Source organism: Denticeps clupeoides, chromosome 7, assembly GCF_900700375.1.
Source record: "Denticeps clupeoides chromosome 7, fDenClu1.1, whole genome shotgun sequence".
In the NCBI taxonomy this organism is placed as follows: domain Eukaryota; kingdom Metazoa; phylum Chordata; class Actinopteri; order Clupeiformes; family Denticipitidae; genus Denticeps; species Denticeps clupeoides.
The window spans coordinates 11,474,743-11,616,033 of NC_041713.1; the positions used below are offsets into that span (position 1 = coordinate 11,474,743).

The 141,291-nt window shown below is 43.3% G+C and overlaps 10 protein-coding genes, 3 non-coding genes and 1 pseudogene across 19 annotated transcripts; 11 read left to right on the forward strand and 3 right to left on the reverse strand.

Moving 5' to 3' along the window:
* Window positions 1-8,390: 8,390 nt before the first annotated feature.
* rfx1a (regulatory factor X, 1a (influences HLA class II expression)) lies at window positions 8,391-22,956 on the reverse strand. Of its 3 annotated transcripts, none has more exons than XM_028985997.1 (18): window positions 22,808-22,956; window positions 20,954-21,329; window positions 20,397-20,506; window positions 20,138-20,233; window positions 19,649-19,740; window positions 18,580-19,030; window positions 15,861-16,036; window positions 14,993-15,112; window positions 14,768-14,904; window positions 14,238-14,356; window positions 13,906-14,015; window positions 12,854-13,005; window positions 12,321-12,418; window positions 11,996-12,145; window positions 11,435-11,643; window positions 11,161-11,314; window positions 11,026-11,071; window positions 8,391-10,944 (listed from the first exon to the last, which is right to left on the reverse strand). In XM_028985997.1, exons 2-18 carry the CDS (start codon window positions 21,306-21,308, stop codon window positions 10,784-10,786), a joined length of 2,736 nt encoding a protein of 911 aa, XP_028841830.1. In that variant the 5' UTR covers window positions 21,309-21,329; window positions 22,808-22,956; the 3' UTR covers window positions 8,391-10,783. The 3 variants fall into 3 exon arrangements, with proteins under 3 accessions (XP_028841830.1, XP_028841828.1, XP_028841829.1); XM_028985995.1 differs by having other exon boundaries at window positions 15,861-16,042; XM_028985996.1 differs by lacking the exon at window positions 22,808-22,956 and adding an exon at window positions 21,866-22,633 and having other exon boundaries at window positions 15,861-16,042.
* Window positions 20,393-24,885, forward strand: rln3a (relaxin 3a). Its single transcript, XM_028985999.1, has 4 exons — window positions 20,393-20,523; window positions 24,084-24,190; window positions 24,301-24,450; window positions 24,590-24,885. The coding sequence occupies exons 2-4, from the start codon at window positions 24,175-24,177 to the stop codon at window positions 24,883-24,885; spliced, it is 462 nt and encodes a 153-aa protein (XP_028841832.1). The 5' UTR covers window positions 20,393-20,523; window positions 24,084-24,174.
* A 1,126-nt stretch (window positions 24,886-26,011) lies between these two features.
* il12rb2l (interleukin 12 receptor, beta 2a, like) lies at window positions 26,012-36,943 on the forward strand. Its single transcript, XM_028985998.1, has 16 exons — window positions 26,012-26,310; window positions 27,289-27,371; window positions 27,470-27,736; window positions 30,281-30,413; window positions 31,148-31,290; window positions 31,414-31,556; window positions 31,791-31,926; window positions 32,342-32,409; window positions 32,505-32,724; window positions 33,814-34,008; window positions 34,563-34,664; window positions 34,955-35,089; window positions 35,463-35,600; window positions 35,698-35,770; window positions 35,870-35,957; window positions 36,161-36,943. Exons 2-16 carry the CDS (start codon window positions 27,302-27,304, stop codon window positions 36,521-36,523), a joined length of 2,274 nt encoding a protein of 757 aa, XP_028841831.1. The 5' UTR covers window positions 26,012-26,310; window positions 27,289-27,301; the 3' UTR covers window positions 36,524-36,943.
* Window positions 36,944-37,279: 336 nt separating this feature from the next.
* Window positions 37,280-48,194, forward strand: tnpo2a (transportin 2a). The gene is made up of 25 exons (XM_028986995.1): window positions 37,280-37,415; window positions 38,631-38,730; window positions 40,376-40,451; window positions 40,765-40,914; window positions 41,272-41,378; window positions 41,675-41,808; window positions 42,128-42,209; window positions 42,416-42,538; window positions 42,624-42,742; window positions 42,869-42,929; window positions 43,248-43,416; window positions 43,510-43,662; window positions 44,625-44,850; window positions 44,967-45,138; window positions 45,252-45,338; window positions 45,630-45,737; window positions 45,904-46,062; window positions 46,285-46,372; window positions 46,466-46,564; window positions 46,661-46,756; window positions 46,958-47,033; window positions 47,145-47,244; window positions 47,463-47,537; window positions 47,616-47,758; window positions 48,054-48,194. The coding sequence occupies exons 2-24, from the start codon at window positions 38,632-38,634 to the stop codon at window positions 47,721-47,723; spliced, it is 2,667 nt and encodes an 888-aa protein (XP_028842828.1). The 5' UTR covers window positions 37,280-37,415; window position 38,631; the 3' UTR covers window positions 47,724-47,758; window positions 48,054-48,194.
* LOC114795037 (small nucleolar RNA SNORD41) lies at window positions 40,990-41,058 on the forward strand. The gene has a single exon (XR_003750442.1). It is a non-coding gene; the product is annotated as a small nucleolar RNA SNORD41 (small nucleolar RNA).
* Window positions 42,974-43,042, forward strand: LOC114795038 (small nucleolar RNA SNORD41). The gene has a single exon (XR_003750443.1). It is a non-coding gene; the product is annotated as a small nucleolar RNA SNORD41 (small nucleolar RNA).
* Window positions 44,084-44,153, forward strand: LOC114795039 (small nucleolar RNA SNORD41). The gene has a single exon (XR_003750444.1). It is a non-coding gene; the product is annotated as a small nucleolar RNA SNORD41 (small nucleolar RNA).
* Window positions 48,195-51,074: 2,880 nt separating the features above from the next.
* fbxw9 (F-box and WD repeat domain containing 9) lies at window positions 51,075-57,495 on the forward strand. Of its 2 annotated transcripts, none has more exons than XM_028986115.1 (8): window positions 51,075-51,355; window positions 52,774-52,865; window positions 53,219-53,366; window positions 53,782-54,622; window positions 55,085-55,233; window positions 55,889-56,092; window positions 56,672-56,737; window positions 56,854-57,495. In XM_028986115.1, the coding sequence occupies exons 2-8, from the start codon at window positions 52,774-52,776 to the stop codon at window positions 56,926-56,928; spliced, it is 1,575 nt and encodes a 524-aa protein (XP_028841948.1). In that variant the 5' UTR covers window positions 51,075-51,355; the 3' UTR covers window positions 56,929-57,495. The 2 variants fall into 2 exon arrangements, with proteins under 2 accessions (XP_028841948.1, XP_028841947.1); XM_028986114.1 differs by having other exon boundaries at window positions 51,075-51,348.
* LOC114794903 (guanine nucleotide-binding protein G(I)/G(S)/G(O) subunit gamma-12-like) lies at window positions 56,326-59,098 on the reverse strand. Its single transcript, XM_028987746.1, has 2 exons — window positions 58,870-59,098; window positions 56,326-58,345 (listed from the first exon to the last, which is right to left on the reverse strand). The coding sequence occupies exons 1-2, from the start codon at window positions 58,960-58,962 to the stop codon at window positions 58,220-58,222; spliced, it is 219 nt and encodes a 72-aa protein (XP_028843579.1). The 5' UTR covers window positions 58,963-59,098; the 3' UTR covers window positions 56,326-58,219.
* Window positions 59,099-60,230: 1,132 nt separating this feature from the next.
* dhps (deoxyhypusine synthase) lies at window positions 60,231-64,263 on the forward strand. Of its 3 annotated transcripts, none has more exons than XM_028986953.1 (10): window positions 60,231-60,357; window positions 61,422-61,621; window positions 61,727-61,876; window positions 61,947-62,068; window positions 62,445-62,541; window positions 62,929-63,015; window positions 63,095-63,200; window positions 63,285-63,388; window positions 63,533-63,658; window positions 63,734-64,263. In XM_028986953.1, the coding sequence occupies exons 2-10, from the start codon at window positions 61,427-61,429 to the stop codon at window positions 63,824-63,826; spliced, it is 1,080 nt and encodes a 359-aa protein (XP_028842786.1). In that variant the 5' UTR covers window positions 60,231-60,357; window positions 61,422-61,426; the 3' UTR covers window positions 63,827-64,263. The 3 variants fall into 3 exon arrangements, with proteins under 3 accessions (XP_028842786.1, XP_028842787.1, XP_028842788.1); XM_028986954.1 differs by lacking the exon at window positions 60,231-60,357 and adding an exon at window positions 61,248-61,331; XM_028986955.1 differs by lacking the exon at window positions 60,231-60,357 and adding an exon at window positions 61,259-61,305.
* A 27,608-nt stretch (window positions 64,264-91,871) lies between these two features.
* On the reverse strand, window positions 91,872-119,530 carry LOC114794126 (Na(+)/H(+) exchange regulatory cofactor NHE-RF2). Of its 2 annotated transcripts, none has more exons than XM_028986478.1 (6): window positions 118,988-119,530; window positions 116,812-117,075; window positions 96,764-96,970; window positions 92,790-92,943; window positions 92,611-92,702; window positions 91,872-92,319 (listed from the first exon to the last, which is right to left on the reverse strand). In XM_028986478.1, the coding sequence occupies exons 1-6, from the start codon at window positions 119,192-119,194 to the stop codon at window positions 92,152-92,154; spliced, it is 1,092 nt and encodes a 363-aa protein (XP_028842311.1). In that variant the 5' UTR covers window positions 119,195-119,530; the 3' UTR covers window positions 91,872-92,151. The 2 variants fall into 2 exon arrangements, with proteins under 2 accessions (XP_028842311.1, XP_028842310.1); XM_028986477.1 differs by having other exon boundaries at window positions 92,593-92,702; window positions 118,988-119,529.
* An 8,691-nt stretch (window positions 119,531-128,221) lies between these two features.
* LOC114795024 (uncharacterized) lies at window positions 128,222-128,290 on the forward strand (annotated as a pseudogene).
* Window positions 128,291-132,616: 4,326 nt separating this feature from the next.
* On the forward strand, window positions 132,617-134,064 carry LOC114794726 (myeloid-associated differentiation marker homolog). Its single transcript, XM_028987470.1, has 2 exons — window positions 132,617-132,692; window positions 132,979-134,064. Exon 2 carries the CDS (start codon window positions 133,165-133,167, stop codon window positions 134,011-134,013), a length of 849 nt encoding a protein of 282 aa, XP_028843303.1. The 5' UTR covers window positions 132,617-132,692; window positions 132,979-133,164; the 3' UTR covers window positions 134,014-134,064.
* Window positions 134,065-136,265: 2,201 nt separating this feature from the next.
* On the forward strand, window positions 136,266-137,126 carry LOC114793819 (myeloid-associated differentiation marker-like). Its single transcript, XM_028985948.1, has one exon. It carries the CDS (start codon window positions 136,266-136,268, stop codon window positions 137,124-137,126), a length of 861 nt encoding a protein of 286 aa, XP_028841781.1.
* The last annotated feature ends 4,165 nt before the right edge of the window (window positions 137,127-141,291 follow it).

Consider the following 141,291-nt stretch of genomic DNA (forward strand, 5'->3'; position numbering starts at 1 on the left):
CAGTGGTCAGATAATCACAGAACAAGGACAATTTTATAATTTCTTCATCGATGGCAACTTAAGCACTTTGTAAGTCGCTCTGGATAAGGGCGAAATGCCGTAAATGTAACTGTGAATTAACTCCCTTGTTCCTGTTGCTCAGGGTTCCAGGTGCCTGAGCCCATCCCAGGACACTGGGAGCAGGGTGGGTTGCCAGCACATCACAGGGCACATGCCTGCACTAATTTAGAGCCATCAATCCACCTAGTGTACATGACTTAGGATGGTGGGAGGAAACCAGAAAACCCAAATGAACCCGCACCAGTGGTCAGTGGTGGCTTTACCGGTAAGGAAGTGGACCCGTAAGTTTGCCGGTTCCAATCCTGAGCCACCAAGATTCCACTAAAGTGCCTCTGAGTACTGTTGCCACAGACTGCTCCCTGGGCGCCTGTAATGGCTGCCCACTGCTCACTAATGGTAAAGGGTTCAATTTAGAGGACCCATTTTGTTGTGTGCACCGTTTGCTGTGCTTCACAATGGCAATCACTTCACTTTCACCAACACAGGGAGAGCATACAAACTTACACAAGATCCAGGCTGGGATTCAAACTCACAACTTTGGAGGAGTGAGGCCACATGGTTTTTAACTCTCCAAGATGCCCCATTTATTTTAAGTCCACATCAGCCACTGTTAGATATTTCCCAGTTTGTTAATGTTGCTCTTTAAACAGTTCAGTTGTTCTTAACTTCTGAAAAAGTTACAGAGCCTTCCAGAGCCAGATCCAGAGCCTTGTGGTTCATATGCTGCAGTCAAAAAGTGACCTGTGGGATGGATAAACAGTTTTGATGATAACCCCACAAGGGAAAGGTCTGGCCTGGCCACTGTCCAGTTAAAGCTTTTCGTATTTTTCAAAGGTTTCAAAGACCTATCATCACATATTTTTGCACATGAGGTACAGGTTCATAAGTGTGAAGTCTACAGGAAATTGTGGGAATAAAGAGTAAAGTGGCCGATTGTTTGTTTACAGAAATTGAAGCATTTTTTTAAATGATATAATATTGAATTATATAATATAATACCAATCTGGCTAGTCTATGGCTCCAGGTTGTCTGTCCCTGGCATGGCCATGGCACCAGCACCCACAGTGCCCCACAACTGCACTCCCCGGCTGCCATTGTTTGTCTCCTCTGGCCTTGGGCGATGTCAACTGGCATGGGACGGCATCCATTCCCCTGCCAGTGACTGATGTAGCCGTTGGCACATGCTGGCATCTTCCTCTACCTGCCTGAGCATTTGGGCTGAGACCTGACAGACCATTGGGCAGAGGCCATGAGCAGAGGCGTCATTAAGCATCTGCGCTCTCACAAACCCAGGCTGCAGGCTGGATACCTGTTGCCCTGGGGGGACTTAAGCAGCCCACCCACCAAATCATCTCCAGCAACCCGCTGTGCTCCTGGCTAATGCTGCTGGTTGAGCTGTTTACATAGCAAGCTGGATCATTCATCCTTTCATTCCAGTCAGTTACTAATTTACTGATTACAGCCCCAGGCACTGGCATCGTCCCACTGACTAACTATTTACACACAGAGCCAAATAACTTTTTCATTTTCTTCTGTTGATTTCATTTTCTTCTGATCCTTGAGTCATTGATTCATTTGAGTAAATTTACTGACACTACTGAATTAACAACTGAATGAGTGATTGTACACTCACTTACTTATTCATTAATTCATTATTTTGTCATGCTATCATACTTATTTACATACTGACACAACCTATTCCTGCATTGTAATTATTTACAACAGAGGTTTTCCAGTCAATTTAATATCAAATCAGCCCTGAAGTCACTCTCAAGGCGCATGCATGACCAAGTTCAAATTCAAGTTCAGTTTATTTATTGAGCACCTTTAAACATCCAGTTGACCAAGGTGCTGTACAAGCTATACATAAAATTGACAGCTAAGAATAAATACAAGTAAGCTTTCACGTTCACGAGCTGACGGGGGAATGAAGCACAGAGGTGCGAAATACTGCTAACAATGATTTATTAAATATAAATAAAACAGGCACAAGGGCCAAAAACAGGGGAAACAAACAGGGAGAACAGAAACTAACCTGCAGGCATGTGGTGATTGCCAGAACTGAAAACATCTCTACACAACAGTTGCACAGTCCACATGAAATGTTGCAGCCTCGATTGGCTGCTCAGAAGGTCCTTATAACAGCCCTGCTGTCAAGCAGATTGGTGCCTGGTGTGTCTCCAGCTGCACCCAATCATGACATAAGCATAAAACATTTAGATGATAAAATAATAAAAACATAAAATCAGGACATAAAGCAATAAAACGTAACCACAGGTCATAAAACAATAAAACTACTAAAACTACCCATAAACATCGCTCCTTACCCAGGTCTAACTAAAGGCCACAGAGAAATGGTGAGTTTTTAATCTTTTAGAGTGGGAGCAGATCTAACATGCCAGGGAAGGTTGTTCCACAGCTTGGAACTGTGACCCCCATCTCCACAAGTCTTTAGCCTAGTCATAGGGATGGTCAAGATCAGCTGATCAGATGACCAAAGTTGTCTTACTGGACTGTAGATGTGGAGATGGTCACAGAGGTACTGAGCTGCTGACCTGTTAAAATCTTTAAAAACCATTGGATATAGTCCATGTTTATAAAATTTATAAGCACTATCAAAGGTCACACCAAGATTTGATGGCTTGCGATATTGGGACAAGGGACCCAAAACATCAGCCTTGTTATGTCCAAATAGAATAACTCAAGTCTTGTTGTGATTAAGATTTAAAAAAAAATTCTCATCTTAATCTCATTTAAGCACTCGACAAGGGGCTGGATGGAATCATTACTAATAGTTTTTGATAACATGTAGATCTGGACATCAACCATGTAGCAATGAAAAGCAATGTTGTGTTTTCTGAATATTCACCCCAGCGGTAGTATGAAAAGTAAAAATAAAATGGCGCCTAAGATAGAGTCTTGGGGAACTGCAGATGTGAGGGTAGAAGTAACTCTGACCAGTTAGGTATGATAGGTAGGAAGAAAGGGCTATAACTCTAATGTCTACACAATGCTCTAGAAGTAACATCAAAATATCATGGTCCACAGTATTGAATGCATCAGTCAAATCTAATAAAATTAAAACTGCAGAATTTCCAGAATCAATGTCCAACATAAGGGTCATTGGTGACTCAGTTTCAGTGCAGTTTCAGTGCCATGATGGGGTTTAAAATATGATATTATTTAAATTTTTATTTTTATTTATTTGACAGCAAAATGTAGGTGGTTGAAAAACTGCTGAGAACTGTGGAAAAGAAGGTTATAAAGGCTGGGATGTTCTGACAGTTCTGAAAGGAACCTGTAGATAACTTTGCCACAGGTTGTGCTCAAAATTTCATCTCTGGCCCTTTTTTTACCCCTGGCAAAGCAGGCTGGAGCGTGTGTTTCAGTGGCTAGCGCCATGGGTTCCATGTCGTCATTGGGGTGGTTTTGGCTGAGGTTATGCTAACCGTATCAGGGGTCTCATAATTGGATATGTTGGAGTCCATCTGCTTACTGACAACATTCAGTGTTGTGTTACTCGTGTGCAATTTTAGCAGCAAGTTGTGTGGGTGCCTCTGGAGTTCAATCAGAGCAGTTTCATCCATTTCAGGAGGCATCATCCAGAAAGATACTGTCTTGCATGAATTGGACTATTTTTTGCACAGGTTTGAAATTTCTTTTAGATCACTGACATATATGGTAATCTGATCTAAGCCTTGTGACTTCGCCTGTAACAAAAAAAGTCCCCACAGGAGTGTGTAGTGTGTATTTAGTGTGCAGAGTCACTGTACTTTATCAGAATAAGACTAGTAGGTCAGAATAATATAAATGCTTTAAGTACTACACTGCTGAACTAGAAATATGTGTTGAATAATAACAGGTCTATTTTGCTACATGAGGTTATTGTCCATTCCTGTGACCTGCAGATACCCAATCCCACTGTCACCCAGCAACTGCAGCGTAAACGTTCAATCACCATACTTAACAATGTGTGCATTTATAAAAATGTGAATATCTCCTATTCATATACAAATATTATTATATTTATGAAAAATAAACTAATTAAGAAAGCTGGTATGATTTTCCATGCCATTCCACTTCTACATTTGACATCAGAATTCCTAACTGATCACTCTTATATCAGAAAGTATATGTTTATGAAAATGGAATCAGTTTCCAATTTTGTGTTACCCAGTATCACCATTTAAGTAGTTAGGGTGTCATGCCAAATCTGGGTTTATTCAATTTTTACATGAAACCACCTGTGTGGAGAGTTTCATTGTTGGTAGGAAATTACCAAAATCTGTCTGTTGCCTTTGTGTGTATGAGTGTGAATGCACTTGCCACCTCTGTGATTTCACACACATGCCGAGCTTGATAAGTGCACCTTCCACACCAGGAAAAATGTGTTAGGTTCAATAAATAAATTAACAAAATATTTGTGTCAGTGTTGCACTGCCCCCTATAGGCCAAAAATTATACTTCAGCCCAAGCGCAACTCAGAAGGTCACTGTCCTTATTTCTTCATTAAATTCTGTACATAACTACATTGTGAATTTATTTATAATATGATTTTCTGAGTACACAGAGAGCAAAAATCTATGTACATTTAAATAAAACTCAATTTAATTATTAGTTTAATTATGAAAAAAAACAATCAAATTATTTTCCAAACATTGTATTGTATTTTATAAAATATACAAGTATAAAATGTATTTGCATTGTATTGTTCAATACAGGGCTTTTAAATTGTTTGGGATCACCCCCACACGCTGAACCCAGATAAAATTTGGCATGTGATATGCTGTGCACGGCTATGGTTGATCATTTCTCATTTTATATTTTTATTGATTCAAAATTTATATCAAATTGCATTTTCAAAACTGTTTTCATGTACTGATTCCTCCATGACAGAGCATGACAATCTGTTTACAGTTTTATAACGGTTCTCCGTAAAAGCTGCAGACAAAAAAAAGGTTGGTTATGGTATGGCCAATGGGATGACAAAGAGTTAACAAACTGGTGGCGAGCTCGCCTCAGAAATAGCCTCACATCTCACCGCCATCAGCACTTGGCTCAAGCGAGGTGTGTAAGCCCAACCATCTCAAAGTCTGCTCTGTAATCTAGGAGGAAAATGGATTTGGTGATGACTGCAGTTTTTCCCGTTGCCTCGCTACCTTTGTGGTAGATCCACCCAGAGAGGTCAGCGTGCCTTCAGACCTTCTACCACTCTAGTCTTTCAACTTGACACACCTCAAGCCATCCCAGTAATAGAATAGAACCTGTACACAAAGCAATGCTTATATGAGGGACCATATAGGGTGGTAGTAGCCTAGTGGGTAAGACACTTGCCTGTGAACCAGAAGACCCAGGTTCAAATCCCACTTACTACCATTGTGTCCCTGAGCAAGACACTTAACCCTAAGTTGCTCCTACTGATTGTAAGTCGCTCTGGATAAGGGTGTCTGATAAATGCTGTAAATGTAAATGTACAGTTAAGGCCTTTTTATATAAAAGAACACGATCCTGCCCCTGGGGATGTTCTGAACAAGTTCCCGTGTTGAGCACTTGCCACTTGCTCATGTTAATGTTCATCTCATGAAACAACTGTGTACAAAGCAGCCATGAAGGCAAAGAGATGTGACCCTGCTTCTGAATCTGCTTCATAAAACGTACGGTTGAAACAAATATGTTTCTTATCTTGGTTTGCTCGAAACATCCTCTGCATAGCCTCCACAGAGTGACATACATTCACAACCCCCTGATAAAATCTCAGATATCTGTTGCTCCTCTTAGGAACTATAACACTACCAAAAATAAATAATAATAATAATAATAATGCATTTATCAACAGACATTCATCCTACGGAAACCAATGTTTACCTGTATAAGCACACAAATAGCTACAGACCAACATTTAACAAATTCCAAACAAACTCTTTAGTGTCTTGTAACAAAGCCTTTTGTAACATAGTCACATGGCCAGTAACATGTTCATTGCTACAGGTCATCAGATGAAGACAAGAAATTTGAGCTGATTTCGAGATACACAAAATGCCTGACTAGTAAACTTGAGTAAAATGAGCCGTGCACACACTCGTGTCTGGTGCACCTGCATGGTTTCAGCAGTGGCGGAGTGTTTCCATTTTTCTGGCAACATGAACTCGCCAACCTCCCAAATCCCCCCACCCACCACCACCAACACCACTCACTCACACGTCCAGCGCCACCGGACAACAGACGGGTCACAGCGAAGCGCAGTTCCAAATCCGGTGCGCAGATGGGCACCTGTGCCAACTCTAATCCTGTTCTTCATTGCAAGAGAGAGAGAGACAGAGACTGCTGTGTATTCACATAGATAGATAGATAGATAGATAGATAGATAGATAGATAGATAGATAGATAGATAGATAGATAGATAGATAGATAGATAGATAGATAGATAGATAGATAGATAGATAGATAGATAGATAGATAGATATGGCTCCTTCACCATCAGTCTCCATATTTATGTAGAGATTTTCCCTGGCAATTTGTGTCATAATTTATTGCGTTACATATTAAAAAGAAAATGTAACAATTACATTTCTTTTTGACAACTCCAATATATACTATTCCTTATTTTAAATGTAAAGATTTGGGTTTAGGTCACCACACATGTACTACATAATGTGACATGGCTTGAAAAGGAAAAATAATCTATTTATTCTTCCACCATGCTGTGACTTTCGTCCAGTTTCAGACAGAAGCATGTAAACATGTCTGGGTCCCTGCCAAGCCTGGGGATGTGAGACTCAGGGTCAAAACAGCATCTTCAATACCCCCTGACCCTGGATGGGCCCCCAAGGGCCAACAGGGTCTTAACCGGCAAAGCTACCTCATCATACAAATGGTGTCTGAGCGTGACACCTGGCCTTCTCTCTTGCTGAGCTCAGCGCCCATGTTTCCATTTATATCACCGCAGGCGGAGAAGGAATTTCAATCACCCCCTAAACCCTTTGCTAACGACAGCATCTTTAAAATGTCTTTGACTGTAATGACTATTACAAAGCCTGAATTACATTAAGCCATTTAGATGGACGCAGACTCGACTCATGTGTGTGTGTTTGTGTGTGTGTGTGTGTGTGTGTGTGTGTGTGTGTGTGTGTGTGTGTGTGTGTGTGTGTGTGTGTGTGAGATGGTGCTGTGCTGACCAAGCCGACACAGTGAAATGGAGAGATGGCTCCGTTTTTTTTTTTTTTTTATAAAAAGGGCAAGCGTGTAGAATTTGGTCGTGAAGGGCAATGATGTGCCAGGTCATTCTGTCATGAGGTTCTGAGACAAAAATGCTTATACTCACTTTCTAAAAAAACAGATTTCAGATGCATTATTTTCAAATATTCTGCAGTCTCCACATTCGTTCCTCAAGAGTGGGTCAACGTGGCTGCACGTCGCCCTCTACTGACCACAAGTGGCACTGCACTGATCTAAAAGATGAAGAAATAAAACACAGATGAGCTCAGAAGTGGCAAACAGGCCAAATTCTGAATTAGCAAAGTGTGAATATCAGAACAAAACTGTCACATCATCGTTTGAGACATCAAGAATCTCACTTGACATCCTGTTTGCAGGGCATCATAGCCTCATACCTTAAAAGGTTATAGGTTTGAATCTTGGTCTCTTGGAGACTCTAAATTGGCAAACTGTGGGTCAAGCATCCATGAACCTTCATTGAAAGTGTAACTGGGTAATGATTTTACAGTTTTTTTTTTATGCAAAAAAATTATGCATAGGGTTGGTAGTCCCCTAGTGGGTAACACACTCGCCTATGAACCAGAAGACCCAGGTTCAAGTCCCACTTACTACCATTGTGTTCCTGAGCAAGACACTTAAACCTAAGATTCTCCTGGGGGACTGTCCCTGTAACTACTGATTGTAAGTTGCTCTGCATAAGAGTGTCTGATAAATGCCATGTATGTAAATGTGATGTGTACAAATATGCAGTACCTGGTCATTTCACATAGAGTGCTGGATTCCAGAGACGAAAATCCAAGTTTTGTGAAAAATGCGTCTGTTAGAACAATTGTAACAAGCAGTTTTATATCACCGATAGCCAGACCAAAAAACAGGCCAGAGATGGTCCTGGAGGGCCTGGTTAGAGCCACTGTAGCTGTTATTGGCACAGCTGCCCTTAAAACCTCCAGCTATACAGCTTCATCAACGGGCCATCTGTCTGCCCACACTACCTTGGGTAAACCCTGCCAGAAGCATACTCTGGCTTCGCAAGAAGCAGAAGCTTACACAATCCTTCTTTTGTGCACTTTGAAACCCTAATAAAGTGGCACAATGATGAGCTCTCAGCACAAATGCCACGTTAAAAATTTGTTATTTATTCAACTTTTTTTTTTTTTTTTAAATCAATCCCAATGACATACAAAGGCACAGTCATTCATTTAGCTCACAAGATCAGCATGTATAAATAATAGTATTCACTTTGTTACCTCTTTATACAAGAAACTGACAAGCACTTCAGAGTGGAACAATTGGCAACGAAAATGAAAGTATTTTTTCCTCGTCTTTTCTTGTACACGTATATACTGCCCATTTGAAGGCCAGAGAGATATGCCGTTAGTCAGGCTGGTGTAAGACCCTGTTGATTGACTGAAATCTCAGCAATGTGACTTAGAATAAAGCAGCAGTACACAGGAGGATGGAATGATTGTACTTTTTTTTTTCCTTTTAACAATTTACAAAAGTCCAGCCAGGTTTTATCAGCTTTTTAAATAGAAGATGAGTAGAGATGAGAAGAATGGAAAACAAAGTGCAGCACAAAACCAACATAGTGATAAAGATCATATGACATGGCAAAATCACAAACATGGTCACTCCAAATGTACAGAAAATGGACACTGAAAAATAAAGTGCGCTATAAATAAGGCAGAAAAGAAGGCAAAAACGTTACAAATTAATAATAGCTGAAACAGTGAAAGAGACAGAGAGGGATTTTGTTCTTCAGATTTCTGGCAGGCTCATGTATTTGCTGAGTGCGTGAGATGTGTTTCCTGTCAACATCACAGATGAAGAATGTGTCTGTCTGTGTGTGTGTGTGTTCGTGTGTGAGGTACACGAGTATATATGTAAAAATAAACGTGTGCAGTAACCACTGGTCACACCAAACACTGTGAACTGCAACAGATTACAAAAAGGAAAGGAAGGTCTAGCAATTAAAATGATGACATAAATCGTTTTACTTTATAACAAATACAGCGAAAGAGCATATTCTCAGTAAACCAAAAGCCTTTGAAAAATATCAAGAAATAAACACACACAGTACAGTACAGCAAGACAGCACCCGTTTTAACCTACCAGCACGCACGCACGCACACACACACACACACACACAATGTAAAGATTGCAGTTGCAATACACACTCACTCAAACACACACACACACACTACAACAGCAAGCTTCCATTCAGTACATTTAGTCTTGCATCGGATTGGTTTGTGCCGACCCTTGTGTGTCCCAGGAATCTCCGTAACTGCAGCAGATGTTGGCCTCTGATAAAAATCAGCCAAACCACAAAATCTCCCCATTCAGTTTCAGATGCTGCTCTGGCTAATGAGATGAGCCAGAATAAAAAAATCTATATATAAATTAATAATATGTTAATTGATTAACAAACACCGGCCACCGCCTCAAACTTTATAGCTATGATCATTTTCACCTGACTTCTTGAATCACATAGGGGCAGGAAAAATACAGACATTAAGGCGGGGCAATCGTTTTATGAGCTCCCCTTTGGGGTCCTGTGTACATCAGGTTAAAAAAAAAACAAAAAAAAAACTGAGGGCCATGTGGTGCTAGTGTCACAATACAATCTGTGCTGTTTTCTGCTTGCCCACTGTCCAGAATCACTTTTGCAATCTCAGCTGCTGTGACAAAAAAAAATGTGAGTGGTGGGGGATCGGGTGAGGGTGGGCTTTTCAAACTCCATGGATCCCAAAACTATTTTCTAATGTTTTATCCACAACATGACATTGAGCACTGATTCATACCAATTTACAGTTTTGTGCAAGTGTTAATCATAACTGCAGGGCAATAGCTGCAATGCCAGACGCCTGTAGCTACTTTAAGTGTTTACATTATAACAATGTACAAACATCAACAATTACTTATTACAAAATGTCATACATAATTACAAGCATTGACCTCTGGGTCCTTATAGTCATTGTAAATACTTTTGACCCATTCAGTGTTTTGTGTGTTTCATATTAGAGTTACTAAACTCACTCTAAACAAGATTCATCTGGGCAATAAGGAATAAGTGAAAGTTTAATAAGGTCAGAGGTCTCTCAACCCTGAAACGCCTCAATCATTTTATTGTCTCTCCTCGCCCTTGCCTTAACTCTGAACTTTTTTTCTAGACCTTCTTGTCTTTGGCAACTTATCGGCCATCCCTCTTGCTTGACGCCGGATGGAATCTAGCACATTACTGTCTTTACTGTGCCCCCCCCCCTCCTTTCCGGTTGAAATTATGCTGATTGCACGGCTCAGGCCGAGCTAGTTGATCTGTGTCCTGTTCGCAGAGGCCTGTGTCTAAATGCAAACACCAGACAGCTAGCAACAACAAGGAGATGTTCACACAATTTTACAAAATGCGTATTTTCTTTTTCAACTGCCTACCATGCCTTTAACTCACAGGTGCCTCAGTGGAATCCGGGTGATGACTGTTATAATGTGCTTGTGTGATTGTGCGTGACTAGTTTTCCGCAGGGCCTGCGGCAAACAGGACTCTCTGGTCGGTGCGGGCCAGTTTGGTGGGAGGTTCCAGGGATTCGTCGTCCAAGGGGACAGAGTCGGCGGGCAGCACCAGTTCCTGACACTCGTCGTCGCTCTCTTCTTCCTCCTCCTCTTCCTCTTCTAAAGCACAGTTAGTTTGGTGAGTGTTTGAGCAGAAAGTGTGATTATTGCCTGTTATTATTGCTGTTGATGCTTCTGTACCTTTATCAGGATCCATAGAATTTAGACTCCGCCCAAGACTTGCAAACTAAAAGAGACAAATAATAGTCATGATTTAACACATGTTCTAAATTAGTGTGTTTGTGTGTGTGTGAGTGGGTGTGGCCGTGTTTGTACCTCTCCCATCACAGCGATGGGCGTCTCCCCTTTGGCCTGAGCCACCCTGTGCTCTATCAGGTAATACATGTACTCATCATACAGCAGGCGGATCAGGTGAAATGAGCCGAAGCTTGCAGCACTGCGCAGAGTCAGGTCCCTTATTACCATGGAGCTGAGAGAAAGGCAGAGCAGGGGACAGGAGACAGGGGTCACACCAGGGTTGCCTGTGGTCTCTCCATTCAGCGTGAACTGTGTTTTTTTGGGATAAGAACAATACTCGATCTGCCCTTGCCTGTAGAAAGACCACTTGAGCAGGAACAGTTTTGCTGCTTTGGGGAAGGCGGTGCTTGACTGGTAGGGCTTTAGGACCTGTGAGACGACCCCATCCAACCAGGCAGCCCACTGCTCTAGCGAATTCTGCTGCTGCAGAGTGAGCTTAAAATCTTGCTCTAACCGCTGCACCACCCGGTCCTCACACCGGCACACCCAGGAGGCCTGCTCCTGCACACACAAAACACACACTCAGAGACAAAGCAATGCCTTAAAAAGCCAATGCGAACCATGCATTGTATATACATATAAAGAAGCACAAAGTTATCCATATTCCAGAAGGAGCAGTTGCAGCTCAAAGAGACAAGCTACTTAGCCTCTACCAAACCTGATTTCCAAAAAACAATAGCACAATAGCACTTTTACAATGTGACCTTAGTTTTAGGGTTATATATTAATAATTGCAGCAGTCTGTTTTTGTGTTCTCTGAATTCTAATGAAGCAAAATAAGGAATTTGATTCAGTGCTAAGCTTATATATACCTCAGAACATACACAAAAGATGAGTGAACTGTTGCACCGACCTGCACATTGGCAAAGTCAACGCGATTAAGGTCCGACAGCATCTGGTTGATCTGGGCCGTGTTCTGCAGCACGGCACGAGCCGCCTGCGCCAGGTGGTTCAGAGATGTGTACCTGCGCAGCGTCTGAGCAAACGCACTGGCTGAGGTCACCTGAGGAAAGGCCACAAAGCACAAGCATTCAGGAAGAGGACTCAGCAAACAGCATACGCCGCATTTTCCAAGTCTTAATGACACTGGGTAGAAAATCATTTTCACATAAAACAAGGAGAACTACACAAACGTCAAGATTACTTTATCCAGGAAAATAAAGAAAGTGTCTTAAGACCTTGATCCGGACCATCTCCTCTGGGATGTTCATCATGGCATTGGTCAGCCAGCTCTCCAGGCTCTTGGCAAAGTTACGGATGGCTTGAGTTAAGGCACCTGTTCCGCAGGAAGGAGAACGAGAGCAAGGTTTATGGTTGGTTTTATGTAAGATGCAGCAAACACAATTTCTAATCTTCATGGGCTCCACGTCCACTCAATAAAACAAAGAAACTGAAATGGCATAAAAGTACATAACAAAGGGAGTAAAAGCCAGTTGAATGCCTTCAATAAAATCATAAAACAAGGACATAAAATTCATTTTGTGGGACACAATCTATAAATCACATGGATTGTCTTATTTCAGTGTTCATATTTCTTGCTATAAAAAACAGCTACATCATTAATCCATGTTGATCCAAGAATGTGATCAGATTTTCAGTAAAAAAAACAAAACAAAACAAAAAAAAAACACTCCATTAATAAAATGTAGCTCTTGAAGGGGTTAAGCAAACAATTTGCTCCGTTGATAATGCATTTCACCCCATGACTCACTGGGAATAGGCCGCAACACGTCTGGGATGAGGATCTCCACCAGGCCCTGGTACAGCGTGTTGTCGCAGTCATGACTCCAGCGCAGCACCGGATCATATTTGCACAGCAACACCAGGCAGGACTTGGGCAGACGCTTCTCCGACTCGCTGTGCCTGCGCAGCATGAGGAACAGACATTCTGGTGAAAAATGTGTGTGACAGTGGACACACAAATTGGTGTCTGAATAGGTGTGCATCTTCTGGATAGGTTTGCACCTTTTTTTTAATGGGAAGACCTTATCATGAATAGTTTAATCTGTACTTGTATGCACTTAGGGGCCTTGCAGTTAAGGAAGTTTCCCCGTAATCAGAAGTTTGCTGGTTCGAATTCCGATCTGCCAAGGTGCCACTGAGCAAAGCACCGTCCCCACACACTGCTCCCCGGGTGCCTGTCATGGCTGCCCACTGCTCACCAAGGGTGATGGTTAAAAGCAGAGGACACATTTTGTTGTGTGCTGTGCAGTGAATCACAATGACAATCACTTCACTTTCACTAACCACAATAATTTGGGTAACACCTTAACATGACTGTGTCCTTGAAATTGAATTTATTTTTCCAGAAAAAGCAATCGCAATTAATTCTTAAGACTGAAGCATCTTACAATATTTAAAACAGCAACAGAAATAAGTGTTGAAGGAGGTTCAGGCTGTAATGGTACGCTGGCACGTACGTTGAGTGCGTCAACGGAAATGCTTCCCATTGACACTGAATGGGGTGACATCATAAAAACTGAATTGTTGGTTCATTGTTTTTGATGCTGGAACCAGCCATTCAAATCCATTTCAAAGCTAATTTCCTGATGCCGTTGGCCAGTCAGTTGTGTTTACTGTGGGTTAAGCCAGCCATGTTGATGCAAGCTATAAAAACAATGATTAACACTTAAATTTTGACAGCTAGATTTTTTTTACCAAAATAAACACAAAGCCTGCATACAGTCCTATTTAAATATGCAGGCTTATTTATGGGATGCAATTTTGGCACAGTAAAGTGCAGTTTATGAAACACGTTCTCACACAGCCATAGTCCCTGCATCTCCAGCCTGACTCTCACTGAACCTCCAGAAAGTCTTCCACAGCGTCTCCACCAGGGTGAACTGCAGGTTGACCATTACATCTAGAATGGCCTGAAAGACAAAAAGAAGTTGCATCATATAACACAAGATCGTTTCACATTATTTAGTCTATTTGTATAGCTGCATTCTGTACTTTAGTCCTTATGTAATACTCTATAAGTTTAATAATTATATACGGCAATAAAATTTTGAATGTGGCTTATGAGCAGTAGACAGGTAGGGTTGAAAACAGAGAGACGGGGGGCCAGTCAGGTTCACAGTTAGATACCTCACCTCACAGTGTTCACGGTACAGCAACTGAAAACTCTTGATGTGCTCCAACTCGATCCCTTCAGGTAATGCCTTCCCCTGGAGGTCCAGTTCGGGAAATTCTGGGAGGGCACGGGACGCATCTGCACAAAGGAAGCAGGTGATTGGACCTCTATTACACAGGGGGTCCTTGTTCAGGGATTTCACACATCCCCATGATAACCAAATAATATTGTGTTTTACACCAAAGCTCATTAAACTGTAAAAATATTTGCATAAATTTGACAGGATCGTTCTAATCTGGCTCTGTGTGTGGAGTCTGCATGTTCTCCCTGGGGGTTTCCTTTGGGTTCTCCACCCCTAAAAGCATGCACACCAGATGGATTGGTGACATGGCCAAAGGTGTGAGTGTATGAATGTATGTTCTGTGAATGGTGTGTGCGCCCACCATTCACCACCATTGCCTTTTGGTTTTTTTTTTTCTAGTTCGTAGTAGAAAGAGAGATAAACTTCTCAGCTTTCCAGTAACAGTGCATGTAAACACACACACTCACCAAGGAACTGCTGGTACTGCTGCACCTGGGTACTGATGTCAGAGAGACCACCTGACCCCTGCTGCTGCTGGCTGGAGCTTGAACCGGAGGCGGCCGTACCGTTAGTGATTCCTTCTAACTTATGTACTGGCTTCAGTCTGGGGAGGGACAGAGGAAAAAAGAGAGAGAGTGAGCGAGCGAGAGACACGCGCAGAAAGGCAGGCAGGCAACGCGGGAAAACAGCACCTTTGTTTGTGGGAGAAGGGCTGCTGTCTCATGGCGAGGTGCTGCTGGTCCTCCATCAGCCGCAGCAGGGAGGAGCTGGCTTTGATTCTCAGGCCATAGTAATGATATTTAGAGTTGCCACTGAGAAGGAGAGCCACAAATATATTAATATTAATCATTTAAACTATTATATAGTGGTGGCCTAGCGGTTAAGAAAGCAGCCCCATAATCAGAAGGTTGCCGGTTCGAATCCCGAGCCGCCAAGGTGCCACTGAGAAAAGCACCGTCCCCACACACTGCTCCCCGGGCGCCTGTCATGGCTGCCCACTGCTCACCAAGGGTGATGGTTAAAAGCAGAGGACACATTTCATTGTGTCACCGTGTGCTGTGCTGCAGTGTTTGACAATGACTTCACTTCACTTTCACTTTCTCACTTTCAAATTGAATAAACTTCTCCCCTGTAAAAATACATGATGCCATGTGCACTTATGCATGTTTCTGCATTTTAACTTTTGTTGTTTAGTGTTTCTGGGGGTCCTTTCATATATGGGGAGGGGTTCAAGTCTTCGGTGTTCCATTTATTGAGGCTTTGTTACATGTGGAAATGAAAGTGTGACTTAAAGTTGCATGCTATTACATGTCCAAGTGAGTTCATGCGGGAGTGGGAGAAGTAGGTTGCTGTTGCACTCAAGAACTGTTGCTCTCTTGCCTTTGTGAGTACATTGGGAAAAAACATAAGAGATCCACACAGACCACATGGGAGGTGGCCTGAGATTCCGCTTTCCGTATGAACACTGCCTCCGTCATGTATTTTACCATTTCAGAGTAGATGCAGAGGTGAATACAAAGCTAAGAAATGTGTATCTGAATGTGCACGTCTTTTTCTCACCGTGTGCCAAGCCGGCGCGTCCGAAGGCCCATGAACACGGATCTGATGAGTTTTCCGAAGGAGGCAGCATTGACCGGCTCCAGCTTCTGCTCCTGGCAGTGCAGCAGGTAGTGGCAGTAGAGAGTGGAGCGCGGCAGACTGACACCTTCAGCTGTCTCATAGTTCTCCAATAACCACTGCACCTACCACACACACAGTCATTACAACTGGACACACACCAAACATACACCTACCACACCCAGCTATTAAAACGCACATGCACATAACACACACTCTACCTACCACATGTACAGTCAGTAAAGATGTTCAAATAAATAAAAATACTATGCATTTTTATACAGTTTTTTGTGTCACCTTTGCTGTAAAATTACATAAGATGGTGCATATTCATAAATTCTGGAGATGTTATCGTTTTATGAAAAATCTAAAACTAGACAGAGAAAGAGCTAAGATGAGATGTAAAGATACCCTTGTTGTTCATAGATATCAGATTATGGAAATGTGTCTAATCACACTCTGAGCACAACATGGTCTACCCCTATGTTCACATTCTGATAAATCATGTTAGGATTTTTTGTGTCTCATTTGCATTTACATTTACATTTGCGGCATTTATCAGACGCCCTTATCCAGAGCGACTTACAATCAGTAGTTACAGGGACAGTCCTCCCCTGGAGCAACTCCGGTTAAGTGTCTTGCTCAGGGACACAATGGTAGTAAGTGGGGTTTGAACCTGGGTCTTCTGGTTCATAGGCGAGTGTGTTACCCACTAGGCTACTAATACCCCTAGTCTCTCCTGCCTTCTAATACAGGCTAATACTAATACAACACATCAGGCTTTACCCCTTTTGATCATCTCACAGAAAAATGTTTCAGGCTAGAAAAAAGTGAGATTTTTTTTTTTCTTCAATGTGTGCAACTATCGATTGTGATTCACTATTGCACTTTTTGCCACACCCACCCACACTCAAAGAGTACCTTTGCTGAGGCAAAGCAAAACATTTGGATTTACATCATGGTGACATTTTGGTATTACACAGTCATGTTATAATAATGTGCATTTTGATCACTTAACCGGTTCTTCATTATAAAGTCCGGTATAAAATCTGACCAACTGTGAGCAGGATCAGAGGTGCTTAGAGGTGCTTCTAACAAAATAGGTAAAGACTTACACTTCTGAACATTTCTGAATATTATTTAAAAAATAAAATGACTTATATTTCGCAGGTAAGCATAAATGTAAAAAATATCGAACACCTTACAACATGCATAATCACACAGACACACAAACACAGACTTTGAGTGCCGTGGAATACAATCAGGGTATGCAATGAAAAAAATGATGGAATGTGTACAGGTGCCATAGCACCTACATCCCACCGTGACCGAGCAACCGAATAAAGGAGATGAGGACTGGCTACAGAGATGCTAGGGACTGTTCAACCCTCAGAGCCATGCAGTGTCATGGTTTGAAAAATGTAAGAGTCCTGCCTTTGTTTTTCCCTCAGAATAAGAAAATAATCTGAGTGCACATGAATAATGATTTTTTTTTAGAACATTTTTAGAAGGTTTTTCAGAAACTCTCCAGCACTGATGGTGCGGGAGACAGCTTTACAATAGAAACAATACACTTAATGGACAGTAACCAGACTAGTAAATTAGTAATTTAAAAGAAGTTAACAATATCTTTTATACAGAAATTAAAATCAATTTTACATTGCTGCAAAGAAGGCTATAGGGCATAGGGCTTGCTTTTTATCTTAACTGTGTTGAGAGTTAAAGGTGCAATATGTTTCAAAAACTAAATGATTAAACTTAATCAAACGTGAAGAAAGTTTTGAGTATGGATGCACTGATCCAATACGGGGTGTTGAGTGTTGGTAACACTGTGTTGGTGAATGAAATTGATCTATTCTGTTCAATTGTAGGCTTTATGTGTGCACACTAAATCCTGCGATGCATTTGCAGAGCGCAGGAGTAGGTCCATGTTTTGTAAGGAATACATAACATAGCACTAACATAGCATGGAGGGAGCTATCAACTAAACGGTATTAGTATACTGGATACACCAACATGTTCCACAGAAACAGCGATATCTGCAGTGCCAACGTTTTAAGAGGTGGCAGCAGCAATGCAAAGCAAAACATTTCAGCAAAAACACAAGGAGATCAGCAAAACAGTGAACAGTTCACTGTAACTTCACTGTATTGTGAAATTTATAAATTAAAGTCATGTATTTAGGTCTGATGTTTCTTTAATCATAAACTCAATCTCCTTCCTACTGTAAGACAGTTTATTCATAAAACACTAGTATCAGATCAGTACTCAGGATCACACAACATCCACACCCCAGGTATTGGTGTCAGGATCTGAGAAAGTTGAATTGATGCATCCCTAATTTTGAAGTTAAGTGAAAGATATCTCTGGAGCAGCCAGCACACATCAGGTACTGACAAATGCAACAATGTCTCCTTTGCATTCAGTATGACCGTTTCTAAATTGCTTTCCCAAATTTTCTTAAACTAGAGACCAATAGATTTTTGGTGAAACACGAGCACCAGGAAATGCTACATGAAACAGACACTGATGCTGAAATCGCTGTATGAGTATGTGCAAATGTGCTTTGAATTTGGGATAAAACTGAGCAATGATATTGGATATTGAGATGAAATGAAATTAATTCTAAATTAATTGTGCCTTTTGGGGGCGGGGCTCATACCTTTTTGTCTGCCGATGGCACACTATTGTCTTCTCCCTCTGTAATACTCACGGTGGCAGGTGAGACGCGGGCATTACCTGCATAGCCCTGGTTGCTGTTGCCACCGCTGCCCAGCATGTAGCCCCCCTGGATCACGTAGCTCCCACCCCCACCATTGCCATTAGTGCCCCCTTCTTCTCCAGCACCATTGGCTGTCTCAGCTGTGGTTGCGGTGGCAACAACTGTTGCCCCGCCTGTTGTGCCAGGGGTGGGATTGGCCACAATCTGCCCATTTCCAGCAACAAACATGGACACCCCTGATGTACCAGTGGTCACAGAGACTGTGAGGGGCGTGCCAGGGGTATCCTGAGAGGTGACCTGGGAAGCAGAAACGGGCGTGGCTTCGTAGTATGAGCCACCAGTGGTCTGGGTGTAAAGGGGGGTCTCGGAGTAAGAGAAACTTGCAGAGCGACTGAGGACACACAAAAAAATGAGAGGACTAATTATTAGGCTATTGTGCACTGCAAAGGTTAGAATGCAAATACCTTCAGTTATAGTGTGCAATATGATAGGAACCTGATCATATACAGGGTGGGTCATTTATATGGATACACCTTAATAAAATGGGAATGGTTGGTGATATTAATGTCCAACTTTTCAAGATGGGTGGTGACCATAGTGGCCATTTTGAAGTCAGCCATTGGATCCAACTTTTGTTTTTTCAATAGGAAGAGGGTCATGTGACACATCAAATTTATTGGTAATTTCACACAAAAAAAATGCTGTGCTTGGTTTTAACTTTATTCTTTCATGAGTTTCTGACCACTTATAAAATGTGTTCAATGTCACCAACCATTCCCATTTTATTAAGGTGTATCCATATAAATGCCCCCCCCCTGTATATTAGTGGCATAATCTTAAACTGGTCATTCACAAAAAAATATGGGGAATGGTAGATCGATAGACCACTTGCTACCATATCCTTCCCACCACTCTCCTCTATTTTTTTGCAATTAGAGGACATGAACATGAAATGTTAAAGTTGATATCAGTAATGCATCCTGTGTGGTACAGGGTGAGAGTTGCTCACATGGTGCTGGTGGTGTAGCTGGGATCTCCTTCCACATACTGCACCTGGTTGGTATAAACATGCTGTACAGGGACCTGCTGCAGCTGCTGCACCTGTGGCATGAAACACACACACACACCAGGATAAAAGATTACAGGTCTGAGCCATCTGTGCTTTACACATTAATTTACAGTGGCATCAGATAAACCACTGCTTACATGTAATTTATTATCTCTTTTATGCCTTTCAGCCTCTCAGCATCTAGCACCAGCTCGAGAGATAACCTTGCCAAAGTAGAAGACTATGAGATGATAAGGCTGGCAGAGATGAGATAGATAGGTGGGAGAGGGAAGAGGGTTGCGACTGTGAAGCCTGTCTGTATGTTTGCCTCCCATTTTAAACTATGTCATTCCTGCCTCCTTGCTGTTATCGATTTATTTCGCCATACCTCCCTTCCCCTGCACTGTTATGGGAGAATCAATCCGAATATGGTAATATAGTCTAACGTACTTCTTGAGTCAGGTGGACCGGTTGCAGGGTTGTGACACTGAGCTGGGCAGTCGGCTCTGTCTTGGCAGGTTGTGAGGTGGCCTGGACCACTGACCTCTGCAAACAAACAAACACATTTTTCAGCCATAGCACTGAATAACGCACCACACTGAAATGCACACTTTTAAAAAAACAGTAAATGAGTAAGACATTGTCCATATCTACTAGATCTATAGATTTCTTTTCTACAGTGAGGCGGTAGGGTCTGAAGATACATCACCTGCTGCCCTGCAAGCACCTGCTGGACCACCTGAGTGGGGACGCCTGTTTGTACCACTGCTGGAGGTGGACTGGAGTCAGACACCGAGTCACTGGAGTGCAAAGAGCCCTCTGGAGTGAAAGACAGGGTCAGTAAAATAGGTGCAATAATTACATGTCACTTAACCCAGTGCTTGAAATGTCACTGCCTAACTGCTTTTTGTCTTTATTAAAATTCGGCAAAATGGCAAAACTATAACATTTAACATTAATTTAGAAATGACCTACAAAATTATTTAAAGAATTTTTTTTTTATTTCAAACCAAATGAAAAGGGCTTGCTAAATTAATAAACACCTACATTGGCATTTAAACTCAAGCAAACTTTGTAGGATGAGGCACTATCGTTCTTTCATAATGAGTCACAAACATATTAAAATATTTGCTTTTTTTGTGATGCCCACTTAGATCTGAATCATCAGTGTCTGGGGAACCACATGTTGATAACAAGAAAAGTACACCCAGTGTTTCCTTTTCTGCACATTTCCGGCCACGTGTTCTGCCATGTAATGTCCCTTACCAGTGACTGTGACCACGATGTACTGGGGAGTGCACTGAGCATTGCTGGCCTGGGTGGGCGAGCCTTGAATCTCCGCAGTGACGTACTGCGTCTGAGTAGGAGGGGCTTGTGTTGCTGTGACCTGTGGCACAGCTCCTGGGGAGTTCTGTCCCTGTGTCGTCGGGACTACTGCTGGGGGCGTGGCTTGCCCGGTGGGGGATGTAACGGTGGTTGGGGCAATGGTAGTCTGCAGCTCTGCCAGAAACTGGGATGGGGCCGTGGCAGCGGCAGCTGGCTGTCCAGATGCTACGCTCACAACGCCCCCTTGAGGCTGGGAGGTCTGCTGCAGCTCCCCCACATAGGCTGGAGTCGCCATCGTGAGAGCTGTGAATCAACACTGAGAAAAAGGGAGCAAATGTTAGCAAATGGTGTCTGCAACCAACAGTAACATGAATGTTAAAATGATGAAATACTTCTGTAAAAGGTTTTATGCTACAAAATGAAGCCATGCAGCGAAACTGGGGGTTGTAGAGGGGTAGTAATACGGGGTGGTAGCATCCTAGTGGGTTACAACCTGAGCTCTTGAACCAGAAGACACCAGGTTCAAACCCAACGTACTGCCATTGTGTCCCTGAGCAAGACACTTCACCCTAACCCCAGGGCGACTGTCCCTGTAACTACTCATTGTAAGTTGCATCTGATGAATGCTGCAAATGTAAATGTAAGTGTAAGCCACAACATCTCTGTATAACAAACGGGCTTCAATTGACATAATTTCAATAGAAACATAATGCATGCTCTTCTCTTGGGGAACACATTGCATTTATTAACGAGAAATCTTGATTGAAACACACAATTTCGTTTAAAAGAATAGCCTGCAGCAGTGGCCGTGTTGGTGCCACACTAATCTCAAGAAAAACTACCTGTGTTTACCTGTCGTGGTCATACTGGCGCGACAGCGTTTTAGAGGGACCCGCCCCCTTCAGATCAGGAATGGCTGCCCATCGCGGCCCAGTCGCACCCTAACGCTAACGTTATCTCTCGATTGCCATCAGCGATCGAACGTCCTACAGAACCGGCGGGACGCACGATGAACACGCTCCACGTTTCGAGTGACTCGCTGGTTTATGTACAATCCGATAGCGGTCTGTGAAATCCAGCCCTTACGCGACCAGCAGACCACAAAGCCCCATTGTCAAGAATCCGTCCCGAATTAAAACAGTTTGTTTGGTGTGAAGCTGTTCACTGTGAAAGTACAAGTGCGATCTCGATAAGCATCGCAGAGCTTTTACTATGCGGCTATGATGCTCTCGGGAAACGCCGCTCCGTTAGCTTGCTAGCCTGTCTTTAGCCTTTATTTGTCTACAGCGCATAAAATCCTCAACACAGCCGCGAGCTTTTAATTGCGAATCCGCAAAAAGGAACTGTGTTTTTTTTTTTTCTCCATGACGCGAAGCCACTGCCGAGCGAGGCCACGCCGGCATGTGCAGGCGGCGCACGGGGTGGGCATCAACGCAGGTTAGCAGCCCCTAGCCAGCGTCGCGTAGTCTAGCCGCTGTCCACCCCGCCATTTTGTGCAGCCTACGGTGCATCTGACATCGCCATAACAACAGCGTGTATATTAGAGAAGCTGACAGCGACGCCGCGGCGGGCGCACGTATTCCGACCCGGGCGAGCTGGTGCGGCGCTGTGGCGTTCCTGCGCTCGGCCACCGTGGCAGTTAGCTAGCCTGCTACCTAGCCCATTGACAGTCAATGGACCTAAAAAAAAAAAAAAGCAAAAAAAACAACAGCAGTCCTAGCAGAGAGCAATTTTTATTATTAGTATTTGCAAACGTTAAATCTCTGGCTAGGTAATTGTTGAATAATATTTCACCTCTGGTCCCGAGAGAATTTCCCAACGATATATTTGCTTTTTTTTTTTTTTTTTTTCAAGGATTCGGGCTGTTGTTGATTCCCGTTGCTGGGTTCTTGTCGCCAGGACTACCGTGGCTATGGCGCCTCTTCCTCACCGGGGCAACTGTTGCTACCCACCCGCTTTAGCCCCTCCTCCCGGAGTCATGTGATTGGCTGATGGTAGAAGGCAAGCTTCTTCATCATAGGCCTAACGACTGTCGATTTTTATTATTTTTTTCCTATTCGCAAAGAATTATGTCCATCATTAATATTTCCCCAGTAGATTTTTCTGAACCATATGATGTCATAACGCACATAAAAATATAATGTGGAACTAGTTATTCTTTCATAAAGTGGAAGTAATCATTACCACTGATTTCATATGTTGTGTAATTTGTATAATTAAATTAATACATGTAAATTGAAATACATATTTCATCTACAACGTGTAAACTCTTCTGATCACCTGCAGACTCTGTGTGACTCACTCTCCCTTTAAATGCCCCAAAAATGCCATGTTGTGTGTGATGTTATCAGGGGTTACTTGAATATTCATATTGGCATTGTTGTGCTGAAATGAACAACCTTTGACCATGATAGGTCATATACTGTCTTCTGATTGCAGTGTGTGAATGAGGCGTTATCTGACTCGGAAAATGTCACATTTTGTGTGTCTGTCTCTCAACCCTTCTGCCCTGGCCTGCTTTGGCCTGGCTTTCTCTAGGCCTTGCTGCCAACTGGCATGAGAATAGGGGAGAGGTGGAGAATATGTTGTGGAAAAATGGAGATGAAAAACCAGGGATGTTTAAGGACACACATTATTGCAATTAGAATGTAGCTGAATTCAAGGCAAAGTGACAAATTTGGGATTTACAGACATTTCATGCTCCCTGAATAAGTCAGTCTAGGAGAAATATAACAGAAAACTAAATTATCATACAAAACCTAGCTGTCAGACAAATACTCAGACAAAAATGTATATGACTGTGAATATGATTATAAAGGTCATACCAAATTCCAAATTGGCCAGAGACAAGGTGTGTCTTGTCTAAATATCTAGTGGTCACCTCTTCTATTTATACAGCCGCCAATTTCTGTTTTGTGGACAATGGATTATTTCTCAAATAGTAGGGGTTCTGGCGTACAAAAATGTTGTTTTCAATCAGATTGCACTGCACCATGACACAGTTCCATTTGGGGGGGGGGTCTCTACTCTGGTTAATAATTTTTTTCCTATGTGCTTTGTTTCTGCAAAGGTCTCTGTGTCTATCTCCCCTTTAATCTGTGGCTCATCTGGGCAAGGGCTGGTTTGTTCCGGCTGCGTATGTGCGCTGTACCCCTATATAAATGAACCCCATTTGCAGTAAGTGTTGTAGTTTTGACAGGATTGAGCAGATTTGTAGACCTTTCTCTAATCCACCGTTCATTTGTTGTCTCTCTTCATCTTTTCCATTTGAACTGTGATGTGGAAAGCTGTGGGGCTATGCATCTGCCTGTTGGTCGCTGGGGTGAGGACCATGGATAGTCCCACATATGGGGTAAAGCTGTGTGGCCGTGAGTTCATCCGAGCTGTTATCTTCACCTGTGGAGGGTCACGATGGAGGCGGTCACTGAGGAGCCTTGGTAAGTGGGATGCTTTCTCCAAAAAGCCTTTAGATGTTCATGTAGACATTTTTTGAACCACATGACTTTCCTTTGCTGTTTTGCTGAAAATGGTATGTGAGGCTGTTGTGATCATTCTTTTGTGGCATTTTTTCTCCAGACATCCAACAGGATGCTCTCAGTTCTAAAGATGCAGCAGACCCATGGATCTCTGATCCTATTCCAGAACTCCCCTTTGCCCACAATGTGGAATCTGCCAATATCCTGGGCTGGTCCATGGAGCATCAGGATGAAGGCGTGGGTATGTTTAGTCGCCCCGCACGCTCACTGATAACTGAGGAGATCCTGGAGGCTCTGCGAACGTCAGACAGAAAAGGTCGGGATGTGGTGGTGGGGCTTTCCAATGCCTGCTGCAAGTGGGGTTGTAGCAAGAGCGAAATCAGCTCCCTGTGCTGAGGACTGACCAAGCGGATCATTTTTCCAAAGTAACATACAAATTGGGATCTGAAAGAGATATTTGAGACTGTGTGTAAAAGTGCATCCATCATTTGGGCAAGAAATTCTGCTTGTGTTCTATTAATGCATCTAATTTAGCATTTTAAATGTATTTTATTTTTTCTACGGTTCATATCTTAATAGCTGTGCTTCTCACATTCAATTGTTAATAAATACATTTATTTTTTGCATTAAATTGTACTTTTGCATCAAATTATTAAAAAAATATACATAGATACATATATCAGGGGCTTAGTCTATTCACCTGCTTAAGTTTATGGCTTGTGTAAGTTTTGTGTAAATGTGCATTATGTGAAGATGAATAAATTCCCTGGCAAAACCATTACTTTCAGAAGATTTAATTTCTTCTAGCCCTTCTTTCCTGTATTTTTGAGATGGCAGACCCCCTGTCTTAATTCAACAGTAAAATATATGACACAAGCAGAACACCATTATATCATTATATTATATACACATTCGCAAGGCTTCACACAGGGGGGTTTATTACAATAAACAAGTACACGCATGGAACAAGACACGCAGGACGTGACAGGGAAGTGATACAAGAGGCGACTTGACTCTGGAGTCAGTCCATCGTCATTATCAGTATCAGATCTGTATTGGGGCTGGTATGATATATAACATCAATCATGTCAGAAGATATCCTTTGTCAAACTGTTATTGTACATTCTTTAAAATGTAAGATAGAAGGGTTGTAGCTGTAGCTTTAAAAGGCCAATACAAATGCATCACACTTATCTCCGTTTATTTCGTCTTTACATTCTACATTATCGCGGCAGGTTTTGGCGCTGGGAATTTTTGTGTCCTAGTTGTTATCTGTGTCTGCCAGCGACAAATGTTGACGCTGCGTGTCCAGTTATGTGTTGCCATATCCGTCTTTATTGCACCACAATGTATCGGCAATTAAACTAAAAATTACTTTAAGTTTTTTTTACTTGTGAACGAGAGATGTAGACTCACGCGCCTATTCCGTTATGCGGACAAACCAGTTCTTTTGATTCTTTCTTTCTGTTGTTATTACTCTCCTCCAGATCTGGCAACCATAACTCGGCCTCGCCAATCTGTGTGACCAAATGGCTACGCAACAAACTTTTATTTAAAAAAACAACAACCGTACGGCCACGTGGATAGATCCATTTCACCAATCTTCTTTCCTGACGTGATGTCTGAAACGAACTTGTTTCTGCGGCCCACCAGGCTCGCGTCGGCCGCGTGTGGGCGGTATTACTCGGAAACGTGCTGGAGGTTTTTTCTTTTCTCTGCGTGAACCGGAAACCGGCCGAGGGGAGTCTGTGGGTTCAACATGTGCCGCCGTACTGCCGAGGAACTTGTTTTGACCCCTCATTCGATGTGACGTTTATTAAGGTAAAACGGTTTTTATGATCGTTTTTTTTTTCATTGGACTTTAAAAATACGTCGGATGAAAACGAAACGTTATTACATTGTTACAGACGGTTACAGAGATTTTTGGAACAGTTACAGTCTAGTCTAGGAGTTTTTAGAACATTTTTCCTTATGCTATGTTTCTAAAAGAATGTATGTAATTGTCTGATTACATATCTTGTGAATTTGTGTGCGTGTGTGAGTGATCCTCTGTGTGGATACGTATCTTGTGAATTTGTGTGTGTGTGCATGTGTGTGTGTGATCCTCTGTGTGGATACATATCTTGTGAATTTGTGTGTGTGTGTGTGTGTGTGTGTGTGTGTGATCCTCTGTGCGGATACATATCTTGTGAATTTGTGTGCGTGTGTGAGTGATCCTCTGTGTGGATATGTATCTTGTGAATTTGTGTGTGTGTGTGTGTGTGTGTGTGTGTGATCCTCTGTGCGGATACATATCTTGTGAATTTGTGTGTGTGTGTGTGTGATCCTCTGTGCGGATACATATCTTGTGAATTTGTGTGAGTGATCCTCTGTGTGGATACGTATCTTGTGAATTTGTGTGTGTGTGTGTGTGTGATCCTCTGTGCGGATACATATCTTGTGAATTTGTGTCTGTGTTTGTGTGTGTGTGTGATCCTCTGTGCGAATACATATCTTGTGAATTTGTGTGTGTGTGTGATCCTCTGTGCGTATACATATCTTGTGAATTTGTGTCTGTGTTTGTGTGGGTGTGTGATCCTCTGTGCGTATACATATCTTGTGAATTTGTGTCTGTGTTTGTGTGTGTGTGTGTGATCCTCTGTGCGAATACATATCTTGTAAATTTATGTGTGTGTGATCCTCTGTGCGAATACATATCTTGTGAATTTGTGTGTGTGTGTGTGATCCTCTGTGCATATACATATCTTGTGAATTTGTGTGTGTGTGTGTGTGTGTGTGTGTGTGATTCTCTGTGCGTAGACTTCGAGAGCCCATGGCTCTGCAGACACTGTGCTGGCTGGCCCTGGCCCTGGTCCCCACGATCCGACCAGCTTTTCACACCGGTCAGTAATACAGTGTGTTTTGCGCAGGCCCTTTTTTTGAGGTTTTATGACTCTGTGTGATACGTTGTACTTTTTCACTTTGTCTCCCCATGTTGTAGGTGTAGAAGAGCAGCTCTGCGTTTGGGGCCAGAATCAGGGTGACAGGCTGGACAATGTGACCTTAACATGCAGCATCCCTAGCAGCTTGGCTCGCACCTGCACTATCCAATCTCTACTTTTCATCACCATATCTGGCGTGGAGGGGTCCGCCGGATACGTACCACTTTCTGCTATTGCTGAGAAGAGCGCAGAGAAAGTTCAGTGCGACCTGGGTTGCCCGTCCGCGTCTGCGAAGGGATGCTACGCGGGAGTCGTGAAGAAGGCCTGTGAGTGTTTTTAGCTCAGATGGTTTACAAATTGATGGGTGAACATCAATGGCGTCTAGAGATTTGTTTCATGACCTATTTTCTGCACGTCTAGAAAGTAGCGCTTCGTGTGAACCAACAGTTTCCGTTAACTGGTGTCAGGCTTCCATCCAGCAGTACACAGTTTTGACAAACATTCAATGGATCTCACACACTTGTACCATGAATGGTATTCTTGTTTTTGTTTTTTTTTGTCTTTTAATTTAATCACTATAATAATTTATATTTAGATTTTAACGTTTCAGTTTAAACCATTTTTTTCCCCTAAGAATCACAGGCTGTGTGAAGTTTTAGCCACCGTTGTCATCTGCCAACCACAAGAATCATGATCTGAAGCAAATTAAAATTCATTTAAATGGCTTTTTCAGTTAAATTCTTTTTTTTTATGGTTTGGTTTGCTGTCGTTCTTTGGGAGGAGATTTCTAAGGTTGGGCAATCTGCCATTCAGTTTGTTTCATTTCCACCTTCTTTATGAAGCTGACAAAACATTCTCTTAGATCCCAAAACTCCTAGTGTATAATAAGTGGAACAATTTTATTCTTTTTTTTCTTTTTGGGTTTGGGTTTGCCACAGCGGTTGGTTGTCTGCACAATTGATTTGGCAAAAGCTTTATGGCGGATGCCCTTCCTGAAGCAACCCTACCTGGGTTTGGGACAGGCACCAAGAAATACACTGTCACGTGTGTCCCGTGAGTGGCTGGGTTAGTGGATAATAATTTGGAATAGATTATGGAATATGGAATAGATTAAAACCATATGTACTCAAACCCCAGTGCAAACAACAGCGCAGAATACTCCATTGGTTCTGAAATGGCACCGTTCAGGTGAATTTGTCAAACCCGAAAGAGCAACGGAGCTACCACATACACCACACACACACACACCCCTTCTGTTCTTTTGTCAGTTTGGTGTATTTGTTTGCATTGATGTTTCCTTGTGTTGAGTTCTTGTTTGTGGGTGGGATTGGGAAAGTGGACTCTTTTTGTATTGTTACCTTTGTTAATACTTATTCTTTATGCTGTTTGTTTTGAATTTTTCATTAATAATAATAAAAAAGTGGCCACAAACACTGCCAATGGTCACCACAGTGAACACATTTTTTTTACCTCCCACATGTTGGCTACACAAATGTATGGGGTGGTAGTACAAACCTGTAAATACTGATTGTAAGTTGCTCTGGATAAGGGCGTCTGATAAATGTAAATGTATGTGATGGACTTTCTAGTTTATTCATCGACTTTCTACTTCAGACTGTTTTCATGGATGCTGCTGTGTAGCATTTTACCGTAATTTTGAGGTGGCAAAAAGATAGTTTTGCTATAAATATCAGTCTGCCACATAATAACTGTGTGGATATGGTGTTCACCAAAGCTGTGGCTTTGAATTTTTGATTGAAGAAATTAGCATATACATACATATAATACATATAGAACGATATATAGATGTAATGCATTTTATTAATTCCCTCCTGCTTCGTTGTTGCTGATAAAGACTGATGAAAAATATTATTCATATGCCATCATATGAACACTAAATTATTTTACAGTGTATTGGTTCCTTCATACACATTAGTTACATGTTAGTGTGACATGAAAAAAAATGAGACTATTTTTGAACATGAGTAGAGACTTCCTGTGGACTGTATGTACAGGCGTCTTACTGTTATTTCCTGCTGTCTATAAGTCATTTGTTCATGAAGTTAACTATTATTTAAAATGGTGAATAATCTTTCCCATGAAGGAGGTCCTCTTTATTTCTTTTCTCTGTTCAGTTCAGATTTATTCACCCTTTTTTGTACCAGAATAAGTCTAACTTGGCCTGAAGATGCTCTAAAAAGATATCAATTTTTTTAAAACCATGGTTAATGATTACAAGAATGGTGCATGTGAATTGGAATATGGATGAATGATGCCTGCAACATACCTTTCTGGAGCAAGTAAAATTAGTATAAGACAGGTATGACCATATGAATCCTCATAACATCAATACGACATTCTGGCAGTTTAAATTGTGTAACACCAAGTCTATTGTTCAGCATTCACTCTGTCTGTTTCCATCAATGTGTGGGTTTGGTACCCTGGAGAACCTAATTGGAGGCTAGGTGATGTGACCAAGCTTCCTTGTCTTGAACAAAACATTTGGTACAAATATTAATTTTCACTGAATGATGAGCATATTTTCATATTGTGGCCTACTGCAGAAATACAACAAAGTCTCATCACCTGCGCAAAATTGTGTGCTCTGTGTGTGCTCTGGCCCACATTTTTATACCGCAATATATACCGTCTACCGTCTATGGTCAAATCTATATCACAATGTGAATTTTACACCATATCGCATAGCCCCATTTGAAATATAAAGACAGATGATAAACTTCCTCTTCCTCTTTTGCAGTGTTCTTCACTTTGTCTCTTATTTTTGTTTCTCTCACTCAATGCCAATAATGTACATTTATCAAAATTGCCAATGCTTTATAATGACTCCTGCCTTCCATATTCCCTCACAGACCCACCCTCTCCTCCATCAGATTTATACTGCTCCAGGCTTCCTGATAAATATGATATCCATTGTGTCTGGAGCCAAATCAGAGAGCCTGAGATACCCACATTGAACACACTGCACTGGAAGCCGTTTATCAGGTAGGATTCAGAAAGGGTTCAAGATTTTTGTTTCTCCTCTATACCTCCATTTCTACATGCGTAGAGACAATTCCGCGTCCCACCCTGCGATCTCTGCCACCCGGCCAGGAGGGGGGCGCGAACCCCAGGTTGGGAACCACTGATTAAAATTACAATTTTAATATGTTGTGAGGCCCATTCATGCATACATACTCAAATATTTAACCCTTGTGTGTTATAAAGTACATTTTAATTCTCAATTGTGTCCAAATATTGTCCTGGGTTTGACCCAAAGGATACCAGAAGTGAACAGCCATTATGCTGTTTCCGCAAAAAGTTGTGTTTATGGGAGAGAAATCCAGCTTCCTTCCTTCCAGTCTGTGGTCATGCTTAGTAGCGGAAGTCACATTTTTAGCACAATGGCAGCACTGACAATGCTGTGTCTGCCGTGAAGCTGACAATATCCAATGCTTAATGAATAAGGTCATGCAGAATACATATGGGTTGGTTGAAATGACGTTCACAAAAATGTACTGTTTGCTTAAGGCTTAATGTTAATGCTTATGAAATATTGAGTTTCCCCATCATGGATTAAGCCTAGTACAAGACTAAAAGAGAACTTCAATGAAGATCGCTATTCACATACGTTGTTTGTCTAGGACTAGGCCTGAACTGACCCTGTGTGTTTTTGCTTTTTTTTAAACCAGTAGAGATGCCGTCATTCTCATTACTGTTTGTTTAAACTGTGAATGTAGCAAAGGTGCAGTTAATGGAAGTGCAACAGGTGGGACAGTCCCACGGCTGGAGTTTGACAGATCTGAGGACCTGAGTCTGTGGGTCACGTTCACAAACCTGCTGGGGACAGTGCAGTCCAAAGTGGTTAAAATGAGTGCATTTGGTGAGTACATAATAACCCCAATAAAGGAACTGCACTTTGCTACAGATTTACATAACTTGATAACTTTTTTAGTCTTTATAGCAGCTTGCAGTTATGTATGTGTTGTTACCTCTTGTTTACCAGATGGGCCTCAGCCTATGAATGTTCGTCATGAAACTGAACAAGGAAAATTGATGATCTCCTGTGATGTGAATTGCATGTCAATGGATGAAACATCATGTGAAATTCGGTACAGGGTCAAAGGATATGACATCTGGGTAAGACAGGTAAGGTAAGACAGGCTAGATGTCTGCAAATCATTTGCTAATTTGTTAATTTTTTTATCTTAGACATTGACAGTAGATATCCAATTGGAATTTGAAGAATCCCCATGGTCACTTGTTTCCAATATCCAGAATGCCAATGTTTCCCAATCCCTGTCATTGTGAACAAAAAGCATTAGCCAGATTAGGAAAAACGAGATGAATTTTCTTGAGTGTTGTTTCCAATTTTCTTTGCAGAGTGAGCAGCTGTGTGAATTTGAACTGGATCACACGCAACCCTTCACTTTGCATGAGTTTCAGGTTCGCTGCAAGTGTTCAGGCTACATAATGGGCCCTTGGTCTCCCATGTATGTGGCACGTAGTAGTGCGGCAGGTGAGTGTGTGTGTGTTGTGTGGGCTCGGAGTTGCCTAGTGGGTAACACACTTCCTCTAACCCTTAACCCACTCTGGATAAGGGGCTATGATAAATGCCATAAATGTAAATGTATGTGAAGGGTAGCTTCACAATGCTGAGAAGTTGGAAAGGAGAAGCATATGGACTGATTTAGGACTGTCTGTCTTCTTTTTGTCTACATGTGCCAACAAAATGTGATACCAGCCATATATTTTAATTACTTACAATGTCACTAGTTCATTTTGACAGGTATTTTGTATCTGTAAAATGTTTACCTGAATATTAAAAGTTTGTTATAATGTTAAATTTTTTGCAAAGGGTGCACAGACTTTTCCATGTCACTGTACAGAAAAAAAAGTGCTGTTCACACCTTGTTTTCTTCGTTCACCCTCAGAACCAGTTGGTGTTGTGGATGTGTGGAGTTACCCCTCTGCAAATTCCATTCAGAACATCACCTGGAAGGTTTGATTCTAAACACATAGACACATGCAAATTCTTCATTTGCATTTGTCTCCCTCTCTTTTCTGAAAATGTCTCTGTGTTCCTTCCCTGCATAGGTACTTGATCTTTCCCTGGCGAGGGCAGAGGTTAAAGAGTACTTGTTGAAAATAAAGTACTGGAATGGGAGCGAGGAACTGATTCGAGAACCTTGTCTGGAATCCAAGAAGTACTGCACCCTAGCAGTAGATTTCAGAGAAGTAGTGGGAGTGTATGTTTCGGCGAATACCACCAAGGGGTCAACAATCTTCAGTGTACTGCCCCTAACAGAGGCTTCAGGTTGGCTAATAAATGTATTGTATTAATGCTTAATATTTCACATATGAGCAAAGGCAATTGGTCACACAGGGCTAAATGATTTTATTATAGGTATTAATCTAATTATAATTAAACCCACAACATTATCACTTAAACTGAGTTTTTTGACAGGGTATTTTGCCTTTTTTTTCCAAATTCCCAAGAGTAGATTAAACAATGGTGCCAATACATCCATTTTGTGTCTTGAATTTAACTAAACTCAACAGGAAACTATTAGTGATTTCAATTTCAAATAACGTTATTTGTCCCTGAGGGGCAATTTAGAAGACACAGTGGAGCAGCTCACATATAACACTTGTTACAATAGCCACAACATATGACACACAATAAAATTATCCTTTTTTTGCACTATGAACAACGATAAACATAACAGGAGCAGTAAGGTGCATCATTTAAAAAGTGTGTGAGGTGAAAATGGTTGTTTTGGAGGGATGTCCAGTGTTTAGTAGAAGGACAGCTGATTAATTACTAACTTGACATTAAGTCAAGTCAATAAGTGACATTTGTCCATGCGCAATCGGATGTCCCCTCAATAAATATATGTATGTATATAAACAATAAGTTTACAATATAGAAATAATAATAATGTAGTAGATTGAGAACTGAACTGAAACCCTCACAACCGGGAAAATCCAAATCAGGGAAGACTCCACACTGGCCAGGTACCTGTTGATGCTGGAGGAAACAGAAGTGTTTACACCACCTTACCGCATCAGTTTACCCCTTCTGCTCCCTGCATCTTCCTCTGCCACTCCCTCCTCCCTGCGCACATCATCATGGTGAATAGCAATCCTCCTGCTGGCAGAGAGATGCACACAGTGGTTTCGGTTTCGCGTGAGGTTACGTCTTTAGGTGTTTAGTAAGATGTCTGACCACCTTCCATCGTGGAACGAGTCATTTGCAAAAAATAAGTCCACACAGAGGGAAAAAAACAACTTGTCGACTTCTTCCAGGGGGTGTGCCTCTGAAGTTGGCACATGGAAAAATACTATAGTGAAAACCATTATTTTGTATATGTATGCCATTGTATTTTTTTATTTTTTTTCACAGGTGAAGTGACTTCAGACATGTTGTTCACTGTAAAGAGTGAGGAGCACAATTTCGTGGTATCCTGGACTTTGCCTTCAGGCATATCAGATCAAGTACAAAACTATGTCCTGCAGATAGAGGGAGTGGGACCTGCTTCTTATGAAGATTTTAACTGGGTTAGGATAAGTAAAGACCAGAACTCCGCCATCCTGACAGGTATGTCATGCTCAGATGTTACACACAGAGGTATTATTTTTTCCTAATGCACATTTAGGGCATCTGATTGGTTGAGCTGAGTGGTTTTGCCGCTTATTGAGCTGTATCCGAATTTTCTCTGTAACATAACTATTCCTCTTGAAAAACGTTTCTTTAACTGAACAGGAAATCACTTCTCATTTCACTAAAAATATACTTAAAATTCCTGAAAACTAAAATTCCTGAAATCTGTTTAGTTTGTTGTAAAAGTAACATGAAGAGTGACATTACCCAGAATCACCAGGGTTGAGGGCTGGAACAAGAACATCACTTTTCTCATTTTACTTCCTCTGTTGCAAAAGCAGGAAGTTGTTTTTGCCACATGACTTGAAGATGAGAGAAGATGGCGCCAGTCCAGATCTACTTATGGCTTATTTAATAAAAAATAAAACATTATTATTATTATGTTTTGTTATCCATTAAGGGCACATTTCTAATGGTTGCTGCTTCAGAAGACCAGAGTATATGGAGAGGAAGCTGAAAGTCAGCTATTTATTTTCTGTCTCCACCTGCAGGTAACTTCAGGAACTACCTGCCTTTTAATATATCCCTGTTTGGGATTTTCCACAACAGGCGAAGGTTACTCAGGTCATCTGTGGTTTTTGTAAGACAAGGTGGTGAGTAAATTGGTTATTTGTATGGATCACTTTGTCACATTACTTTGTAGTAATTTAAATGAGATTTGTTATATGGGTGGCAACTACGAATGTGTCTGTGAAGATTCTCAGTCATCCAGGTGAATTTGTCTGAAAGTTGAGTCAACGCAACTGGACTTTCTTTCTTTAATGTAGAGATGTTTCATTCTACAAATGTGTTATCAATGTGAATGTGAACTATGAATGTTAGCGTCTGCTCCATTTTTACGTATTTTCACCGTCTGCCTTTTATGCATCCTTCTTGTCTCCAGTTCCTCCTAATGTGCCAGATGTCACTATTCAGAAGTTGTTCCGGTCATCTGTCGAACTGGCCTGGAGTCACATACCTCTGGAGAAGAGCCAGGGAATCATACGGTGCTATATCGTGGGACTTGACAATGAGACGGGTATTCACGGGTGTTCATATAAGGCTTTGCTGCAAGGCCTTGTATAACAGTATTTTCAGGATTTTACCCCATTGGCCTTATTTGTCACATTCTGAGTTTGAGCAATATAAAATGAAAAAAGATCCATAGCTATGATGAATATTCGTTTAATCATTATTACGTTTTGGTGGAAAAGTATCTTCATCTCTGTGGCCTGTTCAGGTGCTATTTTTTGTGCTATTTTCATTGCCTTGCATCTAACCTGCATATACATTTTAGCCACTGATTCTGGGAGCATTTTCTCAGGTTATTACATGGTTTAGCAGTGCCATCTGCTGACATCTTATTTCACTGATTTCTACGTTACATAAAATCTCAAACCTTCTGTACGCAGGCCACACTGTGAGTGCAGATAAGAACAGCTACCAGTTTGATGATCTGGAGCCAAACCGGCACTATCGGTTCTGGATTCAGGCCAAGAGTGAGGCTGGAGTTGGAAACCGTACTGAATTGTTTTTCCAAACCAGTCATGGTACCTTCCTTGCTGAGTCACCCTATGCTCATATACTGTTATTTGTGTGCATTTTTGTGTAAAATTTTATCTATCTACTTGTGTACATTCCTTGTAGATATGTGGGTCGTAGTAGTCGCATGTGTTACCATTGGTGCTACTTGTATCCTGGTGGCCTTTATACTGTCAGTGTAAGTTGGTACTCCTGTACACAGTCTTCTATTCTAGAAAAAAAAGAGTGGGGAAGGGGATTTCGGAAATTAATCTTTGTTTTGTAATACCCATCTCAGTAGGTTTGCCAAAAAATTGAAGGGATGGATTCTGAATTGCTTCAGTCCGAGGGTGCCTGACCCAACACACAGCAGAGTGCTTAAATTGGTATGGCTTCAGCTGTGATTGTCTCTTTGAGATATAGCCATTTCAGAATCCATAGTCATTGTTGTTATGACCGTCCAATATTATATTACTTAATAATATGATGTGAATGCTTTTCACCTCAATCATTGTTACTCATTTTACGTCCAGCTTCAAGAAAATAGAACTGTATTTAATTGAATATAACTTTGCGTGTCCCTCACTAGATCTCCAGACCAGTTTCGCCTATTTTCAGCCCCATGTCTGACTCGACTCTGAAGATTTCTGAGCTAAAGTTTGTAGGTATGGACATTGCTCAGGACACAGACCTCAGAGAGCTGGACCCGCACATCAGCCAGCCTACAGACAAACCCATCTGTCCAGATCATTTACCCATTCCGAAAAGGAAAGCAGGCAAATGCTTGGAAGAACAGGGAGAGATAGGTGTCAGAATGAGGGCAAAGGACTCTGCAGAGGAGGACTACAGCAGGATGATTGACACAGAAGAGGAGGATTGTCCCAGTGCAGAAGACCACACAGTTTGGTCAGATTATGAACGCCATTTCATGCCCGATGAGGCCTTAGCATAATCCTGAAGTTTGTCATGGTAACCCTCCTCCCTCTGGTTAAATCAGAGAGACTGTTAATCACAGGAAGTCATTTGGACAAGATGAGACCAGGCAATTTCAGTTTTCTGGAGAGTATGCCATGCATTTTATATGTGTGTAGTGCTGTGTGTATGTCTTCAGCAAAATACTTTAAGTGAGTGTGGTTGAATTGCTTATGTTTGTTTGTGTAAGATCATGTTGTACAGCAATGTTTTAGAGCACATTTAGGGAACATGTTGATAATGATACAAATAGCTGAATGCTCATTTGTTTACCATATTTACATGCTTCCTATATGAGATTATTGCTAATTTTGTCTGGTCAATTTTTTAAATAAATATCTATTTTTCTAAAGGAGTGTAAATAAAATGTATGTGTAAATAAACATGGCTTGGTACATCCCGTTTCTAGTTATGAGCATTCATATATTTTACATCGCAATAATAATACATTTACTAATACATTATTTAATAATACATTTACTACATTCAAATATATTTCCTCAACCCTGTGTTGTTACGGCACCTTTCAGCGTAGTGGAATATTGTTTTGTGTTGAAGGTGACTTGAGGTTTACAGAGTGCAATGACTACGTAACATCGGAAACGAGCTGTGGTCGGAGTTCGACGCTCGTTGTCGCGAATCCTGTATCGCCGCGTTTGATTGGCTGAGCCGCCGTCGGACGGAAAGCGACGCGGTCCGGCGGCGCGGCGCATCGCGTTTTTCGGAGCGCTAATGCGAGAGCGCAGCAGAAGGACCTGAGAGTGGACGCGAGCGGCGGGCTGGAGCGGCGCCACACGTCTGTTCTCGCCGCACACGCTATATTACTCGTTAACTCCTACTGGTGGCGTTTGACGGCAAGAGGAAGCAGCAAGGTGATTCCACACGAGCCGTCGGGGGAGTTTTATTTCGCAACCGCGCCTTGTTGACGCTACCGAGGCATGTAGCTGTCTGCTAGCCTTAGCATCGGCTATCAAAGCGTGAGTGCCGCACTAGCCTGTGGCGCGGGCTAATTTGGCTAGCTAACTAACTTCACAGGATCAGGCAAAACGCAAAAACGACCCTCTCCCTTTTGTTCGGTGGGTTTGGGCAGAGAGAGTGAAGTCGCTGTCTGTGGCGGACCGTCGCGCAAAAGAGCGGAGTTGCCTTGCAACGTCGATTTCTGATCGAAGGTTTCAGAAGTGAAGTGAACTGGCTGCAAACTCAAGCCAGGCCAAGTCCGGCCCGGCGTGTCCTCACGACCGGGCTTCTTCCGTCGAGGAAGTTTGGCGAAGATCGCGTTTATCGCGGGGCGTCGGGACCGCTGCCGGGCGGATTTTCCTGGTTTGGGATCCGCGCCACAGGTTTAATGTTTTTTTTTTTTTGAGCGTCCGGGCTAGCACCCGAGGCTAGCCGGCTGGGTTCGTGTGAGGGCAGACTTGGGCACGCATTGGCCGGGGTGCTTGAGCGAGTCTCCCGAGTGTGGCTTTTGGGAACGGCTAGCAGCGTCGCCGGAATTTCTCTTAGCATGAGGGGAGGAGGACGCGAACCCTGTGACCCTGCGAGCTGGATGTTCGAGCGGAAGCCGGGGCGGGAGCCATGTGCGGCCTTTTAAGGGGGGGGTTTCGTTTCCTTTAGTGCCATTAAGTGTAATATTTTATTAGCGCTTGTGTTCATGTGGCTGCTGCGCTGATGGAAGGCGCTCCGTGGATGTCGGCCGGCTGGCGTGGTGGGGGTGGGGAGGATTAGACCGGTTAAGCCGGGTCACCCAGAGATTTTGTTTCTGGTGTGTAGCAGACACTGGCCTCGTTTCCCCCCGGTCCGATTCTTAACGCTGGCTGTAGCGTATCCATGGCAATGTTTCTTTTTGTTCGGTAAATGGCACTGCTGGTGGCCATTGGAAAGCTACCGAGGAACACCGTGTGACACGCGGTAGTCAACATATCGCGATAGTTCTTTTTTTTTTTCCCCCCACAATTAGCTTACTGAAATTAACAAATGAAGCTCAGTCTTACCAAGCACATCATTATGTATTTCTATCATGTTGTAGAATGTTACAATGAGAATTTACTTTTTTCCTGTTTGAGAGATGAAACTAGTTGTTTTTACAGGATGGAGTGGCAGCCGGATGAACAGGGGCTTCAGCAGGTCCTGCAGCTCCTAAAAGACTCCCAGTCTCCGAACACAGCGACACAGAGGACCGTGCAACAAGTATCCTATTAAACTCCCATGGGAGAACAAGTAGGCGGCGTTGATTAGTGAATCAAAGTCCAGGTCCACTTTGTCATCTCACTATATACAAGTACACAGAGAGAGGAGATTGCGAAGCTTTGGAGATTTACAGTGTGCAAAAAGACATGAAATAACACACAACACAAAAACATGACAAGGGACATTGTGTGCTGACTCATAGAATATTCTCTCTAACACAAGTGCTATTCGCAAAATGCGTAGACTCTGCTCATCTACACATGCTGACACTTATCCAGACCCTTAGTGGTCCCCTATTATGAAATTTATTTATTTTGCTTTTATATACATCTTAGTTGTCCCCTAATACTGTATCTGAAGTCTATTTCCAAAATTCAGTTGTAGTGCAGAATTACAGCCACTTTTAGCCTGTCCCACAATGCGATTTCCCCAGGATGCTACATTTGTGTGTGTAGTTTTATATGGAGATGAGGAGGATGTTTTTCCAGAATATTTAATTAACCCATGGGTTCTTCAGACTCTCGCATGATGAAGGGGTGGGAGGTTCGCTGGGCGGAGAAAGCATGAGAAAGGGGAGGTACCCTTTCCTCTTATGACTACATAAGGGGAGACATTCCAGATTCACTCTGAATGGCAAAGCAGAATGGCCAAAGCCTATTATACATATTACCAATGCCAACAGAGGAAGCAGTGTTAAGGATTGAGCGGCGCAGGCTTGCGCAGTGGTTAAATAATCTCACAAAATGTAATTTTTATAATAGGAGAAGTTTAACATTCAGAGCCGGGAAAGTGAGGACAGGATTTGTGATGCAGCCGTGTGATTCTGTAGTCTATGCACAGAAACTGATTTTATGATCATTGCCCAAATATCAATTGGTGTCCCATCCATCTTAAATGCTGGATTATTTTTGGTCGTTTGTGAATTATTGCTGCTGCATTTGTCAGGGAATTCATTGGGTAATGCTGTAGCAGGGGTGTCAAACTCACGTCCCACTGAAATCACTTTATATATATTTACTATTATGGCCTTCGAGATATGAAGTGCTGGTGGCGCACAAACTACAAATCCCATAATGCAGTGCTTCAGTTGCCTTGCAGAACACGATCTTTAAACTGCAGCTGAATCTGTACAGAAGCAGTTTTTACGTCAAAGGCAAATGTGTTGTGAAGCCGCTCTAAATTTTCACCAATGCGCCATGCAAACTGCGCACTGCATTATGTAATCTGTAGTTTGTGTGTTATCAGCGGGCTATAATAGTACATTATTTCGCGGTCCATGAGTTTGACATTTGTGCCTGCAGCAAGAGTATTTGGTTGCTGGAGGGTGTGAAATTTGTGATCGGAGATTATAATTACTGCATATTATCCCTGACAGTGTGGGGCCAGTGGACATTAAAAGTAGACAGTTTCAGAAAATAGCAGGGGAAATATATTCTTATCCTAAAACCAGTAATATATTAAGCCATCAATTTGTTTAGTATTCTCAACACACACAGGTAATTGCACACCTCTGATTCCCATTTATTTAATTTGCTTCCAAATGTTGTAAATGTGCTACGATTTAGACCGTGTCTCCAAAATTTCCCTCCTTATATTTTTAGTTAATTTTTCTTCACCGTGTATCAGTCCTTAACCCCCCAATCAGAAACTCGAACAGCTCAACCAATTTCCTGATTTCAACAACTATCTCATCTTTGTTCTCACAAGACTGAAAAGTGAAGGTATGTCATTTTTTATTTTTGAGGAAGAAAGTCTGCTTTTAGCAAGATTTATTTTAAATATACATTATTGGTTTAACTGATTTTAATTTAATGTTTGAGATTATCAGTAAATCTTCTAGACAACAATGAGTGTCAACACTTTTGATTAAGGGTTAAAGGGCAGCATAAGAACAATCTTGCTTTGTGATTAAATGTCTTGCACACATCTACATTTGAATAAATGATTTGGTTCTTTCAATCTTGCAGACGGTCACTAAACCTCTCGGTTGATCTCTCTTTACTTTTTTTTTTTTTTTTTTCTCGCTCTGCTCAGATGAGCCCACTCGTTCTCTTAGCGGCCTGATTCTAAAGAACAACGTGAAGGCTCACTATCAGAACTTCCCTGCGGCCGTGGCCGACTTCATCAAGCAGGAATGTCTGAACAACATCGGTGATCCCTCCCCCCTCATCCGTGCCACCATCGGTGAGTCTCTCAAGAAAAAAGCTGCTGTGCTTCACCTCGTGCACCTTTACGGACGCACAAAAATTCTGTTCTCCTCTGGAAATGATGTACAAAGTGAGTGCTGATTGTTTGTGATTGTGTTAGTATTCATACTGTCTGATCCAGAGCCCTTGTTTGGTTTTGAAAGGGGAACTATTACTTTATCAGTCGAGCGCAGTTCTGCTTCTAAGATGGTTGCTTTAACCACACACGTAACCATAGATCAATATGAAGTTCTCTGTTTTAATGCAACAAGGTTAATGAACAACAGGGGTTTTGCGCTATAGGTTCAGTGTTTTGCAATTCTTTCTTACTGACTCACTTTTATCCCCATTTTAGGCATCCTCATCACAACAATAGCATCTAAAGGTGAACTGCACACATGGCCCGAGCTCTTGCCTCAGCTCTGCAACCTGCTGAACTCTGAGGATTACAGCACCTGCGAGGTCAGCAGCTTCACCCACCGGTTCTTTTCTCCCCATCTAATGTTCCTTTTCTCTTTCTCTTTCCTATTCCTCCATGGTGTGGGTTTGCAATCAAACTCTGTGTGTTAAGTGCACAGACGTGAGTGGCATTGGCTCATGTATCACCATAGTAACTGGACTGTCACGTGGGAACTTTCACACCTTCTGCAAGCATCTGTGTGGATTTTTTTTTTTTTTTTTTTCTTTTTTTTTGCTCATTGGCTCAGATGATGCACAGCTGATCTGTACTCAACCTGTTGTTTTCTGTGAAATCTCAGGGTTCATTTGGAGCTTTGCAGAAGATCTGTGAAGACTCCTCAGAACTTCTGGACAGTGACGCTCTCAACCGGCCCCTCAACATCATGATTCCCAAATTCCTTCAGTTCTTCAAGCACTGCAGCCCAAAGATCAGGTGGGTCATTGCTGTAGATGTGACTGAAACGTGTCTTTGGGGAACCTATATCTGCTTATACATTGTCCATGTACATGGATTTTGTATAGTTCAGTTTAGTTCATATTGCCGGGTAATACCTATATTGCTGTGTTTACCCTCGGACCTGTTTTGTTACTCTGGGATAGTTTTATTTATTTGTTTATGTTTTAAATGCTAAGTCAAGTGACTGTACAAAATAAATTATTGCAAGGCACTCATGGAGTTCACCCAAATATACTCTTATTAATAGCACATCTTAATAATTTCCCCTGTCTTTTCTGTTTCCTTTCCTCTGTAGATCTCATGCCATTGCCTGTGTGAACCAGTTCATCATAAGCAGAGCACAAGCCCTCATGGACAACATTGACACTTTTATAGAGGTGTGTTCACACACTCCCAGGAACCTGCATTGTGACTCATCTGGTTTATTTGGGGGAGGAGGCTCTCTCCACTCTTGATATTCTTTGATTGTTTAAGTATTCATACTGTCTGACCCCCAAATCTTTTGTGTCTGCTCTGCTGACCTTTTTTGAGTCATACCAAGTTCACCATGAAACTTTCCCCTCTCCCTCCTCCTGTCTGGCAGAGTTTGTTTGCACTGGCTGCTGATGAAGACTGTGAGGTGAGGAAGAATGTGTGTCGGGCTCTGGTCATGCTCCTGGAGGTCCGGATCGACCGGCTCATCCCCCACATGCACAGCATCATCCAGGTCTGGCTGACAAATGGCCAATCACAACACTTGACTGTGTTTTCTGTGTTCCTGTTACCAACCAACACTGCTTCTGTGTGTTCAGTACATGCTACAGCGCACTCAGGACCCAGATGAGAACGTGGCTCTGGAAGCCTGTGAGTTCTGGCTCACTTTGGCGGAGCAGCCCATCTGTAAAGAGGTTCTGTCTGGACACCTGGTGCAGTAAGTACCACCTTTTGCCTTCTACTGGGCACCCACCATGCAACACCCTTAGTGCATTACAATCAATGGAGGGTCTTTTTTGCAACAAGTGGGATTATACAATGCCTGTTTTCTCCCCATCCTCAGGCTCATCCCCATCCTAGTGAATGGTATGAAGTATTCTGAGATTGACATCATCTTGCTAAAGGTTTGTCCCATTCTCTTCCCCCCCCTTATTGTGCCAGTGGGGTTGCAGGTGTGATGATATCTTCCTACATGAGACTTCTGTGATGTTTCTTGTATTCATACTGTCTGACCTGGCTGACCACTGGACTACTTCTCATCTTAGTCTTAATCGCAGGAACGTTTATTTTGGTGGAAATATATCTATATGAGTGAATATAATAAGACTATAAGACACTGTTCCTCTCATTGCCAATACGTATCCCTTTTAAGTTACAATTTAAAAGCAACGTTTGAAGCGCACGTTTTACTGATTGTGTCTGTTTGTCTTTCTTCCTCTCAGGGTGATGTGGAGGAAGATGAGGCAGTGCCAGACAGCGAGCAGGACATTAAGCCACGTTTCCACAAGTCACGTACGGTCACTCTGCAGCATGAAGGTGGCGAAGGAGAGGAGGGGGAGGACATTGACGAGGAGGAGGATGACGACGACACACTCTCTGACTGGAATTTAAGTAAGCGCACAACCCCCTGACCGTGTGTGTTTTTGTTTATTGTATTTAAAGAAGTCGGCATGTTTGTAAGTGCTGCTTGTTCTCTCTCTTCAGGGAAGTGTTCTGCAGCTGCACTGGACGTGTTGGCGAATGTGTTTAGGGACGACTTGCTGCCACACCTGCTGCCACTGCTCAAGGGCCTCCTCTTCCACCCTGATTGGGTCATCAAAGAGTCTGGAATCCTGGTGCTGGGGGCTATTGCTGAGGGTATCTCTCTCTTTGTTCAAAATCTATTTCTACACCTTCAACTGAATATAATTGTTGTGTGCATCATATTTTCGGTGTGGATCTGACATGGAATAGGATATGTGCTAATTGGGTTCTATGTACCCGTATATTTCATGAAAGCACATTGTCTGAAAACTGCTGTCTGAGCAGGTGACTTGTATTTTTTATGTGTATTTACACACTGTCTAGTTCCCTTACTAATCTAAAATAATTTCTGGTCAGTTTGCTAAAGCAAAATGTTTCAGTGCTCGCCCACAGTGCATGTCTTGTGTGTGGGTTTGATAGAAAAAGTTTCGCATACCACTCTTTGCAGGTCATTAGACTTTCCATGCACGGTAATAGAATTAGTGAAGCCAAACCTGACAGGATGGCCTAGACCCCTGACTCAAACTCTGTCCCTCTGGAAATGATGCACAAATTGAAACCAGACTGCTAGTGATGGTTTTAAGTATTCATACTGTCTGATCCAGAGGTCTAAATTAGAGCTGTGATCTGGCCTTAAAAGTTAGAATCCGACCTGATTCAACAAGTACAGCTTTTTTTTCCTCAGCTGTAGACTAAGAGGGAAAGGAAAAATGAGCCGATCTAATTTCTTCTCAGCATCTGTTTTTTTTGCATCTGTCTTAAGATAATTAAAACAAATAATCTGACAACGGTGGTCGAGAACTGCAAATCAAATTACTATTTTATTAAAAATGTTCATCTAATAAAACATGCAAAACACTTTACCAGTCACTAAAACTAATTTACAAGCAGCGAATACTATGGAAAGGTTTGGTACTGTACACTGGAAGTTTGCTGCCCACTCATATTCTACCAGACCAAAATTATCCATTTTGCCCGAACATGACCTGTAGGGTCAGCCTGAGATTTACAGTTCTAGTCTGAAGATTGTGAAGCCCATACTTTACCATGACCTCTTGTCCTGTCACCTTTCCCAGGTTGTATGCAGGGTATGGTCCCGTACCTGCCAGAGCTCATTCCCCACCTCATCCAGTGTTTGTGTGATAAGAAGGCACTGGTGCGCTCCATCGCCTGCTGGACGCTGAGCCGCTACGCACACTGGGTGGTCAGCCAGCCGCCCGATTCCTACCTCAAGCCCCTCATGACTGAGCTGCTCAAACGTATCCTGGATGGCAACAAGAGAGTGCAGGAGGCCGCCTGCAGGTGTGTGTTCTAGAGAAAATTTTGATACTGTTGGTACAGATTTTTAAAACTGTAGTGAAGAACCATTTTGTTTGTACTTTGTATTTTAGCTAAATAAATCTCTCCCTCAATCTCAGTGCATTTGCTACTCTGGAAGAAGAAGCCTGTACAGAGCTGGTGCCATATCTCAGCTTCATTCTGGATACGCTGGTGTTTGCGTTTGGGAAGTACCAGCACAAGAACCTGCTCATTCTCTACGACGCCATCGGCACGCTGGCTGACTCTGTGGGCCATCACCTCAACCAATCGGTCAGCACAATTCTGTGACCTTAAATGTTGTCTGAAATGTGTTTGGTGTCATTCTTGTGGGTCTGCTTGTACATTTCAGGTAAGCCTCTCTCTCTCTCTCTCTCTTATTTTAGGAGTACATCCAGAAGTTGATGCCCCCCCTTATTCAGAAGTGGAATGAATTGAAAGATGAGGACAAAGACCTATTCCCTCTTCTGGAGGTGAGATGTTTGTAGTAAAACCAGTTTCAGTTCCAGTTGCCTCTGAAGTTGAAAATAAAATTTTTTCATTAAATCTTAACAATGGATCCTATGGGGATTTAGTACATTGGGGGTGAAAACCGTATCGGAAGTTAGTGTTTAAAGTTTGGATAGCTAAATGGCAGAACTCTGGTCATTGTGGATGTTGAGTTTGGTGAGGCACTGGAATGCACCACGTTTTTCTCCCCACAGCTTGACTGTTGTTTCACTTTTCTTTTTTTTTTTTTCCTTCCCTCCTCCTTCTCTCTTTAGTGTTTGTCTTCAGTAGCCACTGCTCTGCAAAGTGGGTTCCTGCCATATTGCGAGCCTGTTTACCAGCGATGTGTTACATTGGTGCAGAAGACCCTCGCCCAGGCCATGGTGAGATCACTGACACGTACATCTGTATGCATTTGGTTTGTCCATCTATACAGTTAATGCTGTTTGCGGTCCAGATACAACCGAAAATACGTTTTTCAGCATATGGCTCAGCTATTTCTGCAAATAATGTTTCATCAAGTGTGAGCCACTGGTTTGTCTTTTTCAGATGTACAACCAGCAGCCAGACCAGTATGAGGCTCCTGATAAGGACTTCATGATTGTGGCCCTGGACCTGCTCAGTGGTTTGGCTGAGGGCCTCGGGGGCCACGTGGAGCAGCTGGTTGCCAGGAGCAACATCATGACACTGCTGTTCCAGTGCATGCAGGTATTTAACACACACACACACTGGTTGGCCTATTTTTAATGTCCTGGGAATTGGGTTGAGACTGTAGGTGAAATCTGTTTAATGTTTACACCCCTCTGTGGATCCGTGTGTGTCTTTGCACTCCCTGTTTTTGGGTTGGGAGCAGTGTTGTCCTGTCTACTGCCGTGCGTGTGTGTTTGTGTGTATATATGTGTTTATGTGTGCGTCTTCTCTCTGGTGTAGGACACCATGCCTGAAGTCAGGCAGAGTTCATTTGCTCTGCTGGGGGATCTTACTAAAGCCTGCTTCCCTCACGTCAAGCCCTGCATTGGTGAGTGTGTCATGGTTTTGTACTGAATGGGACCAGTCAAATTATATTGTTAGTATTCATAATAATAATAATGAATGTTTCCTGTCACTTCAGTGGAGTTCATGCCCATCCTGGGTCACAATCTGAACCCTGAATTCATTTCTGTGTGCAACAATGCGACTTGGGCCATCGGGGAAATCTCCATGCAGATGGGTGAGTTCTGACTCCACACTCATAAATGATGAAAAGATTAAAAGCTTGTGCTCCAGCCGGTCTGATTGTGCTCCTGCCTCTGTTTTTCAACTGCAGGGGCAGAGATGCAGCCGTACGTGGGGCTGGTCCTCAACAACCTGGTGGAGATCATCAACCGACCCAACACACCCAAAACCCTGCTGGAGAACACTGGTAAGAAAACCGACCAAACATGCCAGGTTGTACTGTGCTGTGGCCACAAAAGTGATGATTGCAAACAATCAGACATTCGAAATCTGAAATCCATGTGGAAATCTGTGATCTGAGATTGTGCGGCTGTATTTTAGGCTCAGTTATAAGTTTTGTGTCTTTTGGCCATTGACCAACAAATCCCTCCTGCTTCTTCTGAAACAGCAATCACAATCGGCCGGCTGGGGTATGTGTGCCCGCAGGAAGTGGCTCCTGTCCTGCAGCAGTTTATTAGACCTTGGTGAGCAACATTTATAAGTGAAATCATTTGCTGTATTTTCTTCCCAAGATAGTCAAGTGCTGCCTTCTGTATTTGTTGCGAAACTGACATCTGAAACGTTGTTAATCTCAGGTGTACATCACTGAGGAACATCCGGGATAATGAGGAGAAGGATTCTGCTTTCCGGGGAATCTGTGTGATGATAGGTGTGAATCCAGGTGGCGTTGTGCAGGTGAGATGGTGTCACTCTTGATATCATTTATGAAGTCCTAGCTGTAGAAATTATAGGTGTAATAAAATAGCTGCTTGTGCTTCCTCTTATGCATTCTAGCACAATATGTCATCTATACACTGGTGGTCCTGATGGTCAAATATTTTCTGTAAATTCTCTAGATTAAGACAGTATATGGACGTTTAGCCCGGTTATGTTAATGTCCTTTTGTGTTTCAGGATTTCATTTTCTTCTGTGATGCTGTTGCGTCCTGGGTCAGTCCGAAGGATGATCTGAGGGACATGTTCTACAAGGTAAGCATGGGAGAGGGGTAGGATGATCGAATTGGGCCATTGAGATGTTCGTTGTCTGACTCTTTTTACTTCCTACAGATCCTCCATGGCTTTAAGGATCAGGTAGGAGAGGAGAACTGGCAGCAGTTCTCAGAGCAGTTCCCCCCACTTTTGAAGGAGCGGCTCTCTGCCTGCTATGGCGTTTAGAGCTCCCCTGGGCTGACAGAGGGCACGCCTGTCATGTACGTAGTTCTGTAATGGTATCCTAAATTTAATCCAGTTTAAGAGCAGGGCCAATTTGTTTGGCCATTTATGAATAGGTATTGTGTTGAATTGAAGTGTGTTTTTAAATGAATTTTCAACTGAATGTAGAATGCTGTAGTTGTTGCGCTACAACAACTTCAGCCATTAAGAAGGAAAGTTACCATGGAAAACTCAAACAGTACAATTAAGGTTCAGGGTTTAGAGACACAATCGTTTTATTAAAAAATGTGAATACTCCACTAAAATGTCTTCTCTTTTGGTTTTGACTTGTAGGTCTGTCTCTGGGAGGGTTACAGGGGGAACTCCATGTCTGTAATTGCACTGCCCTGATTGTGGGAAGGGGAGAAGAGGGGAGAGCCTGGCCGTGTGTCCAGACACACACACACACACAGCCCCACACCTCGTGTCTCTGTGAGGGAGGGAGGAAGGGAATGGAATGGGAGGGGGGGTTAGGGGAGGAGTGGGGGGGGCAGTAACCAACCTCTGGATTATCAAGACGCCGCAGATTTAAGAGTAAACTAATTAAGTCAGGGACTAAGCAAGGGGGGAGGGGGCTTGCATAGATAGTCCAACTCCATGTGAAGTGTAGTGCGGAAATTACTGTCGCCGTGGGTGGGAGGGCAGGAGGTCTATGGCGACAAATTTAAGGACTAATTCTTTCCAACCCTTAGACCATAGCTATACCCTAACATGCGCGCATACATTCACACGACTTAGACTCACTCAGGCAGGTCGGCAGGCAGTTGCTTGCCTGACATTTGAGTACTTGCACACGTATATATTTATACAATTATTGATCTGTAGAAGACTTGTTATAAAACAAAAAAAATGGTGGCTGCAAGTCAAAAATAAAAGCACTAGATGCTTTTAATTTCTTTATAAAAGAGCCTTTAGTCATCATTCTTTACTACTCAACTCTTTAGGCAGTAGGTACTGCTTTTAATCACTTTTCAGCTAACATATATACACGTGTATGTGTCAGCTGATAGCGATTTTTTTTTTTTTTTTCCCTCCCATTAGCTCTAAGAAGTTGATCAGGTATCCTGTAAGAACAAGCATAGGGTTAATTGTTTCCCTCAGTTAAGCAGTAAATCCCTGGCAGGTAACATAACTGTAGCGTTCAAAATGTTGCTTTTTGTTTTAAGGTAAATGGGAGAGGCTTGCATGATGCCGACCTCTTCGAGCTAAGCTGTTTTTATGCGTGTAAGCCTTGAGGGTTATTATCCCCCCCCTTTGTTAACCCCCCTTTGTTAATATGTAGAATGATAAGTAATGCTTGGTGGCTTTTATTACAGTGATGTAACAAATACTTGATTTGCTCCATGCTGAATGAGGAAAGGAGCCAGTCATATTCCCACACTTTCTTCCTCTTTTCTTAACATTGTGGCTTGAGATGCAGTTTTTAGCCACGTAACGTTAAAAATAATTACACTGCAAGATGACTATGTAGTTGACAATTATCACATTGCTGCTGCGTTTTTTAAGTAAATGAATAAGATAATGAGGTTTTAACAAAAAATGCACTTTTTAAGTAATTTCATTCAGTGTCATTCTGAGAATTAATAGTGAATCCGAAATTATCTTTACCATGTGGATTTGTTGTAATGCATTAGCTAGGGATGGGGTAAAAACACAGAAATGTTTATTTTCTGAAGGTTGGGATTTGGAGATTGTTTAAGGGAATCTTTTCATTGTCAAATGCAGTTTTCCCAGTGAATTTTTTTTTCCAGTGATTGCAACTTTTCCTCGTAGTGGGACAACTCCATGAATTCAGTCTGAACAACTGTAAATTGCTAAATGAAAGGGACGTGTTGCTACAGGGTCATGGAAAATGACCAACTTTGAATGGCATAATTTTAGCGCATATTAATTTAAATGTGTCCAAAATACTGTCACGCTTACTATAATTGACATGTAGTTCTTGTAAAACAAGGTTCTTCGATTCTGGACCTCGACTACACACCCGGTTCTCTGGGAATTTTTTGCATCTGATTGGGCTCAAAAAGCTACACACAGAATCCAAGGATGTGCAAGGCTGAAAAATCATCTAAGCCTGGGCCTGGAGGGCTATGAATTGAGCAATCCTGTCATAAAGCAATAACAGTGCTGAATGTTGCTCTGCACATTTATCATGATTCATCAGTTAGTAGAGTGGTCACTTTTTTTTTTCTTTTTTTTTTTTTTAAGTTGAGAGCTGCTGCCATGGTTTGGGAAAACTTAACCTTTTCACTGCAGCATATAGTAATGAAGAGTGGCCATTTGACTAAAAAGATAATATACTTGTCTATTGTAAGAGAGCAACTGTTATTTGAAATTTATGATAGTTTCTTGTCAAGACAGTTTTGTATCCATTCTAAGGTCAGACATAAATGAACTTCCAAGTGCAGATAAGGAACAGTCCTGTGAAGAAAATACAATATTCAAGATATTAGTCTTATTAGGTCAGAACCTGTCCCATAAATTTGGAATATATATTTTGTAAGTATGCCACTTGTTTAGTTGCCAAGAATTTTTACCATAGACAAAATGCCCCCCTCCCCCAATGTATTTTTGTTTTGTTTATTTAAATTTTACAATTTTTTTATTTATTTTATTTTTTTTGTATTTTTCCATTTTATTTTTGTGCAGACATGCACAAAGTTTTTTTTAGACTTTACAAGTTTTTTTCCCCACGTATGTTCTTTTTATTTAAAGAATTTTTGTTTTCGTTGTTTTATAGCGACCTTTTATTTTTAATTCATTGGCTTCTGGGATGGGGTGGTTGGGGGCTGTGGGTTAGCTTAATTCATACCCTTGAGGGAAGTGTTTTTAATCTTTCTTTTCAATTTGATCTTGACATGCATTCAGTTCATTTTCTTTTATCCTCAATGGTTGTGCAAGTTGAATATTAACTTGTGTATCAAACTTCTCACTTTCTATTTTTACTTCTGTGAATGGTAAAATAAAGGTTTTCTACCAAGCTGATTCTAAACATGAATTTAGTGTGAACTTCTTTCATTACTGTTTTGCATTTTGTTAACATACCATATTCATTAATTGTGCATAAAACTGGGGGCTTTTTCATGTTAAGTTCAGTCATAAGTGTAAACTTGCTATTCAGTGTGTTAATAGTTTTAATTGAGTTTAGTTTTAATTTAGGAAATAATCATTGTGAAACATAAAACCCCAAGAATCACGCGTTCGGACCAACCGTTTAATGTCCGTTACTTTTAAAATGTATAATATATAAAACTACACGTTCGGTCTGTGATCTCGCCCGTCTCACAGTGATGACGTCATATGGGTCGCGCCCCGATTTGAATGGACCCGCAGCCGTTTTTGCTGCTCAGCTGGTTTGTTTACATTGAGCCGCCCGTTAATTGTGTCGCGGTCAGTCGATTCGATCGAGACTGGTTCGCGTTGCAGTACAGAATACGCGTCCCCCATTTATGGGCGCTTGATGCCGCGACGCTAACCAGCTAGCCGGTCGGAACGGCGTTCCTTATCAACAGGGCGGCGGCTCTGGTGACAGGGAGCTGGATGTGACAGGCGTTGTTCTCTTAACTTCCGAACGCGGAGACATCTCGAGGTAAAAAGTCATTATTCGCCACTCAGGTCTGTTGATCCAATAGGATAAACGCAGGAGCAATTTAATTGTGTCAAATTTGGAAAAAGGTTCATTGTATTCTCTAAGCCATGTATTTCCTCCGATTTAACATGAATTGCTACACAATTACCAATTAGCATTACTTAAAATGCAACTATCTTAGAATAATTCTAAACAACTAATTAGACATGTCTAGATATTGGTAATGGGGTACAGTTGAGGTCAAAATTATTATCCCCCCAGGAATCATGAAACACGTTCCCAAACTTCTCAATGTTTGCAGCATTGATGAAACATTCACCAGTCCTTTTTGGTTTCTTTTGGTTATGTAATGTAATATAAAAGACATAATTCAAGTCTAAAAAAAATATCAAATATAGTTAAAAAATGGGTACAAAATACTGGACCTGTGTGAATATTTGCTTTCAAAACACCTAGAGAAATGAATCATTCAGCTTTGAAACCACACCTATGCAGTCTCCTGGCTTCCTAAGCGCAAGATTTTGAGAATAGTCAGAGATGTCAGCAAGGAACCCCAGACATCTACCAAGATGATCGATGCTGACCTGGAGTCAGTGTTTCAAGGAACCCAGTTGTGAGGGCTCGTCATCCCTCAAGAACCCCTTTACTCAAAAGTCACAATATCAGAGCCCTATTCAGGCTTGCCCGTGAACATTTGCAAAATAAAGATGAGTTTGGAAGTCCGTGCTTTGGTCTAATGAGACTAAAGTGGAACTGCTTAGGCACATGGATGTTGCTTACCTTGGGCAAAGCAAGCAACACGGTGGTGGGAGCATTATGCTGTGGGGCAGCCTCAGGCACAGGGAGCCTTGTACAGGTGCATGGCATCATGAAAAAAGAACATTTTGTTGACATTTTGAGAGGGATTATGCAAAAATCGTCTTATAGTCTAAGTTTAGGTCGTGGCAGGATCTTCCAACAAGGCAATTACCCAAAGCATGCATCCAAATTTGTCCTACAGTACCTCAAAAATACCGAAACCAAGATTCTGGAATGGCGCGCACAGAGCCCCGAAATCAGTCCTATTGAGAATCTGTGGCTGGTGCTCAAAGTGAATGTCCATGCACTACAACAAAGGGCCGAAATCCCTTAGGAGACCTGTGCTAATCTAGTAAAGAACTAATCTAAGAGACAGTGTCAGTTGTGCCAGGGGGCTAATAGTTTTGATTGTCTAATTCTTGTTTCAACTTGATGTATCAATAAAATATTCTAATTACACTTAGTGTTACTCTATAAATATCAAACACTTGTTGTTAATGGTCATTTTCATTGAGAACTCAAGAGTGTTGTCTAATTTCATCAGGGGGTCTAATCAACAATAAGCTGGACTGATCTAATGTTATAGTCTTCTCTGTTATACTGATGACTTCTGTGTGTGTTTTGCAGATGTCTCAGCCAGAGGCAACAGGGGATGGGGCAGGTTGGGAGAGCGCAGCCAGCCCTGCCAGTCATGACATCAATCAGCTCGATCAGTTGAGGTCATACATTTCTTTCTAAGATTTATTAATCAAAAGATCATTCTTTATATTGATGAGGGTGATATATTTCATTAGATCTGAAGTTGCATGGGTACACCGCTCCAAGGTTGTAAGTTAAAATCCCAGCCTGCACCTTGTGTGCACGGAATTTGCATGCTCTTCCTGTGTTGCCGTGGGTTTCCTCTTGACGTCCAAAGGCATGTGCACTAGATGAATTGATAACTCTGAATTGTCCAGGTGTGCTCAGGGTCCCGGGATGGGCTCCAGCAGCTGAAACCCTGAGTAGAACTCTGAGTAAACGTTTATGGAAAGTGAGCGATTGCATGAGTTTGAATTCAGGGCTCTCTCTGTAGGCTGAATCCGGAACCCGAGCCTGCTAGCCCGGTGGAAAGTCCCTCCCCTTGCAGTGATGCAATTGGTTTGCTGTCATTGCCATGGGAGATTGTGTCCTGCATCGCCTCGCACTTGCCCGCCCAGTGCATCATAAATGTCCTGCCCCAGGTGGGTGGCCCTGCTGTGGCTTTGAACTCAGTTTTATATACCATAGTATACTTAGTAAACTACTCCTGATGACGTCACTCGTAAAAAAAGCATTTACATTTACAGCATTTATCAGACGCCCTTATCCAGAGCGACTTACAATCAGTAGTTACAGGGACAGTCCCCCTCTGGAGCAACTTAGGGTTAAGTGTCTTGCCCCCACTTACTACACAATGCTAGTAAGTGGGGTTTGGACCTGGATCCTCTGGTTTGATTACATGGCATTAATTGGATCAAAATAGAAGACTTCACGCATTCACCATTGATGATAATAATAATCGAGTCTCCCCTGCTCACTTTTTGATCTTCTATGTGTTAAAGTTAAAGTGATATGGAGATGAAAATATAACCCACAGGATTTGTTGATCTCATGTAGGTGTGTCGTGCTCTGGGACAAGTTGGCGAGGACACCGGCGCTTGGCAGATGAGGGCTCAAAGGCTAATTGCCACGAAGGCCTCGTACCCTGTGGGACCTCGGGAAAACTTTGACTGGCCCACTGCCTGCCTGGAGATGGAGCGCCTCATCAGCCTCTGGGCCACGATGGGACAACAAAATGCCAAAGAGATGCAAACTGATGGAGAAAGGGACAGGGAAGCACAGAATGGAGGAGGACCTGGGATGGACAGACAGAACAATCTGTTTGACGGAGTAGCAGAAGATGGGGCGATGGAGGGTGTGGACGTTGAAGAGGGAGTACTGGCACCCAATGAACAAGGGGCTGGGGCAGGGGACGAAGAGCAGAATGGTGAGAGAATTGTTGAAGCCGCAGAGGAAGCGCCGGAGGTGGTAGGTGGGTCCCACGTTGTCCCAGTTCCTCCATCCCTGGAGAGGATTACGCTCTTCCCTGGACACATTGCCGACGTGGACACGGTACTGCTGGTCGGAAGGGAGGGTGCAGTTTGTGCCTCTGGTTCCCGGGACCGGAACGTGAACCTGTGGAGCCTGCGGCCAGGCTCCGATAGCCGCCTCCTACAGACGCTTACGGCCCGGGGCACGTTCAGCACCCACCGCGGGTGGGTGTGGTGCCTGGCTGCCCGGGATGAACTGCTGGCATCAGGTTCATTTGACAGCACCGTCCGCCTCTGGGACCTGGGGGCCGGTGGGGCAGAGAGGGGACTTATTAAGGCCCACGCTGCCATACTGTGTATGTCATGCCAAGCAGATGTCCTTCTTACTGGATCATATGACCAGAAGGTCAGACTATATGATATCAGAGGTGAGTCAACAAGCCTAGCCCTATCATAGAGTTAGGTGATGACATGATAATTATCTCAGCATAACATCCTTGATTGTAATTTTCAATACAAGGCCAAGGCCAATCAAAATTATGAATAACGAGGATTGACAGTGTTTTTTGATGTACACTACCAATGAAAAGTTTGGACACACCTACTCATTTATGGGTCTTGCATTTTTCACATTATAGAACAAAACTATTCAATAAACAAAAAACTTTTTTTATCTTTCGTTCGCGTTAATGAGCATCTTGTGAAGCGGCTTTTGATGATGACAATAGTGAACAAAGCAGCCATGAAACATACTTCACTTTCTCCTGCTACAAAAAATATTCTTACTCTCCATATCCACCACAGAGTAGGTGCATTCAAACTTTTGACTGGTAGTGTATATTGTGTTAATTTTCAAAATGGACTGATATTATGATATTTTCCTTCCATAGCCGCAGAGCCTTTGGTACAAAGCCTACGTCTCCACAACGACGCTGTGCTGTGCTTGGCAGCAGATGACCACTACATCCTGTCTGGCAGCAAGGACCACAGTCTGTCTGTATTTGACCTTAGAGCCAGGAAACAACTGCAAAAATTCAAGGTACTGAATGCAACAATCAAGCTAAGCAATGAGTTTAGCGTATAGTCCGATTACTTTTACTTGGCCTGCCCCGCCCATGTCTGAATGGCGGATTGTTCACATCACTCTTTATGTCTTTGGTCATCAATAGTGAGTCGTTCAGTTGTTTTAACAATTCATTGATGTGTGCAAACTCTTTGTCTTTGTCTCGCTAACACACACAATACTCCTTGTATGTCTTGAAGTAAACCACAGATTTACTCACCTCGGTGTGAGCTAGTAATCCTACTTAAGCTGAATTGCTGTCACAAATAAATTCATTTTGATCTGAAAGGGAGTTTAATAAGTCTGGCTTCCATTTCGGCAGAAAGTTACCATCAGATAGGTTCTGTCTTATTTGCACCCTGTTGCTATGTAACACACTCGTGAGGGTGGAAGTAGCCTAGCAGGTAACACACTCATCTATGATCCAGAAGAACACAGTCACAGGTTCAAACCTCAATTACTACCATTGTGTCTCTGAGCAAGACACTTTACTCTGAGTTGCTACAGGGGGACTGTCCCTGTAACTACTGATTATCATTTGCTCTGGACAAGGGCATCTGATAACTACCATAAATGAAAAATGTCACTAAATCTTTCTCCTCTTTGTTTCTTTACCTCTCCCATTCATCAGCTGAGCTCATACCTGCTGTCCATGTCCTACAACGGGAGGGAGGTGTGGGCGGGGGACAACCACGGTTTGCTCCGCACCTTCTCGGCGCAGGCTGGCATTTTTAAACCGCTGGCCAAGTTTAACGTGGGACACACCTCTCTGGTCACTGGTATCCACCACTCCCTGGGGACACTGTATACCTGTTCCTCTGACCGTTCCATACGGGTATGCTGCCTGATCTCTGTGGTCAAATAACTGTATTGTTACCTATAGTATTATGAGAACATTAAAATATATCACAATGACACTGAATCCTCCACATCTCAAACAAGTCTTGCTTTTGGTTTGTGATTATATGGAAAAAACACATTACAATATGTTGTAATAGAGCTACATTTTAATCTCACAGCATTGAAATCCACACAATGCAAACTTCAAAAAGCTTTTTTTTGTTGTTGTCCTAGTTACAGGACATGTAGCAGGAACAGGAAACGAAGAACAAATCATAGTCTTTAATCACACACAGTTTCCACAAACGCCACAAACCCACTACCTATTGTGGACAGCGCCACAATAGGTAGGTAGGTCACAAGTCCATTTCCTTAAACCTCTGGTGCAGATATCACTCGGAGCATTCTTTTGTCTAATTATTGTGTAACTGCATTGAAAGGTTCTTCCTCTGAGTTGCATCTATATCTAATCAAAATGTAATTGAACATGATCTTCCTGAAAGATGTTAAATAGAACACAGTAAAATCAGGTGAAATTGTAGCGTAACCATTTGTGTCGTGGTGCTTTTGCCAGGTTCACCTCCCATCTGCCCCTCCTAGGACGCTGAGCACACTGCACCACACTGCAGAAGTCAACGGGGTAATGGTGTTCTTCCTCCAAAACTCTGCAGATAGAATCCCTGGCTAATAAATTTTTAATGCTGACCTGCATGCTGTGTAATGACTGAACTACATGCTTTGCCTCCCCATCGACAGCTCAGCGTGGATGCTGGTGTGCTGGCCGTAGCTTCGGGCGGAATGTCGGTAGAGGTGTGGAAACCGCTAGAGTGAGGCCCCTTCCATCAGTCTTGCCAACAAGCCTTCATCACATATGCTACAACTCTGCTACACCTCCGCTGCCGCTGATGAATATGCACCAGGAAAAATAATGTCATGCCACGGGGTCGTGAGACTGCATCATGCAGTTACACACAACACTATAATATTAAAAGGGTTTGTGAGGACTGATTTCTGTAAACATGACTGAAAACCTCACCATGCTTTTATGTGATGTTGTCGGAGTAATTAAAGAGAGCCAAACTCGTTTGTGGCATATTATGCAATGTTTCTTTTTTGGGGACTTTTTTTTTCGGTTCAATGAATCAATTGAGACTATATGACTGCCAAGCCATCAATCAATCGTCACAGCACAGCAAAGGTTGTTCATTGTTCGGTTATCCTTCTGTAACGGGGGAAAATACCCAACGTTTAGGCGAATCTGAATGGAGTAAGGTGAATGTCAGGCTATACTGGAGAAGTCCTATTCTAATGCTAAACCCCCCTCAGCCACAGTGGGACACTTAATTCTAGAGAATGTTTCTGTTTTAAAACTTTATTAGTCAGAATTTATTTGAAAGGGTAACATATAACAGAAGTTGTAACAAATAAAAAAAAATTGAATAAAATCAAACCTCAATTTAAAATTAAAACTTGGGTTATTCTTAAAGCCAAATAATAACCACTATTGAACACTCAAGCACATGGAGAGTAAAATGAACAAGGCAATTACAAGGTAAACAGGAATAGAAGAGCAAAAATCTAATAAAAACCTGACGGATCCACGGTTGCAGCACCGTTCAGAAACATGTACAACTCAAACGCCCGTCAAACCTACGTTCCTCCCTGCACATTGCACAGGTATGAGCACTGCAGAGCTGACCTGCAGAGCTAACGCCCGGTCCAGTTCCATGGGAGTAGTACATTTTTAAAAAATATTTTATATCACCCGAAATCCTGCGAGTATTGGCGAGTAGTCTCTAGCCGGCAGGGAAACACTTAAGTCCACTTTACAAAGATAACAATGGTCGATTCGTTCCCACTATCCTGCAAAAAGGAGGAAAAAACAAATTTGCTCCATCCTTCTCCATTAGGGTGCTCCCCACAAAACATTCACCAGAAACCACAAACTAGTGCTCAGCCACAGCTCAAACTGGAAGGCTAAACCAAATAAATAAAAACACTTTAAATAATATTTTTTCTGGTGAATGTGCTCTGTGCTCCTGTAACAGAATACTTCAGAATACTTCAGAATACTGCAGAATACAGCGGCCGCTGGTGTGGAGGCTTCCAGCCCAGCAGTGCACTACAGCAGCAGGCAGCTCTTCTTGTCCTTGAATGGGTTGGACGAGGCAGAGATGCCAGTAAGCAGTGGGTCGGATCGGCCGTTTTCCTGGCAGTACTGAACCAGCTGGGCAGCGGCCACTGAGATCTGTGTAAAAATAAAAGGCCGTTTTTTTTCTTTTTTTTTTTTTTTATAAAAATCTATAAATCTAAACCTTCTTGGCCAGATAGAGTGCAATTACCTGTTAAACTTGAGGGGATATATTCTAATTTCTCCTTATCAATTAGTGAAGTGATTGTCATTGTGAAACACTGCAGCACAGCACATGGTGACACAACGAAATGTGTCCTCTGCTTTAAACCATCAGCCTTAGTGAGCAGTGTGCAGCCATGAAAGGTGCCCGAGGAGCAGTGTGTGGGGACGGTGCTTTTCTCAGTGGCACCTTGGAGGTCCTGGATTCGAACCGGCAACCTTACGAATTACGGGTCCGCTTCCTTACCCGCTAGGCCACCACCGCCCCTCACAATTAGTGATATCTTAAAATGAATTTGATTGCATAGTCCCAATTTTTATGTAACTTCATAATTGTTTGTGTCTCATCTTCCCATTAGTAACCTCTTCACTGCAATATAATATACAAAAGTGCAAACTCTTTCAGTCTCACACATCACCTTGATCCTCTCGATGTTGGCCTCTGCCCGGAGTTGCTCCACTGCTTTCCTTGCCTGCAGAACACTGCTGCAGCTGTACATCTTGCCTTCCATCAGAAACACGTATGTTCACACGCTCATCCTCTACGTACGTAAAACAGTCCCCAATGTCGGAATTTAAGGTCTATTCACTTTTCACAGGTCTGAAGAAAGAAGAGAGTGTGCCTGTGCTCAGGACAGGCTTCCTTTTTTAACCCCATGCCCTCCCACTGAAGTTTGAATTGATGGTCGTTCAGAAGCCAGTGAGGTCACTCTGTTCAAAAGCTCCACAGGGCCTGGAAATGTCATGGCTCACATCACACCCTGCCGTCAGCATGAAAGAATCATTATGGGAGAAATTGCATTAAAGGCATTTGTGTGAGCGTGACTGTCTTCAAAGCTCCCCAGGAAAATGACCTATGAACAAAGTCGGATCAGCCTGGATATGGACCAGGGCTGTCATAACCGAGCAGTAGGGACCTAGAGGGCCCAACTTCACAATGAAATAAGCCTGACTCCAGGGCTGGTGTGATTTTCATTTACATTTATGGCATTTAGCAGATACCCTTATCCAAAGCAACTTGCTATCAGGGACAGGTTACAGGGACACTCCTCCTGAAGCAACTTATTTACATTTACATATCCAGAGCAACTTACAACACGCTCAGGGTTAAGTGTCTTACTCAAGGACACAATAGTAGTAAGTGAAAGTGAAGGGATGCACAATGAAATGTGTCCTCTGCTTTATCACCCTTGGTGAGCAGTGGGCAGCCATGTAAGGCGCCCCGGGAGCAGTGTGTGGGGACGGTGCTTTGCTCAGTGGCACCTTGGCTGTTTGAATCGGCAACCTTCCAATTACCTGATTACGGGGCCCACTAGGGCCCGCTGTCTTGGTTTGAACCTGCGACCTTCTGGTCTTCTGGTTCACAGGCATGTGTGTTACCACTATGCTACTACCACCCCATTTGTGCACATTATAGCAGGTTTGAGACAACCCAATGCTTCATGAGTTTAATTGATTTTATTGACTTCTTAGGCAGTAAGAAAAAGAAAACAGTTTTGTGGCATGATATTAGGTTTACCTGTATTTGTTTAGCAGGAAATGTACACTGCCCTTATTTAAGACTAAATGTTGTAAACAGAATAAACTTACCTTTTCGCCATCGCAGGCAACTATGTGCTTGAATATTTGTCAGATTCTTAGCACCTAAGCATTACATCACATTGCAAATTAAGCCACTTCCAGATTTGTAGTAAGAATAATCTGCTCGTCGAATTGTGTCATTAAAAAAACGCCTAAAAGGCTCATGTCCTTCTCGGCTCTCCGTAGTTGTTTATGGGACGTCTTTAAACATGTCTGCCGGCGAACCGGTTCCTGGTCCGCCCTCGCGACTTCGTTAACGCTCGTTTACCCGGTGTCGTGTAGCGGTTCGTTCCTCGTCGCATTTGTTATATTTAAAAGGACGCGCGGTAAGGCTCCTTTGCGATTGTTTCTTCGGCGGCGGGAGCGTAAACGCCGCATTTTGTCGCTGGTTAGCAGTTAGCCCCGTCAGCCAGAGCTTCTGCAATTCTGCTGTTTTTTTTATATTTAATTCAGCCAACAGCTGAAGTGTAGGTTGTTGTTGATCAGTAAAAGTGCATACTGTAATATACAATATGTTGTGGGTTCCAGGGATCTCCACGTATCTGCAGTGAATGTGTCAGATTAAAAAAAAAAATACAGAATTGGTCAGAAGTGTGGTGCAAACACTTCATACAATTATACCAGTTGTTTTTCTAACTCCAAATCGAAGTGATTAAGCTTTCTGGACCATTGCCCGTTAAAGACAAGCCTGTTAGGCATCAGCCTAATTTGTCTTTTAAAAACTGCACGCTATCAGAAAGCTTTATCAATGCTGTAATGTAGCGGATGTTTTGGATCAACTTCAGTAAAGTTAGCAGTGAGTTCTGTATTCGACAGACATTCGCAGATCTAACCTTGGTTTTCCTTTACTCATTAAACAAAGACCTACAAATGTACACTTTCAAAAAGTCATGTACGTCTGTGTACACACACACACACACACACGTTGGTTTTCAATTACAGCATTAATTGTGAAAAAGCGAAATAACGCAGCCGCTCCTCCAATTGAGGGCGCTCGATGCGCTTTTGACGGTGTGCGAGGTTTCAAAATAAAAGTTGCAAACGGGAAAGACGGGGAATTATTTAATATACATGAATATCGCGTCTTTTCAGCGTGGGATCCAACTTCATGCGTAAATCCATGTACATCTTGCACCTTAACTTGTGAAAGCCGAGGGTAATAGAGTTAGGGTTATAGTGAGGTTTGGTGTTTCGCTTTATTTTGAAACGACCGGAAAAGCTGCTGCCTTATGTCGCATTTTCACAATCGGCTGCAGCAATTGAAAAACCAACGCGTGTGTTCACTCAAGTTCACATGAGTGTCTGTCGAATACAGAACTCCTTGCTAAGTTTACTGAGGTTTTGGATCATCCATCTAAATAACAAGGGCTTTGTTCTTTGTTCGTGACAGGAGGCATGGCTGACCAGGCCCCTCCAGTGGCCAGGGAGGCAGTGCTGAAGGAGAGCTCCAGCCTCCCGGAGGACATGCCCCGTATTAAAGGGTATGACTTCAACCAGGGGGTGGATCTCAGGGGGCTGCTGCGGTCCTACCTGACAACAGGGTTCCAGGCCAGCAATTTCGGTCTGGCTGTCCAGGAAATCAATAAGATGGTGTGGCCCGAATCCAGCCTTTATTGTGGCCTATTTCTTTAGCCAGTGGGCAGTGAGCACTTTTACAAATTGTGTCTGTGTCTGTGGTGGTCCTCTGTGCTCAAGATAGAGAAGCGGTTGGAGCCTGTAGACGTTGAGAAAGAGTGTGATGCAGCACAGGTCCACTCAGGCTGTACCATCTTCTTGGGCTACACTTCGAACCTCATCAGCTCTGGAGTTAGAGAGACCATTCGCTACCTGGCACAACACAAGATGGTACTTTTTTCATTCTTTTTCAAATAGAGACATCCAGCTGTATTTAAGGATAAATATCACTTCTTTCCAGGTTGATGTGATTGTGACCACGGCTGGAGGGGTGGAGGAAGATCTGATTAAGTGTTTGGCGCCTACCTATCTAGGAGAGTTCAGTCTCGATGGGAAAGAACTTAGGCAGAGAGGCATCAACAGGTAGAATGGCTGCCTTCTTCAGCAAAGAGCATCACATCAGAGTTTCTGATACTTGTATCAACATGGTTACTGCGGCTGCTACACATTGCATTACGGTTACTGCTACCATAATATGCTGTTCATAATATCTCAATTAAACAAACAGCCTTGAATGTTAACAATAGTCCCAGATTCTTCTCATGTACTACTAGTGGGAGCCAAAGTACCCCAGCCTGATAACCAAGGTTCTTCTTTCTACACAGGTCTATTCAGTTGACACTTCAGTATGACTTTTCATTTTATTTAGTTAAAATTTGTTCATTACCATGTGTGTCACTTTTTTTTGGTAATGTTACAACATTACAACTTGTGTTTGTGTGCGTGTACTTATTTGTAGGATCGGTAATCTCCTAGTGCCCAATGACAACTACTGTAAGTTTGAGGATTGGCTGATGCCCATACTAGATCAGATGGTACAAGAACAGAAAGCTGAGGTGAGTCTTGTGAAGTGTTTTATTTCATTTTATTTGCATGTATTTATTTTACTATTTTGTAGCTTCTCGGTTTGTCGACCTCTTTTTTTTTTCTTTCTTGCGCCTCTAACAGATTTACTTGGCACCTTGCATTACATTCATTTCACTGGTTTAGCGCTGTCTGTCGTCTTTGTCTACATGTTTTGCTTTAAATGTTCCTCCTTCACTGCCTGTGTCCCATGTTTGCACTTAATGATGTAGCCTGGACTTTACGTCAGTCTGTAACTTTGTTTAAATGTTACATGTAGGACCTGGTTATGGAGAAACGTTGTATTGTTTCACTATGTACTGATTAACCTGTACGTAGCTGAAATGACACTAAAGCTCACATGTCTAACTCTTCAACAGGGCACTCACTGGACCCCCTCTAAAATGATCCACCGACTGGGCAAAGAGGTCAACAACCCAGAGTCTGTGTACTACTGGGCTTACAAAGTAAGTGCATACTACTCTGGCTAAGTGTAATGTGGTCGTGGGGTTCTGTTGACCAGTGTCTTTCCCGTCTCACGTACAGAACGACATTCCAGTGTTCAGCCCGGCGCTGACAGACGGCTCTCTGGGTGACATGATCTACTTCCACTCCTACAAGAACCCAGGACTCGTGCTGGACATAGTGGAAGGTGAGTCTGGGAGATTTTTATGTGTTGGAGATGTTGCCATTCTTTCCACGCACACACATTTTTTTTGTGCTTGTTTTGCTGCAGATATCCGCAGGTTGAACAGCAAAGCTGTGTTCGCCAAACGCACTGGAATGATCATTTTGGGAGGCGGGCTGGTGAAGCACCACATTGCCAACGCCAATCTCATGGTAACATTGAAAGTTTTAGTTCAGTTATTCAGTTTGACAATGGTTAGTTTTAATCTATCAAGAATGATAACTTCAGTTATGATTTACTTTAGTTAGTTTAGTAACACGTCCTTCTCTCTCTTTCTCAAACACACACACGTGAAGAGGAACGGTGCAGATTACGCTGTGTTCGTGAACACTGGGCAGGAGTTTGACGGCTCCGATTCCGGGGCGAGGCCTGATGAGGCAGTGTCGTGGGGTAAAATCCGGATGGACTCCAAGCCAGTGAAGGTAAGGCGGTACTTTAAGGATGTGTATGTATATGTCCTGTGACCCATGTGTTTGGCGCTGGTCTGTTTTTTTTAGGTGTATGCCGACGCCTCTTTAGTTTTCCCTCTGCTGGTTGCTGAGACATTTGCACACCATGCCAGCAGACTGACTGCTGAGAAGAGCGAGTAATGTGGCCTCTTCTGCGTTCTCCACCCGCTGCCTCAATTCTTATCTTCCACGGCAGATCTGTTCATGAGAGTGTGTGAGTGTGTGTGTAGCCCAGACAATTTCTTCATGGTGCATGCTGTTTCCTGAAAAGCTGTAGGCAACAAGGAGACAAGAACGTCTTATCCCACAAGTGCATGTTGCTGCTGCCTCCATCTGTCCGTCATTTACATTAAGCACAGGGAAGTGGGGAGTGTGAATGTGTGTTCCGGGGGGGAGAGGTTTCAGAAAAGTGAAGCTGCATCTCTCAGAGCCAAAGTTTTATCCTTTTTATTTTTTTTATTTTGAATGTGGTCAAATTGTCGGCGGACAACAGCCTTGTGTAAAATCTGTGTCGAGTATTTATGCCCAGACGCCCAATCTGTGTATGAGGGCCATATAAATAAAACCAGAAAAAATTATTCGATGTTGTCTTTTGTGCATCTTGAGTCGTTAAATGACACAGTGACTGTCAGTAAACGGGTAGAATAAACTGCAAGCAAATTTAATAAATTCATATCAAACGGAGAGGCATCTGCCCCACATATGAATGCGTTATTGGGTAACAAAAAAGCCCTAAACACAAAAAAAATTATACATTTTTATGTACATAAGTGTAAACAGGTTACATGGTAATGAAACTGTGGTAACTTTACAATATGGTTTGGCAACATTACATAACTGTGGAATGGGTCTAATGGAATTCCCTGTTATTATTGACTATAAGCTTCATAAGCCCATCAGAAAAGAAATATTAAAAAGTCTACTTCCATTCATAAAACTGAGATTAGAGTAAGAGTCAATTAATCGGTAAGAGTGCAGCACCGACGGTATACGGCCACTAGCTGGCGACACACGCATTTGTAAACGTGGCCTCTTAACCAAATCTGAGCCGCCTGACCTTTTCCTCCAAATGCAGTCTTGTTGTCATTTTTCACCTTTAACGGCGTGGCACCCTCTCAGGTATCTTCACGTATGCCCATTTGCGAGCTGAACAAGTCCTCCAATCTCCTCTTAATTTCTTAAACGTCCACATGGAAGCGATAAGGAGCTCGTGTTCCTGAATTATGATGATTTGATATCTTGTGCACACCGTGACCTCAGCGAAAAGCCTGCGGCCACGAAAGCGATTGTTCTTTTTTTGTTTTTTTTCTGCCTGCTGTGTTAAACAGTGAGTAATCTATACGATGGATGTGGCTTGGAGAGCTCGGTGACTTTGCTTAAATTGCAGGGTGCGTGCATGGGCCGACTTGCGAAACCGCTCGCGCCCTTTGAACCTCGACGCAGTAATGGGCATGTATGGCGTGCGTTGTGCTCTTTTGACTTGTACTTAATACACGTGTGTATTCTGCCAACTTCTTGCAGTAATGAAGTCATTTCCCCCCTCTGGGTACTAAGTGTTTTTTCACCTTAGAAATGATGAGAACGCAAGTTATTCCAGGCCTCGTGCTTAATTACGACTCTTCTGCTCGTCTGTTGTTCGTAAGGTCTGATGAATGAGCTTCAAGGCAGGCAGAGCTTCAGGGTGTGTTCTCTCTCTCTCTATCTTGCTCTCTGTCTCACACACACACTATGCAAAGCATCTTTAAACTCCTCTTAAATCCTGTGGCCCCTCAGGCTTTGTGCCTTTGTATGGGGGCATGTAAGTGTGTGTGTAGAAACGCACGTGCAGACAGGGCAGGCCGAGTCATGTGACTGCCGCTATCTGAGCAACGCAAACGTTGCTTTCTGGTGGCCGTGAGCTCTGCTAAGCGCCGGCGTGTAAATAAAGTGGAATTGAGTCAAGTGTTTTCCCGGGTAGGAGGAGAGCCGCCGCCGCCGCACACGCTGACATTTAAACAGAATTGTCATGCTCCATCTGAAACGTCCCTTCATGAACATGATTTAGGCTGCTGAATGCTGCTGTTATTGTTTTTGGTAGGCAAAGCAATCAATTTTATTATTTATGCATCATCCAAAATTGAACTGAGTAGTCTCTTAAAATTAGATTCTTTTAATATATATTTTATTTATATATAGAAATTATATTTCTATGCATATTAAAGCATTTCACTGCATATCATACTGTGTAGGACTGTGTATGTGACAAATAAAATTTGAATTTGATTTAAAAATCACTTTTCGTTATATGGGATCAAATTTGAATGGCCGACAGGAAAGCATCTAACACAAATGGTGAGTGAACAAATCTCCAAAAAAAAAAAAAAGAGAATAAGGTCAGACAGTTGAAGGTAAGAGTTAATGAATCACTAATACCACAAAGCAGACAGTACTGTGTACCTGATTAGAGTAACTACTGTACACTCAACATTATTTCATATGACATGAGCTGCATGGGGCTCAATAACGATATAATTAATGTTTGTGGCACATTATTAACCTTTTTAGGGACGATAAGCCTGACCTCTAATCAGGTGTCCACGACAGCAGTGGCTTTCCTTTCTCCCGTCCTTTCCTCCTTTCTCTTTCCATAAATCCCCTTTGTTTGCACTCTATAATGTCTGTTTACCCAGGGCTTGTCCGGAAAGACCAAACCCAGCATGTGGAGCTGTATAGATCCGCTCTCGTCACCAACGTATAGACCTCCTGTAGACAGGCATTACTCGGTAACAGCAGGGAGGCGCCGGTGAAGAGGGGAGCGTGCGCTTGCGCTCTCCACTGATGGCCAGTGGTGGCCTAGCGGTCAAGGAAGCGGCCCAGTTATTGAAAGGTGGTTGTTTCGAATCCCAAACTGCACTGAGGTGCCACTGAGCAAAGCACCGTCCCCACACACTGCCACCCGGGCGCCTGTCATGGCTGCCCACTGCTCACCAAGGGCGATGGTTAAAAGCAGATGACACATTTCGTTGTGTCACCGTGAGCTGTGCTGCAGTGTTTCACAATGACAGTCACTTCACTTTCAGAACGATTAATTTAAAAAGTGTGGAGCTGGTGGGGGATCTCATGATTATTATATTTAGCATTATTATTATTTTTTATTTTGGACAAGCTCATTTGCTGAATAGGTAAAGGGGACATACAGGGGAGGGGACTGTGAGGTGACGTTTATTATTTATTTTTTGGGGTACAAGTATGACTGTGGCTCTCTATCACCCGCTCGTAACGCTGCGTAGGTTCGGCCACAGTGTCGTCAGTGTTTGGCTGTTTCCCTCCAGACAATCAGGTCTCTGTGAAGGGCTCTCCGCTTGCATGATCATAATGCTAATTGTGTCTGTGTGCAGTCCACACTGCCCGTTCCTCTGCAGTAGGTGGGACACACACACACACACACACACACACACACACACAGATACAGACTGTCTCTAGGCTACAGTAAATGTTGGCAAAGTTCTCGGTGTGCGCGAGCGAGACAGAGAACAACTGTTCAGCAGCTCATTATAGTACATTTTTGGGACTTTCTCTATATTTATATCGGCCTGAACCAGGAGTTTCCAGCAGTGGTGATAATCAGTCTATTCTTTTTCACAATGCTGGTAATGTTTTTAATTAGATCACACATAACTGTCAGTGAAGGTGACATGTTGGGGAACCCAGTTTATATCCAGATATTTCATTGGGAAATCACCTCGAGCGAAATATTCAATGTCGGCGCAGCCCGGTCGTGGAGCAGAGTCACTTTCCCCGCTCTCAGCAGATCAATGGACGCCCTCGTGGCGTGTCGGGGGTCATGTTTACTCATACTGCGCCCATGGCAACCTGCGCCCTATTATGCTGCCGCGGACACCTGGAGCACGGTGTACGGAAGCTTTCGGAGAAAGGAGAACAGGCTTTTACTACATGATTGAGTGCTTCTTCTTTTTTTTTAAGCTAAGCTGAGGTGAATGAGTCAGGGTAGAGGAGGGAGGGTCATTCTCATGCAGCACCTTTCAGGACATCATCATTTAAAATGTGACTACAAGTGCAGTTTGGTCTACTGAACCCTTCTCAAAATTTTGTATGACTGAAAAATGCAATTAAATGAAAAGTGATAATTACTACATGACAAATGGAGCACTTTTGATACATCCTTTTGCCTAGAAGTGATTCTATGTGTAGAATAAGCCTTGAGTATGTTGAGCTTATTGTATTTATGGACTGTTCTTCTCAATACTTTATATGAAATAAAAAGCTTTTATTAAGCTTTTGAAATGAAAGCTTTTACGGAGAAATTTTTGTTATTGTTAAACAAACAAATAAACAAAGACAAATCCTTACACCCGAGAGCGGTGTAAATGAAGCGTTAACCTGTGAGGTAGCGGGCGGGGGACCGGGCCGCGAGAGTGTCGTGAAACCCGGTAACTAGAAAGCGAGAGGGGAAGGTGTGCACACAGGAAGCAGAGTGTGATGTCAGCCGCTGCATTGACGCAGCCGGCTGCGCCTGCTGACGGACAGTCCCTCTGTCGCCGTGGCGACGGCGCAGTGTATGCAAACATCCGTGGCCTGGACTCTCCTTGTTACTGTAATACTTCATTCCCGTCCCGACATGCTCAGCCTGAATACCGCGCCATGCACACATTCTGCACCCTTTTTTTTTTTACCATGTCTGTACCACTGGCTTTACAGTCACGGGCCAAACCGGGCCCCCGTGAATGTTTGCTTTGTAGGGCAGCTGTGTGATGATGGCTTGTAAAAAAAACAAACCAATAAATATGGGGCTGAGGAGGACACTTATCTGGGCAGACATTTGGATTTCCTGTGCGATGATTGCAGAGGAACCCTTCTGTCTGCAGAAAAACACCCTCAAAAAATTATAGGAAGCAAATTTGCTCATAAAACTCTTCTCACGTTGTTGAACCATTTTTTATTTAACTGTTCCGTAGATTTCAAAGCGCTGGACGTTAAATGAAAAAAAAAAATCAGATTAATTAAATCTCATCATTTGCTAAAAAAATCTTTTCTTATTCACCCTGATGCAGATCACACATAAGAATACAGAATTTCTCACGACACAACACCTTTCAGTGCAAAAGCCACGAAAATAAACAAACCCCTGTTCACGTGTGAACAAACGTGAAATGTCAGTCACTTCCACGTTATCGCTGATGAATGAAACCCTTTTACCGTTGCATTCAGATTTTTGCTGGCTGTTATTTTAATATATAACCTTACTGACATTAGACACAGAGTACTGCTAAATAACAGTGAAATGTGAATGATTGTGACTAAATAAGCTACCTAAATCTAGAGAATTTTGAAGAATCCAATGCAAGAGAAAGTGACACACAAAAATACCCTGCTTTGGAGAACCTCAAAAGTTAAACTTTTCTTTATTATATAATTTCACATGTTCTCCAGTGTCTTCAGTTCCGTTCTATAATAAAAAATATAATTAAAAAAAAATCTCTAATTCATAAAGTGTGCAAACGTGCATCATTTTTACTTGTGAGTGAGATGTGATTCATTTTGGTTTAAATATTATGTTCTAATATTATTAGATTATTATTAGATTAATATTATTATTTAAAAAAAAAAAACAAAAAAAACCAAATGTGACTGGCCTTGCTTATTCAGTGGAGTCAGGAGTCAAGCTATCGGGCATCAGATCTGCTGTTTTCTCTCTGATCTTTTCGTTCCAGATGACTCGCCCTGACCCCATATTCCTTGTTTTTACCAAAACAATAAATTATGACTCAGGTCACCTGCTTGGGGTTTGAGAAGCAAAGGAACATTTTTTGTTTTTATCTGATTCTCCTCAACATGCCACAATATTAAAACCAGCTGATTAATATTGTCTCGCTTTGCCTTCAGAGCAATGGAGGCAAAGACTTTCTTTATGGATTGGTTATGGATGGCACGTTTCTTTTCCTTGTATGTCCTGGCCAACATTTGGACTTTGTTTTATGTCCCTCAAGGCATTAGAACTGTTTTCCCATTTCCCCCCAATATATCCAAAGATTGTAACCATATTAAACAGTGAATGAATGTTTAATGAATGAACCTGTCAGTGCTTTTAATGCTATGACTTATCAGTCATGTGTGCATTTTATGTGTGTGAAAATATCACTTTCATACCCAATATTTATAAATCCACCTTAATTATTAATGGCAGCAGTTGTAATGATAATGATGTTTGGTTTTTCATAAATGAAAAAGAGACCAGGGACACATGAAAAGACACTCGTGTGAATGGGTTCACGTCTTCCATATGGGTACCAGCAGACAGCAGGTTGGGGCTGGAGGTGCGGGCTTGTCTGTTGTAATCCCTGGCTGTGTTTTAAGGCGCCACCCCGAGGTCTACCCCCCCAAGGGCTTTCCCTTCATTACTAAGCCCACCTACACCAGAGTGTGTTAGAGGAGGTATTGACGTGAGGTTTAAAAGATAAAACAGGAGAGTTGGGACAAAGGGAATGAAAGAGGGAAGGTAAACAACAACAAAAAAAGAAAGCAGTAAAAGGGTGTGAAATTTTCACTAAAGAGGCAGGTAAAAATTTCCACTGAACAAAAATTGAATGAAAATAAAGTGGAAAACACACAATTCAATTGCTTTATAGTGATTTTTATTTATTAAATGTTTTATTTAATTACATTTCCATGTAAACACATGCATATTCATTACACACACACACAGAAATCTAAAACTAATTCATGTATGTGTATGTGTGTGTGTGTGTGTATATATCACACATACACACATACATACATGCAGTAAAAGCAGTATTATATTTTATGAAGAGTGCTGTCCTTTGATAAAACATAAGCTAATTATGTAATGATTTTTGCATGGTACTCACATCTTCACTCAGCTCTCATGTCAGGGTGTCTGTCAGGATCTGAGGTGCAGGACTGGGCCCCTGTTCCTGCTGAACTGAGCCAGCTATCGTGACACACTGAATATCAGCGCAGCAGGCACGGGAGACAAGCCCACTGAAAAACACACACACACACACACACACACACACACACACACACACACACACACACTATACACACTGCATATCAGTCAGCTGAATCAGGGGCAAGGCTTCCCATTCACACACAAATGTTAAAGCACAGTTCTGCATCTCACACTACACTGTGTGGTGCACCAGAAAGCTGACCTACAATAGCTTTACACACCCTGTCCTTACGCTGACTCAAAATGCGAGGAAACTGCGAGACACGCCCATCGCCAGGACCTTGCAGGTTCATCTACAGCTGCACAGCTGGACAGGAACAAAAAGTAGGCCCCTACTCTGACTAACTGCGTGTCTGAGACACTCGCATAGACCCACCCTATTCAACTGTGAACTCAACTAGAAATAAATATAGAAAGATTTAGATTATGAGGGTTTTGGAATCCACCCAAAAACATGGTTTCATCAAACACACACACACACACACATACATACAGTCATTATCCGGTCTTACCAACTGTTTTGGAGACTAGATAACTAGAGACTAGATAAATTCTAAATGTCAGGCGGCATTTTACACAATCGGGACAGACTGCCAAACATGCAAATTGCGCAAGTCACCTGCTACAGTCGACCTTGCAGCACTCTTCAAATGACATGGCATGGCTTTGGTGAGTGGAAAAGGCCATTTGGGTCATTTTTGTATGATTCATATGGCAAAAATGACTTTACATGACTGAAAGTGAAAGTGATTGTCATTGTGAAACACTGCAGCCCAGCACACGGTGACACAACAAAATGTGTCCTCTGCTTTTAACCATCACCCTTGGTGAGCAGTGGGCAGCCATGACAGGCGCCGGGGAGCAGTGTGTGGGGACGGTGCTTTGCTCAGAGGCAGCTCAGTGGCACCTTGGAGCTTGGGATTCGAACCGGCAACCTTCTGATTACGGCGCCTCCTTAACCACTAGGCCACAACTGTAATGCTAATTTTTCATATTAATTTCACCAGTCAAAATATAAAATAAAAGTTTGACTTCTAGGTGTTGGGGTTCCCAAACAACAATAAATAAATTCCTGCAAATGCCTTAAAGAAACCACATCTCTGGTATCGCAAAAACTAATGCAAATTCTACCAAATTCTGCACAATTTTGCCTTTCCCCCCCCCCCCATTAACCACAACCTTTCCACAAATTGGACCCTGGCAAGAGGAGTATTTGTGATACAAGAATATTAACTATGACCAATGAACCAAGAGAGGAGTCAAATTGGGTTGTAACGCGACCTTTTCAAGAACGATCCCACGCCTCGTGATTGGACCTCTCTGAAAACGAGTCAGGATGAGTTTATGATCCAATAGCGACGGATTATAAATCACAAAACGCTGTGATGACGCTTTCGGACCTTGCCTTGCGGATACGGCCATTAGCACCTGTGCTAAAAACAGCAGCACTTCCACTGGCCTGAAAGTCAGCAGCAATGCGTTTCACCAGTGATGTCACGGAAACTTCCTAATATGAATTCAGGTGTTTCCGGGGCCAGCTTTTTTTTTTTTTTTTTCTGTACTGAAAAATAACTGCAGGCATAAAACGAAATGCTCGCAAAACTAAAGACCGAAACATCAATTCAATATGAAAACCTGTTCCACCTTGGATTGTCCTTGGATTGTCCCCTATTGAAGAGGCCAAATATAGAGCCCTTTATCCATAGGTGGGCCCGTCCCAGCGCCGAGAGAACGCGTTCTATGACGATTACTCACTTACTCAGACTGAGGGGCAGATGTACGGAAAATAAATGTTTATAACCGCCGACTCGTCATAAATCGTTTTTTTCCCCAGTCCAGCACACAGAACGCGCCGTCCGAGTTGGAAAGCAAAGTGTCCTTTGCTCGGGGTGTGTGTAGAGAGTGTGTGTTCAGGGTGGGTGTAGAAGGCATGTGTGCTCAGCAGGGTGTGTGGTCAGCACGTTGGACGTGCGTACGCGCGCTCAAGGCCAAGGGCAGGCAGAACTTAACCACTGTGAACATGGGACTCTGGTACAGTGTTCACATGTGGGCTAAGTCCTGGCTCCACTCTGCCGACCTCTTTCTTTGTGTCTGTGTGTGTGTGTGTATGTTGCATTTCGCTTTGCGCGTTTCGCTTTGTACACCTTCCTGTTTTTAACTGGCTAGCCATTAGCAGCATTAGCATACGTGCTTGCCAGAATGGATGAGCCCATACTCTTTTAATAGTACCAATTATGACTGTGTGTGTGTGTGTTTGAAGCGTTTTATTACCACGGCTGTCTGTACACTTGTTCCCCACCCGGGCTGCTCAGTGCTCGTCAGCCATTGGAAATCCCTGGCAATGTGATCCAGTCGTAGATCCAAAGAATCACTCTGCCAGGAATCCCCCTGGTCAACGGCATAAGGAAAGAGGACCATAGGGAGAACAGGCCAGAGCCCTTGGCACCGAGCTGTTGGCAACGGCATGTCATTCATCCTTCTGTACGCTCACGTTGTAGCACGGATCTTGCTAATTACACTACACGACACCCATATTGGACAAAACTACATAATACGTGGTTTTTGATCGTATGTATTTCGGTACTTTTGTTGGACCCCACAAGGTTTCAGAATGGCAATTTTGAGTGTTTTTGCGAGTGTCTCTCTTCCTTTCCGCCAGTCCTCATCAGGCCCCTGGCCTTCCTCAGCAGACCCTTGTCAGTGACTGAACTTCCTGTGGCTTCCTGTGGCGCTTTAAAAATAACTCCTCGCTGACAAGACCCTGAATGAGGTCACATGGCCCACTTGCGTTTGGGCGTTAGTGTAGGTGTACACACATGCACATGCACGCACGCACACGACCATTCTTCCATAAATACATAGCTTCACCTGACCGAGATGTCACGGCACAGGTAATGCATGTGTAACGTACACGGACACACGCACACACACACATTCACAACATATCAGAAGTGACCACAGGTCGGGGCTTTATTGTTCCTTTAAAATGACTGTAGACCACTGAAATGAAATTACCTCTGCGTGAGTGTGTGTGTGTGTGTGTGTGTGTGAGAGAGACAGAAAGAGAGCGACTCTTCGGCACGAATGGCGTGAGTTCATAAACTCTGGGGGAATTCCTGGGCCTAATCAAATAGACTTTGCTTTGCGTGTGAGTGTGTGTGTGCCGTTTTTTTTCACCCATGTTGTCCCCTCCTATTCTTAACCTCAACCTCAACATCATCAAAAAAAATTTCTTAAACATAAACGAAAGTTTTCCGTTTGTGAGTACATTTGGTCTCCATTAAGATATAAATACATTGTGTGCACACTCACTCTCACACACACACACACACACACACACACACACACATGCAGCTGCCAAGGTTGTTTGTGGGTCAATTAAAAGAGTTGTAACAGTGAAGAGTTCTGGGCAGGCGCTGTGGTGTCTTCGGGACTAACTGCCCATCAGATTGGATTATCCGGGTTGTCTTGTTAACCGCACCGGACACGGACACTGTCTGCCTCCTGTGGTGCGTCTGGAGAGTTAGTGTGTGTGTGTGTGTGTGTGTGGGGGGGGGTGTCTTGTTAAGTCGGATGGTGCCCCCTCATCCCGCCCACCGCCGTGTGTAAATATCCACTGTATATATATTTAAAACGTAAACCCATGAAGTCACCGCTTCCTGCGTGTGCAGACGGCCCCGCGGCTTATTTAAAGATTGCGGGAGGAGGCGCGCCGCTGCTCACTTACTCCTTCTGGCCGGGACGTACAGAGAGGACTCTTCTGTCCAGTTTCTCTCTTAACAGACACACGCGCACGCGTGCGTCCATACGCAAATGTACCTCGTCTTAGAAATAAGAAGATATGCGCGGCTGTGATCTGGCCAAATATGGACCGTCTTCTGGGCCATTATGTAAAGTTTGACATTCTCGTTAAGACGTGAGATTTAGACATCTTACGATGGCTGATTGTACCCCGTTAACCCACATTCTGGGGGACAAATCTCTACATACAGGCAATCATGGGCGGAGAGAAAAGAGCTCATTAGATGGCAGCATTTGAGCACTCTGACGAACTGAACAGTTCGATGTACGAGTTTAAAATGACCCGCACAATCTGATCCACCCCACACAAAGGGACAGTCCCAGAGTGCAACACTGCATTTGCGTAGAAGACTCGTAACGGGTACGTAGCGGAAATGTACACACCGCACGTCAGAAAGGGGGCCAACCAGCGCAACACTACAAAACTACACCGAACTAGGCGTGACCGTCCCAGCAGACGCTGTGCATCACACCGAAAGCGCCTCAAGTTCCTCATTTCCCCGGCTAAAAATGGACCTTCTCGCCATGAGATAATCAGACAGAGTTAGACTGCTAATTAAGTTGTTTGGAAGGAGACGGCGGCCGGCGACTGACATGAGACAGCAGATGTATGCGATTGGTGGGCAGTGTGTGTGTGTGTCTGTGTGTGTGTGTCTGTGACACTCACACTTCTACGACTCAGAGGTCGTTTCAGTTTGTTAGTTGGGAGCGGCCATTCTCTCTCTCTCTCTCTCTCACACACACACACGCTCAGATTTGACTCGTAGGCCCCACTCTGCATCGTTCGCCCAACACCGCAAGTGCGCGTTTGTGCGGTGAAGCACACAGCCAGTGTTGTAACAGCTGGGGCTGGAAGGCTGTTGTTTCTGTTGTTTCACGCTCACTGACCGTACCGCCGCGGAGAGGTACCTTCAGCCACCGCCGCAGCGGACATCGCAGGCTGGCATGCACACGCCTGCCCTGCTGTAATATGCTGCCATGTGACCCCGTGGCAGGTCATAATGCAGCCACGTCCAGCCCCGATTACGCCCACGTCAAACTATTATCCATTCCATTTATTTGTTTTATTGAATACATTTACATTTACATTTACGCCATGTGGCAGACGCCCTTATCCAGAGCGACTTACAACGTGCTTTCAAGTTACCATCGATGACGAGATCAATTCCGGTTCACTAGGACCCCAACTATGAATACAACCATAGAAATTAATCTGAATAGAAACTAATTGAATAGAAATTAATTTCACCTTTTTTGTTTCTATGTCAAAGGTCTGGACAATAAATTGCAAAGCAAAAACATGCATGTTGTGCATAAATGTAAATATCAAGGTTTTTGTCCGTAGTTTAGATAATTCTTTTTTTTTTTTTTTTTTTGCAAGCAAACTTGGCCAAATTGGATAAAGACGTCAGGAACTCTGCTACCGTGCGTTAACATCTGAAAAAGTATTTTTCCGCCATCTTGCAAGCGCTTCATGGGCGCCATCGCCGACAAGACTTTAGAATTTACCTCCATTTTACCCCGGTGTACCTGTACAGCGGACCACACCCTCTGCGCCTGCGTTTTCCCGCGCGTGTTTGCGTTGGCCCGCGCCTAAAGTTCGGCGGCCAGCCCGCCGGAGCTAGGAGAGCAGAGGAAATTATAAATACGGTGGAGAGGGGGGGGACCAACTATTTCCAGTTCCACATGAAACACGCCAAGCCAGCCAAAGCCAGAGGACCCAACCCATCCTCTATTCCGCTCTCTTTCGCGCTCTCCGGCCTTTTCCCTCCGTCTGAAACCCAACTCCAGAGGGAATCTGTTTGCCAAACCCACAGCAGCAGCAGCAGCAGCAGCAGCAGCCCTGTACTTTACTGTGGCTTCTTTCTTTCTTTCTTCCTTCCTTTCTTCCTTCCCTCCCTCGTTCAGGGCCATCTTGTTCCACTACAGCAGTCTTTCCTGAGCTCGGGCCTGAGCCGCACAACAGCGAATCGCGGGCCTCGCTCCGGCTTCTCTCCTCCTGCCCCACTCTCAAGACTTCCTCTCCACACACACCCAGAGTTGCAGTTCTCACACATCCCCACAAACTCCATTTTTTAAAATTATTATTCTCATGGTTACTCATCCACAAAAAGTCATACGCGGTGGGCCAAACTTTCTACACCCATCAAGCAAAAACCCGAAAGAGCTTAAAAAGCAGCTGTCCACATTAAGCCCGTGTATGCATTAACATATAACTGTGTGTGTGTGTGTGTGTGTGTGTGTGTGTGTGAGCTGCTCACTGCTGTAAACAGTCAAGAGAGATTCTTACGAGACTTGAGAACAATGAGCGGAATGTTCGGGCCCAGTGTGGCTTCTTTAACGCTCTCCACTTTTTATGACCCCTGATTCCAGCGCCAAAAAGCCTGTCTGGCTGACAGACGCAGACAGACGGGCCGTCAGACGGACGGACGGGCAGACAGACAGACGTCCGCCCGCTTTTCAATGAAACTATTTACAGATGACCTTTCCTGTGGACATGCACTGTGGGCACTGCACACACACACACATATACATATATATATATATATATAAAAACTACAAATCTACCCCCAAACACAATTGAACTTTTCAAAATATGGCTCCTGCATGCAAATGTAAAGTTAAAAAAAAATGGAAGCTCTAATTATCGAGCTACAAGTGTCTCTAGTGCATAATGACCACTGGAAATCAGACACAGACAAACTATTTTTTGAAGTACAGATATCGATTAAAGTAAAGTGGGAGAGAAAGAGAGAGAGAGAGAGAGAGAGAGAGAGAGAGAGATTACGGCATCAAAGCGATAAGAAAAAAAATACATCTTGAAGGTTGAGAGTTCGCTACATACCTGTGCAAAGAGTCCTTCAATATTACAAAAAAATAATAATAAGAAGAAGAAAGCATGACGAATCTCCCCCTGTCCTGAACCTCAAGGTTGCAGCGTGTGAGAGGGAGTGCCGGGTACCGACGCAGACGGCGGCGGCGGCGGCGGCGGAGTTTATGTGCGCGCGCGCGCGTGCGCGTGTGTACGCGTCCGTCGCGCGCGCACGCGCGCTCACGAGAGAGCGAGAGAGCGAGAGAGAGAGAGAGAGAGAGAGAGAGAGAGAGAAGGAGCATCTGCGTCTGGGAGCCAGACAGGGTGAGAGTGAGTCAGGAAGGGAATTCCTTTTTGTAAACGTCAGAGGCTGGGACCTCCCCCTTCCCCGCCGGCGCCGCGACCGCTACCGCGCCGCCGCTAATACACGGGCCGCGGAAATCGACACGCTCTCCGGCGCTACGCGCTATAACATGTTGAAAACCTGTCAGCTTGCATGGAACCAAATAACACAAATAAGAAAATTCGCTAAAATGCCTAGAGACACTTGTAGCTTGTGGCTACCATTGTTTTTGCCTTATTTTACATTTCAACTCTCCCACACAAAATATATTTTTCTCCCCCTCTTTTACACGTTTTAAAACGTAGGCAACGCAGCATATTTCTTATATTGGTCTGTAAATGCTGGTGGGACTGGTGCACTATGGGGAATTTATTCATTTATTCATGTGGCTCGTCCCTCATTATAATTATTGTCGAAGCAGAAATGGCCTGAAGCCGAGGTGCCTGCACTTGAATTTGGGGGTCGGGGTCAGTCGTGCGCCTTTTCTGTCCTAAAATTGGTATAGACGCAAATGTGTATGCGCTCAAATACGTCATAGCGAACATGCAAAACACGTCTCACACACTGCTCGTCTTGTTTGCTCTCTCTTTCTCTCTTTTACATACACACACACACACACACACACACACACACACACACACACACACACACACACACGGCTATAGGTCTGCACCTGTTTGCTGTTGACTCCAACCCCACCCCTCCATTTCCCCCTTTTTTAGCCTCTTCTCCCCCCGGGGGTGTCCCTGCGCCGTTCGGGATCGTCTCTCTTAGGAGTTTTACGACACGCAGACGCGGACACGCCCAAAACCCCGCCCACTCCACCGCCACTCCCCGCCCTGCGACGGGGTGCGAAAAGTGACTCCTGAAGGTGCCACGCCTGGTTGGCGCACCTTTGGCGTCACACATTCCTCCCTCGCACACACACGCACACACACACACACACACACACACAGACCGGCACGCAACGTTGCCTAGCAACCCTGTCCAGGCCATGTGTAATTATTGTGACCTTAGAAACACGCGCTCTGAAAACACTGAAGAGGTTGTTTTAGTCTGTCTGGCGGCTTCTGTACTCTTCTCTTTACAGTCTGGTACTGTTTTGGCTTTTTACGTGTGTGTTTGGCTCTGTGTGTGTGTGCATGTGATTGTGAGTGTGCAGCCTCAGCTTAAATATATTTTGGCCTAAATCAGATTTTATATATTGTAGGATATTAACTAATTGCATGCGTTTATTCATAAAAACAGACACATGCACACACGTTAAAATCTGTATATATTTTACAGTATATTGGCTCAGGTGTCATATTGTTTATGTTTTTCTGGCTCGCTTTGAGCCGCGCTAAAATGCTGATCAGTGGAATATGTGTGTCTTAGCATACATGTCTCTGTGTATGTGTGTGTACACAAGCATTCCCACGAGGTCAGAGTTCATGGAGAAATCAGTGTTGTGTGTGTGCACTGTCAAAGCTGGAAAGTCTTAAACAGTAAGGGTGAGTGTGTCAGTGTGTTTCAAGTACCATGTGAACAACATATGTTTGTCGTGTGACCATATATATTTAGAACAGTCCAGGCATGTGAGTGTGTGTGTGTGTGTGTGTGTGTTTGCTCATGTGAGCGCATCTCATACAGTGAATCACGGCTCAGCCCTCGGTTTGGCTAAAAGAAAATCCATTTAGTTGTCATGGTAGTAGAAATTCAATCGTTTTTGAATTCCAGAGAAGTAGCAGCTCTCCCTCAGGGTGTGTGTGTGTGTGTGTGTCTATTTTTAACCTTTTTCTTAGCTATAGGTGAAATTTCTGATTTGGGTAAACTGCTGCTGGTTGCTGAAGCAGCGGGTGCCCAAGTCCTCTTGCAGGAAGGTGCGAGAAGCTGTAGTGCTGCTCTCGCCATATTCTGTGTGTGTGTGTGTGTGTGTGTTTGGTACTCTCCGTCACCCGAAAGACATCCAGGCGATGGCAGGCCTGCTGAATAAAAAAAAAAAAAAGGGTGTGGCCCAGGAGTTATTCTTGCTCGTGCTAATCACTCATTTGCTATTGATTCCTAAATGTGGCCTTTTGGGAAATGAACTTTCACTGTCAACTTTGCCAATCCTGTTTCACTTTTTTGAAAACAGTATCAAATACAGCCGCTGTTGGCAGTGGGTACGAGAGCAGTGACTGAGGACTTTTTTTTTTATTCTATGGCCAATTTTATGAAGTTTTGCCAAGATTATACTAAGGAAATGAAACATTTCTCTAGATGCTCAAAGATGTTCTAAAACAAATGTTCGTGTATTTGTATTGTACACACAGACACAGACAAACACACACATTTTCATCATGTATCCCTCCCACCATCTCGCTCTCTCTTTCTGTCTCCCTGCCTCTGGTATTTATATGCTGGCAGTTGCCATGGCGACAGGACACACAAACACTGTGGCAGCAGACAGGAAGTGTGATTGAACCACAATGGCGTCACTGCGGCTTGCACTGGCTCCCTCGCTCGCTCTCTGTCGCTCGCTCGATCCGGCCCCGGCCCGATTATCATTAATTCTGTGGAGGCCACATGTGCTGCGCTGTCGTTATTAGCATTGTGGCTTCTGTCCTCCCGATGCTCTTTTTTCTTTTTCTGACCTGAAATTCGTCACTCTGCACATGTTCTATATGTGTGTGTGTTATCGTAACAGAGTTCAACTTTTGATCTATGTGACGGAGTTGAATACTTGTGCTTTTTATTGAAAGTGTGTGTATGTGACTAATTTTTCTCACTATTTTTTTTATTAGAAACTGTACACGTCTTATATTGTGTGTGTGTGTGTGTTTGAGACTCTATTGCACAGAGTTACATCAGACTCATACTACTGTTTATACATCATTCTTTCTCCTCCTCCTTTTTTTCAGAACAGCAATCTAAATATACCACTGTGGAAAGAACCCCTGAGAACGGCACCGTCGCTCCCCCCATTTCGCTAAATATATCCATCCCAGACCACCTTTCCCGCACTCCACCCCTGCCTTTCTCTTCCTATTTTCCCTCTCCCTCGCTTCTGTGCCCCTCTTTTTTGTTCTCCCAGCTCTCCTTTCCTCTCTCTTTCTCCCTCCACCCATCCATCCCCCCTCAGTGCCCCTGTTTAATGTGCATAATTAAATGACATCGATTCCTCTTCCAGATAAAAGGCCCTGAGCCCCCGTGGCTGTGCCCGGCGCAACATGCGATTCGTGCCAGTCAGGTAATGCAGGCGGGATGTGAGGGCCAATCAGGACAAGCGACTCGTCACCGAGCCACACCCATTCTTTCTGATTACTAAAGGTGGACACACGCTCTGGGTACAGGTAACCGCAGGCACCCAAGGGACATCACAGCAGAGGCGCGGTTCAGCTTCTGTTTTTTTCTTGTACAATGAGGCACGTCCGTTCTAAGAGTGTGTGTGTGTGTGTGTGTGTGTGTGTGTGTGTGTGTGTGTGTGTGTGAGAAAAAGGAAGTGGCCAATCATCTCCTCAGCCATTCATTACAATGAGCTCATCGACTGTACACCAGCCTCTGCTGACCTCCTCCTTTTCCTGTTTAATTAAAATGTTGACCTACTCGCTCTCTTTCTTTCTTTCTTTCTTTCTAGCCTCCTCTCTCACTCTCTCTCTCACTTGCTTTTTTGCTCTCACGTTGCCATGTTTGCTTACTCTGTTGAAGCTCCGGTGTCAAAGTCGCACGTTTGCTATTGTTGCGCACCGTGTCGTGCCACTTCTTAACCTTTGACCTCTGCAGAACCAGTATCCAACTGTGCTGGAGGAGACGTGAGGCGGGAGAGAGCGCCGAGGACTGGAAACCACACACACGCACATCTGCATCCATAAAACACGCAGCAGACAGCGGATCGTGAAAAACGTACGACTCCCAGTGAACCAAGTAAACCCAGGGTTCACTCAGTGGAATCTTTTGCAAGGTGAAAGAATTTATTTGTCCTTCGTCCATCCTTCTTCATGGGATGACATGAAGAAATGTGTTTCTCACGCTGTAGAAGAACTTCTCACAAATCTGAATCAGAACAACACCACATAAACAAACAAATAGCAAACAAGTCAAAAAGTTGAACATTTGCATGTCTCCAAATCAGGGAGCTTTTGCTGTGATGGCAGCAGTTCACACTCTTGGCTTCTCTTATCGTTCACTCATGTAAATAAGTGGCTAATGAACGGCTTTTGATGACGAAAGTAGTGAACAAAGTCGTCATGAAGGTAAAAAGAAGCGACTCTGAAAAAACGAATGCATCAAACATACTTTACTTTCTCCGGCTACAAAAATGCTAAATGTGTTTTTTTTGCATTGGGTTTTTCAAAATGGCTCCTCCAGTCTCTATAACCACAGAGTAGGTGCATCCAAACATTTGACTGCTAATGTATCTGCATGCTTTTGTAGCGGGTGTGGTCCAGACGTGACTACAGAGATTGCGTCTGCTTATATTTTAGGGCATTTTTGATGTATTTGGCAACACTGCTTACACTATTTTTGATGTGTGATGTATTGACAGATGTTGGTGTAAATTGTTCAGAATGATGAAAAAAGCCACACTAGAGCAAACAAACTTTGGAACATCACAAAAAAAATTTGTACACTAAACAGACATTTGCTATGAACATGATTAGGTGCATCAGAAGCCTCGTGGTGAGAAGGTCCTCCATCAGGGGAATCAGGGGGAAGTTAAGGTTATGTTGCACGCAAGTATATACAGTATAGTATATTATATCTGTCCTTAGAGAGTTTCGGTTGATGGAATCTTTTCATTCCAACCATTGATTAATTAGGTGATTAATTAGATTAATTACCTTACGCATCTAACAGATGGAATTAACTGGGAACAGGCCTGGGAACCCCTGCACTATTTCTATATTTCTATATATATACTATAAGCATGTGATCTGAATGACTTTGTATGATTTTTGTTTGAAATGGCTGAAAATTTGATTATGAACCAAAAATGGACTCCCCCTGTGCCAAGCTTTTTCTCCTTGCTGGGCTTGTCTATTTATGGTGACTGTTTTGTCGTTATTTAACATGAATTATGTGTTCCATGTAACCATGACCTCATCCTCGGATGTATTTTGTACATCACCACAGCAGAAGTGCTGCCGTTTACATCAGCGCTTTGTTTCTGTCCGCATATCTTCATCACCATTGTGCTGGATGCAAGCCGGCGGAACTGCAGAACTCTGAAGTGGCACTGATGTCACGCAGGAAGCACAAGTCGGATAGAAGCAAGAGCTTTTGGATTCAGTCCAGGAGTCGGTTCCTTGAACCCGAGTGAAGAGTATCAATTAAGGAAGTTTCACTTCACTTCAAGGCTGCGTGAGGGTGGAGAATAGGAGATGTCCTCTGTGTGTGGATGTGTCTGAAGGAGCACCTACCGAGCTGCAGCAGGCCCGGCTGAGAGCCCCTTGCTGACCACCGATGTATACATTAGAGCTGCCGGCGCAGCCGCATCAGCCAAAACACACTCGGCCAGTTTGCTGAAGCTTTTGGGGCAGCTGGATGTGAGATCTTCACACCACTGACCCGCCGGGGAGCCCATTCAAGTGGACAGAGACGTGGCTTGTTGGTGGGAAAATGTACATTCGAAAGAAGAAGCACACTGGCGGACTGCAAGAGGGGGAAGCAGTGATCTCAGCCCTTGGACACACAGACAGGATATGTCTCAACTCTTTTAAAGCCTGCAGCCCCCACACGTTGTCAAACGAGACATTCTAACCTATGGATAATTGCAGCGACTCCGGCCTCACAAACAGTTTCAACGTAGCATAAAATAACTATTTCTTTGGAGGTACATCCAGTGGAGGCCAAACAACAGTACCAGCCCACTTTATGAAATAAGACAACACGTTTGATTTCTCCATGAAAATGACCATTAATAACAAGTGGAAACAAATATTCTATAAATAACAAATTCCACTTAGTGTAACTAACTTTGAATATTTCATTGACATACCCAGTTTAAACAAGAATGAGACACTCAAAAATGTAGCCCAAATGTTCATTCGGGCTCTGATGTGACCAGAAGAAGTCAGGAACAATCATCTTGGTAGATGTCTGAGGCTCCTTGCTGACATATCTGACTATTTTCCTCTCCAGAAATATTCTATTGCTCTTACATCCACAGCCAGATTTGTTTCTTACAGAATTTGTCTCCTTGTACTTGGCAACTGTGCAGTTGTAGACAGTTGGAGATGGCAGTGTCCAACACCTGTGATAATTGGTTTGCCAGGTTTGTGTCTCCTAATGCAAGACAATGCTGGACCTCATGTGGCTGGAATCTATCAGCAGTTCCTGCAAGACGAAGGCATTGATGCTATGGACTGACCCACCTGTTCCCCAGACCTGAATCCAACTGAGCACATCTGGGACATCATGTCTCGCTCCATCCACCAACAGCACGTTGCACCACAGACTGTCTAGGAGTTGGTGGAAGCTATAGTCCAGGTCTGGGAGATCCCTCAGGAGACCATCTGCCACCTCATCAGGAGCATGACCAGGCGTTGTAGGGAGGTCATACAGGCACGTGGAGGCCACACACACTACTGAGCCTCATTTTGACTTGTTTTAAGGACATTACATCAAAGTTGGATCAGCCTGGAGTGTGTTTTTCCACTTTAATTTAGAGTAATAAGAATATTTCATTCATTCAGATCTAGGATGTTTTAGTTTTGTGTTCCCTTTTATTTGAGCAGTGTATTTACAGCTCCACAGTGGGATGATGATTGACATCATAAGCCAAGCTCCGCTTTGTATTACTGATAAACCAATCTAAAAAGAATTTGCATGCAGCCATCAAGCGTGCGCCATGGGCTGTGCAGATGTGGAAAAACCCAGTGGGATGTAATTGCGACGGGCGAAGCAGGACCCTTCATGTCAAGCGTTCGCACAGTAAACTAGGGTGTGTGCCAGCAGGGTGTGTCCACGCCTGCCCACCCTCAAAAAGGGGGCCACTTGGCTTACGTGTGACCACAAGTCACCAATAGAATGTTCTATTGTAAGGGCCTACGTGCATTACTTGCTGTTAATAGCAGTTTTCTCCTTGCCGTTAAGTTGCTCGTTTACTTCTCACTTCTCGTCATCCACTCCCCCCGTCCCCCCGTGCTGTTCTCCTAGCTTGCTTTGCTGTTTAGTTGTCCTTATTTGGCTCCGTGTGTGTGTGTGTGTGTGTGTGTGTGTGTGAGAAACGGAGAGGGAAAGAGAGGTTCCTCCTGACTGTGACTCACCATTCCTCTGACTCACGCGCAGCGCTTACAAAAACACTCTGTCGCCATGGCAACATACACTCCCGCCCTCCTTGTTACATTTCAGTGCTCAGGTTACAGTAGCACCCGCTGCCCTCTCGCCACCTACAGGCCACAGTTCGGGACGAACACACACACACACACATACATACACTTCTCACATGCATGCACCATGCACGCACTGTAATAAACGGTCTCAGTAGCAAAAAAAAACCCACTCCACTGTTTTAATTTATTACTATCTCAGTTGCCAAGGTGTGCTTTTTTTATTCCTACTGTTTCATAAACAGGGGTGGGTTGGTGCTGTACTCAAGGCTGGTAGTCAAATTAGGGTACAGTGATAAGTGGCTTTGTGAGGAACAGCCTTTCACCTTAAGAATAAAGCTACGAATGTACTTTGAATGAATTAACCCATCCACATGCTAGTAAAACAAAAACCGAAAGGAGCAGCTTTTTTGCAATGTAAATAACTGCACTCAATGCCTGAGATTGCTCCACCGTAATCCAGGATCTTCAGATCAGGGTGGATGTGTGCGCTCAAAGGTCCGTACCATTCACTCACAAAACAGCTTAGGGGTGACAAAAAAACTAGTGATCATGTGGACTTATTCTATATAGTCTTCGAAACTGTTAAAACTGCTGTCCTGAGGTGAGGCTTCTACTTGACTGACCACAAAGCACAATTTTTTTTTGTGAAAAATGTCTCCTAAAGAAATATCCTAAAAAGTAGTCATGCAGTAGTTAGGCAAGTCTTATTCGCCTCCTTGCTTTGGCTGCTCCCGTTAGGGGTCTCCATAGAGGATTAGCTGGTCTGGTTGATCTAGCAAGCTTTTCACGCCAGATGTGTCACATGCATCTTGTGGCTGGGTTTAGGCCAGTCCAATTCATTTCTTTAATAGATAATGCATACAAAGTGTGCCATTCTCAACTGCTCATACATATTAATATTACTATGATCATATTAATTACAAAAATATTGTACCTGGAGCTTCAACCATCATTTTTTATCATTATAATAGGAAAGTTTCATCAGCAATGATCCTATATCTGTCTATATGTCTTGCGCTTTTTTAATGTAACTGTACAACAAATTCACTGATTCTTATACTAAAATTTGTGAAATGAACACAAAACACATTGAATAACTGTTTGGAAAGGACATGTAGGATGACTTTAAGTTGACCTCGGTCACTGAGATTATGTCTACGGAACGGTTTAAAGTCTTCTGAGAACATTCTCAGGGATTAGTTTGTCTATCACTGGTGCGATTTTCTGAAAGCAGCACCCTGGATGATAAAAGCTCTTATCTGCGACTGATCTCTTCGTGTTTTTCTTTGAGCGTCTAAAGGTTTCTCTAGAGTGCAACAGTGACCTTGAAAAAAGGCTTAGGCCAGTTCCAGAACAGACCACACGCCGTCGACCTATCCAGCTCCACGACAGACAGCTGAACCCAGGAACCGGGGTTGGGGTGACAAGGAAGTGGGATCAGGATTTGATCGCTCTGTGGTCTAACTTCCACCACCCCCCAGTCTGTGTTTTCATTGTGTGTCGCGACCACACAACAAACACACAACGTGTGACACACGTGTCCTTCTCACCCTGGAGCGCAGCCGGTGACACTCGTTCACACAATTTTACACCCACATGTTCACATGGTGTCATGACCCAGGGGCGACCTTTGAGAACAGCGGAGAGCTGAAAAGATAGAGTGAAGTTATCTTATCCATGACACAGAAAAGGAGCTTTCAGAGACAGACTAAGTTAGTATGGCTAAATGATCTACTTATTTATGGTCACTGTAAATGCCATTTATATGAAATCAAAGGTATTCCAATATATATATTTAAAGATAAGGGTCAGCCAAGGGGAGAAAGAATACTATCACAGTCACCTTTTGAGGCAAGACAAGACCAACATCTCAAACTTCTTGTCACTGGACTGTGGAAAAAAACCCTAGACTCATTGTTTCCATAGCAGCAACACTAAGCACTGCACCACCCTGCACTGTGTAGACCGTAAAGAGCGCTGTAGAGGACACTTTCATTGTTAAAAAGTCAAATTCACAAGTTTGTCCATCAGAATTCTTGACAAAAAGGCACCCATAATCCATCTGCATGTTTAGTTTGGTAGGGGAGGTGGTCTTGAGATATTACTCAAGAGCTTGCATGTGAGATGTCTGCTAAAGTCACCACAAACAAGTGGTATTTTGAACACAGGAGGAAGGGAGGTGACGGGGCCTTCTGCTCAGTCTTTCCAGATTAGAACCCAAGCATATCAGGTATAAGTATATTAAGTAAATTCTTACCAGATAGTTTTGGTAGTTTTGTGGGAGTTTTGGACACGTGTGAGATGGAACCATCTCATATCTTGCTTGCTGTTTTATTTTTAATCAAATCCTGATGACATCCTGATGTAACATTAATGAACATGCCCCAAATGCTACATGTAATATATGGCTTTGAAAACAGAGTTCAAAATCATTCAATAATTTATCTATTTAATTTATCTATTTGTCTAGCGGTCTCTGTTAAAAATATATTTAAGCCTATATACTCCATTCAAACAGGAATGAAAAGAATCAGTACAGGGCAAAAGTCTGAAGGCACGGAACACCTTGTGAATAGCAATTCACATTGCGAGCACATCTGGCTTCAGCAGAACAACTGGAAAATCCTGGAATATCTGGAAAATGGGCATGTCTGGAAAATCAAATATGAGCCACCACACAGCCATCATTCTTGGTTAAGATGTGGAGCAGAATAAGTTTGCTGCGAAGGTACTGGTTTGTTCCACTTGTTATTTCACACACTGCTTTAGCTACAAATGCTTCGGAAAACACTTGATAATTGTTCAAGTCTCACAAAGCTTTTGAGCAACACACACCTGATTTTGCTCATTTTATTCAATTGTGTAAACTGTGTCCCAAAGATTCTGTACAGCCATCTGGACACTGACCTGGTTTCTGCAGCTATCAAGAAAAGTGGGATTTATTAATGAATATGGCTGCACGTATACACATAGAGTAGACATGTGTCTCGAATATAGGTCAAATAATGTCTCGAATCAAAAGACTGGGTGTCGGCTTTACATTATGCATCATCAGCGCGCAGAAGTAATGTTTTGTGTGCACATGACCGCAAACATAGCGCTTATGTAGAGGGACCAAAATGTTCCAGCACTACTTGCAATATCTACAACACCAGTGTTTCGAGGGCTGGAAAATCAGCTTAATGAAGCATCATGCAAATACACACATGAGCAGGGGCAGTCTAAGCCTGTTGGTGCCCTGTAAAATCTGTTGTCAGAACCATATTGAATTTAACCAGATAAACATATATGGGGCGTTGACCTTTTCTTGTCCATTTTCCATCTGTATTAATTTTGCAATCCAGTATCAACACCCATCCTCCAACCTGAGGATCACTCCAATGTAAATTAATAGACACTTTAGTCCGCAGATTCGGTTTGTAATTTCTTCTGTGATTTCGCACAACCCAGGAAAAAATTATTGTGACATAAGGAGATTGGATTGACAATATCATGGATGAAATTAGTTTATTTGGAAGCAGCCCGCCTCCCTCGCCTTTAGACAGGTGTGAGACTTCAGCTTCAGCATCCCTGTTAGTGAACAGTCTTGCCTCGAATTCTGCTGGTCTTGATGTCTGGTCCTTGCCCCGGTCAGCAGCAGACACAAGGCTTTTTGTTTTTAAGCCATTCCAGTGTGGTTTTGGCTGTAGGTTTTGGCCCACTGCCCTGCTGGGTTATGCATCTTCTCCCAAGTTTCAAATCTCATAGAAAATGCAGCATTTCCTCCATAGTACTGTTTCATCACACTGCATTCATTTTAAAAGTTGCCTGTCCTGCACAGAAGAACATTGTGCTTTCTTTATTTAATTTCTTTTTTTATGTTTTATTGAGGCAGGCTTAACAGAATAACACACAAATGGGTGTCAAAACCTAATGTGAATGGGCCCACATTTGATGCGGGTAGTGCAGATAGCTGTGGCTTCCAAACTCACCAAAAGTTGATTAATGCACAAATGATCTGAATGGTCATACTATTAACATGAATATATAGATCATGATATTATCACAAACAGTCTCACCATCACAGTTAATTCAATGTCCCTCATTCCCTCAGGGGATATTTGAATCAGAAGTAATAATTAGACATTTTCTTAAAGAACTGATTCAAGTAATGAGGTGATTAAAAAAAAGGCAGATACCTTAATGCTCAACTGCAAAATGCATTTCATCATAGATACACACAACCACACACACACACCATAACCATGCAGTAATACCAACAAGCTCAAAAATTCCCATCAGTGCTGATCAGTGAACTTCTACCAAGGTCCCACTACAACGTCAGTGTCACTGCTGTGTTGAGAATGGTCCCACACCTACATAGTATCTGCTCGGCAGTGGTCCGGGGGTCAGATGAATCCGGTGAGAAATTCCCTTGAGAAATTGTTTATGGGAACAGATGGGCGTCAGCATGTAACTGGATCCATTTTTAAGTGTGACAAAAAAGTTGAGGTATATACAGTAATTAAATGGACAAATACAAGACATGCGTTTCTTAATAAAGTGGCTGTTTACCAAAAAGCTTCATCATTATCTCACATGAACCTGTGAAATGTCCCCATGAGGTGGGTGTTGTCAGTAATCCCTAACCTTGCAGGGAATCTTGTGTTCTCACAAGTATAATAATACATTTTCAAACACACACACACACACACACACACACACACACACACACACACACACACACACACAGGTGACCTGATTTACCAGGTGCTCAGCAGTGGACTTTTTAGCTTTTGTAGGTAGAGGCAGGTGTTTTGTTCATTTTCATTTGTGCATACTGCAGCAAGTTCCAGAAGTTAGAAGATGTTTAGCAAAGGACAAAACAAACCAAAAAAAAAAAAACAGGCGAAGACGCGTGCAAGTTTCATTGATGTTGACGTGTATCATGCATGTAATTTCACGTTCATTTGAAACAATGGTTTTAGAACTCAGGATTTGATACCATACCCCAGTTTTTCCTATGAATAAATATCAATATAAAATTGTCACTCAAAACCATAGAAAACCACAATTGCTCAATCTACAATCTAATAGCTGGCTCAGTCAGTTGACAGGTAGCAATCAGCCAATCAGAATGTGTGGTCAGATACAAAAGTGCCAAAACGAAACAGTATACTGCAGTATGTTAACTGAGGTATAATGCCCAGGAACTTGATACTGTAAGGGCTTTCACTGACACAGGACAGAGACTGCAATGCTGTATATAAACCATACAATTAGTCATTTTATTCAAAATGACAATTTCACACTTTATTGAAAAAAAAAATGCAACCTGGCATATGTTCTTATAATGAATATACATTTTTTCAATAAAGCCCGGGAGGACTTGAAGCATATAAAGAGCAATAGAAAAACTACTGCAAACACAATTTGATGGATTGCAAACATGAAAAAAAAACTGTGGTATCGTATTATAGTAATATTTTAATATGTATTGGTTTAAGTATAATACTATTAAAAAAGGACAAGAGAATTAATGCTTTTCTATAGATAGAATGTGAGTCTCCCAGATGAACAAGGTTTTCGAGTCAGGCCCATCTCTCATGCTGGACTGTACCACTGTGTGGCGGCAGGGGTAAGATGCCAACTACGTCCCCCCTGTCATGATAAGGCTCACAAGTGTGTTTCTGTTTGACAAAGTATATATTTTTAATTGTGTGTGGGCCGCTGATCTCTGTAATCTCCCCGAGCTGTGGCCCCCCCACGTCGCCCTCTCAAAAATCCATTGATTCTCTGCACAGACAGCATTGTTGGCGAGTTCAAGATGGGTGTCCGTCTTAATATAAACTCTTAAAAGAACATTTGTCTCGAAGACAACTCATAGTTCATAGAGACCCACAAACACCGGTTTAGCGTTCCGCTTCCCTGGTCTATATAACCCCTTCTGATGAAGCCATGCTCACACCTGCTTTTTGCCTATGGTAGGTCCCTCATGAACACACCCTGTGCCTCCAACCACCAGACTTAGCCATTACGGCTATGCTACTTACTGGTATCCTTCAAAAGGAAAAGACAACAAAACCACAACTCATTGTGAGATTCACTGGGCATGATGTTTTGCCCTTTAGCTGTTAGCTTAATCCAGTTATACAGTCATACAGCAGAAAAATCCTGCAGAAAAAGACATTATAGACCAGCACTGCTGGATTTCTGTCCATTTTGTTTTGGGTAATGGTTTTATCATGGTATAAAATTATATCATTCATGAAATGAAGCTTAATGAAGCATGTAGGATTTTTTTTTCATCAAAATGGGGCAGAAATAAGTCATGAAAAAAAAAACTGTCATGAAATAAAATGACAAGGGTGACTGGGTTCAGTACAAAAAGTTCCTGAAAGTTCCTGAATGAAGCATTTGCAAAGGTCGCCATCTAGTGGTTTTGTTACTGTTGTGCCGAGTTCATCAGCTAAAAGGCAGTAGGTCGCTTTCTTCTCGTTCACATAAAAGCTGCAACATTTCCCCTTTGTCTTCATTGTTCACATATTTTGAGGATGGGTCATCTGTGGTCCCTTTTAGAGTGGTCATTACACATTCTGCGCAGAAATACTGAACTTTTGTCTTTAAATTGCAGATGATAGGACATGGCCATGTCCAATTTCTGGAATGTTCCATACATGCTTAATACAAATTTTTACATCGTACTACAAGACTTGGCTGTAACATTTAGAACGGCCTTAGAGGGGCTCTAGGTATTAGAAAAAGAATGAGAAGAAAGCAGAGCACAGGCTGTTCCACCCTGCCTTATCTGTGCGCTTTTTTTGTCAGAAGACATGTGATTGTCAGTAAATCTGGGTTTCACTTTAGAGTTCTTTGTGAGAACAACTTGCTCCTTCCAGTTTCTCCATTTCTGAGAACACAATCTCATTGTCCTTGAAAAAGAAATCCCCTCATTAATAGTCCTTCATTTTCCACAGGACTGGTAACACTTTTAATGGTTTTAGAGTCTTTTTTAAAATACAAAAATAACTAACCCTGTTTTTTTTTCTTCTTTTCATCAAAAGCAGTTCTTTGGGGAAAGTGGAGAGGGTGGACAAACAGGGCTGAGGATCTAGTGTCACAGGTCATCATGTAGGCTCTTAGGATAAACTTAACAAACTAAAGTATTACGGTTAGTGTTTAGGGTTATGGTATAACTTGATTTCGATGAAAATATATATTTTGAGAGCAGGGCGTTGGGTTTAGCGTGTTAAAGCCAGACGATGTTCAGAAGTTGCTGAAGAGTTCGTGCTTCTTGCTCCAGTCCATCTGAGGCGCTCGCTTCTTGGCTCGTTTGGCGTGGGCTTTCTCTTTGGCCTCCGCTGCCGTCGGACTCAATCTCAGGCCAATCTCAGCAAACGGGTCCAGCAGATGCATGCCTGACTCCTCCCCGATCTACATACACACAAACCCACACATCAGACACACTAGGTAAGGATTATTACATTATATACATTATGCCATGTACAGTTTCTGTTGTTTTAATGTTGAAATATTCAACCTTTTTTCTTCTTGTTTGTCCGCTTTGACTTGACACAGGTATAATTTCAGATTTATATATAAAAGGCATACTGGGCCATATATGTTAGCACAGCGGCTGTCTTTAGAGGACGGAAATCACATCACAAACTACAAAAAATATTCCATTGAATAAAATAAACGAGAAACCATTGTGTTGATGTCTACATTGCTCTTCTCTGAATGTGTGGACCGGGAGGTGGAGCTGCCGTTGATGTGAGGACTTGAGGAGCCATTGGTGATGGACTGAGACTCGTAATCTAGAAACACAAGGGAAACATAAAACACAACAATCCTACAATTGTTTCTAGTGGCACCGAGGGGCCTTGTGGCGAAACTGAACAAACCTTTGACAAGGCTGCCGACGGGGGTGACGCCCGTCTTTTTGAAATGCTCGTCTGTGTCGGGGTCCACCACCAGCAGGCGTGTCTCGTTTCCCCCGCTTTTAATGAAGGCCACCACTTCTGCATGCCTCATGCTCTCAATGTTCACCCCATTGACCTGAGACAGAAAGACACAGACATGGTGAATGATTTTTTTTGAATGATTGTTTGAACCTGCGACATTGTCATTTTCTGGTTCATATGCCAGATATATATTCACAGCTGAGGTGTTTAAATCTTAATATCTTCAGTGTCGCACAGATAATTTTCCTCACATTGAACAGTGAATGACAGTCAGTAACAAATATTATTCATATAAGAAATCAAATCAAAATACTGTACGATACGGTATTTTAACAGCAGTAAGTGGCAAGCCAGATATTTTTCAGAGGTGTTACTGTGAAAAGTCTTAGAAGCACTGATCTAAAGAAAACTCAGCAAACCCAGTCAAGATCCTACAACAATTGTAACCCTTTGTAGATAAATACATATACATATTTATTTTTTGCTCATATATCTATATTTATACTCAATCCTCAATTTTTACTGATGACTTTGGCAACACACCTTTGCCAGTCATTTACCACAGATCCACCTCTAGTTAACATCCAGGATTCCCTATCCTCCCCATTGGATCACTTCTCTGCCCTGACAACGGATGAGATCCTACAACTCATCACATCACCCAGCCCAACCACCTGTTCACTGGATCCAATTCCTTTTACAATGTGTCAATCTATCTCTCATGGCCTCCTCCCTTTCATCACACCCATCTTTAATAACATCTGGTCTCATCCCAACAGCCTTCAAAAAGCCTAGAATCATCCCAGTTCTTAAGAAATCCACTGCCAATCCCTGTATTATTTCCAATTATAGAGCAGCCTCTCTCCTACCTTTTCTTTTAAAAATCCTTGAACGTTGCATCGATAACCAGCTTTCTCTCTACCTTACCGGCTCAGCATAGCAATTTGGAGGACAGATCTTGCCTGTCATCTCATCCTGGGTGGCAGCACATTATCTGAAACTCAACCCCCACAAAACTGAACTGTTATTCATCCCTGCTGATTCCTGCCCAAAAGAGGACCATAAATCTCCCTGGAAAATTCCAGCCTTTGGGTAACCATGGACAATTCCTCCCCCTACTCACATTTCCAATCTCTCTCATTCATTTCAATTCCTTTTCTACAACATTAGGAGGATTACTCCTTTTTATCAACAGTTTGGTCATTTCCAAACAAACTACTGCATACTACTTCACTCTACTAGCTTCCTGTAGATGCCCACATCAGATGCACAATACTGATGCTTGCCTACAAAGCCAAGGAAGGGTCATCACCCTCCTACTTCAGTTCTCTCTTCACTCCTGGCTCTGCACATCGATCTCTCCGATCCTCCAGCACTGCTTCACTGGTACCGCCATCTTTCAAGGTGCTAGAAAAGCATTCATCTAGACTATTCACTGTATCAGCTCCTAGGTGGTGGAATGAACTTCCACTAGAAAACAGGACTAAAAGACTTAAGTACACTTTCTATATTTAAAAAAACACGAACGGTATCTACAGATCGGGTCCAAGTGAACTAAAAAACAAATTTCAATAATGGATATTTACGTAAGTCACTCTGGATAAGAGCGCCTGCCAAAGGCTCTTTTTTTTGGCAAATGTAATCAGACAATCAATGAGGCTATGTAAAATGGCATGAACAAAAAGCAAGTAAGCTACAGGAACAACATGACAAACAGTTTTTTTTGTCTGTTCAAGGTACAAGGTACTTGAATTGAACGGCTGGAATACCTCTTGTAATGTTGGCGATGAGTTGAGTACTTATGTAGTTTCCCAATTCACCCTTAGGGGGAGCTGCACAGCAGGGATTCTCTTATTTTCCCCCTGACATAGGTATGAAATCTGATCGTTCTTACTTCTCGAAAGATACCTGCCATGAAAAATTATGGTTTTGACCATACCTTTGCTGGCCCTTCTTTTTTTTCATTCAACTGCAAAAGCAATTTTGTGTTTTCCTAGAATTCTTGCAACTGTTGATCAGGGTTGAAGAACATAACAGTGATAAGGAGAAAGAAAATGATTGTTCTTTTCCTTTTTGTTTCTTGCACACATCGGACCTGAGGGCAGCTTCACACAGAACACCATCATACCATCAAATATTGATGCGACATTGCTACTCCTGTAATACTGTTGGTCTCAGGTGTCTGTGCTCTGTGGAGAGAGGGGAGCTGCCTGCACTGTTGTTTTCTCTCCTGTCGCACGCTATAAACGCTCCCCAGACCCGCAATCATGATTCATTTCATTGGCAGTCTGGCTTTAAAACAACTCTTCACAAAAATGGCTATAAATAATCCCTCATGAATCTGAAAGGATAGTTTTACGTTATTCTACATTTTACAAGAGCAGTTAATGAACAAGACTGAGATGAAAATGTGAGATATGTGTTCATGGGATTGTGCATTTAAATGATAACTAGGAAGCAACAATATGATTAATTAAAGTGGATAAACAAAAGCACGTTTATATATTCACTTGATGTAACGCGAAGGATGTAATGCGATATGCTGTGAGCTGAGTTGCCATGGTAACTGAACACAGGCCATTTTTTTTGTGATGCGTTTCCCCTGCCAGGAACTCCCTGTGATTAGTGGATGTCTCTGCCGCTGGCCTGTGTGGCCAAGCAACTAGTGTCCCCGTGTGACCTGGCAGGAGGTCATCTTGCTCTCCATCAATCACACAGATTGAGATAAGAGCTGAAAAAATGTACAGCACAATTTTTTTTCAGTTCACTTCTCTGTCAGTTGCAGTGTGTTTCTGTTACTGTCAGCAAAGGCCACAGTCACCACGGTCATGTGGGCTCATTTTGTGGGCTCATTCTGTGTGTGTGTGCGCATGTGTGTGTGTGTGTGTGTGTGTCCTGTCAATTTAATGGACAAATAAAATAATTATGCGGGAATTGTCTGATTTTTGTGTCAGACATGCTGACGTTACCTAGCCCATATTAAAAGAATCCATATGTCTGTGTGCATATCTGTGTGTATCTGTGTGTGTAAACTACCAGTCAAAAGTTTAGACACACACACTGAATTGCGTGTCTTGTAATTTTTATAGAACAAAACTGAAGACACAGGACTAAGAAGCTTAACAAAAATTGCAAACATGGCAAAAAGTTGAACATTTTTGTCTCTCCAAAGCAGGGAGATTTTGTTGTGATGGCAGCATCTCACACTGTTGGCTTCTCTCCACCAATTTAACTTAACAACAAGGATGGTTTCCAACAGTCCAGAAGGTTTATGCTGAACACTTTCTTATTCTCTCAAATTAAGATAAAAGGCGGTGATTCATGAAACACACTTCACTTTCTCCTGCAACGAAATCACTAAATATGTTTCTTGCATTGGGTGCGTTGCATTAGTTGCCACAACTTCCACAGAGTAGGACGTTTTGAGTGCTAGTGTAAGCATGTCTACAAATGGCTGCATGTGGTTATAATCAATTATAATCTCTATTGGCTCTGTGCTAACGATATCTCGAGTCCTTTCCTGTCCTCAGTGTGCACTTCTCCTCTGACATCTCCGCGTTTACTGGACTGCCTTAAACGTAACGGAGCGAGAAGTGAGAGAGAGAGAGAGGGATGACGGAGGAGGAAGGGAGGGAGGGAACAAGCTGATAACGGCGAGTGCGGCCGAGGAAGGCCAACAGTGATGAAGTGCTGCGAATGAGATCTAATCAGACCCCCTGGCAGCCAATGAGATCTAAGACCCTGATGCTGGCACACACACCCATTGCAAGTAAATAATGGGGGGGGAACTGGGCTCGCACTGGGGATGAAAGAGACGGTGCTCATAAAAAGATGGCTGAAAAAATGACTGCTAATCCTGCTGATGATAATAATAGCTGGGATGTATGTGTGCCCATCATATTTATGGTTCTCACCTCAATCAGCCTGTCCTGCGGTCGGAGGCCGGCCCGGTCGGCAGGGGAGCCTGGATCCAGGGATCTGATATACTGTCCAGGCCGGGACTTCTCACTGTGCAGGTTAAAGCCGTAGCCGCTCTCCGCACGGACCAGGTGGCACAGCCGGGGCAGGAGCTCCGCAGAGTCGCTGTGCAGCTGGGGCGTCGGCACAGGGGCTGGAGGTTCCTGAAACCCACACGTTAATGTCAGTGTTAGATATGTATGATAAGTTATTTCTGCTGCATCTAAATATTCCTGTTCATGTTACTGATATTTATCTCCAGCTGGCAAAAGCGGAAGTGGTTCAGGTTGGACAGATCCCGTCCCACCAAAGAGACAGGCCTTTGAGTCCTCAGATTTCAGTTAATGCACTCGCTGGCCATTAGTACCTAATACAAAACACCTACTTTACTCCTATCTTACAGCTACTCTTTATAGGTGTCCAGTTACAGCCTGTCCCCCATCTGCTGCAGTTCAGTTTATCCCTTCTTCAATGTCTACTTTCTTACCGAAGACCCCCTGCTGATCATGTGATCACATTCTCTGGGGTTATGTATTTTAAAAGAGTGACTGATTCGAGAATGACGCCAGGCAGGCAGAGAGATGCCAAAAAAAAAACTCGTTTTATAAAAAACAGCCACTTATTATGCAATATGAAAATCAATGTGAATAATGGTATACTATGTATTATGCAATATTTTCATTAGTAATTACCAAATATTATTTTGCTGTATCCTGCCAAGTGTAGTCCATCTTCAGCTCAATCCACTTTCTGCTTATTAATTAAAAAGTGCCGTAATTGAACTTAACAAATATTTTGGCTACTTTGTTTTAGGTGAAGCCTTACATCATGACCTTTTTAAAATGTGTTTTTCTCATATGAGCTTGGAAGTCTGCAACCTCACTGCGAACTTCTGAACTTATGATGACTCGGTTATAAAACTTCCTAAATGTTTGGTGGAAGATTGACGCTAAGCACTAGCCACATTGTCGGACCACATTCGTGTCCAGCAATTAGCTGGGGCTGCTGAACAGGCCTCTGCTCCTCATGTCTCAGCTGACATTTTTCCCAGGGTGCTCCCTGATTCTCTGTGTTATCGTTCCGAGTTTACAGTGCACCGACTCCACTGCAGTTTTGGTGCCAGTTCGCTCTGCGTGACAAAAACTGAGCAGAAATGCTGTTTACTCAGTTGTTTGGGCTCTGAAATGGATCGGAGAGGACTTAGTTAACAGACAGACAGATAGATAGACAGACAGAAAGAAATAGGTGTAAATAAATTGATTAAGCCTTTGTTATCCATGTGCGAAAAAGATTACTCTGTGTTATGTCTCTTTTAGCACCAGAAGTAACATGAAGCATCAAAATTCAGTTGATTTCACCCCACTCAAAGTGAATGGTTGTCTCTATAATACTTCTACATATTATTATTGCAAGAATTAATGACAGTCCTAATATTATACATGTAGACGCTCTTTTAATAGTCAACATTTTAAAGGTTATGTGGGTTCCGCTGCCACAGGAAGAAAAAAATGAGACGAAGCTATCCGACAAAGGAATGCAACAGGAAGAGCAGGAGAGATGTCGAAAAACAAAAATCACAGCTGACAGACATTATTGCCATGAAGAGTAGTTGTGCCAGCCTTCTGTCTTTCTCTTTTGTCCAGTCCCCTCATAGGGCCCAGGACTACAGGAGAAACGCAGCGTGGGGCCCACTACACGCTAAATGTGGAGGTACGAGACTGTAAATCTCCTGTGAGCAGGTCGTATCACTCAAAAACCTTTCACATCCTGTTAACAGCTGCTGGATTCTATTAGAACATACCGAGGGTTCACACACACCAAGGCCAAGCTTTTATAGTTCTTTTTTTCCCTTCAAAACACAAGAACTTCGTGTGTTTTCAATTTTAGTAAAATGTCAATGCACTAAAAGCAGTATGCTGCTTTGGTTGTTTACTTTAGGCCTATAGAAGCTCTATTATGTGTAAGAATGTGGTTATCGATAACAGGCATGATCGGGGCCATCTTCATTGTCGTTTTTTTTTTTTTTATGGTGCAGTGGTAGTCTAGTGGTTAAGGAAGCAGACTTGTAGCCGGAAGGTAGAAGGGTTCACATCTCGAACCCCCAAGGTGCCACTGAGGTGCCACTGAGCAAAGCACCGTCCCCACACACTGCTCCCTGGGCTGCCCACTGCTCACTAAGGGTGATGGTTAGATGCAGAGGACATGTTTCATTTTGTGCACCCTGAGCTGTGCTATGCTGTGCAATGCCAAAATCCCTTCCAGCATGATGGAAGCAATCAAAGGCATGATTTCATTAATTCAGCAACAATGATCTAGGTTCTCTAGGTGTAGACATTATGACCGGATGACTGATGCACCTATGTAAAAGTCATTCATTACATTTATATTTACATTTACTGCCCTTATCCAGAGCGACTTACAATCAGTAGTTACAGGGACAGTCCCCCCTGGAGCAACTTAGGGTTATGTGTCTTGCTCAGGGACACAATGGTAGTAAGTGGGATTTGAACCTGTTACCCACTAGGCTACCACCACTAGGCTATCATTGCACCCTATGCCACTATTACACATGCAAAGTCACGTAGGAGATGGATTGTATATGGAATTATGCATTTCTAAATAATCATTAAACTAATATGTGGCATAATCACAGTAATATGAGGTCTTGCATTCCTGTTCAATAGAAATTCTTTATCTTAATACACGCATCAGTATTTTGCATAAGTCAAAAACTGCTATACATATTGGTGCACAGAAAGTGCAGATGTGTGTTATAGTCACAGCCACCATGACTGACTGGGTACTGGTATTTCAGGTGAGGTTTACACACACACACGTACTGGGTGTATACTGATCCCTGCATGAAGAGGTCAGATGAGAAGACGCGTGTTTGAAGTGAAAGCGTACTGACGCGCCCTTCCTTAGTGGGTCATCCCGCTTAGTAGGTCACAGCAGGACTGCAGCCACCATTCCACTGTCTGGTGACTCCGAGATTTTCGAACTCCGTTTCTCATACAGCATCGCATCTCTTTTGTTTTTTTCCCCCTCTGCAGTCAGCATTGTATGCTGCTGCTGAAAACGTAGTGTGGGTTTTTGGAAAGGTGGGGGAGGAATAGGCCGAGCTCACTGCAGTCTGCTTCCCAGAGTGCCATTGGGTATTGTTGTGGGAGGCTTCTGTTCGGTTTGTTTCATGATTTCCAAATAAATCTTAAATCCGGAACGAATGATTTACATACCGATTTTCCAGTGTCCAAGTGCCCACACCCTTTATCACCCACACACACTGGAAATCACACGCCTCTCTCTGAAACCCCACAGTGACCTCCCAACCCAACCCAACCCAACCCATCGTAGAGCATTTCGGAATGCTGCCCTTCCGCTGACATCGTGCAACAATAAGGCATTGTGGGATGCTTTTCCAGGCACGTGCGTGTCTGTCCACCTCAATGTTTTGTTCAATTTCATGCAGCAATTGTGGGGCAGAGCATGAGAGGTGAAACAAGAGCGGCGCTGCTGAATTATTCACCTCTGGCCTGCTGGGGAATCTAGACCATGGCCTTTGTTAAGTCTTTTCAAAGGAACGTTCATTCAGCACAATCTGAGCATACAGGTCCTGATTTACAGATATGGCGGATATTATAAAAAATATTTTATATATATACTGATTAACCCAGGGTTATATCAGGAACGGGCATCCAGCATAAAAACTTTGCCATGTCAACTCCTGCTCCTAATGGGAGCAGCAGAAGGAATAATAATAATAATATATTTATATATACAGATTAATTGTGTTTTTGAATGAACTGCTTGTATTTGAATATTCATGGTTGAATCAGGACCATGATGACTGTTGATAGAAACATTGTTTTTTTTGTAAATTATTGATATATTGTTGATATATATTTTGTTCTAATGTTCAGACCCTGAGTGAGCATGTAATGTCATGTCATTATCATCCTCATTATCGTCATCTGAATGTTTTCCTCATCAGTCCTCATCTGTGGCAGGAAGAAGGGAGGGCCTTTAAAGATTCGAGCCAAAAAAATCCCCCCCGCCCCTCATCCCCATCGTCCCCTGGCCAGGCTGAGCGGCTCTTGTGTTTCTTGATGAGAAAATGTGTTGTGCATCCTGTCAGCTCCCCGCCAGCTGCTCATGTATTGCTCAACACTCACATGCTCTGAGCCATGACAAGCAGCAAAGGAAGTAAGAAAGCGAGAGAAGTCAAGTGAAGGAAAAGCGCGTGGAGAGGGACGATAGAAACGAAGATTCTAAGCGGGCTACGCTGTGAACTTTGTGCAGTTTCATTGAAACTGAGTGCATTGCAGTAGAAGAAATAAAGTGGAGAAGATGCCACAGACAAGGGAGCCCTTAATAATGCAAGAACAACAACTGAAAAGTTTATGTTGATGCAACAGATTTCTAGATCATTCTAACGCATGTAAGAAAAATGCTGTTTGTGGTACTTTCTAAATCATGGGGGCAGAAGCGTACCTCCATATCACGTTTTATGAAACATGAAAATTAGCAAATTCGGCTGCTAAATTATCAGATTCATTCCTTCATTAGTTGGATGTTGTTGACATCCTCTCAAGAAATCAATACTGATCAATAGGCAGAACACACTTTCTGCAGTTTCTGGAGGTGCTGTAGTAGACCATGTTTCCTGCACTCTCAGTACACAACTGTGACAGCCAGGATGTGGGTAATCAGGGCAAAAAGGCCTCAGAGAACGTTGTAACCTAGTTCTGCTCCTGTCCTCTGAGCATTTCTTAAAGCTACAAGTGTCGGTTAACACTCTGCTCCTGGAGGACTTCTCTTTTGAGTGTTTGTCAAACCCAATGCAACAGCTCTGCTCTGAAAGGCTTGAGTCAGCTTGAAAAATGAAAGGGTCTACAGTAGGGTCAACATTGCAGAGTTAAGACCTGGGTTCCCAACATGATCTTTCTTTACCAAAAAACGTTTTATTCATAATTATAGTTTATACTGACCACAGCAGTCGTTTAAAACAACCATATCATGGTAATCCACCCACCTATTCATCCATTTTATAAATCCATTAAACAAGGTCAAGGTCCAGGTCGTGGTAAAGATGGAGCCGGCTGGACACCCCTGGCTTGATTCAAAATCACTCTGCGGGAAAACTGTGCATCTGCCAATCATCTCACAATGGATGGGCTGACACTGCTTTCCGGAGCACTTCACACGGCCAGACACACAGAAAGTCAAGAGCCAAGATCTCAATCGGCTTGTGACACATGATGCAAAGGAGCAGAAAAAAAGAAGAAAAACAGCCCAAGGAGGACAGCGAGAGCATATAGAATGAGAGAAGAAGATTTTGGCTTTGAGCCTCAGCCACTCCACTCTGCTCTGTTGGAAGATACGCTCCTTCAAGACACAAGTTCATCAAGTGACGGGATTGTTGTCTTTAAATGGGTTGCTGGGTCGTTCTCCAGAGCTCCAGAGCATTCTCCACTGAGATCTGATGAAGATTCTGCTTTGTGAAACTGAATTTTAAACCCAATTAGCCCTGTTTTCAATGTACTTTAATAGATGTTGTGCATGGGGCCTGTTCACTAGTTTAAGATCAGAAAGAACTGCTTGGTAGTTGTCTGTATCTTGAAGAAGAGAAACTATATAAAAGTGGAAAAATGGGAGGAGCAAATGGCAATGATTGACACACTAAATGCTCATACTAGACTATTTAAAGCTTCTCATGTCAGTATATCACACATGCAAGTAGCGCAACAGTTTTCCCACACACTTTATCGTACCAAGATGCCTCAGAACACACACAATACTGCTAAAAGTGACAGATTGAATGCAACATTCCTCAACATGTCCAATGCAGAAAATCGTCTGAAGAGACCCTGTTGCTGCAACCACTCCAGCAGTACAACATCGCTTTGTTATTGCTTTGTTTCGTTTCCTTTTCCTATTGCTGCTTTTCTTTCCTTGCAAAGTGCCTGAAGGCAACACTCTGTTCAATTTATGTAAGATGGGTCAAATAGGCCAGTGCATTTATTATACTGGCAACACATCAGAGACGGCATGAAGCTCTCCCTGTCTTGGCCTACACTGCCAGAAACCCTTGTTCAGCCAAAATAGCCAAACTCTGTGACATTCATTTCATAAATGACACGAAAAAAAGTTATGTTAGAAACAAGCTAGAAAAACCAAGAGGGGTAAACAATGAAACATTGAAAGACAGTGGGTTTCTGTGTTAAAATGTAGATTTAATTTCACACCTAAAATTCCAACCATGCAAATCAGATGTGGCTGATTTTTTGAGGTTCAGGTTCCGGATCTCTTACAAATAAAAGTCCAATTTAGATGACTGTAACCGTGCCAAGTGTCTTTGTAACTCGGTAAGCCTCGTCTGAAGCCGCTGAAGGCTGCACACCACACAATGCTGCCAGGCTGGGCAGGCAGCTGCTGAGTGGACGAAAGGCGAGGGTGATCAGAATGTGACTGCCAGCAGACAGATGTTGAATTTCTCACAATACTAACATTCTGACCATGGTAACAAATCAGACTTCTGTTTCTATGATTTCACTTGTTGGGGCAGTTGGGGCCAACCGGTTAAGGAAGCGGCCCCGTAATCAGAGGTGCCACTGAGCAAAGCACCGTCCCCACACACTACTCCCCCTCTGATATTATTACTGTTAATCACAAAATCCGATCCGTTATCAGATAAGGGAACTAGTTTAGCGGAGTTCACATTGATCAAGTTAGAGGCCAAAAGGGCAGGTGCTTGAGTAGCAGCTGGGGTCTATATGCATGCTGTTCAGGAGAATGCAGCATGCTCATGCTCACACACACACACAGACACACACACACTCACACACACACACACATCTTGTTCCCATGCTTGCAGACCGTAACGTGAGTGAAAAGCGTTCTGTGGAAAATCAGCGGCTATCCACTACGCTGAACTGTCCTACATGCCAGCTGAGCGACACACGGCAGGGGGGGCGAGGGCGATAAGGATCTGAAATGGAAACAGATGCTGCCTGACGGGCTCGTGTTCCCCTTCGCTCCCCTACTTTTTTGCAATTTTCCGACCTCCCTGTTGAACCCCACAGAGTTCCCTGGTCTTTCGTTCGCTCCTCTAGACGGTCTGCAGATCTCTACTTAACTCAAGACTCCTCAACTCAAGGATTACTGTACTGGCAGACTGCACCAGACACAAGAAAAGCCTGGTAATAATAACCAGCAATAACAGTCTAATAAGAAGTTAATGCCTACTTAAACATATTCATGTGAAAGGTTCATATCATGAGGGGCTCTTTCATTCCTCTGCTTTTTTCCCCATCACTACATATCCTGTTTGTCACTCTCATGTTTCCTGCAGAGGGGATTTAAAACTCTCACTGTGTGTGTGTGTGTGTGTGTGTGTGTGAGCATGCACAGTGGTGTCACTAGCGTCATCTGGGGCCTTGTGGGGTACTCATGCTCCGGTGTGTGTGTATGTGTGTGTTCTGCTACAGTCAGATAACCAGGGTGTGGTGCCGGTCAGACATCATCCATAATAATCAACAGTAATTCAGAAAAAAAATTAACTACACTAAACACACACAGAAACATACAGTGCATCTGGAAAGTATTCACAGCGCATCACTTTTTCCACATTTTTTATGTAACAACCTTATTCCAAAATGGATTAAATTCATTTTCTTGTGAATGTGAAAAAAGTTTACTTGAAGTTTTGGAACATTTATTAAAAAAATAAAATAAAACCACATGAACACACAGATAAATAAAAGAACACACAGGGTAGAATATTAAACCTCCAGGTACAAAACTGTAATGAACCTAATGTACCAACAAAAATGCTTGTAAATTGGTAGATTTCAGCTGCAGTGATAGAATGGCTAGTGGACCACTCATCACCAGGCCAGTATCATCCCTGCAGTGAAGCATGGTGGCGGCGGCATCATGCTGTGGCAATGTTTTTCAGCTGCAGGAACTGGGAGCATAGAGGGAAAGATGACTGCAGCAATGTACAGAGACATCCTGGATGAAAACCTGCTCAGTATCAAAGAAGTGGCTTCAGGACAACTCTGTGAATGTCCTTGACTGTCCCAGCAAGAGCCCAGACTTAAATCCAATTTCTGGAGAGATCTTAAAATGGCTGTGCATTGACACTTCCCATCCAACCTGATGGACAAATGGTCCAAACTGGCCAAGAGTAGGTGTGTGCCACGTTTGTAACATCATATTCAAAAAGACTTGAGGCTGTAATTGCTGCCAAAGGTGCATCAACAAAGTATTGAGCAAAGGCTCAGTTTTTTTTTTTTTTTTTTATAAACTTGCCCAAGTTTACTTTTTTCGTGTTGTCATTATGAGGTGTTCTGTGTAGAATTCTGAGGGAAAAAATGCATTTAATCCACCTTGGAATAAGGCTGTAACATAACAAAATATGGAAAAAGTGATGCACTGTGAATACCTCTGGAAAACTTTTCCATATTATTATGTTACGTTTGCATGTGAGAGAAAAAAACAATGAATGAACTGATAATGAATCTTCCACTTCTTTCCGATCATGAAAACACACTGAATCAGTTAACTCAAATTCCTGTCTTCTCTCCCCCAATGTCAGCACAGAGCACTGGAGATTCTCCCTCCCAAACACACACACACACATACACAGTCCTCACACGCACAAACAATAGCCCCACAGCAGTCCCACACAATTGAATTTTGACCACTCACCAGTAAGCAACTGGACATCAAGCTGACTCAACCAGTTTTTCTGCATTTGAATTCCCTCCTCCCATCCCCAAAATGACCTCATTTCATTTCAAAAGTGAAAACCTGTTGAATTGGGGCAATGGGGAAATGCAAATTCTTGCTTAAAACAAGAATTTGTATTATTACTACTTTCGTACAATATAAAATTATTTTAGATGTTTAAGATATTAAGAAAAAAAAGAATGAGAGAGAGTGAGGGAAATCATATATATATATATATATGATTTTATATGTGTGTGGAGGGAACAGTATGGCTAAACTGGTGTGTGTGTTGAAGTGTGTAAATGTGTGATTTCGCACCGAAATGACTGCGGGGGCCACGGAACTGGTTGCAGGGAGATTGGATCGGTGCACGTCCCACCGAATACCTAAAAAACCTACACAAGACTGCACTCCAGTAATTAATCGCTCTCTCCCTCTCATTCTCCCTGTCTCTCTCCCTCTCTCTCACTCCCTATCTTTCATTTTTTATTCTCCCTCTCTCTCTCCCTCTCTCAGCAGTACTTGTGTGGGCAGTGAGTTCCTCTCTCTCTGCATGAGTCCTACGCTGCTCTCCTTTTCAGCACAGCCCGACTGAAACACGCCAGCTCTGTCGGATACGCTTTTTTGCGAAGCCACGTTAGAATCACACTCCCATGACACACAACATCTTTCCAACCAATCATTCAATATCAGAACACCGCTGCTGCTGATTGAACTGGAATCAGCTCGGTTCTGAGTGTTGAGAAGCTATCGGTGCAAACCTCCCACAGAGTGTGCTGCATAGAAACACACATTCTTGCCTCCACCCCGCTCCATCTTTTTATAGTGATTTTCATTGTGAAACACTGCCGCACAGCACATGTTGCACACAACGAAATGTGTCCTCTGCAACCGGCAACCTTCCAATTACGGGTCGCTTCCTTACCAGGCCAACCACTTACCTCAATTACCTCAATTTTTTTGTCACTATAGAGAGCAGTCACAGTAATAATATACCTGCGGAATATACTTATGTTGATTTATTTCCCCACCTCTTTGGTGTAATAAGAGAGACCCGTGGGAGAAAGACAAGGGTCTGAAGACAAAGACGGATAAACAGAGACAAAAAGCGATGAGTGTCTGAAGAGTAATCTGCAATCCATCACTGGTGCCCATATGGCCCCGGGACGGCCGGTGAGTAACACACTCACTTGTTTGTTTTGGACTCAAACAGATGGCTTTAAGTGGGAGGTTATGCGTGAGCATGTGTGGTAAACGATGTCACGTATTTACGACTCCACAGAACAGTCCATTGCAGTTGATATGGTCAGAAGAATGGGAACCACCTGCTCTCAAAAAAAAAAAAAAAAAAATCCAGTACCCCACTGTAAACCCTCTTCATTATTCTAATGCATAGCATCTCACGTTCCTAATCTGGTACTTCAGTAAAAAAAAAACGACTAACCTTACAGTAGGGGCTGATGGAACTGCCTTTTTTCTAAAGATCCTTTTCAAGTTCTTTTGTAGCAACAGTCCTTAAAAGTACAGCAATGAATGAAGTACACAAAACCCTGTACTTGAGTTAAAGTAGAAATTCCAAATCTTTTAACTATGGCTCTAGTAATTTAAAGGGTTGTGGTTGTGTGAGGCAGGAAATATTCAGTGTGAAGCATTTCTCTTTAGAGGGCATGTAATATACATTTTTACCAACGACCAAATTGTCCTTCATTAAAATCATTTAATCACAACGACTGTGTAATATAAGAATAAAACAAGGAACTCTTTGTCTGATGGTATAGTTAAGAAATTTAGTGGACAACACAATTAAAATATGTATAAATTAGGCTATATAGTGTACAGATAAATGTCCCTGGCTGGTGGAACAACTTGCCCTGCTCCATTCGACTAGCCGAGACTACTACCACCTTTAAGAAGCAGTTGAAAACCCGCTTATTCAAAAAGTATTTCAGACAAATCTAACACTTACACACGCACATGCGTACACACTGCACAAAAGCATGCTCTTTGCTGACAAGTTAGGCCTTATCAGGGCTCTTAGTTTTTGTAAACTCAAAATCTATAGAAATCGAACGAGAATTGCTGGTGTCTTCTTCCTGTAAGTCACTTTGGATAAAAACATCTGCAAAATAAATAAAGTAAAGTATAGATTTCTTGCAATAAAAACACTGCAGTTTCAATGGAGAAAATGCAATAAAAAACTATTTCCAACGTGAATCTTGTCCTAGAGCTCCATTCTTATGAATGAGTATATATACAAGCATTGCGTAAGAATGAATAGCAGCTCAGCATCAAGTTACTGCCCTACCTGTCTCGGAGGTCAGCTAATTAACAGTCATTTGGGAACAGTGTGCTAATGGACCTGGGAAAGAAAGTGTCTGTGCCGTCAAGGACCTGTTATGCCGAACACACTGCCAGATTTTCCTGATTAATCTACATTTAACTGTATAGCCCTAAGGCCTACGATGGGTCTTATATGAGTTGTAGGTGTGTGTGTGTGTGTGTGAGAGAGAGAGAGAGAGAGAGAGAGAGAGAGGGGCAGCTGGGTGGTATCTATTAGAGACACATGACTAATGCACCCGCTGAACAGCGTGTGCTGAATAATCTCCAGTCTGTTTCTTCTTCTGTGCCCCTGTTTATCCTTCATCTGTATCTCACCGCCTCCTCTCACCGTTGCTCAGATAAAAGTGACCTTTGGCCCTGACCTTCACCTGCATAGCATGCTGTCGTTTCCCACACAGATCCTGTTGCATGCTAATGAGGTTCTGGCAGTGCGTGCATGTGGACAGAAACACATACACAGTGAGATGTGGGTTATATAACAGTACAATGTTTAGGATACATGTAGCTGTAGCATCTGGGCAGAGTCTTTCCAGACGCTAATTCTAAAATAATGATTTCACTTTCCTAAAATGGAACATTACAATGCTCCCGGCCTGGGAAATTTTACTGTAAAGCTGAGTGCGAACACAAAACACGATTACAGTAAATGTTAGAAGCCAGCAGACTGTAGCAGATGAAATGTTATCATGCATTTCATACTGAGATAATAACAGCGTACAGGACAATTTAGTAATCATATTCATCACCTCATTGATCATCCAGCGCTGGGCTCAGATTTCAGCCGTACACACATATACACACACACACACACACACACACACATACGCGTCTTGCACCCAATGGTCTTTGTTTATACAGATGTGTAGAGGTGTAACAGATGTTTCCATGTGCACCTACATGTACGCACCACTTTGGATTGACCAATGGGAAAAATTAGGACTTGGAGACTGTGTGTGTGAGTGTGTGTGAAACAGGTCAGCCATATCATCATGTGTTCAGGCCGGAGCACTAGAAATCAGCAATTGGACTGTTTATTTACTCTCCTGCATATGCCTTCACATTCATTTGACCACAGTGACTCACAGTTTCTCTCAATGTTCCTCCCAGCAGGCGTGTTCTCAACAAGAACAAAACACACCCCATCCTCGCCAACCCCCAAAATTGGGTTCTAGTGGAACTGTAGTGAACATACAAATTATGGATTAAGCAATAAAATGTGTGTTTGGTCTTAATTGCAATACAGAAGATGCTCCTGTTTGTGATTGTATTGTAAAATGTTATGAATATACACTACCAGTCAAATGTTTGAACAATACTCATTTACTGGTCTTGCATAAGACACAGGACACACTATGAAATAACACGTGTGAGGTTATATAATAAAAGAAAATCAAGGCAAAAAGTTGAGTCTCTCCAAATCAGAGGGCTTTTGCTGTGATGGCAGCAGTTCACACTCTTGTCTTCTCTCCACCACCTTAACTTAGACAACAAGGATGGTTTTCCAGCAGTCCTGAAGGTCTATGCTGAGCACTTTCATATTCACTCATGTTAATTATGTTAATGTTAATTAATTATGTTGGGTGATGACAATAGTAAACAAAGCCAGCACGAAGGCAAAAAGAGTTTCCCCTGAAATACTAGATATGTTTCTTGCATTGGATTCTTTAAAACAGTGAATTCTTACTCTCCAAAATCACCACAGAGTAGGTGCATCAAAACGTTCGTCCGGTACCGTGCTTCGTAATTTCACCTATCCGCTCTTTTTGTGCAAAAGCATGCACTGGGAGGCCACATCACATGGAATAAGCAACAAGAGAAACCTGTCAGAATGCCTCCCTCCCGAAACCCTAAGCCTGGCAGGGGTTTGGGCCGACTTGTTGTCTCCTTAGGAAAATCCGTCCCAAATTTGGTTGAGCATTTTCCCTTGGCCATGGTTATTTTACCTGCCCAGGTTATTTGCAGGATGTTCTTTTCTCCATTCCGGGAACGTCACTTATTGCCGCAGGGTGGATAAATGACTGGCCCTTGCAGATTATGCGACAGAGGTACACATTTTTCCCTCCTTTCTTGCATCCACAGGCTGATGGGAGAGCCTCCAGTTTCCCTGCAAACCCTGAATGGGATCAGTGAAAGTGGAAGGACTAATGCTTGATTCCCAGGAGCTAAACTGGAATGTGAGTTTGGGGTTATCAACGAAGAACAATTTACAGTAAATTTATGCTAAGACTAAAACACAGAACTTTGGATACCCCAGGCAAAAAGGACCTGGAGCGCAACAGCTTGCCATTTGAGGGCTAGCAGTAGCTTGCAAACTGTCAAAATTCAGTAACAACAGTGAAGACACAAACTCCTGTGGTTGCTTTTTCCAATTTAAATATTTCTATATATAATTTATGGTCGTAAGTACATGCTACATTATGCTATTATGGCCATTACTGCTCAGTGTATTTCACAGCTATGGCTGCATGTATTGGAGCTAGTACGGGTTACCAGTACTCTGAACAGCCATATAGGGTTACCAAATGGTGTTGGGTCAGAGGGGGAGTAATGGTGTAAAATGATGTCTGTATTTATTGGAAATGTTTTTAAGGCGCATATTAGTTTATTAATTGATGAGTGGGAAATTTCATTAGCATGAACGGTTGGAAAGCCTCATGCTAAGATAATTAATTATTGTCTGTTCAGACATATAAAGGCTCAATGTGATGTTTTTAGTTAGGATGAGAAATGATTGGCAAAGGAGAGAGGCAGGATCGGCTGTTTATTAATTATTCCTCAATGTATATATTTATTGAGAGTTTTTTTGGTTAAAATATAATTTAATAAACAGAATCTGCCTCCGAAATTCATCCACTCCTGTGACGTCTTCCCTGCCACCATCATTGCTCAGCTGCACAGATCTTCATTCCCCCATTAAACTGTGTATCCTGAATTTAATCTTCTCTCTCAAGACACACACACATACTCCCATATTGTGGTAATAGCTGTGTCAAATATATAAACAATAAATAAAATGTGCCGTTATCTCCATGAAAAATAATTCTAACTCAAATCCTACCCGTCCTAATTGTCACTGAAATAAGCAAAAACCATATTATTTGAATATTGTTAAAATATGATTATTCTCTCTCTCACACATACACAATGACCTTTCCATTTTTCTTTCTGCAGAAGGACACTAATGCATTCACATATGCACACACACTAGAAGAATAAGGGAGGCATTGTGCAGAAAGACAGAGCCTGAGAACACCTGTTCACTGTGTGAATGTGTGTGTGGGAGGGGTGGCAGTCTCGCTGTGGATTCTGGGTTGTGTCACATTGCGGTGGACCTCATGTGGTGATGTGTACTGCTGCTGTGTTGTGCAGTTTTATGTTGAATACAGAATATTGCTATATTTTTTGTTGGGAATGACAGATTCACTAGTTGTGAACAGAGATGGGATGTCCACTGATGGCCCTTTGAAGAAGTTTTATTAAAAGCAAAGCAAATGGAGGAGAAATGGAGGAGATGGATGCTGCGCTACAGTTGCGAGCTGTCAATCAAGACTTTAGGCTGCTTTTTAAACTTTGTTGAAGTTCGTCTTCTCATTTGAGTCAGTTTATTTCTGTAAAATCCATTAAAGATAATGATGCAACATTAGCAGACGAGGCCTCCCCATGCACTACCTTTATTATAATGGCATGGAAATCAGGATCATTTTATTCTGACTGATACTTTCAGCACTGGTTTAAGTGCATGGTGACAACTGAGCTCAACCTGTCGCCTGAAGTCCATGCCCCTCTCTCGACTTTCTGAGAAAGAGGTAGGAGAGGATTGGAGGATGGAAGAGACACACGGCTCTTGTCCACTCACCTCATCTCGAGCCCTGAAAACTGCTGCATAGGGTAAGTGCTGCGGCACTGCAGCAAAGGAGAGCGAGCGGCAGGGGGGCGAGAGAGGAAGGGAGAGCGAATGAGAGAAGGAGGAAGCGACAAAGGGACAGCGAGAATGAAACCCTTCAATAATGTACAGGCTGGCCTCTCGTCTTGCCACTGACGCAGTCACCACATTGTCTCCTGCTCTTTAGTCCTCCTGATGCCCTTCAGTGCCTCTGTGTGAATCTAAAAATATCCTTTAATGAAGCAACCTCCACTTTATCTGTCCTGCCTCCAACCCCCTAATCTGCTGTACAGTCCAGACTGTACAAGTTTGGTAAAGTTTCAAATAACCACAGCTTTCTCATATGATACCATAGGCCCATAATTGGCAGAATTGGTGCATGTAAACCTCTCTTTTCTGTAATCCGCAACATTCCATATGGCCATGCGTTGATGAAATATAAGTGAAAAAAAAACAAAAAAACAAGCAGGTGCATTCAACAGGTGTTTGGGAGGTTGTTTTTTTTTAAATTTGTTTTATTGTGAGATTTCAGGATGAAAAAAAATGGTTTAAAATGCTACTCAAGAAAATATTCTATTCTATTCTATTCTATTCTAGGAAAATATTCTTGTAGAATGTAGAACCAATAGGAACCACGTTTACCCTAGAGAGGTTATCATTGGTTGGAAATAGCAAATAGCAAAAGAGGTAATTATACTGTCTTTTGGACCAAAATATTGCACATAATTGCTTTTTACTAGTCGTGAACACAATACATACTTAGTTCATCTAACTGGACTTTTTGCCAAATAATTGTCACAATTGTGATCAACAGGAATGAAAAAGTACAAAATCTCGCATCTTCCCAAGAGAGAGAGGTTGGAAAGAAGACATCACGTAAAGGACCGGATTGGCGTGAAGCAAGTTGTCATATGTTTTTGCAAACACTGGTTTTCAGTGCATTATCAAGGCTTTGCTGTATATTTAGCTCAGTTCCATGACAACGTTACCAGGATAATTGCACATTTCATTTGCACCTCTTCTGTTGCCAAAACTGTCTCTCAAAAATGGTGTCATTGAAATGCTTTCACAGACAAATGTTGCAGAAAACCCATTCAGACCATTTATGTGCTGATGTGTCATATATGATGTAAACTGAATTTAACGAAAGATGTAAATATGGCCGTATCTGCAGGTCGTAGCAGAAATAGACACAACAGAGTGGAGCTTGATGAATCAGAGGAGCTACAGCTTCTCTTTCTAGAACATGGTTCAGTGGGAAGAGGCCCTTCACTATATTCGTCACTTTCTTCACCCTTTTACTCACTTGCCAAGACATGAAGACGTGAACGACTAAAGAAAAAAAAAAACAGTAGGGTATCATGTGTCTTCTCAAAATACACACACTCACACAGCAAGCATACACTGATGAAACCATGATACAGATGTACACACTCTTGCTCAGAAAGGTTCAGTAGCTCAGCACTGAACCTGGAGTCTCCTGTCTCTTTCTCCACCAACACAGGAAGTTCTGGAATCCACAGAAACCCCAGGAGTTTAGTTACCGGAAACCCAATACAAAGAAAGACACAACCTGATCACAGAACCTGGTGCAGAACGTATAACTTGTAACCAGCCAGAACAAACAGGTGAGGTACAAGAATGTGGCAGGACCCTTCAAAACTAGTCCTCATGTTCAACTTCTTGAAATTGAGTGTGAAATCAAGACACTTAAAAGAACCCTGGCCTTCTGCGGTAAGCAAAAAAATATGACCTCAGGCCATTGAGTCTTTACTTCCTGACCTCACCACTGACCCCTGAGCTGCAGCCAACCGTACGAGTGGTGGAAGAGAAATCGTTCTGCTCAATTTCTTCTGTAGCCGCTGGAGAGTGAAGGATGTGGGTCCTGGATGTGGTGGACCGATGCAGTAATTCACTTAAAAAAACTGTTACCTGTTGATAGTAAATGTTCTAGTCAATGAGGCGGGTAATCGAGGCAGAAGCCTCTGAATTCAATTACAGGAGTAAAGACATGACTGCGATGGAACTGTTACTGGTAACTGGTTCCAGATGTCCAGTCAGGGTCATTTTCTGGACACTAAGTTGGAATCTCACACACACACGCACACACGCACACACACACACACACACACACACACACGTATAAGGCAGTTTTTTCACATTTGCTGTATCTGGACAACTGAATGCAGGCTACAACACAGACCCAACAGATAATAACAGAAATGTTACATGAGCAGCAATAAATACACCTGAGATCATGATGTTTTTAAGGCTTTTTAGGATTTAGGATTAAAAAAGTTTGACTTAGTAACCCCTAACACATACATACTAGAGATCAATGTGTATTCATAACAGGACTGGGTATGTGTGTGTCACTGGGTGTGTTTGGGGGTGGGGGGTCGGGGGGTTATCTCAAGCCTGATATCAACTCCCACTGAGAACCATCTTAAAAAAAAACTAATTACACAAAAACACACCCTAATGTCTAGAGAGTAACATCTCCCTCCCTCCACACAAATACACACACTCAACCACACACACACACACACACACACTCAACCCCCATGTTCCACGCTGAGCCCCACTTCCTGTTACTTGTGCCTCCCCCTGCTCATTTAAAGACCTCTTTCTTTCAAGGCCTAATCTACTTGCTGCACTCAGGCCACACTGAGGCCAAAACTTGGACGGCGCACACATCTAATCTGAAACGCAGGCGACTGCAGTGCTGCAAAGTTTCAGTCCAAAATCTGCTGACTCATTAAAAAAAAAAAAAAAAAAAAATCTCTTCCAGTTTCCAGAGTCCAGATGAAGCGGCAAAGCCAGAAACTGTGGTAATGACTGTGGTAGTAAACTGGCCTACTCACAAACACATATAGTCACGGTCATTGCCATGTGAACTCTAAGAATGTGTGGAATGCATGTGTGTATGTGTGTGTGTGTGTGAATGTTTGTCACAGGGGGGTTGGCTGGTGTGTATCGCCCAACTATCATCTTATCGACCCCCCTCCCCAACTCACCTCATACTCAATACAACAGTTAACTTTGATTCCTTACCACAAGCGCTCACACTTGTATTTGTTTGTCCGTAGTTCACCTTTAAATCACATCACACCCGCACTTCTGCCTGAGGGGGTGTTTCTCTCTCTGCACTGAGCCCTGTTTGTTCTCTGTGGCTGCTGGGGGCAATGCAGGGGGGATTAGATTAGCCGTTGGGAGGGCTGGGGGTGGGGAATTGTGATATCTCTCCTGTGACGGGCTGCTAGTGTGTCTCTGACATACACACACACACACACACATATACACATATGCACTGACTCTGAAGAACATACACACATTGTAATATGAAACATGCACATGGGCTTATGTGCAAAGGTACACGCGCACACACACACACACACACACACACACACACACACCAACGTGCATTACAGATGGGACTTGTCAGTGTTCTTGTTGGGAAGGAGCTAATGCAGGAATTCATATTGGTAACTGGACACTAAGTGAGAACAGATGTTTCTCTAGAATGTATAAAACAGAACATTTGGGCCAATCGTCTCGCTCGAAAACGGCACATTTCCACCACACCAGCGAGTTGAGGGACTCAAACATTTCCTGTTTTTGAAGTCAACATCACAAAAAAAAAGAAGAAGAAAACAAGGCAAAAGGAAGGTTTTCTACTATCCACAATCCATCCCAAAACACTCCTCCTCCAGGAGAATGTTCCTTTCAACCTGCGTTCCCCTGGACCGATGCTGACCAGACGCTCCCGGCTAAGGACGCCTCATTCGGACTGATATGAAAACGGATTGCGCCGATATCACATCTGCTTCGATTCAAAAGGCCACCTGGTTTACGTCACGCGTGCTGCGCGACGTATGAAGCTTTATACACCGGCGCCACGCTCAACACGTTCCGTGAAAAAACAGGCCGCAACACTGCAGCAGTTGATTTGCATTCAACTCACCAGTGACCTCCAGCAGCTTCTGTCTTCAGTTCTGAGTTAGAATTTTTAACATCTCTGCCAATTTTTGCAGATTTTACACTGCACAGATGCCATTGGCCGGGCGATCGCCTTGTTTATAACAATCGCACTGTCCCAGTAGCATTACGTTGCTGAGTGCCGTAGGTGTTAAACGTATTTGTGGCTTATCTCAAGATCACATGCAAAAGCAGGAAATTTCGTGCGATTGTGGAAGTAGCCTTATAACCAAATTGGATGAACAGACAAAAACTGAATTGTTGTAGCTAATGTAAATGCACTGTACAGTGTAAAAAAGTATTTTGCTATTTTATGAGAGGAATTTGCTATAATTTAGAATGACCAACAGAGAGTAAACAGTGACTGGCCAGCCAGTTGCTGTCAATGTACATTTATTGTGAGAAACTTGAGTAAAACAGACTTGGTTATAAACTCAGGATTTACCAATTTGTGATTACGACACCGTATGATGGTTCATAAGCTCGGAATTTGTAATAACAATATTTCTGACAGCAAACGGTAATCACACACTTGAGGGTACCAAGCGTGTCGGAACATTTGGCAGAGAAAAACAGAAAAATATTAGAAGCCTTGAAAATATTAGGCTCCTAGAGAACATTGGGGACATTGCATACTCATATTTCTGCCTGAATCTAATAAAGATGTGTGCCCATCCAATACAGTTTCTGAGGTCCAGCCCTCCTGTTTTAAATAGGCTCATCGCTTTGTCCTGAATTGTTGGAATAGACTAAATAGTTCAAAATAAAATCTCCCCAGTTGTCATTTTACTACTTTCCTTGAGACAAGAAAAAGGAAGAAGAGGAGAAGTTTGATGCCCTGAATTAAGGGGTTCATAGGGTATTTCTTGCGAAATGTGCATGCTTCAGCAATCAGTTCAACTGCTGTGTGAAAGTGTAACAAATTGTCCAAATTTTTGTAAGGTTCACAGATTCCAAAACTGTTGCTTTCAGAAGAAATGACCTCATGGGTCACGTGTTTGCAAATGTGCAATGTGCAAACGTCAAAAAATAATTTGATTAGCTTCTGCCCATAAATTAAGTGGTACCTACTTTTTTGGCCGCCCTCGACGGAGACCTCCGGCTGGGCTTGATCACTTCGCTGGTCACGGTCATGGGCAGTTTGGACACCGAACCATTCTCCCTTTTGCCAGGGGTGGGTGGAGGTGAGGAAGAACAGGAGGATGAAAACGGGCCGATTCGGACGGCCATGTCCTCGGTGCAGGTGAGCCGCAGGCTTCGTAGATACTCATCCGTCTCCCGGTCGACCACCAGCAGACGCGTCTCTTGTTCCACCGCCTTGATCCTCTGAACCACCTGCTCATGTCAGAAGGGGTCAGGCAGAGGTCAGCATTATTACTTAATCGATTATTGGCATTATTACATTTAAATAATGGTTATTTAAGACATTTGGCCGTCACAGATTGCAGAAAAATTGCTGCAATAAATTCACAGTAACTGCAAATGATCCACTTAACAAAATGAATGGTTCACAGGTCTAGCTTCCCTGTTGGGAATATTTTTACTTCACAGTTCCATGTGTTTCAATGACAAAATAGCAACTGTTCCATGTTTGTTAGATTTCCATATCCTGACTGCTAAACTGGAGTGACCGTCGACCTGTGATTTAAGGGACGGGTCTGGACATCAATTCTCATGTTCAACTCCACTTCCAATTTGATTACATGATTACATATATCTATTTATGCTTATAGCCGAGAAAGCACTGGTGTGTGTTAATGCGGTGAATGTAGTTATATGGCATTTTCACATGGCTCATGAAGCTAATATGGCTCATCACGGCACACATTCTTATGAAGACCCGACCAACTCATTTCCACTACAAGGCATCTGATTCGTATCTAACGCAGGACAACCAAGGAATCCTGTTGGGTTTGTTTCTGCTGACGAACTGTGTTAGAGAAAGTGGCACAGAAGAATGTGAAGTAAAGTGAAGAGGGGAGGTGAGACTAGACAGACACTCGGCTAACGTAAACCACGTAGATGTGACACCAGGCATTTAACCACTCTGGTATGAGGAGCAGCGGTGCGACGCTTGGTGCAACAGAACCACAGACACCGTTCCTTCACTTGGAATTATTATGTTGTTGTCAGAATCAACGCAAGGAAATGAAAGGTCCAGTTAGGTAAAATATCAAAAATGTTTAGAAATAGATTTTAGAAATCAGCATAGTGGAATGTTGAAGCTGTTCCAAACCTCCAGTTGTGCATGACATAATACATATTATAACACATTACATACATGGATACCTCATATAACAATAGGGTTGTGAGGTTGAACCACTGTATATGAGTATTAGATTATTAATTACATGAAGCATCAAAAGTCGATTCTTTATGTTGGTAGGACTGTAGGCACCATGAATTCTTGAATTTCCTGAAAGCTGACATTATTGAGAGTAGGCATTGAGGTTTGTTTTGTTTAGCATCTTTCATGTATATTAATAGCTGTAATTATGTATGTTGTTTGATGTAATCCCACAGTACGGTGTTAAAAATTTGCATCTCGGCCATTTGTCACAGTTTGCCATGCAGGGAAAGCCATTAACAGGAGGGCTCGTGTCACAACCTGGGGCCAGGGGCCGTGAGGGAACCGGTCAATATCAAAATAAAAAAAAAACCCTCCTCTCATCTCACCTGGACGGTTATCCAGACAATCGAACCTAAACAAACCCCCCCCCCCTCGCCCACAGTTTATCTTCAAGATTCAAGATTCAAGATTGGTTTATTGACAGTATACACAGTATACCGTGTATTGAAATAATGTTTCACACAGACTCCCCCATATATATATATATATATACACACAAACACACACACACACACAGTGTAAAACTGTACAATGAACAGGACAAACTGGACAACATCATGTAGGATGCTTGTAACTGGATATGTTGGATATTTCGAACTGGACACACGAGACAAGACACACGTGTGCAGAATGAGCGGAAATGTGGAAAATGAATTGCGAGATGTGCGAAACGGTCAATATGTTATCAGGTGCACAAGGCTGGAAGTGTGTCGTTGTTTTTTTTTTGGCGACGACCTTTCTGGTCATTACGCAGGATTCGGTGTCCCAGAGTAACTTATTTTCAAGACGCTCCAGAGCTCCCTCGTCACTTGCGCCATCTCCGTATCACACCGCTGCGACACAGCGACACTGCGACAGCACACGGGCACGAAGACAGGAGCGAGACGCGCCGCTCACCTGGTGGTGCGTCTCCCGCTCCACGTTGTCCCCGTTCACCTCCACCACCCGGTCCCCGGCGCGCAGCCCGGCCGCCTCGGCGGGGGAGTCGGGCTCCACTTTGCGGATGTACTGGCCGCTCTTCCCCTTCTCCCCGTGCAAGTGGAAGCCGTAGCCGCTTCCCCCCTTCGTCATGAGGCAAAGCCGGGGTTTCAGGTCGCCTGCCATGCCGCCCGTCCCCGTCTCTCTTCTCCGGTGATTAAAAAGGATTTAAAAATATATCTATATATATTTATGTATATAATTTCTGTTCTATTGGGCGCGACGAAGGCGCTCGGCTTCCACGCGTCTCCTGCGGTGGGGCATCGCTGTCAGAAGTTCGCGCTGCGCCCTCCCCTCCCGTCCCCGGCCGCGGGTTCGGACCACGGAGAGGCCGGCCGATCGCATCCGACGCGCGGCCGCCGCGACGCAGTTTCGCAACTTGCTCCGGTCCGCGGTTCGGTCTCCCGCGCTGCACCGCGCAAGTCCGGTTCGAGGAACGAGCGATTCAAGAAGAAAAAAAAAAAAAAAAAAACATCCGCACGAGTTCCCCCCACAACTTCACGCCGACGGCGACGCGAGGTCTCGGGAAAGAGCCGCGGTCTCCCCGCGCCTCCCGTCCATGACAACCGGGAGGAGAAGATTCGGTTTCACTGAAATGAAGCCGCGCGGCGAACAGCGCCGCCCCGTAATCAAACGCACAACTTTGGGCAGAAGTAGGTCGCAGACCTCGCATTTTATTCGTATTATTCACAAACGAAGGAGAGCTGGGGAGGGTGCGGTGGGGCCCTGGCTGAACCTTTCGCCCTTTTCTCCCCAATATGACTCCCACGGTGGTGGCTGGAGCTCGAACCTGGGACTGTGTTCGCAAGTGTGTTGAAATGTGGGCTAAACTCTTCCTGTGACGCCGAAATGAGCATCGTTTGTGCCAAGATGTATCTGCTTAAAGGAAAATTAACAATTTAAAAAAAAAAAAAAAAAACCCACACATACATATAAATAAATATATGTAAATATATGTAAATACATACATTACGATACACACACACACACACACACACACTACAGGCCAAAAGTTTGGACACACCTTCTCATTCATTGTGTTTTCTTTATTTTCTGATACCTGACCACTCCACATGTGTTCAATCATAGTTTTGATGCCTTCAGTGATAATCTACCAATGTAAATGGTCATGAAAATAAAGAAAACACATTGAATGAGAAGGTGTGTCCAAACCTTTGGCCTGCACTGTACATACATACACACTTATATGTAATGTATATGTATATAATGTATATGACAATACGATTATATGATGATATTTAATTTGCATCCAATGTAGCTCGAGCCATCACAGGAGGTAAATGGGAGTCCGAAAATTTTCAAAACTACCACCACAAGTGTGGTACTGCTGAGTGGAGGTTAGCAACTATTAAACTTTAATGTGGAAATGAATCAGAACATTGAGGAAAGACATCCGCACGAGTTCCCCCCACAATGATGTCCCTCTGTGGTGGCATCATTATCCATTATTTTGGATTTGGGCACCATGGGCAAACAGGTGGCTGACAGGCACCCAAAAGGTCCCACCAACATCTTGGCTCCATCCCAGTGCTCAGTTTCTTCTGTACTGTGGCATCACTGTTCTGGATAAATTTCAAGACTGGACCTGGCCTATGTTTAAAGTGCTGATAGGTTCGACTGGAATACACTTAAATAAAGTCAGTCCAGGCAGACTTTCTCTATAATTCAATTTAATACATTTCTAAAAAACAAACCTGACATAGATTATAAAAAGTCATACATTATGATTCACGAAACACTCCCAGTTGAAAAGTAGCACATTTAAAAAAAAAAAAAAGGGCTGTGCTGCCCTCTAGAGGATTAATGAGGGAGTTACTGTATTTTTTACTGTGGTGTAGGAAAATATAGTTAAAATTTTTAAAAACTGTACTTAAACATGCCAAAATCTGCATGGTTATGTTCAGTGTCTTGTGACATTTATATTGTGGTGCATATTTCATTTACACATCACTTGTCACTAATGTGCACGTATGAGTGACATTTTTGTGTGGTAAAAAAATCTCAAATGTGCATTGGAAATACACATCAAATCATCATCAAATGTACACAGACAAAAAAACAAGGTTAAATAATATGCGATCATGTGCATCATGTATGAGTGGTCAGGTATCAGCTGGACAGAGTTCAGAGTTCACCATCAGGCAAGCAGTAGCACAGCATATATTGCACAGCAGAGCTCTACAGTTCTCATGCCTTCAGACCTCTGAGAAAGCACAAGAGCAAAACCTTTGCCCTCATTTTTAATGCACGTCTGGTCCCTTACTGCACCCACACTTTGCTCCAGTCAACAACACTGCTCACTGAACAAAGCTACACTCATTAAACGCTGAAAAGTGTCACTGTCATTAAACATTTCTCTCTCTCACCCATGCAGCCAGTGACTGCTAACATCAAATTTCATAACACCAATTCCACACACACACACAAAGCCTGGATTCGAACTCACCACCCTGGAGGTGTGTGGCCCCTTAACTTTAACTTTTAACTTTTAGGTTTGCATTAACATTTATGACAATGTAGTAAATGACCACATACCAGGAGAACACAGGTTCACTCTGCTTTTGCTTTCCATGTGGAGACGAAGCAATCTGGATTCTGTCGGAGTACGTCCAGGAGATGGAGCTGTTGACATAACATTTTGAGGAGGGTTCGATGGGCTTGGCGTTGTCACAATCTGGTTCCGTCTTCAATATGTCAATACAATTATAAAAAATGAATTCAAGAATGACGACACACAAGTACAGAGTGAATGAGCCCATTGACTTTTCTGCATGTATGGTTAAAGTAGATGGTCCACACAGCCCTGCCTTGGAAAATGAAGAATTAGACTTATGTGTTAAAACAGAGGTCCTGATGAAAAATTGCCCTAGAGGGCCGAGTAAAAGTGAAAAAGTGCGGCCATGACAGGCGGCCGCTTCTTCACCTGCTAGGCCACGATATCGCCATAATGGGGAACAGCAGAAAGCTGAGGAACGATGCATTCGGCCACAAACAACAAAGCTGAAGTGTCTTTTACAGAAGAGGAGGCTTTGGTTGATAATAATATCAGCCGATCCAGCCCACATGAAAGCAATATGTAGTAAACATTAAGGAGAACATTTACACAATATACAGAAATATTATCTACAACACAGCCATATTTCCCCACACAGACTAGAAGTTATATAATACACGCAGAACACAGATCACATAAAAGCTTGTTGAATCGAAATTAAAATGGTTTCAGCCAAACATTCAGTCTCTTCAAAACTGTCCTACAGATGTCTAGCACACATTATTATTACATGTGGTGTATGACATATATGTAATATGCTTATTACATATGGTGTACAAAAAGTAATCACCTACTTTGTGTGTCTATTCCAGGTAACATTATTGTTAAACGTAATAAACTCATCTCCCGTAAATGCAGATTTGACGAGGACGAGGCACTGGAGATTCTGTCGTTTGTGTCGCTTTTGTGTAGTGTGTAAATATCACTGTTTAGGACATATCACATGTACGTTCATGTGGGCTGTTGTGGCTGAAACGGATGCTCCTGCCTGCCCTGTCCGACGGACACGTTTATACTCATTTATTTAAAAAAAACGATGAACAGGTATATTTGCATTCTCTCTAATGTCAGAAATGACTTTGTATTGTTGTGGTGCCCTGCGCTGAGCAAATCAACACAAAACTAATAAATGGCTCTTTGAACAGTCCATGCAACACCAACATATTTGCAACAATTCCTAATCTCCTGCTGCTATTTTCTGTGCTCGTGGAAAACTCCTTACGGTCCACATTGCTGCAGTGAGTCTCATCTCGGAGGAAAGATTGCGGGCCACCACCTCCATCCCTGGTTACCGGCAGAGATGACAACGCTCATCAAACGGTGAAGTAGACGTGCGCCTCAGCTAACAACGAATCAAACGCCGTGCGGATGTTGCGTCCCCAGCAGGTCATATTATCTCGTCATTAGCTGATGAGCTGGTTTAAGTTATGTGGGTGCCGTTAAGAAGGGCCGTTCATTCGTCACCCCAGATTAACCCACTTACTTTTAAAAACGATTCTCGTTCGCTTCGATGGACTGAACACGGACTTGCTATTTGGAGGGTTGAGAGCACGAGTGTTGTGGACAAGAACATTTTGGCTACTGTATTTCTGGTTCGCAGTACAGGGTTTAGAAGCTTTTGCATTGGCACCACCACTGGCTGCAGTTAAAATTTTTTTTCCCCCAGCAGATGGTGACAGACGCTCCAGCTCCTGACTGATTCAGTCACACAGCATGTCACAAGTGTTAAATAACAAGAGAAGATCGTTCGCCAGCAATATATGTAATATACATGTTCATATCTGGAACGGAATTTGGACGGGACTTGATCGGCGCACACGTGAGATGAATCGTGACCGACGAAGCTGGACTGAGGAGCAAAGGCGGGGTTGTAACCCGAGACCGACCTGCAGGCCCCCCGCGATGCAGTTTACCATCACTGGAGGAGGAGACACTTCACAAATTTGGGAGAGGGTGATGATCCTGTAGTTGGGAAGAAAGGGTGTGTGTGTGTGTGTGTGTGTGTGTGTGTGTTGTGTACATGCAGGTGAACGTGAGTGTGAGACAGACTGCATGGCCTTGTTTGTTGTCAGATGAGTGCACGTGTGTTGTCTGCCAGTGTCACGTGTTTCTGTTGCTGTGTACAGGCTTTATTGTTTGTTGTTAGTCAGTAGAAGTGTGTGTGTGTGTGTTTGTCTTGGTCCATTTTGCTGACAGGTCGTGAAACGGTGAAAGCACCCACACATCTTGGTGGTTGTTCCACAAAGCAGGATCAATTAAGTCAGAAGCACCAACAGACTGATCAATAGAAACACTCCTTACTTAAACTCTTATTGTACAACCAGAGAGTCTCATTTGGGAGTCCCTGATCTGAAGCCTTGCAGCACCAAAACAGCTTCTGGCGACCTAGTGGTAAAGGAAGCGGCCCCGTAATCAGAAGGTTGCTGGTTCGAATCCCGATCCGCCAAAGTGCCACTGAGGTGCCACTGAGCAAAGCATCGTCCCCACACACTGCTCCCCGGGCGCCTTTCATGGCTGCCCACTGCTCATAAAGGGTGATGGTTTCATTGTATCACTGTGTGCTGTGCTGTGCATCACAATCACTTCACTTTTTTCATTTTTATTTAACTTGAGGAAGAGGAATTGCCATATTATAACGGGATTCTTGCTCAAAAATAAAATATATGTTTTGTTGCATTGTAGTTTGTGCTATTTGAATCCCTTTTTTCGCTTCCTGCCATCAGACATCAGACAGCATGGGATCCATTAGCAGTTCATACTTCACTGGAAAAATTGTGTGAGTAAATCCATTGGGATTAAAAATAACAATTCAACATGTAATGAATAGAAGAAAAAAAGAACAAAAGTTGAAAAGGTGATGCTCAGAATATCTGATTACAGAGTCGGTGGACTTTAACCTGGTTCCTAGAAGCTCTCCGTGATCCCCCCCTGCCTTTATTAGAAGCAGGTGATCATTCAGTAGCCCGAGGATGTGTACAGCCGACTGGCCACAACCGGCTGGAATGTATAACCGTTTCGGAGGATGGCTGAGTGAGCACCACTTTAAAATTTTAAAACTCTTTCCGTAAATGGGACGTCATTTAGAGGTCAAATGTCAAGTACATTTGTATTTTTTTTTTTTTTTATGAAAGCTGTGTTATTGCTTATATACTGTATTATAAGAATATGAAAACAAATACTCCAAATCTTTTTCTGAATAAAAAGTAGCAAATGTGATGTTTCATCTTTTAGACTCTTCAACACAACAAAATAGTTCCTATAATGAAGTACAATTGAACATATGAAACATCATTTGTTAGTGTAGGTGTCAAATGTGGGAGGTCCCAGTGAAAGCTGCCTCAGATTGTGTTGACCGATGTGTTCTTTTTCTTCTCTGGGGGAGAGAATGGAAAGCAACGCTCCTGACTTTAAAAAGTTGTCAAGCCTGTTTCTGAACTGCGCACTGAATTGTGTGTTAACTGTGCTGAGTGTATTCCAGCAGTTTTCTTTAACGTTAGCATGTCAAGGTATAACCCCTTCCAGTGACCTGGGAGAAGGTCTGCATTATTATTCCAATTTTTAAACCACATTGTTCAAGGGTGTCAGTACAAGTTTTAGTACATAAAGCCCCTTGAGCTCATAATTAATGCTTATATACAAAGACAAAGTGATCAAACCACCCTGGGATTAGCAGTATGTATAACTTGTGCATTATGATATATGCCTCTCATCATCATATTTAATATTATTTTCAAAATGTTAAATGCCATGTTCAAACAGGATTTTGTCATCGGATCTTTTGCATGTAATATTTTCATTATACATTTCAGAAAAGCTAATGGTCACTCTGCTCAGCTGCAAATGTCAAGGATAATGTAGGTAGCGAGGACAGGACAAACATCACCAATGATGGGTTGCCTCATGGATCTAAAGAGAGCAGCAGCGGTTAAAACAAACCGACTCCCCTGTGTTTGTTCGGCTGCTTGTTGAAATGCACGGAGCAGCTGCGTCTGCTCTCCAGCTATGAGATGGGTATGATTCCGTGGCGGGAAGGAGGAAGTAAGTGACGCGAAACTCTGGCGATCCAAAAAAAAAAAAAAACACCCAAGAGACATCAGATTTGACATCCATCTTTTCCCCCCAATTCCTGCTTTGATAACTCACAGTTGTTCGGGGTGGGTGGAAAGGGACTGCAGGGTGGGAGGCAGAAAATATTAGTAACAGCTGAGTACAGAGCACTGAATGTGTTTATAATGCAATCCATAACTGTACAAAAGATCATGTATTTTGAATATTTTTTGAAGCCATTTAAAATATGTAGTTTTGTGTGTGTGGAGCCTGCATGCTCTGCTTTTGCTTCATCTTGGTTGATCTGTTGTGGGTTGATATGGATAGTGACTGAGTGTTAACCACATCTGCAGTTGATCCCACAAAGTAGAGACGTGACAAAGGAAGGGCAACAGGCATATAAGCCAATGGTAGTAGTCTAGTGGGTAAGACACTCGCCTATGAACCAGAAGACCCAGGTTCAAATCCCACTTACTACCATTGTGTTCCTGAGTAAGTTGCCTCCGTGTAAATCTGCGAACGCGGACCGGCGTGAGCCGCAACACCACACTGAGGGCACAATACAGGACAGAACAGGACGACAGGAAGGAGTTCAGGATTTGGGATTTGTAGAGAGGACAGGTACGGAGCCGAGTCTGATGACGTAAGTCACTCAATGACTGAGCAGCTGGCAGCTGCTCTCTAGCCTATTTATAGGAGTCACGTTACCTCGTTTCCGTGTTACTCCCAGTCACCTAATGGACCCCCGACGGCCTCGGAACGGAGGCGGTACGCTGCCGGTACTCAGTCACCAGAAAAGGGTCCAGGATGAAACGACTCGGAATCCAAGACCGTTCTTCTGGTCCATAGCCGGTCCAATGCACCAATTACTGGACTCCCTGACCTCTGCGCTGAGAGGCAATAATGCTCTCCACTGTGTATGCTGGTCCCCCGTTGACGATGTGTGGTGGCGGATCCGGAGCCGGAGGATGAAGAGAGGATCTGACGAAGGGCTTTAGCTTGCTGACATGAAAAACTGGATGGGCACGGATGGCAGGAGGGAGTTGGAGATGGTAGGTGAGGGGGTTGATCCGGCTGAGGATCCGGAATGGCCCGATGTATCGACAGTTTGTGCGACTTAGTCCTGAGACGAAGGTCTTGGGTGGATAGCCACACTCTCTGTCCCACTCGGAAGCGCAGTCGGCAGGGGGGCCGGCGGTCGTGCTGGGTGGACATCCTGCGTGAGGCGGCAAGGAGGGCTGACCGCACTGATTTCCAGGCCTTTCGGCAGCCACGGATCATCTGACAGGTCGAGGGGACCACACCTGCGGGCACCTGGTGAGTGAAAATGATGGGCTGATATCCACAGCAGATTTCAAAGGGGCTATGGCCGGTGGCGGAGGAGACTTGTAGGTTGTGGGCCAGCTTCGACCCAGGTGCGTTGGTGTTCAGACGCAAAGCACCGCAGGTATCGTCCCAGCTGTTGGTTGGCCCTCTCCACCTGGCCGTTGGTCTGGGGATGGTAGCCAGAGGAGAGGCTGTAGGTTGATCCAATGAGGCGACAGAACGCCTTCCACACAGCTGAGACTAATTGAGGTCCCTGATTGGAGACGATGTCCTGGGGGATCCCATGGAGGCGAACCACATGTTGAAGCACGAGGTCAGCGGTTGTGGCAGATGACGGTAGGCCGGGCAGGGCGACCAAGTGGACCGCTTTGGAGAAGCGATCCACTATGGTCAGGATGGTGGTCATACCATTAGCTTCTGGGAGACCGGTAATGAAGTCTAAGGCGAGGTGGGCCCAGGGGCGATGACGAATGGGAAGAGGACGCAGGGGCCCAGCCACCGGAGTGTTGGGAGTCTTGGCCCGGGCACCGTACCAAAGGCAACCAGAACACCCGGCAAATAAAGGAGAGTGTCCGTTGGTGTACTGGATGGCCCGAGAGCACAGCGGAATGGCCCCAATGCAGTACATCGGGCCGGCAGGTATTTGGGACGTACAGGCACCCTGGTGGTGTGTTAGCTGGGCCATGGTTGGACGCTTTGCAGCCAGTGCCGCCACTCCTCGAGTGCCCACCTGACTGCCAGCAGCTCACGGTCCCCCACCCCGTATCGCCGCTGTGCAGAGGTGAACTACCGCGAGAAAAAGCAACACGGGTGCGATTCCCGGTCCGGACCGCGTTGAGAGAGGACGGTGCCAGCACCCACCTCTGACGCGTCCGCTTCTACTACAAACGGAAGGGAAGGGCCTGGGTGTTGAAGAATGGGAGCGGTGGTGAAACAAAGACACAAGGATTTAAAAGCTTGAATGGCCTCAGGGGTTAGGTGGAACGGATGTGAAGCGACAATAGAAATTCGCAAACCCAAGAAACCATTGCAGTTGTTTCAGCGTCGTGGGTAGGGCCCACGATGCCACTGCTTCCAGCTTCTTGGGCTCCATGGCCACACCCTGGGATGAGATGGTAAAACCCAGGAACGTGGTGGAGCGCTGGTGGAAGGCGCATTTCTCCAGCTTACAGTACAGGATATGTGATTCCAGGGTGGGTGAGTCAGTGGGCTTCGGCAGCACATATACTAAAATTGGAATGATACAGAGAAGATTAGCATGGCCCCTGCGCAAGTTTCCATATTTGGGGCAGTGGTGGCCTAGCGGTTAAGGAAGAGGCCCTGTAATCAGAAGGTTGCCGGTTCGATTCCTGATCCGCCAAGGTGCCACTGAGGTGCCACTGAGCAAAGCACCGTCCCCACACACTGCTCCCTGGGCGCCTGTCATGGCTGCCCACTGCTCACTCAGGGTGATGGGTTAAATGCATAGGACAAATTTCACTGTGTGCATCATGTGCTGTGCTGCTGTGTATCACATGTGACAATCACTTCACTTTAGATGAGCACATCGTCCAGGTAGGCATACACCCACCGTCCCAGCATGTCCTGGAGAGCATCGTTGATGAACTGCTGGAAGACGGCGGGTGCATTGCACAGACCAAATGGGATGACCAGAGACTCAAAGTGACCAGTGGGGGTGATGAAGGCAGTCTTCCACTCATCGCCCTTTCGGATGCGAATCAGGTTGTAGGCCGATCAGAGATCCAGGTTCGTGAAGAACTTCACCCCCAAGAAGGCGTCGAGGGTTGGTGTTGGTTAGGGGTAATGCCGTTCTATTTTTGATAGTGATTTTATTGAGTCCACGATAATCCACGAACGATCGCAGACCACCATCCTTCTTGGTCACGAAGAAGAACCGTGCCGCGGCCGGGGAAGTCGACGGGCGGATGGTGCCGTTCTGAAGTGCCTCCGCCACAAACCGCTCCATGGCCAATTGCTCTGCCTTCGAGAGGGAGTAGAGATGTCCTTTCGGGGGAGTGGTTCCCGGTAGCAGGTCAATGGCCATGTCGCCTGGTCGATGGGGAGGCAGCTGGGCAGCTTTGTCTGGGCTGAAGACGGTGGCTAGGTCATGATAACAGGAGGGGACATAGTCTAACACAGGACGGGTCGGCTCTGGGTTCGGGGTGGCAGACAGGGAGAGCTGTGGCAGTAGGCAATGGCGATGGCAGTGCGCTCCCCACTCCAACACCACGCCTGATGACCAGGAAAGATGGGGTTCATGGAGGGACAGCCAGGGGAAACCGAGGAGGAGTGGTGAGGTGATGATGTTGGTCACAAAAAAATGGATTTTCTCCACATGAGGAGAAAGTTGTGAGGAGGGTTGTTGTGAGGGGTTCGAGGGGAATGTGATGTAGTCTGACGAAGGAGTGATTGATGAAATTTCCAGCTGCCCCGGAATCCACAATGGCGGTTGTGGAGATGACTCGCTGATTCCATTCCAGGACGGCCGGTAGAGTGAGTCGGGAGGTCGGCGTTATCATATGGGAAGGATCTGACCCAGCTGGGCATCCCGTTTCCTGGATGAATAGGGCAGGTCAGGCGGAGGTGTGAAGGGGAAGCGCAGTACGCACACAAACCCTCCCGAAAACGTCGCTGTTTTTCGTCCTGAGTGAGGGTTGTCTGTCCCAGCTGCATGGGTTCCCCCCTATGGTCTGGAGGAGTGACGGAGGGCTGAGGCGGTGAGAAGGGCGGTCGGGGAGTCCGGTGCATGGTTGGAGTAGAGGCCGCAGTTTTCGGGAGTGCCAGCAGGTGGCAATCGATCCTGAGCGCGAGTTGTATCAGGGCCTCATACGTTGCTGCCATCTCCCGGCTGACCATCTCCCCATGAATTCGCGGTGCCAGTCCTTCATAGTAAATCATCCGGAGGGCGTGGGCGTATAGCGGAGTTTTTGCAGCCAGGGTCCGAAATTGTGCGGTGTTAGTCGCTCTGGATAATGCCGTAATGTAAATGTAAATGTGCGGTGAACTGGCTGACAGATGAGGAACCCTGGCGCAGATGGCAGAGCTGCGACGCGACGTCTTCCACACCGTCCGGATGGCAGAAGGTGTTTTTCAATTCTGCATCCATTCGGAATAGGACATGGATGCAGAACTGGGGGAATTGATTCGAGCGGCCGCCCACTCCGCCGCGGGGCCGACTAGTAAGGTAAGGAGTAGGGTGATTTGAGATCGGGAGCTGGGGTAGCGGCCGCTCCCCTCGGTCCCGTTCCAGCGCTCTGGGAGCGCCAAACTGGGTTCGGGAACCGCGGGGGGGAGAGGGCTCTGCACAGCGTTCGGCGCTTCATGCTCTCGGTGCGCGACAGACATCTCATGTAAAAGCTGCCGCAGGAAGCGAACCTCCTGCGACCGACATTCAATCAGATTTTCCTGCCGCGCTACCCGATCACATAAAGCAGCGAAGTCTGAAGCATTCAGTCATTCTGTCACGGCAACCGGAATCAGAACAAGAGAGCGTGAGGAGGAGGAGACGAGGAACCTCTGTGCGGTGGGACGCACAGAGGCAGGTAAATTCCCTCTGCGTTAATCTGCGAACGCGGACCGGCGTGAGCCGCAACACCACACTGATGTTGTCGTTCGCGTTTCAGGCACAACACAGGACGAAACAGGACGACAGGAAGGAGTTCAGGATTCGGGATTTGTAGAGAGGACAGGTACGGTCTTACTTGGTTGAGAAGATTTCGGAGCCGAGTCTGATGACGTTAGTCACTCAATGACTGAGCAGCTGGCAGCTGCTCTCTAGCCTATTTATAGCAGTCACGTTACCTCGTTTCCGTGTTACTCCCAGTCACATGATGGAATCATGTGACACAATCCTTGTATTATTTTTTTTTTTACCTAAATACACCATTGTCAAATGTAACATGAACTGGATATAACTTTTAATATTATATTGTAATTTAAATATTAAATGTATATTATGCAGAAGTAACTGAGACCTGAGATTAAATAAAACACTAATGACTCTAATTGTCTTTTCACAGAAAAGTAAACACTGACAAGAGCAAGAGGTTTTAGAACGGTCCTAGAACAGTTCTGTCTCGTTTATGATCCCACTGCATGTCCCATATGGATCTGCATATTGAGGAGTTCTGAACTGTGAAGCAGCCCTGCCCAGATGAGGAAAGCACAAAACCAAGATGGAATTCAAGTCTATTTTGAGAGAGATGCTGGAAGAAGCATAACTGGACACCATGTGTACCATATGTCTGAGGAGCTGATAGACTGTCATTTTTTTTTAGGTCGCACTTCCTGTTTCATTGGTCTCATGAACATGGTATACGACAGAGCACAGAACTCCTGTGGAATAACCAACTTCTACGTCTATTTTGGGGACATAATGTCAATTTGCTCCCCACTTGACATCTGAAGAGGGAAATCTGCACTGCTCTGCTGATGGGAAGCAGGAGTGGGGAGTTGCAGTCCTGCTGCATGATTCTACTTCCCGACAATATTCTGGTACATATTGTTTTGGGATTGTTGCACTGAAGCTAAAGCTTCAGCCCTGACATTGTAGTCTGTCCTAATCGTCGCAGCATTGCTTACAGTGCTTACATCCAGTTAATTATGGCTGTGGTAGTCATTTATTAGACAAAAACAAACTAAATAATTAAATTACCTGTTGTTTCTAGTCAGGTAATTAAAATGAAAAATGGCATCTGTTAAATACAATGCATTAGGGAAGTCTAAAAAAACGCAAAAAGCTCACAATGTAATTGGCTGTGGATTTTTTTATTAGTAAATTATGGTAACTAATGGTAATATTTCCGCAGGTAACAATGATTTAGCAGGTTAGAGGTTCACACTAAAACGGTAGATATGTGGGTGCATCCATCTCCCTACACCTCCATGAGACAGAGCCATTAAGGGACACTCAGAGCTGGTTAATGTTAACACATTTTATGGAGAGGGGTGACCATAACAAAGGGGTCATCTGAATCCTTCCCTCAGCCAGCACAAGGTGGACCAGGCGACCTTCCGCAAACAGTTCCAGCTGCGCCCTGTTCGAGCCGCCCGCCTGTCTCTAGGTGCGAAATGCAGATAAATAACTCATGGGCTGCTTAGACGGCAGGACATCCTCAATGAATGATTAAAGCGGGTTTCTCAGAATCGCTGCTCTCCTCTAGAGGGACATGTCATGACAGGCATTAGACCCTCCCCTGGGAGTGCAAGTGGAAAAAAGGCAAGAAACCAATGGATTTATTATTATTTTTTATTTTTGTGCACAATGGAACGTGCATCAGTGAAAGGTTTATCTAGTTAGATAAGCTTCTGTGCAATTTTTGGAAAGTGAGAGATATAAACGTGCATGCAGGGGAAATGCTATTTACAAAAGTAGTAATAAAACGTAACAAAAACAGGAACTGGACATTATATTTATATCTTGGCCCCCGAGCAACGTTTTGTGTGAACAAGGGGAGGTTGGGCGTGGGCCGGACTTTGCTCTTCCTGCCTCTGCTCTGTTGACTGTGCGGACCATGGAAACCCTTTATATGTTTATCAGCTGTGACTCTTCCCTATTTTTTCTCTTTATCCCTCAGACCACGTTTGCCGTGTCAGAGGTAATTGTGATTGGTACGGTGGCGAGGAAGGTGAACTCTCATTTTTTTGAGCCAGGATGTGAGTAATGCGAACACAAAGGTATGGCCTGACTGTGACCTGTCACACACACACACACACACACACACACACACACACAAAATGATGTTAAATATTCCTGCCTACTAACATGAAAGAATAACTGAATGTGCATTGTTTTCATAAGTAAGTGATAGATGTGAAAAGGGTGCCAAGAAGGCACAACAGTGTAAACGTTCATGTAAATTAAATGCAAAATCCTTTTTAACACAAAGGATTGTGTGTTTTCTGAACACACATACACACACACTCACCTGAACACTGGGCACGGATGCCCTACCTCTTACAGGTGGAAGTGCTGATAAGAGCAGAGGTGCGGCTTCGAAGGCGTGACTGTAAATTCCGGCCTTGGCCCGCCAACAGACGGATGAACGGAGAGGAGAAAATAAGGATCCCGTGTTGGGAAGAGAAGATTTTGGAGGAATAAGACACCAGAATCAGCTAAAGACACTACTCCAGTTAAGAGGACGTTACCATGGCTATAATTGACACTGCGTCACTGTCTGTGCCGGTTACTGTTGTCCGGGTCCTGGAGGTGGTCTTGACCTGCATCAGCTTTAGCTTGGTGGCATCGGTGGGCCACATGCCATTCTCCTACTGGACCTGGTGCATGTTCACGTGGTGTTTCTGCTTTGCCATCACGCTGCTTATACTCATCCTGGAGATCAGCAACCTCAGCTCCAAGCTGCCCATCTCCTGGGAGGACTTCACCGCAGCGTTCGCCATGCTGGGCGCACTGATGGTGCTGGCAGCCTCCGTGATCTACCCAACGTTCTATGTGTGTTCTACATGTGGACATGGGATTGGCGCGACTGTGACATCCTGCCTGGCATTTATAACTTACGCCATCGAGGTGGGAATGATTCGTGCTCGACCTGGTGAGATCAGTGGTTTCCTGTCCACAGTGCCTGGCCTAATGAAAGTTCTGGAAGCCTTTGTGGCCTGCATCATCTTCATATCCCTCGAAAGGAGCAACTTCAGCCTCTATCCTGGGCTCCAGTGGTGTGTTGCCGTTTACTCAATGTGCTTTATTTTCGCGCTCATCATCATCATCTTCACCATCGGCCGGTTGTTGGCACTATTCCCATTCTCATTCGACAAGGTGCTTACTGGCTACAACGTGCTGGCTGTGCTCATGTACATGACGGCCGTGGTGATTTGGCCACTTTACAGCTTCAAGAACAATCCACGCCCCTCTAACTGCCAGCACTGTGCTTGGGACAACCTGGTGGTCATCTCCTTCATGACCTGTGTGAACCTCGTTGCCTACATCGTGGACACTGTTTACTCTGTACGCCTGGTGTTCTTCATCTCACCAGCATAGGCAACATGGAAGCCATCGGCAGGACATGTTGGCAAATAAAAAGGCAAATTTCACAAGATAGTGTTTTGATTCTTGGTTAATTTCTGTGCATTTTTCTGATTAGCATTTTCAAGTAAGTAAATGCTTGTTTGTGTGCAAATGTGTCAGAGCTTGAGCTAGCACAACATGGCAAAGTGTTTGTACATTAAACCAAGATCTTTAATACATGTCCTTGTCCTGATTGAGATTTTATATTGCAAAATTTCAAAATGAAGATTTTGCAGTATCATGTAATTTAGTGCCTTCAACATAAATGGCATCAAGTATAGAGGAGAATGTGTGTGGAGATAGGTACAGCTACAACCGAAGCATGCCTATCCAGAACATGGTCCCATGGTAGGTGGAACCTACCGCAGAACCCATTTTGAGCAAGATAGAACCAACCCCTTGATGGTTGCAGGTATATCATTACATTTATACGCAGAAAATTGAAGTCACCTATTTTGTCTGTAGAAACAGGTTGAACCAGGGAGAGGGTCAAGATGACCCCTTTGGTGATGTGAGTTCCTGGCAGGAGACTCTCTGAAATCTGATTTAAAACAGAAACAGGGTCTACACACAATTTTTGCCTTTGTAATGAATTATTTACTTCCCTTTGAAATATAAGCTTCCGTTTACTTCTTTGTTTAAAGGTCTAGCAGAGGAACAATGAATGAAAGGAGTTGGCCAAACTGGAATATCTGAATTTATTCCAGATTAAATAATGACGAGTTTAGTTAGCTATGATAAAAAAAAAAAAAAAAAAAACAGGAACCCCGAGAAACAATAAAATGGACATTTGGAATTTTACCTGCTGGGTTTTTGCGTGTCACAGGAGTTTGCTATTTAGAACTGAGTTCGGTGGGTAAGCACACTTCCTGTCTAATGAAAAACATTCGCGGGTTTCTGTTGCCAGAGGGTGAGCCGGTCAGTTTTCACTGTAACAGCTGAGACCCCACAACATATGGCACCAATTTTTAAAACGTCCTTTTTAGATAAAACACCATGCTGCCAGACCATGCAGATTTATACACCTATTAGCAAAAAAGGCAAGGGTCACCAAACACCCACTGGGCTAGAGGAGAAGGTCAGAGTACTCCGGAATACCTATAATAGCATTTATTGCTGCTGCTAATAAAATAATAAAGAAGCAACTGAAAATGGACATGAACCCTGTGCTAGTATATATAGTTCTGACATTAACTGAACCTCTATTTAGACAGACATTCAGCAAAAAATGCAATCAGAATACCTACATTTTATCTGAACACGCTATTTCATAACAACCAACTATAAAATAACAATCAAGAAATAATCAGGAAGAGCATCTCAAGGGAGAACTTCAATATCCTGTAAAGTGGATTTAGCAATAGCTTTTCATGGTGCATTTGCACAAGTCTGGGTCAAAAACATAATTCTACCCCTGAAGAGTCTACAGAGCCTGAGAGAATCTTTGATCTCCCTGGGGTCTTAATCAACTGTGTTCACAATTTGCTGTTCACCTGGACCCTTGACAAAAAGACACATATTGGTTATGCTTGAAATCTGAGGCTTGGTTGGCTGCAGAGCTGATCCTTCATCCAAGTGCAAAAGAAAAGTACTTTTTGTGATGGGAATGGAAAAGTACAAAGTACAAAAAAGATCTATGGTAGACATGAGTTTTTATCTTATATTCCAGTTCTTCCTATGTTCATTGCTAAAAAAATAGAAAAACAGAAGCAATCCTGGTCCAGGGCTTTGGTTGTATTTGGGTGTGCTTGAGGTCTCTAGGAAGATTAGAATCTTTGGGGAGGTTTTTTTCTAGACCAGAGTCCAGAGTGTTAGGTATGAGCTAATACGATAAGGCTGGACCAACATCCAATGAGCAATCACGTTCCAGCAATAAAACCACTGCAGATAAGCTGGCATGAGAACGGGCATGATGCTACTTCAAATGTAACAAGGGAAAGCTCTCAACTGCATTGTCTTGAAAACATTTCAGAAGAATTCACAACTCACGACGGAATGAACCATGCTAAAGGAAAGAAACAAAGACAAATAAGAGGATACGAGCAGAAGAAAGGTAGTTACTGATGTGTTTCCATGCAGAACTTCTCTAAAATAGAAACAGAAATTGCTTTTGAACAGCAAAGATTATCTTCGCTGCGATATCTGAAGCGGGACTAAATGGATTTCACAGATGGAAGATTATAAATTCATTCTGCTGTGAGAGAAAGCCCAACGTACCTATCACCATGATTCGTGTTGACCTGAGAGCTCTGACCCAACCGGTGGGAATTCTCCGCATGGTGGAGGTGGTCTTCACCTGCATCAGCTTCAGCCTGGTGGCGTCGGTGGGCAGCGTCTCATCTTCCTACTGGGCCTGGTGCATGTTCACATGGTGTTTCTGCTGCTTCTTCACTCTCCTCATCCTTGTGCTGGAGTTCACCACCTTCAACGTCAAACTGCCCATTTCCTGGGAAGACTTCACCACTGCATTCGCCATGCTGGCAACCCTGATGATGTTGGCTGCCTCCATCATCTACCCCTCTGTGGTCTTCTCCTGCCCCAGCTGCTCACGGCAGATTGCTGCCTCCACCGTGTCCATTATCTGTGTGGGTGTCTATGTCGGAGAGGTGGTCCTGCTGAGGATGAGGCCCGGGCTCATCAGTGGCTTCCTGTCCAGCATCCCGGGCCTGATGAAGATCATGGAGACATTTGTGGCCTGCATAATTTTCACGTGTCTAGATTCTGGGAGGTATAACCACTTCCCTGGTCTGCAGTGGTGTGTGGCGGTCTACTCACTGTGCTTCATTTTTGCATTGCTCATCATCCTCATCATCATTGGCCAGCTTCTGGCATATTTCCCTCTCTCCTTTGACAAGCTGGTCACGGTGTTCAACGCTCTTGCCGTGTTGATGTACATGACCGCTGCGGTCATTTGGCCACTGTATGCCTTCAAGAGCCACCCAAGACCGACGGACTGCACCCAGGGGGCCTGTCTCCGATGGGATGGCCTGGTTGTTGTAACTTTCATGACAATCATCAACCTCATCATCTACATCATGGACACAGCTTATTCTATCTACTTGGTCTTCTTTATTCAGCATGAATAGATGATGGGGATGGAATGGGAACCCTTGACTTGTGACTGACTTAGATTTGGGATTCTATATTCTCTCAGCTGTTTATCATGCTCTATCTGGGGCTAATCATTTTTAGATAGAGGGCTTGTGTTTGGACACTTTGATTAGAGGAACTGTTCTCAGGTAACACAGTTCATGACAATATTGTTCATTACGTGCTTTAGAACACTGAAACATGTCCATCTGTTGCGGGGCGATGCTTACTCTCTCAGCGTGGTCTTCCTTCCACAATCTGTGTTTACAGAGCCGAGAGTGAAAATGTTGGGAGAGGAAATGTCTGGGCTGACCCTTGGCCCTCGACATTATGAACAGATACCACTGAGGGCGTTTAGCTCAGGGGGCATGCCATAGGGTTGAGAGTTTTGGGATTTGTTAGTTCCATAAAATGGAAGAATCTGTCTATTTCTGAAAAGAAAAGTGATGTTGGTGGCTGTGAAACAAAGGTTGGCTACTAAGTAGTTACAGTAGCCCATGTGGGAGCGAAAGAAAATGTAATTATGAACACGAATGTGAATGATCATTTCAAATCTGGGAAAACAAAATAGCATGTCCACCATAAAACATTTTACCTATTGTAGCTTTTTTTTTTTTTTTTTAATGAAATAACATTTGTGATAAAACATTTATGAGGGGACAATTGCCTTTCACAATCTGCCAAGCCCATCTGTTGTCATCAAAGGATGCTGAGCGAAAGTTTCATTTGCACAGCCGTTTCCTACTATTCCCTTCCGAATGGTTGACATCCCTTCCTTCAAACGAAAGAAAAGAAGTTCACACCGAACTGGACATTGAGTTCTGAAAAGCTGCCAGAAAACGTGCTGGTATTGCCCCATGTTGTTCAATAATTGCATTTTACACCAAATTAGTTAAATAGAGCTGTTTGGCCAGTCATGTTTAGCTTACCACTAACCAGGAACTGGTAACATTCACAAAACACTGTATATGAGGAAGTGCAACTTGATTTGAAAACCAACAATAAATATTGTACAACCTTTGGTCTTATTTATTGTTTTGCATGCATTTTGAATATATTTGGAATACATGTATATACATGCAAATCTTTTTTCATGGTGACCTGGTCACCTGAAAGCCATTAAATAATAAAGACACAGGGAAAAAACATTTTAAAAGTGCTTCTCATGGACGTGCATGATAAATACTAGCATATTTATCATAGAAGCATAGAAAGTGGACTGATGTGGTCAAAGGCCATGGAAACAAATAGGTCTTTTTGTGGCACTATGACAACACATCACAGAAACACATAAAACACAGACTGTTTATTATAGAGATGTCAGTTTCAGAGTTTGGAATGAGTAAAAAAACTAGCAAACATTACCTTACAGAAACTGTAGAAACTTGCAGAAGTGAAATTTCTAGAAGCCTGAGGCCATGCCATATTGTTTACATTATTAGTGAGGAATGTAAACCACATTGCTTATGTTAATAACATGTAGCAGTATGTCATGACATAGCACAGTCCTGAGAAGAAAAAAAAACATAATGCCGGTTTAAGCTGATTTAACTGGCATGACCACCTTCATCTTAAACAGCTTTACCAACTTTACAGTTTTAGAATTTTGACATAGAACATGACCATAAAGTGTTTAATACATTTAAAATTATACAGTTGCATATAAAGCTTTCTGCATGTTGGGATTGGTAAATCATCACATGGTTTCATTGAATTCCTTTGTTATCATCCATTCAATATTTATTCTTTATTCTGTCTTTCTGCCTAGAATTTCAAATCAGCATGGACATGGTTTAACTATTAATGTAAAACCAAAACCATTCACCCCTTAGATCTATGTCAGTATTTTGCACTTTGATATACTTTTAGTTGTATCCGACTGAAGACATATGGTATCATGGAGACATGACAGACGAACATAAGGAGAATTGGAGTAATAAAGCTATTTTGTGACAGCAGTACAACATTGCATCCGGCCTTACAGCAGCAGGCATTTTCTGTCTTTATACGGACAGAAGAACCATCAGTGGCAGTTGTGACAACCATAATCTGTTTGGCTGGACTAATAAGCATTTTAGCTGCATATTGCTATTTCAACACATTATTGGCATTGTGTTCTCAGACATTATCTTTGGGCTCCATGAAATTGATTTGCAGCCAAGCACACTGGTGACCATTTTGGGAATTCCAGAAATTCTGGTCATTTTCCAAGTAACAGCACGGACTGTCATATTATACTAAAGACTAATTTGTTGTACGTGTAACAGTTGGGAGTGTAGTGGATAAAAAATAAAGTAAGATTTATAGTAACAATGCTTCACATTCTTATCATAATGAGAATGTTAAAATAGAATGTTTTAGGGTCAACTTGACACATCTAGTCAGATCCTCAATGAACAATCTGGACATAATTTACCAAAAGAAATGAAATCTATTGAGAACAGCACATCACCCCCATGTGTAACACACTTCGCATGCTGCACACACAGAGAGCGGGAAGAGGGAACAGAATGCATGTGAGCGTGGTATGCGTGAGTGACAGCCTTTTCAAACAGCATATGGTCATGCTCAAAAACACACTTAAAAATAACAGCAAATGAGTATGCACGTCATTAGCAACATGTTTTGTGAACAGCACATTCCCAAAACACTAATTGACTTAAACCTGTGTTAATCGTGGCTTGTGTGTTTCCACATGTAGTGCCTACATTATATTATATTGCCACAGTGTAGCAAGTTGCCATTTCTGTTTGAATTGAGGTCACATTGAAACAAAAGCTTGCAAGCAATTTTTTGCATTGCATTTGGACTGTAAGAAGTCTATTGCTTTTTGCTATGGTGAACTTGGAAACTTGGCTTTTTTCCTGTTCTCGACTTTCCAAAGATCTCCTAAAAGTTCTGGGTGGTTCTTAGTTTCTGCCTCCCTTTAGGAGCAATGCAGAGTGACAGTTTGTGTAACCTCTAGTGACCTCTGAGTGCTTGCTTGTATTTAATATGCCATTTCACTGTGTATAAATTGCCAGATTTTGAATATTTGAGCTACTACTGCAAATATACAGAATTTTGGATTGTGTCCGTAGTTTGAGGCTATACGTTACTTGTATGGGACAGTAGTCATGAAGCTGAACCAGATGTTTGTCCACATTCTTATGAGGCCCGGGACTGTGAAGGAGGGGTACACGCTCAACCCATTTCATGCTGCGCAAGCCTTTCGGAGAAAAAGTCTCTAGTGACAGAACTGGAAATGGGTCAGCATTCCATAGATGTGTTGTTTCTTGATTTATACCCCCCAAGCCAAAACCAGCAGGCCAGCTTTAGTTGGGTAAAGCACTGTTCTCAACACCTCTCTGCTAAGTTAGCCTCTTTCAAAGAAAATGTGTTGTTATTAACAATTCAAATACATTTTTTGGGGGTGATATAGCACACGCTGCTCCAAGAGACCACGTTCATTACATTGGCTTCTCAGCCTAGCATGAAGCTCCTGAGAGGTAGTGAGCCATGACATTTCTCACATCTAAATTTCTATAGTTAGTGGCTGAGAGTCTAGTGTGGATCGGCCCTCAAGGGTTTCGCTGTTATCAGGAGCAGGATGTGGCATCCCCATCCCATCAGTGTTATCACCTAAGAGTCGTATCCATGTCACATCCATCTTGACCCGAGCGTCCCACGAAACCACGACAGAAGCAATTAGTGGGACCCTGAGGGGGCGTTGCTCCCCTGGTTCAATCTGAATGATCTAAATTCTCACGTGGAAGCTAATCCGGGCCTGGTTCCCACAACAGCTGCAACAAACGGCTTTCTTCTAGGGCACTAGGGCATGAGAACCTTTTCTGGCAAATTTACGTGGGAAACTGTAATTACGTCCATGGACACGGAATTGTATGCAAACCTTGCACTTTTTTCCCAAGTTGTGTATTTTGAAAGGCCTGGTGGTCAAAATGACACCTGTGTCCACATGACATTTAACAAATGTTTGCTTATCATTTATAACCACTGAATCAGAGGAAGAAACTCCGCACCCAAATAAAATATAAACAGGGTTAATTTAGCTCATACGCAAAAGAGCATACCCATCCACACTCTTAACAGGGGCCATGTGCAAAATGTGACACTAAATCACACTGTGTTCTTTTAGGTTCCACTTCAAAGTGGTTCTGAAGC

Excerpts from the sequence above, each read along its gene's own strand:
- rfx1a (XM_028985995.1), bottom strand. The coding sequence starts at position 21,308 with ATGGCGACTCCAGCCTATGTGGGGGAGCTGCAGCAGACCTCCCAGCCT. Across the intron at positions 20,234-20,396 it reads AGGTGCTTGCAGGGCAGCAG|AGGTCAGTGGTCCAGGCCAC; the intron begins GTGATGTATCTT and ends GTTTGTTTGCAG. Across the intron at positions 13,006-13,905 it reads GATGCAGGGACTATGGCTGT|GCACAGCGAGTCGGAGAAGC; the intron begins GTGAGAACGTGT and ends CATGCTGCGCAG.
- dhps (XM_028986953.1), top strand. The coding sequence starts at position 61,427 with ATGGCTGACCAGGCCCCTCCAGTGGCCAGGGAGGCAGTGCTGAAGGAG. Across the intron at positions 62,542-62,928 it reads TACAAGAACAGAAAGCTGAG|GGCACTCACTGGACCCCCTC; the intron begins GTGAGTCTTGTG and ends ACTCTTCAACAG. Across the intron at positions 63,389-63,532 it reads TTGCCAACGCCAATCTCATG|AGGAACGGTGCAGATTACGC; the intron begins GTAACATTGAAA and ends ACACACGTGAAG.
- il12rb2l (XM_028985998.1), top strand. The coding sequence starts at position 27,302 with ATGGCTCTGCAGACACTGTGCTGGCTGGCCCTGGCCCTGGTCCCCACG. Across the intron at positions 27,737-30,280 it reads GGGAGTCGTGAAGAAGGCCT|ACCCACCCTCTCCTCCATCA; the intron begins GTGAGTGTTTTT and ends ATTCCCTCACAG. Across the intron at positions 32,410-32,504 it reads TTCAGAACATCACCTGGAAG|GTACTTGATCTTTCCCTGGC; the intron begins GTTTGATTCTAA and ends TTCCCTGCATAG.
- LOC114794903 (XM_028987746.1), bottom strand. The coding sequence starts at position 58,962 with ATGGAAGGCAAGATGTACAGCTGCAGCAGTGTTCTGCAGGCAAGGAAA. Across the intron at positions 58,346-58,869 it reads CCAACATCGAGAGGATCAAG|ATCTCAGTGGCCGCTGCCCA; the intron begins GTGATGTGTGAG and ends ATTTTTACACAG.
- fbxw9 (XM_028986115.1), top strand. The coding sequence starts at position 52,774 with ATGTCTCAGCCAGAGGCAACAGGGGATGGGGCAGGTTGGGAGAGCGCA. Across the intron at positions 52,866-53,218 it reads AATCAGCTCGATCAGTTGAG|GCTGAATCCGGAACCCGAGC; the intron begins GTCATACATTTC and ends CTCTCTCTGTAG. Across the intron at positions 56,093-56,671 it reads CCTCTGACCGTTCCATACGG|GTTCACCTCCCATCTGCCCC; the intron begins GTATGCTGCCTG and ends TGCTTTTGCCAG.
- LOC114793819 (XM_028985948.1), top strand. The coding sequence starts at position 136,266 with ATGATTCGTGTTGACCTGAGAGCTCTGACCCAACCGGTGGGAATTCTC.
- LOC114794126 (XM_028986477.1), bottom strand. The coding sequence starts at position 119,194 with ATGGCAGGCGACCTGAAACCCCGGCTTTGCCTCATGACGAAGGGGGGA. Across the intron at positions 117,076-118,987 it reads AGCGGGAGACGCACCACCAG|GTGGTTCAGAGGATCAAGGC; the intron begins GTGAGCGGCGCG and ends TGACATGAGCAG. Across the intron at positions 96,971-116,811 it reads CGTCGAGGGCGGCCAAAAAA|GAACCTCCAGCCCCTGTGCC; the intron begins GTAGGTACCACT and ends TGTGGGTTTCAG.
- rln3a (XM_028985999.1), top strand. Across the intron at positions 24,451-24,589 it reads GCGGTCACTGAGGAGCCTTG|ACATCCAACAGGATGCTCTC; the intron begins GTAAGTGGGATG and ends TTTTTTCTCCAG.
- LOC114794726 (XM_028987470.1), top strand. The coding sequence starts at position 133,165 with ATGGCTATAATTGACACTGCGTCACTGTCTGTGCCGGTTACTGTTGTC.
- tnpo2a (XM_028986995.1), top strand. The coding sequence starts at position 38,632 with ATGGAGTGGCAGCCGGATGAACAGGGGCTTCAGCAGGTCCTGCAGCTC. Across the intron at positions 45,339-45,629 it reads ACCTATTCCCTCTTCTGGAG|TGTTTGTCTTCAGTAGCCAC; the intron begins GTGAGATGTTTG and ends TTCTCTCTTTAG. Across the intron at positions 45,738-45,903 it reads AGACCCTCGCCCAGGCCATG|ATGTACAACCAGCAGCCAGA; the intron begins GTGAGATCACTG and ends TGTCTTTTTCAG.